The 119,428-nt window shown below is 40.7% G+C and overlaps 3 protein-coding genes across 3 annotated transcripts; all 3 read left to right on the top strand.

Moving 5' to 3' along the window:
* The first annotated feature begins 12,738 nt into the window (after nt 1-12,738).
* Nucleotides 12,739-41,057, top strand: LOC136002457 (transient receptor potential cation channel subfamily M member 6-like). Its single transcript, XM_065657519.1, has 8 exons — nt 12,739-12,792; nt 29,056-29,135; nt 29,936-29,974; nt 36,885-37,068; nt 37,421-37,634; nt 38,484-38,608; nt 39,396-39,567; nt 40,879-41,057. Exons 1-8 carry the CDS (start codon nt 12,742-12,744, stop codon nt 41,055-41,057), a joined length of 1,044 nt encoding a protein of 347 aa, XP_065513591.1. The 5' UTR covers nt 12,739-12,741.
* Nucleotides 41,058-44,242: 3,185 nt separating this feature from the next.
* LOC136002096 (transient receptor potential cation channel subfamily M member 6-like) lies at nt 44,243-75,331 on the top strand. Its single transcript, XM_065656928.1, has 18 exons — nt 44,243-44,257; nt 44,803-44,875; nt 44,995-45,095; nt 50,490-50,624; nt 51,132-51,185; nt 53,260-53,400; nt 55,131-55,265; nt 56,294-56,574; nt 57,590-57,818; nt 58,409-58,564; nt 61,368-61,502; nt 62,538-62,666; nt 64,760-65,024; nt 67,055-67,072; nt 67,741-67,882; nt 69,716-69,915; nt 72,244-72,376; nt 74,128-75,331. The coding sequence occupies exons 1-18, from the start codon at nt 44,243-44,245 to the stop codon at nt 75,329-75,331; spliced, it is 3,546 nt and encodes a 1,181-aa protein (XP_065513000.1).
* A 347-nt stretch (nt 75,332-75,678) lies between these two features.
* Nucleotides 75,679-101,182, top strand: LOC136002095 (transient receptor potential cation channel subfamily M member 6-like). Its single transcript, XM_065656927.1, has 10 exons — nt 75,679-75,693; nt 77,000-77,126; nt 86,577-86,627; nt 89,103-89,186; nt 91,441-91,727; nt 91,981-92,063; nt 92,595-92,800; nt 94,709-94,760; nt 100,042-100,148; nt 101,064-101,182. The coding sequence occupies exons 1-10, from the start codon at nt 75,679-75,681 to the stop codon at nt 101,180-101,182; spliced, it is 1,131 nt and encodes a 376-aa protein (XP_065512999.1).
* Nucleotides 101,183-119,428: the final 18,246 nt, after the last annotated feature.

The raw sequence follows: 119,428 nt of genomic DNA, 5'->3' as shown, positions 1-119,428 counted from the left end.
GGCTGTACATAAACTATAAGTAAGCTTAAGATGTTTTAATTTGCATGTGCACTCCTATTCAGTGAGAATAAAATGTTACTTTGAAATTCTGACACAAGTCAGAAGTAGCAAAGTACCAGCCAACTTATGACCTTCATTTGATAAACTTCCAGGAAAAAACCTGTCTAATTCTCTCTAGGTAACTTGGAGGGTCCTTTTCTCTCAACTGTTCCTCTCTAAAAAGAAGAACCACTGTCACAAGAGTAAGAAAATGTCTATCATAGCAACAGAGATCATCTAGATATTACCCAGGCTGATAAGGGTGTTGCATCTGGAAGCAGCACAGTAAGGGTATGGGCATACTGATGAGAAGTGAAATGCTGGAGTTAAATATGTTTCAGAGCAGATTTAAACAGCAAAGTAGTATTACTTGCATGTCTGGCTTTGTAAATTTTCTGTCTCATTCTAAACTTGAGGCCTGTTTTGTGTGGTCTGATTTGTGTTTATTGAAGGCCTGCACTATATTTGTGGTTACCAAGATAGATAAGCCTCCAGGAGAAGCTTAAAGCTTCGTGTAGAAAATAAGAGTGCAAATACATGCTTCCAGGTGCCACCAAATATAATTACTGTCTGATGACAGCTGCAGTAAGAGATGCCAGACTGCACAGACTCTTTTGGTATAGCAGAGCTTATGTTCAAAGAAGCATTTCAAAAAAGCTGGTGTGCTTGTGCTGACTTAATTATTTCCATGCCTACAGTTATAACCTTGACTCTAGGTGGCAATACACGTACATAGTAAACTACAGTGAATCTGGAAAATGTTTGGGGTATGCTTTTATTCTGAACTGCTACTGAAAATTTAAGCAGTGACATCATGAATGTTAATTATTTCCTTACTGTGATACATAAATAAAGGCAGATCAAGTCACAAGTTCCTGACTGTAGGTGACACAAAGTCTTCAGCATAATTGGAGTAAAAACATTTTGTTGAATTTTTGGCTCATCTCTTGTTTCTCTCCACGCCCACCCTCCCCCAAAAAAGAAAAAAAAGCTGTCAGTTTAACACATGGGAATTTGTTGTCACTACTTCTTAGCACCGTTTCCATTTGTTACAACTGGAAAGCAAGCTTTATCTGATCGTGCACTGGATGGAAATCTCGGTTGGTCACTGAAGGCTTCTTGAAATGTACTCATTAAATATGGGGAAGAAAAAGGTAAGGGCTAATTAATAAGACACTTAACTCATGAAATAGTGTTTAAATGTTGGTATATAGGTAACAATGTATTTGAAATGTATGAGGAAATTTCAAATGGGATATTTCAATTACTCATATTAAAGGTTGCGTATTTAAAATTCCTATTTCAAACTTTTTTGTATGAGAGAATTTGATGTTGATGCAGCAAACAGTGTATTTTAATTTCTGATACTTAATTTTCATGTGAACTCACAAGTATGTTTTAAATACTCTTGGTCAAAAACCCCACAGCATTAGTCACTTTTAAGGACTTAAAAATCATTGCTAGTTCTTCTTTTAAAGCCATACAGATCATAGCTTTTTCACTACTGAAGGCAAAAATAGTTTTCTTACTACAGATATGTTACAATTCCCAGGGGATGGAGGCAAAGTCAAGGTTTTTTTGTAATTTTATTTTGCTTTTAAGAATCATTGTGGTAGATTTCCTGGTTTTGTTTTGTCTTCTTTTATAATAGTGAATTTTTGAAAGAAGGGATATGGACTGGCTAAACATTACCTTTTTTTTCCAGTTATGTGGATACTTGGGGTTCATGTTTGGGTTGGAATACAATGAAATAAGTGGCTTACCAAGTAAGCAATTGAGAAAAGTAAACAGAGATAGTATTGTACTACCCTCAGTGAAGTGTGAGCCAGAGAAAGGCTTTTTCATGCAGAGCTATGACTGGAAATGAGCCACGTCTATTCACTATTTTCTAACACAGGTGAATTTTCTCATGTCCTTCATTTGAGCAGTGCACAGTGCTCTTCCAATTAAATTGGAGCACACAATAATTAATTCCATTGGATCTACCTTGTGTCAAATGTCCTCTCTCTGAAGCCTGATGCTATATAGTAGATATTTCCTTTTGATGCTTCAACTTGTAGACTGTGAAACTTGCCTTCAGTTTCTTTTACTTCCTGGCATTTAAACAAACTAATTTTGCTTCTGATTGCATAAAAAGCAATTATAACTTAAGAACTACTTTGGCATAAAGTACGCTACCAGAGTCCTATGGTTTCATGATTGTCAGTCGTAAACTGCATTTTTTTGTTTTATCACGTAGACACAAAATGTTGCATCTATGTACCCTGTAATTGTTTTTCTACTTCAGCCTTTTAGGAACTGGAGAAACCTGTGACTGAAAAGAGGAAAATCTACTTCAGACAAAATCCTGTATTTCCAAATGTGTAATGTGCAAATACAGAGACACTAAAAACAGCTTTTCATTGTTTAAATTGAACCCATAAAAATACTTCTCAAGTATGATTATGAAATATCAAGCTATGATATGAGAAGGTATGGCTAACAAGCGAAAAGTGTTTACACTTTGGATATCAATAGCAATATCAAACTTGGAGAGTAAATATCATAATGCCTTAATTTCTATGACATGGCAAGGCTTCGGAGAGAAATTATGATGGTTTTGTTGTCCAATATGTTGGTTTTTTTTTTTCTTAGAGACCATACATACAACGCATGTATGCCCAAAGTGCTTTAAGGATACAGCTTGGCCAGTGGAGTCCCTTAGAGTCAAACAAATAGGGACTGAGAGAGCATACTGGCATACTTATTCTCCTGCCAGCGCACAGCATAAAAGGTAGAATAAGCTCTCCAGTATCTTTCTCATTATTTTGAGCTGTGAGACAGATTCTGGTACCAGCATTTCAATGCATTCCTTTCTCCCATGTTTATGTTGTGCAGCTTATCTGTGAATATCCTGGATTTGGGGATTTCCGTTTTATCTCTGTTAGTGGTCTTGAATTATTGTGAGGCCAGAACTGCTAATTTATAAAGGCCAGTCATTTCAATGAGTTTAGCAATCAAAACACTCAAATTCCTTAGACCACATTATATGGTGATTACCAGTGTTTATCATTGACTTAAAAGAGTGATAATAGTGCATTATTAGATTTTCAGTAAGGAAAACTAGAAACACTTTGCCTTTTAAAGATGTGATTTCGAAGGTCTCTGTATTTCAGTGGTACTGCTTTTCTACAGGTTAGCGTACTGCAGTTTGGCTTCTTGAGAGGTAGCGTTCTAACTTATAGTTCTGCAAATGCAGTGTACTCGTGCTATAGAAGATTTGTGCTTTCAAGACAGCTCACAGTAGTGAGCAGTAACTGTTAGCATTTACAAGAACAGATCCTTGTTTTTTATCTTAAATAGTCAAGAAAACAATTGACAGTATTTTTAGTGTGTTTTCATTAAAAATTAGGGTCTATCTGATCACACAAAACATTTTTTAAAAAATCATCAGTCACATCACTTAGAGCCAAGGATGCAACCAGGCTCATTTCCTCTCTTAGAGTGGTCAGCTTTTCCTCAGAAAAAAAAAATACATTAGGTGTTTTCATATAAGAGGTAAGCATTTAAGAGAATTATTTCAGTTGCTGATACAGATTTCTTTAATGTAAAAAACCTACTATTTTAAAAACACAGTATAGCAATTGGCAAACGCATTGGTATAAAATTATGTAAAGGCCAAGACACTGGGTCATACCAGAAGAATGTTGTTTTAGAAAGGGATGATTTGCGCAGGGAAGAAATACAAATTAAACTTCTTAATTTGTTGAGTAGAAGGAAGCTTAAATTTACTTTGCTTTCTTCTTACAAATCTAGGTACCTAAAGGTGAAACCTAAGCAGCCAGCAACAAACAGCTAAGTTAACCAGTTTGAAGGTTCACAATATGCTGTGTGTCTATCGTGTAGTATGTGATATCTCCTGAAAACACAGCCTGAAAGCAACAGTAATCATAACAGCACCCTGCCTAGCTGATGCTTGCATCTCGATATTTTTATGTGGTACTTCTGCCTGCGTTTGCCTGCCTGCTGCTCTCAGCAGGGAGTGGTCAACGTGGTGCCCTGCAGACCAGATCCAGCTCACAGGGTGAATCCATATGGTCAGCTTGCTTCTTGCGCCATGGCCTTGTCATCAGGCTGTGCCAGATGAGAAGCCCTTGCTCAAACCCCACAATTGCTAGGACAGGCTGTGAAACCCAACAGCCAAGTGTTTTGGACTCACCTGCAGGACAGTCAGCAATTATATCTTGAAGGTACAGTGTCATGTGAACATGGATGTGTCTTCAGCTGCCCTCAGCCTTTCAAAGACTGGCCAGGGACAGTACTACTCCCTGTGAATCGCCCCATCGTCTTACACTGGATCAGCTGTTGTTGCTTTAAGTCTTCTGCAGATGTGTTCCACTCTGAGAGCGTCTGTGCTCAGTGTACCTGACTGACACCCTAATAAATGTCTTCAGGTCTTCCTCTTGCCTCCAGGCATGGGTCAGCAAAGGACAGAGTTCTTTCTTCCTATGTGAAGCATGGTGCTCCCTATACATTCATCACAGTTTGACCCTTAATTTTTAGGTAAATAACTTTAGGTTAGCTCAAAATAAAGAGGTCACATGGATAAGGTTCTTTTTTTTCAGTCTCAAGCAGGAATTTTTTTGTTTGTCTCATCTAAAGCTTGAAGCATTTGCTTCGGCATGTCTTTGAGTGTCAATAGTAATACAAACCTCCATCCTCCCAATTATACCTCTGTGAGAAAGATGTATTTTATCTGGTATGAGGAACAGAGGGAAAGAAAAGAACAGATTTTGAAAATTGTTTTAAACTGAGGATTTGAAAGCTCTGGTGTCACATCTGGAGAAAATATCCCTGAAGAATCCATATGCCTGTCATTTGACCCAGGCCAGGGAGCTGACAAGTCAGAGCTCATATCTTCTAGGAGGACTCTGAAAGATTACACATCTGAAAAATTACACATCCGAAAAATCTGTTAACCAGTCTGAGGGATATAAGAAATGGTGGGATGAATCCTGTGACTGGTGTGCCATGATGGATGGTTACAAGCCATTCAGAAGGGACAGGCAGGGTAGGAGAAGCAGGGAGTGGCACTGTATGTACTGGAGGGGCTGGAGTGCATGGAGCTGGCCATAGGTGATGGCAAAGTTGAGAGCCTCTGGGTAAGGATTAAGGGACAGACCAATAAAGTAGATGTCATACTATAGGCCAGACAGCCAGGAAGCCTCCAAGTCATCTGCCCTTGTCCTTATGGGGGACTTCAACTTGCTAGATGTCAACTGGGAATATCATACGGCTAGCACAAACAGGTCTAAGAAGATTCCTAAAGCAGCTGGATGATAACTTCTTGTTATAACTGATAACTGACGAGGAAAGGTGCTTTCCTAAATTTGATTCTCACTAACAGAGAGGGTCTTGTGGGTGAAGTGACAACTGGTGGCTCTCTTGGCCACAGCAAACGTAAAGCAGTCAGCTTCAAAATCTTTGTGAATGGGAGGAAAACTGCCGGCAAGGCCTTAACACTAGATAACGAGGAGAGCGGACTTCAGGCTGCTCGGAGAAATACTTAGTAAGGTTCCCTGGGAAGAAGCTTTTGAAGGCATTGGGGTCCATCAGTGTTGGTCACTTTTTAAGTGCCACCTACTAAAAGCACAGGATCAGGCAATTCCAAAATGCCAAAAATCTAGCGGGCAAGGCAAAAAGACAGCTTGGTTGAGCAGGGATCTTCTTGAACTATGGCGAAAAAATAAATTATATGGTCAGTGGAAGCAAGGTCAAGCAACGTGGGAGAACTACAGGAACGCTGTTCGCCACTGTAGGGAGGAAGTTTGTGCTGCCAAAGCTCAATTAGAATTGAAGCTGGCTGGTACTGTGAAAGACAATAAAAAAAGGCTTTTTAAAACATATTAATGGCAAAAGGCAAACTAGAAATAACATTGGCCCATTACACGATGAGCATGATCACCTTATTAACAGGGACATAGACAAAGCCGAGACTTTTAATGCTTTCTTCACGTCAGTCTTCAACACCGATGATGGACTTGGGGGCCCCCATAACCCTGGGCTAGAAAACCATGGCTGCAAGAACAATAAACTCCTAATCAATCTGGAACTGTACAGGTTTTGCTACTCCAGCTAGATCTCTGCAAGTCGATGCGGCCTGATGGGATTCATCCAAGGGTACTCTAAAGAACTGTCTGTGATTTTTTAACACACTTGGGAATCTAGAGAGGTCCCAGATTACTGGAAGCTGGCAAACGTTGTCCTAATCTACAAGAAGGGCAACAGGGTTGACCGTGGTAACTACAGGCCTGTCAGCCTCACTTCTGTTCCTGGCAAAATCATGGAGAAGATTGTTCTAAGAGTTATTGAAAAACACCTGAAAAACAATGCAGTCATTGGTCCCAGCCAGCACAGGTTCATGAAAGTCTTGCCTGACCAATGTAATTTCGTTCTACGACAAGGTTACCCACCTAGTTGACCAAGGCAAGCCAGACAATGTGATCTTTTTGGATTTCAGTAAAGCCTTTGATACTGTCTCCCACAGTATCCTCCTGGTCAAGATGTCCAGCACACAGCTGGATAAACACACAATGCAGTGGGTGAGCAACTGGCTGACAGGCCGGGCTCAAAGGGTTCTAATAAATGGGGTTATGTTGGGCTGGTGATCAGTCACTAGCGGGGTTCCGCAGGGATCTATCTTAGCGCCAGCACTCTTCAGTGTCTTCATAAATGAGTTAGACACAGGACTTGATGGAATACTAAGTAAGTTCACTGATGACACTAAATTGGAAGGAACTGTTGAAACTCTCGAGGGCAGAGAGGCCCTGAAAAAGGGATCTGGACAAATTGGAGAACTGGGCAATCAGCCATGAAGTTCAACAAGGGCAAGTGCTGGATTTTGCACCTGGGACACGGCAGCCCTGGCCGTACATACAGACTGGGGGATGAGATGCTGGAAAGCAGCTCTGTAGAGAGGGATCTGGGGGTTCTGGTTGATGGCAAGTTGAACATGAGCCAACAGTGTCCTGGCAGCCAGGAGGGCCACCCGTGTCCTGGGTGCATCCAGCACAGCATTGCCAGCCGGGCAGGGAGGTGACTGTCCCGCTCTGCTCTGCACTGGTGCGGCCTCACCTGGAGCACTGTGTGCAGTTCCAGGCAACACAGGATAAAAAGGAGATAAAGCTACTGGAGAGTGTCCAGAAGAGGGTTACGAAGTTGGTCAAGGGTTTGGAGGGGAAGCCGTATGAGGAGCGGCTAAAGTCACTTGGTTTGTTCAGAGGAGACTGAGGGGAGACCTCATGGGGCTCCAGCTTCCTCACAACGGGAGGAGGAGGGGCAGGCGCTGAGCTCGTCTCTCTGGTGACCAATGACAGAACCTGAGGGAATGTCAGGAAGATGTGCCAGGGGAGGTTTAGGTTGAACATTAGCAAAAGGTTCTTCCCCCAGAGGGTGCTGGAGCACTGGAACAGGCTCCCCAGGGAGGTGTCACAGCCCCAACCTGACAGTGTTCAAGAAGAGACTGGACAAGGCCTCAGACACACGGTGTGAGCTGTGGGGTTGTCCTGTGCAGGGACAGCAGTTGGACTCAATGATCCTTGTGGGTCCCTTCCAACTCAGCACATACCACGATTCTATGATTCTGTGAATGACAGAACAAACTGGAGAGAGCCAGTGTTCCGCAAGACTATTCTATAAAACCCTTAAGGCTTTTTATTCTTAGAAGCAGGGATTGTGTTAATGTTCAAGAAAGGCTCCTCAGAAACTTAGAACACACTTAAGGTGTTACTGTTTAGCTACACATATCATCTGAGGAGTCATCTAATACTGAAGTAGGAACAGCAACTGAAGTGATTGTCCTTCAATCCTGTATCTTCCTCATGCTTTTCTCCATGATTGTTACCTTACAAAAATACATTGTGTCACTGTGACAGGTTTCTTCTCAAGAGATGGAAACTACTACATCTTAAAGCTGCACAACACACTCCTACACTGAGTCCTCTTAGGCCTTCTCCCCTCATTTTCCCACCTCTATTAAGAAAATTGAGTAACGGAGACCAATGACACCATCTGAAATGTTATTTCTCAATTCTGGACTGTGATGTCCTGCCGTAGGAAGCAATATGCTGGTTTCCATGGGACTATGACTGTAAGCACAGAAACTATTTGTGATTGTAAAGAGACTAAACTCTACTGTCACATTTTGTTCTTTGGGTCTGCACTGACTTCAAAGGTATTTACAGAATGCATTTTGGAAAAATTGATGGCTGGATATTTGTGACTCTGACCATCGAGCTGACAAACCTACCCCACTACATTCCTGAGTACTTACAGACTCTAATAAAAACTTTTTTAAAGCCATTTTTTCTCATAGAATAAGTTCTGCCGACAATCTTGTTGACTTTAAATAATTCTTCATGAAAATACAATGTCTGAACTATCTTGAAGGATTTTGAGCCATGTTCAGGTATTGGTAACCACTTGTTGCAACCACTGAATGACATGACTAAAAACACACCATAAGAACAAGTGGCATCCTGGCTGTGTATAATTCAGTCTCCAAGACTGCCCTCATTCTTGCCTCCTGTGAACCATGTGAACCAGCAGCTGACGGACATTTATATGCCTGTCTGGGTTCTGTCATCCCTAACTTTAATTCAAAAAAACCCAGTTTATTTGTGATGAGGAAGTAATGTCCTCCTTCTTGGAAAAGCATTTTTTGGCAGATCAGTGTCTAATATCAATGTGTAGTTAGCAGCAGGAGGGAAGATTTACTTCATTCGGACCTGGAATAATCATTACATAGTTGCATACTGTGAAATAAGCAATAAAACATGACTTAAGCTCACTTCAGAAGGTTGCCTCTACAAACTCTAAGTTGAAGGGAAAGACCAAGGCAGAAGGTTCTGTTCTAGTCCAGAATCTGCATGCTAAAAGAAGACTGAAGTTGTGCTCTATAAAGAAAAATAATCTGCCACAGTGCCTTTCCACAGCATGCTAAAGCAGTAGCTGAAATGGTCAATACCTGATGTGTGTGTGTACATGTTCAGGGTATCTGTTGCATAGTGGCAGGCTGATTTGTTGATGATGATATAGACGGGGAGAAATCTAGAAGCAGTCTTCATCAGTTTTATTCAATGCTCCTCTCTTTACTGCTTCATCAGTTCTTGAAGATCTTCTTGGGCACTAAGGCAAAGGTAAAGTTTGATCATAGTCTTATGAAACTCAGTGTCTTCAGCATGTTTGGAGATGATGAAACAATGAAACTGGGAGTTCCTTGTAAAATGGATGAGTTCATAAGATGTAGATTAGTTTTGACTTTTTCATTCTAAAATCTCAACATTCCTTTAGTAGATACTGCCTGATTAAACCCAGTTGATGGAAAAAACATAGAATCACAGAATCATAGAATCATTTTGTTTGGAAAAGACCCTCTAGATCATCAAGTCCAACCATAACCTAACTCTAGCATTAAACCATGACCCTAAGAACTTCATCTGTACATCTTTTAAACATCTCCAGGGATGGTGACTCAACCACTTCCCTGGGAAGCTTCTTCCAGTGTTTGACCACCCTTTCCGTTAAGAAATTATTCGTAATATCTAACCTGAACCTTCCCTGGTGCAACCTGAGGCCATTTCCCCTTGTCCTATCACTTGCTACTGGGAAAAGAGACCAACACCCTCCATGCTACAACCTCCTTTCAGGTAGCTGTAGACAGCGATAAGCTTTCCCCTCAGCCTCCTTTTCTAAAGGCTAAACAGCCCCAGTTCCCTCAGCTGCTCCTCATAGGACTTGTGCTCCAGGCCCCTCACCAGCTTCTTTGCCCTTCTCTGAACTCTCTCCAGCACCTCAGTGTCTTTCTTGCAGGGAGAGGCCCAAAACCACACACAGGATTCAAGGTGGGCCCTCACCAGCGCTGAGTATAGTGGCACAATCACTTCCCTAGTCCTGCTGGCCACACTATTCCTGATACAAGCCAGGATGCTGTTGGCCTTTTTGGCCACCTGGGCACACTGCTGGCTCATGTTCAGCCGGCTCTCAACCCACACCCCCAGGTCCTTTTCCACCAGGCACTTTCCAGCCACTCTTCCCTGAGCCTGTAGTGTTGTGTGGGGTTGTTGTGACCCAAGTGCAGGACCCGGCACTTGGTCTTGTTGAACCTCAGACTATTGGCCTCAGCCCATGGATCCAGCCGGTCCAGATCCCTCTGTATGGCCTTCCTACCCTCCAGCAGATCAACACTCCCACCCAATTTGGTGTCATCTGCAAACTTACTGATGGTGCACTCAATCCCTTCATCTAGATTATTGATAAAGAGACTAAACAGAACTGGCCCCAATACTGAGCCCTGGGGAACACTACTTGTGGCCAGCCACCAAATGGATTTGAGTCCATTCACCACAACGCTTTTGGTCCAGCCATCCAGTCAGTTCTTCACCCAGCAAAGAGTACATCCATGCAAGCCATGAGCTGCCAGTTTCTCCAGGAGAATGCTGTGGGATATGGTGTCAAAGGCTTTATCCACAGCCTTTCCCTCATCCACTAACCGGGCCACCTTGTCATAGAAAGAGATTGAGTTGGTCATGCAGGACCTGCCTTTCATAAACCCATGCTGACTGGGCCTGATCACATATGGTTTTCTTGTACGTGCCATGCGATGTCACTCGAGGTCATTTGTTCCATCACCTTCCCTGACACCAAGGTCAGACTGACAGGCCCGTAATTCTCTGGATCCTCTTTCCAGTCCTTCTTGTAGATCGCCATCATATTTGTCAACTTCCTGTCAACTGGGACCTCCCTGGTCAGCCAGGACTGCTGATAAACAATGGAGAGTGTATTGGTGAGCGCTTCCATCAGCTCCCTCTGTACCCTTGGATGGATCCCATCTGGCCCCATAGACTTGTGGGTGTCCAAGTGGTGTAGCGGGTCACTTCCCCTTGGAGTACTGGGGCTTCATTCTGCTCCCCATCCCTGTCTTCTGGCTCTCGGGGCTGGCTACCTGAAGCACAACTGTTCTGAGTATTAAAGACTGAGGCAAAGAAGGTATTTAGTACCTCAGCCTTTCCCTCATCTTCTGTCACTATGTTTCCCCTCCACATCCATCAGGGGATGGAGATTCCCCTTAGCCCTCCTCTTGTTGCTCATGTATTTATGGAAACATTTCTTGTTGCCTTTTACACAGGTAGCCAGACTTAGCTCTAGCTGGGCTTTGGCCCTTCTAATTTTCTCCCTGCAAAGCTTGCAACATTCTTGTAGTCCTTCTGAGTAGCCTGCCCCTTCCTCCAAAGGTTATAAATTCTCCTTTCATTCCCAAGTTCCAGCCACAGCTCTCTATTCAGCCAGGCACATTCTATTCCCCACTGGCTCATCTTCTGGCACACAGGGACAACCTGCTCCCGCGCCTCTAAGATCACCTTCTGAAGAGAGACCAGCCTTCCTGGACTCCTTTGTCCTTCATGACTGTCTCCCAAGGGACTCTGCCAACCAGCCTCCTAAACAGATCAAAGTCTGCCCTTTGAAAGTCCAAAGCAGCAGTTCTGCTGACTGCCCTCCTCACTTCGCCAACAATAGAGAACTCGATCATTTCATGATCACTATGCCCAAGGCGACCTCCAAACAATGCATTACCCATGAGTCCTTCTGTATTCACAAACAACAAACTCCAGGAGCATGTGGAAGACAGTTTCCCGACACAGCTGTTTTGATGGGGGTGCAGATCGGCTTATCCTCTGCAGCACCTCCAACTTAGTTGAACCACCTTCCTCAATATCGTTGTTTGGTTCCACTTGCAGAGCCTCATACCTGTTTTGCAAGGGACCCTGGGAAGGTGGGGTAGTCACAGCAGAGATCCTTCTCCTTCTGTGCTGGGCAGGAATGTGCTGCCATTGTGACCTGTCCCCTGAGTCACTATGTTCCACCATGCAGAAAGAGGGTAGGCAATCCTCTGTGCATGAGCCCTGTCTACCTGCTGGGCCTGCCCCAGGGAAGCTAGGGTGCGACTCCGGTAGTCTATCTTCCTCTCGCACTCGTTGATACTCCTCAACCTCCTCACGTCCTGCCTGACCTCTGTCACTAAGTGGAGGAGTTCCTCCACTTGGGCACACCTCCCAGAGCTGTGCTTGCTGCTGCCATCCAGTATTGGTGTAAGAGCAGGGCACACCCTGCAGCCTGGCACCTGGGTGGCAGTGTCCTCCCATCGGATCTCAGTCTGGACAGCTGCATCTCTTGTGGTGGGGGCTGGCCTTACGGATGCCATGGCTTTCTGCTGGGTGGATACCATACTCCCTGGTGGAGCTGGCAGAGCTTCCCCGCCCTTTCTGCGAGCCCTTCCACGTGAACTGCGTCGTCCTGCTCTATTTGCCTACTCTGGATAGGAGGTATGATCTACCAGAACATAGTGAACAGAGTGGGCATCTGGATGCTTGTGCCTACAGGCACCCCATGGCAACAACAGAAACAAAGCCATTCCTGTTTCGGTTAAAGTTTCTGTTAAGCCTATTATCCTCCTTTAAGATTGCTTTTGGTAGGAGATTTTTGGACTTTGAAAACAATGGGAGTTTATGCATTAATTAATGCAGTCATATTTTGACTTGTCTGCTTTTCATTTACTTAGGACTTGAAAAGCAGGAGGTGTGAAGCCTTGTTCCCAATGGGCATCCAAGAACTGAGCTGGCCACACTCTTGTTGAAGTGACAGTTAGACACTGGGAATACAGGACTTATGAAAAAAGAAGAAGAAAGCATGGACAAGCAAGATAGTGCTGATTGTAAGGTAAGTCTGTAGAAACAGGACTGATATCCTGCAGTAGGACTGCAGGAGAGAACAGCTCATCAGTTTTGATTTCTAGACCCAACAGGATAAAGAGGACACGATAGTTATGTGGACTTTGAACTACTAAAATATCTGTTATAAAATACACCACACGTGTTTTCTTATCAGTGAAGTGCTGGGGAACTGGGTGTAAGAATTTGCAGCATGAGAATTCATTTGTACAGCTTTGCAGAGCAGATTTTTAGGTCTTTGTATTAGATTACAAATGCTGAGTCTTGATTCCAGGGAAGAATGAGAATTTCTCATGTCTGACAGAAGATACACAACTTAGAAATAAATGGCAGAAATTCAGAATTAAGAAAATGCTTGCAGTTGGAGGGATATATACACCTATCTAAGTTCCAGTCAAAGTCCAGAGCATCTGCATGTGCTGGGATTTCTTACAGGGTTCATGTTCATATGAAGAGTGGGCCTGGTGACAGTGACCAATATGTCTTACTAAAAGAACATTTCTTTATTTCATTTCTAAACATTGCTGAAAAAAACAAATTGTGTTGAATGTTTCTATGCTGAGTCAGGATGACTTGTGTGAGAAAAATTAATTGAAAATAATGTAATGTCTTAAAAGGTGTAGCTAGGGAAAGAATGAACAGGCTGTTCATCACCCGCTAAAATTTCTAGCAGTGCATTCTGTTATTGGAAGCCACAACGCTTTTTTAAGGCCTACCATGTAAAAAGTACAACGTAAGAAGTCTAAAGACAAAACAGAAGCAGTGTAAGAAGCAGAAAACTTATGTCTGGCAGGGAACTGAGGCAGTTTTCTTGTCCTCTTTATCTTTGAAATAATAGTTTATACAAAACCACTGCAACATTTAAGAGCGAATGTTTCAAAAGGCTCTGAGGCACACCTCAGAGCTGAGCAGGCTTTTCTGCTCTGGTTGTCAGGGTGCTGCTGAGCCTGGGTGCTTGACCTGACAGTGGGAACATCTTCTCTCTGGTGCTCTCGCAGGCTCGCAGCGCTGAGCCAGCGTGGTCCAAAGGCAGGGCTCTCCTGTTGGAGAGGAGGAGGTGGTAGAGCTGGGCACCACAGAGGAACATGAGACTTGTCTGGGCAGGAAAATCAGAAATGGAGAGATCACAAAATGGAAGAAACATCTAGAAAGAGTAAGTGGGTGGGAAATACAGATAAAATCCAGAGGCAGGTGGACACTGGAGTCACAGTCAATACAATCGCACAACTTAAATGCACAAAATGAATGAAACATTAGGCAAAAAGCGGGTAAGAAGGCAGGGGAGAGAAACCAAAGAACTGGAGCCTGGGTTTGATTAAAAGAAGAGGCTAAATTTGGGCTAAAAGAAAACAGAGATTGAAAGAAAAATGAAGTTTGGGAGACAAGTTAGAGGAAATACAGAAGACTGGAACAAAGTGAAAATCAGAATAAAGGGAGAATGGTGTATGCCTGCTGTGTTAGTCCACAGCAGGTACAACCAGCTATAATTGCTGCAGGTGCTTGTTTTGGCCTGATGGCTGCGGTCCTCAGTATGTTCGAGGGTTCCAACCCTGTAGCAGATGGTGGTAACTGCTAAGGGGTGATGAGCTTCCTCTTTCAAGTTTTCTCTGTCAGTGTGGAAAAAGTGTATGTGAAGAAAAATAGGAAGATCAAGAACCTGAGTATTCAAAAGTTTGGCTCTATATCTAAATTTCATCACTTTATGGAGATTTTAATTAATACACTGGTCACATACTGGTTTTCTTGCACACAGCTGGAGTTCTTCATTGTCATGAGCTGTAATCCAGTTACTCTTTGTTTTTCACCTTTTGCTTTTAAATAATGTGTTGATTATGTATGATTCAAGTCTTCATAATTCAAGAGAGAATTGCTGGTTTCTTGTCGGTCCTTGCCATTAGGTTTATCATGCGTGCTGTAACCTTAACTTATATACCATCAATTTATTTTCATAATACCCTAAAAAATGACCAGGGAAAAAAGAAGCTCAGGCTCTAGAGGAAGAGCTGAGATACAAACAAACTCGTGCCAAAACCCGTATGCTGAGCTTGGGATACTTGCGACCCGGCTTCTCGACGCGATGAAGGACTTGGCAGGGTGGTGAAGCAAAGCGCCGCTGGGGCCGGGGGGAAGCGTGTCCGCGGGGGGCTGCGGAGCCGGCACCCGGCCCGGCTGTCGGGCCGCCGGGGGAGCGGCAGCGCAGGCAGCGCCGGCGCTCGGCCGTCCCGCAGCGGAGAACCTCGCCTGCTGCGTCGCGGCAGCGGGCACCCTCCGGTAATGGGGGAAAAAAACCCAAACCAGGCAAAATAAGCAGCCGAGAACCCGGGGGTAAAGGACGGCTCCCCGCCACTGCCGCGCCCCGCGGAGGCACCGCCCGCCCTCCCGCCGCCGCCGCCGCCGCGGGACAAGGATCGCCGCCGCCGCCGGGCATGGCGGCGTGGCGGGACCTGCTCTTCTCGCAGCTGGACTCGGTCTGCCGCAGCGGCCGGGACTGGCGGGGTTGCGGCTGGCCGCACCCGCCCCGCGATCGCTGCGCGGCGGCGGAGGAGCGGCGGCCGCGGGCTCCCCCGCGGAGACCCCGCCGGGGCGGCCGCGAACCCGGGGTCCCGCAGGTGAGGGCGGTACAGGCGGGGACGGGGCGCGGAGGGTGGCGTGGCCGGGGTCTCGCCGCTCTCCGCCCAGGAACGGGCTACGAAACCCCCCGCGGAGGGCGGCTGCAGGAGGAGCGGGAGAGTTGTTGAGGCTGATCCCCTTGGTCCTCATCGAGGCCAAAGTCCCCTTGGCCTGAGGGAGAAGCAGCGGGTGATGGGGCCACCAGCACACCGGCGCTTGGCATGGAGAGATGCTCTTCTTTCTCCAGTGGTATACACTGCACTCACTGTGTCACGAGTGGAATTTGAGCCCATCAGTAAATGACATCAGACTGCATCTGAAAGTCCAGGCAACCTGGGGACAGACCAGATCTGTTGGACTGATGGCAAAGAGAAAAAGTTCAGGCTATAGGGGGCTGTTTTGCCAATGATTTAATGCTCTGTTTTCTATGCTGATCACTGCCCTGTGCTTCTGCAGGTGTGGACTTGAGTGATTTTGTACACACACCTGCTTGTATTCTAGTAGCCATGAAAGGCTTCCAGCAAAAAGGATTGCCCACGCTTTGAGCAGGATATCGCATGGTGATTTTGTGGTAGTGCCATTTGAATGCCGTGAGGTTTACAACGGTTAGGTGTAACATGTAAGAAAAGTGCCTCTGGCTCCAATAGATTTTCACTTCTTTTTACCATGATGCTGACTGAAGCCTTTCTTAAAAAAAAAAATTAAAAGATGAAACGTGTGATTCAGACACTGGGATTTTAAGAACATAGCTTTGCTACTATAGATAAAATTGTGAGACTGGATGGTATTTCACACAGATCATGTTGTAGTAACAAATGTATCAATTTCTGATATGTTTACTGATATAAGAAGCACATTTACAGTGTAATATTCTTTGTATTTCTGTTTATGAATATAATTTTCAAAATACGCAGTATGTGCTTGTACACGAAGAAAAAATGAGCTGGTGTTTGAAGTCTGGAACACCTGAAGTTAAACCACAAACTCCTTTCCTTGGTACCAAACCGGACTGCCCAGGTTTTAGAGATTTAATGTATTTTGGACCTCCCAGGGGAATTGCAGTGTTACCTATAAGAATAAGCTTATACTGATATGAGGTTATACTGAGTTTCAGGAAACACCTTTTTTTTTTTTAAAGAAAAATGTACTCTGAAGTTGTGAAATCAGTTTATAGACTTTTCTTTGCTATATTTAAAGTAGTAACAGCCTTATATTGTAGTATTAAAAAACATGATAAGCAGCAAATAGGTTATGTTTGAAGTTTCCTTAATCGTTTTGTGGCTTGATAAGGGACAAATGCCAAAGCTTTCTTGGTTGTCACAAGGTCAGGGGCACAGAAATTACTCAGTAGTCAATGTGCTGAAGTATTTTGTCCCTGAAGGAACGAGTATCAGGTTAGAAAACATACGAATCGTACAGAACCATACCAGAGAAAGACATTTCTCTGCGAGATCCGCCTTAACTTTTTTTTTCTGATTTTTGTTTATGTTGCAGGAACAGGGAGCAGATTATTTGTTGCCTCTTCCTCCCCCCCACCTCCTGCCATTTGTGACCACCTAAGTGGAAGGCAAAAAGTCATGTAGCAGTTTAAAAGAGCAGAGGGTAGGCAAGTTTACAATTTCTACAGCTTGTAAAGGAAAGTGAGGCCTTAGTACACGTCTGTCTGTCTATGCATGCATGCAATTGTGCATTGCTCACAGTACTCAGCTCTGGGCTGCAGGTAGTGTTTTCAAAAACATCTAAACAATTTATGGGCCTAGGTCCCAGTTTCCAAAAATGTTGTTGGAACATGAGTGTAGGTCCCTCTGGGACCAGCGAAGCTTTGCATACATTGTGGCCACTTTGTGCAGAACCTCAGGCTCCGGGCAGCTGCATCATGTCACCCCTCTGTCATTCCAAGGAGTTCTTCTTCACATAACCACAGTGGCAGGTACCCAGCGATAATAGAACACGGGTTTTAACGTTCATGGGGCCAGACTTGTCCTCAATTTATGGTATCGTCTTTAAAGTGGGATTGTGGTACAGGACAGCATGTCAGGGGAAGGCTGCAGCAGTAAGAACAGGACAATCCCTTTATGTTGCTAATCAGCGCAACTGATGACTTGTGTTACAAACAGGATGGCACAGGCCAGGCTGGACTGCTGTGTCCCATCTACCGTGCCCATCAGCGTGGATCTAATCTGGTTACATTTGCTGAAGCCGAACAAAACTTTCCCAGGGGCAAAATCTATGTGAACTATGTGCAATACTCTTCCTACTTTGTTTCCAAAATACATCACTCCTTCATCGTGCTTTTTCGTGACTCAGTTAATCTTCAATTTGTTTTTCACTCGATAGCACCATGTCAACTGAGGAGGTGGGTCCCCTCACGTGTCCCCCAACAAGCCGATCTATAGGCTTTCGGGTGCTATTTGGGGAGGTGGTAGGTCCAAGCTGAGTAATCCAGTTTTTGGAGAATTGCACTAATGAGTCTGAGACTCCTCAGGCCATTCAAAGCACAATGGGAAGCTGAAGTGCCATGATTTAGCAAGTTTTGATCTTCCCTCGGTGGTGTTTTGCTCTGTCAACTATTGTGTAAAGCTTCCCCGATTCTTGTAATACGTAAACATATTTCTGTGTAACATGCATACTAGGTGAATCATTGTGATTCACTTTGTATGCTTTGAATTACTAGTTCCTTTGCTTTATGTTCTCACCTCTAACATTTTACCTCAGTTTTTGAGAGCTGGTCACACCTTCTGCCAGTCCCGAAAGAAAAGCGGTGCCTTTGGGGAGGCATAGCTCTAGGTGAAGTGCTTAAACCTCAAGAAAGGCAGGATTTATTAGGGACTTGTCTTGATTCTTTTCTTGGGTCTGGTGTTGCTTTGTGTCTCTGACATAGTGCAGATGCTGGTACCTGCTGTTCTGAGTTGTCCAGTTTCCTCTATCCATTGTATAGGAGCAGAAGGAAGCATCTAAAAACAGTTTCTGGGGTTTCTTGCAGTTTTCACTAGGACAGAAGCTGCGTGCTGTCATGCTGCACGCTTATAAATGCAAAACAGAAAAGGGGGTTTTTAAAACCTGTTGATGATGTGACATCTTGTTGTCACTGCTTCCAAATCAAATGTCCTTGGGCTGCTAATGAAATGGGTGTTTCTGGTTTTTCCTAATTATTAAGTCTCAGGGATAAGAATTGAGTTTAGCCCTTTTCAGTGTTGCCAGTAATGATGAAACTGCATAGGAACTGTGATGGAGCAGACACTCAGCTGCCAGCCTTCAGTGGTTTCAGGTGTAATGGCCTGGAACTTGGTAAACAGCCATGGCTGTGCCTTGGTGCCAGCCCCTCAGTGTCAAAAAATAACACATTTTCATTAGAAAAGTGGTTTCCTAGCTGCCATGTAGTGCTAGGGATTACACAGAGGTGATGATGGACTCAGTCACATCCATAAAGGGTTGGTAACCTGCTGTGACTTCAGTGTTGGGTCAGGCTGCATTGCTGAGGTCTGACTGTGGATATAAATTTTTTACCAGCCTGTCTGGGGTGGGACAATCCCAGGTTTGATCACAGTCCTACTGCTATAAACTACTGCATTTGTTGACATTACATTGGTGCAATTTAAGCCCCACAGAGGGGTAGAAGAGCTTCTACTGGCACATCCCACACGCTTACGAAATACTTTTGTCCCTCCACCTGCTGGCTCACCAGCATCTTGGAAGGGCTGGGTGGCGGTGGCAGGTGACCTCAGCCCTCTCTGCGAGCTCGCCCTGTCCCTACCCCTGGCAGCAGTGCCCTCCTTGCCCCTGCTCCGGCTCTTGCCTCACCCCTCGGGCCAGCGTTGGAACACGGATGGAGCCAGGCAGCTTGGTGAGCAGGATGCGCTCCCGGGAGGCTGGGGGGCTGTGAGCCAGGCGAGAGATGTTGGCAGCAGGATGGAGCAGAGACGTTTTGGGTTGCAGGGCAGTGTGCCCCGGAGCGCAGCCTGGCGTGGTGGGCACCAGGAGTCGCAGCCCTGTCCGGTGCCAGGAGGGCAATGGTGGTGGCTGCCAGGTTGTCCTGCGCAGCCCAGCGTAAACAGCCCTTGCAGCTGCTCCTCGCTGCCTGACCCTGGGGAAACACAAGCTTTGGGTGTCCCTTTGGCATCTGTTGCAACCTCCAGTGCAACAAACCAGGTAATAAGGCTGGCATTGCAAAATGCATCTTGGCATGCGAGGCCAAAGGTGCGGAAAGACCCTGTGCAGAGCCCGAGGGTGTGTTCAGGTGGCCGTGGTGGCAAAGGGGCAGGAGGACACTTCCATCCCTGCAGTCCCTGGCAACTGTTCCCAGGCTGTGGCTGGGTCTTCCTCCAGCTGGGTCAAGGCAGCTGTTTCTGGGTCTGCAGCATTCAGTGAGTTAGCAATGTGACTTACATTTAAAAGCAAGACAGTGCTGAAAAGGAAAGCTTTTCTTTTTTTTTTTTTTGCAAGGTGGTGGGTGGGCAGGGCTGAGGAGGCTGATGAGCCATGGGTGAGTGGGAAATGCAGAGGCAGGAGCGTACCTTCAGCCTCCTCAGAAATCATCCAAACCTGCTCCATCTCTTGGGAAAATGGGATTTCAGTCTTGTGACAGTCTTGCTGTATGCAGCTGTCGAGCCCGTAAAGATTTTATTGCTGTGTGAGACAAATGATGAAGCAAGAAGGGCAATGCTGTCAGGAGTGAGAGTGGACAGTCATGTGGCTGAAAAGGTGAGCTGTGTGGCTTGCTCACATCCTTTGAACTTCACAGTATTACAGTTTAATACAGATTGCTATCAAGCTGTGACTTACTGGAGCCCTTCATGCTTAGTCCAGCTGAATTTCGCAAACTGCATTTGCTTTCCACTTTAGATACTTCAGATATATCCTCTCTTCAGAGTCACCTCTTTAGTCAATATTAATCCCTGTGTTGTGAAAGTGTTAAACAAACAAAAGAAAGCTCTGAAAATTACCAGTAATTACTTTTCTTCTCTTCCTCCTGGTTTAAACCAGGAAGAACTTTGTGCTATATAATTTTGAAACCTTTGCTGGAGGAATGTATTTGTAACAGCAGTGGGTGGTTGACCTCTGTGATTGCTCAGTGCCAGGTAGGTGAGACCCAGCTTTAAAAATAGCAAGTTTATTAGCTCTTTGCTAACATCACATGTCAAACAAAGAAGCAGCACTGGCTTCCACTGATCCCAAAGTAGAAATCTGAGCAAAGCCTGAAGCATCGTGTTGACCCTCTGAATAACACACCTGAAGCATAATTTTCTGCCTGAATTTTCACTTCTTTAAAATGATTGGCAACAAGATTGTTTCAAAGGGACACATAACTTGCTTTGATTTTATGGAATTTTCTTATTACATTGCATTAGTTAATAAAAGAAGACCAAATACTTGATATTCTTTGGCATATGAATGGTACTACTGACTTCCGAAATATTGTCAGTGAGGTAGGCAGGAGTGTTCATTCAGAAAACCCTGCAACTTTTGTCTCTGAAAGAGACACAGTAAAATAAAGCCATTCTTATATCTAAGGATTTATAATAATTTGCAAATATAGTTTGGATTAATTTGCCATTTCTCACCCTATTACTGGTGCCAGCTCTTGTTTGCCACAAGTTTTGTGTGTATTTGATAATTTATTCTGCAGTTTGGACTGTTTTCCTTGAGTTAAAATCTTTAGAAGAGTCTTTCTGTATCTGTATGTATGACTAGCTGGTTCAATAAGCCACATTTTATGCTGACCATTGAATTGGCTTTATAAGAGGAGATGATGTACAGTATTGTGTTTTATTAATAATTCTGGCAATGTAAGATGTCAGCCTTTAGCTTAAAGCACAGATTTTTTCATTGCTTGTATGGGCCACGGTTATGAAACTGCCAGATCCAAACTGTGTCAACAATTGCTGTGCTTCTAGAGCAGTGGGTTTTGGAGTGTCCTGTTGTAAGTGGAAGGCTGAATTACGTTTCATGTCACAGCAACTTTTTGTCATTTCCAGTTGGAGAATGGACCAGGAAACCTGGTTTTAAGTAACTTGAAGATGTCTAATGCCAATGTAGGATTTTTAGCAATGTTTTTGGGGCCTGTTTTCAAGGATAGGGGTGAGGAAAATTGTGATTGGAGATTTCTTGCATTTAGCTCATCTGCAAAAGCCTGGGCTGTTGGCAGAAATGTTAAGGTGAGGGCCTCTGTGGCCTCACCCCTCTAGCCCAGTGCTATGGGCTGTGCAGGGGGACAGAAGAGTCTCCTTGGACCTTCCACCTGCAAACCAGGGGTCTCTCCATGAGCACCTGCACCCTGAGCTGGGCATGCCCTTGGGGCAGTGCTGTTTGGTGTGTTTTTCCAAAGCATTACATGTTCAGGGATAGCAAAAAGGCTTAGTTCATTAGTTCATAAACTTAGAAAGTAAAAAGTAATGAATAAATTAAAAGCCTAGTATTTCAGACTGAGCTGAGCTTTCTGTCAGTTGGCTTAGGTTTGTGCTCCAGAGGTCGAGCTGGAGCTGCTTGGACAAGGGGAGAATTTTGTATTCAGTATTTCCTGCGTTTCGTTGTTGTGACCTCACTGCTATTTGCATTCAGAAATATTCTTCCAGTTGTGTTGTGTGGTCTACTCTGAGATCAGAAGCAACATGTTGGAAAGCCTATGAAAGGCAAAGGGTTTTTCTTTTATTGGCTAAGTTTGTGATCATAATATTGGAAACATTTTTATGAGCCTTCATTGTAAGGCCCTGATCCAGAAAAGCACTTAGGCATACATTCTTAGCTGTTAAGTGCACTTGTTTAAATGTGAAAGAAAATGCCATAGCACACTGTTGGTTGAAGGCTGAATTTATATATTTCTGAGAAGCTGATACACTCTATTTGTGCTAAGGAAAATAATTTTAAATCTCCTCAGTATGAAGATTTTTAACAGTTTCCATTATCCCTCTCTGACTTGGGTCTGCATTTACCCTGCAAGCATAGGTCACTTCGCTTCTGTTAGTGCAGGCAGTGTATCTGTGAAGATCTGAGAATGTGTTTACAGTGTATGTGTTTGAATTAATTACTAGGGAATAATTGCAGAAATTCTGCTGTGATCTGAAATAGTATGTTATCTTTAAAAGAGGAAAATAGCAAAACTTTTCACTGCTATCGAATGTGCAGTCTGCCTGCAAAGGCAGTTTGGGATTAACTGGTAATTGTCTTATGAGTGGGCATGGTGAACAACAGTGGGAGCATTCAAATGAAATTATTTGCACAATACTTTGTAAGTCTTTTTGAAATGTAGAGATGAAATTTTTCTTGCCAATCAAGTTACTTATAATGCAGTATTCCCACAGATGTAGAGAGTCCTGAACACTTGGGCGAAGGGGTAGGTAAGAAAGACTGGAAAAGCAAAAGATACTAGTTACTCGCAGATACACTGATGTACTGTAGTGATGGAGGCCAGGGGAACTGCAGCATGTCTGTGTTACAAAGCCAGGCTGTTGTTCTCTGGCAGGGTAGCCTGAACCCAAGGAAATTCTAGAAGACCTGAAAGTTTGTTGAAAACCTTACATTGGGTTCATATTTTATTGCACATGACCCTGCAGTTTTACAATGCAGTTCTACCCTACATGGATCTGCAGTGGTATTCTTTATTACAATCAGTTGTTATATTACTTCATACCGTAAGCATGCATGTGATGGATGCTGAGCCAGAAAGTTCCTGCCCTGAAAAGTTTATGCAAGACAGCCTGCTAAGTTGGAAATCTCTTTAATGCTGGCAGTAATTTACTAGTTGCTGTGGGATGCAGAAATAGTGCTCAAGTCTTGGTTTTACTTAAGAACTAGTATGCATAAAATAATTAGACCTGCAAGTCCACCTTGGCTTTTATAGCTCAGGAAGTGTTTCCAGGGGTAAGGGTTCAAGAGATACCCATGTGCTTATAGGCTGAGCTCTTGTGAAATAGTCTTGAGTGTTAGCTTACAAGAACTCTGGCTGCAATTCAGGTATTTAATGTTCTTGCAAGTGATTTGCTCTATGTGTAGTTAATTTTTAAAAGTGCTTAAGATATTTTAGGACACTGCTGAACACAGAGGCTGGATGCTTGCAGTGGTTGTAATAATTGTGTATTTGAATAAGGGTTGGTCACATTCTGCATTATGCTGACTTCTCACAGGTGTGCTTTCACCTGAAAATGGTGTCTACCACCTTCCTGGGCACTGAAAATCAGTTTTGGATCTTTTGGGTGTTTCTAATTCTTGCCATCAGCAAGTTCTGAGGCAATTCTACTAGCCCCAGGGTGATCTCTTGCTGTGATATAACAATTTTGAGGGTAACAAATAATTTCTTAACTGGAGAGTTATTTGATGCATTACTTTTTTTTTTTTTTTTTTTTGGTGGCTAAGAGTCTGCTAAACCTGCTCAGCAAGGCAAAAATATTGGCTATACTAGTTCATATCTTCAGGAAAGCCCATATTCTTGAGAAGTGACATAGAAAAGTGGTTGTTTAGTGGATTTACTACACACACTATGTGCAGAGCTGAGGTATGGTCCTTGGCTGCACTTTTCAGCTCTTGAAGTAGTGTTCTGGCTAAGACACAAGACAAATTATTGCTCTCTGTTAGCAGTACTAATTTGTCGCAGTTTCAGTAAGCGACTTATAACCCGATTGTTCTGGCTAGTTTGGAGCACAACTGTACTTTGCCTAAATGAACTAACCTGTTACTTGAAACTGGCTAGTCATTATATGATTTCTCATTATATGCCCCTGTCTGGATCTACAATGTGTCATTGAGGGCAACTGCTGCTGTTTTATCCAATGAATGGTTCTATTTCGATAATGGATGAGATTATTCTGACACAGAGATATGTGCCTTTTCATTTTGTTTTGCTGGCAATTGAACAGTGTCCGGAGCAGCGTGCTGTTTCATTAGAAAATGTGTGTATCTGTGCCTTTCACCCCAAAGGGGACCTAAGTACAGCTAACGGCACTAAAAATTTGTTGTTTAGTATTGGCAGTGTAACCTAGTTTTCCTGAGGTTGGTACTCAATCAATGAACAGTGCTTATTGTCTAGTCTTGAAGGGGCTGAATGTTTCCTGCAGATCTTGGTTTAGTAAAGCTAATTCCGGAGCTCGACAAATGCACATTAGCCCCTACTTATCAGTGTTTAATTGGTGCAGTGCATCTAAAGGCTTTGACTCTGGCAAGTCCTTTACAAGGGGATGGGGTGGTCTCTGCGGCAGAAGAAAGCAGCAGCAAAAATTGAAGTGTTCACCCGTTTGCGCTTGATGGGTGGTGAAATCGGGGCAGGTGATCTCAGGGCTGTGTCGCCTGGTCCTCTGAGACTGGCGCTGTATCCCTGCTCGGTGGCCCCAGCGGGACGGCCGCATGGTCCCTTGCCTTGCTGATGGAACCCCTGGGTTTCGGAGGACAGATTACTTCTGTGTGAGGCTGAGTTTTTAGGTTTTGTCTGCTCTCACTCCCCATCAGCAAAGATTGGAAAGAAATGAGTGGTGCAGGTGTTTCTCTGAATTTTATGCTCTGATCTCTTTCTTTACTCTTGGAAACCTTAATTTTTGAACATTACATATGTTTAACCAATTTGACCTGACAATATCCCTTTAATACCATATTATGCAAGAATCTCAGACTTTAAAGATATTGGAGAAGTGATTAAAAGCAATTTCTAAAAACTACTCATGTGCCTTAATTTTCAGAGCCAGACTATTGCCACTCCATTGACTAAATCAGTCTAGAAATCTCCAAAGCCTCTTCTGTGGCAGGGAAGTATAAGCAGCAATTCTAATCCTCAGACTGGCGAGAAATGAGAAGGCAGAACTCCCAAACAAAGGTCTCAGGACTTTCTGGAAAGGAAATTGGAAGGAGAATAGCAATATAAACTCGGCTTCAGTTCTTCTGTGTATCAGAACAGAAGCTTGCCAGTCAGAAGGAACATGTGGGTGTATTGCTGTCTCCTACAGGGTTTGGTGGTAGAAAGGATATTGGTTGATGCTCTCTGAGGTATACGTACCTCACTGTAGTGATGGGAGGAATTTCAATTTGTTGTTGATATTTAATTAAATGATGACAGTTTTGAAATATTAGCCAGAGTTTTATGAAAGGAGATATATGTGTTACAGAGGTCTTTTACACAGCTAGGAACCAAGAACAAAAAACCAGCAGTACAGAACTCTCCTCTTTTTGTTTTTGCTTGCCCAGCCCTGAAATCATAGACGACTGTAAAAAGCATAAAGGTTTACAATACTTTTCCTGATTATATAATTAGTTTAGAAACCTAGGTAAAGCCTTAGACTAAGAAATTAATATTATCGTTATGGTGTAAATTTTACATACCAAGTGAAGATTTCACCCTATATAAAATTAAGAATAATGGTAACTGTGTTGCATCTCACAGTGTTTCAGTTTTGAAATCTGTGGTTCACAAGATGAAATACAGTGATATAGTCTTGTATTTTATTTTTTCCTATGGTTGATTGGAATCCTAATATATATATTTTGAAGTATTACCATCAGTTCAGGAACTTAATCGAAGAAAAAAATGGTGGACTTTGCAAATGGTGTTTTTTGCTATATTCACATGTTTATCATTTGAGATGAAAATACATGTTAAAATTCCAGGCTTCATCAGGATCATATACAGATAGTATGCTATTTAAGTGCTGCTTTTTAAATGTAAAAATTACAGGAAGCAAGGAGGTAAAAGAGTACAGCATAAGCAACACTCCAGCAAACTCTTTATGTAAATAAGGAAAGAGTAATGTGGGAATATCTGTATGGGAAGATATTATGTTTCTTTACAGGGAAGAGTGAAAACTCCCAGTATTGTCTCAATTGCATTTTGAAATGTTTCCAGTCCTCTTTACCGAGAATCCCGAAGTGGAGTTAACTGAGAGGAGTCTTGTGCCGGGGGAGTCTGTGTGCCGCTGGGTGAGGTGCATCGTTGGTGCTTCAAGATTCAAAGGTCAAATAAATCTCATAATGAGCTTGTTCATCTGAAATAAATGGTAATTTTGTCAATGACCTCTACAGAGGCACAGTTAGATTCATGCCACGTGATACGAAGCTGTAGGTGTTTTTTTTCCATTGGCTTCGTTGGACCTTGAGCCAGACCCACTGTGACTCAATTGGCCTGATAGCTGTGATGTGTGTTGGTTGCTGCCCTTACCGCCTCAGTTGCAGAAAAACACAGGTGCTTTTGGACCAAATTGAAAAAGGACACACAAAACATCCAGAATTTTAAGTGTTGATATTTTTGTCTTAATGCCCAACTGCCTTCCAAAATCTAAAGAAACATAATTTTTTAAAACAAGATATGATTTTTAGGAGACAGCTTAGATGTTCAGAAAGGTAATAGTAGAGAAGAAGCCTTTTCATCTCCCATGTTAGATGATGTAGCTTCAACTCACACAGTGTATTGCCATCGCTGAGGACTGCGAGTTAAGTTTTGGGTTGAAATAACTACACCAAACAGCCGTTGTCTACCAGATGACCTCTCCCCCCTTTATAATTATTAATTTGTGTTTTATCTTGTATCATGTATACTTATGATGGGGAACACTGAGCTTTGGAGACAAAAAACTTGTTTGAAACCCCTTTTCAAGTGCATTCACATACAGATTAGCTGAGTGCCAGTGCCTTGCTCAGCTGGCAGCAAGTTTTGTTGTTGGTGCCCAGGCTGATTAAATGCTTCCCTGTTACACTGAGCTGTGTGTCTCCAATGCTGGCCTTCACCCCTGGAAAGATACCCAGATAATGCTTGCATTCCAGAATATGTTTTGCTGGAGATAAAGTAGCTTGAGGGAAACTACCGGCGACCGTGTGATGCCAACAACTTGCTCAAAATTACTTTGAACTACTAGTGCTCTTACTAAATTAAGGTGACAGCAGTTGGATGTTGTTCTTTCACAAGGCTGAGCATGTTGCTTCAGCAAATGCTATAAGGCTTGTCAAGGTCTTGGACATTCTGTCACACCCTTTCCTGTTAATGAAAAGTTTAGTAAAGTTCATTCCTATCCAAGGCAACCCATAACATAAAAAGATTTTTTGTTCGCTAGTTCTGATTGAAAACCAATTACCGGAAATAGTAATGGGTTTCAGAAAAATCAGAGTCCCAGGGCATTGTAATATTAGAAACATTTCACTGTTTTGATTGGTAGCTCAAACAACTAGAATAAAGTGGTTTAGGAAGCATGAAACAATCCTGATTCCTAACAAAAATACTACTGAAAGGTTTTTGAGAGCAGTGTGTGCCTGCCCTCAGGCACGGAAATTTGCTTCACTGTTTCCAAGGTTTTCATCTGGATTTAATTTTTGCACTTCATGTTCAGTAGGTCTAAGATAATTAATTTTCTTGCGTGCCTGTGTTCTCTCCGGCCCTGAGGATCTTCCACGCTGTTACTCCTTCATTTGAAGCTTAACCAGATACAATTCAATTAGTTGCTTCCAGAAGAATACACAGGCACACCAATACCAGCAAACTGCTTTTTAATGATCTCTTTCATCTTTGTCAGTGGGGGCCTGTTTCAGAGTACATTAAAACCAAAGGTAGGACTCCCATCAGTCTTGGTGGAAGCCGGGTCCCCACCTGCAGACCAGCTGACAGTTCACTCGGGTAGCTCCTGGCCCTCCGTAACTCGTGACTAACTGGGAGATTATGCGATGGTATTTAGGGATGTGAAACTGAAGTAAAAAAACCTCAAATGGGACTGCTTTATTAAGGATCATAATTCCCTTCAGGAGATAAAAGAGAGCTGTTTTCTTTTATAAGAATTATTGCTGAACTCTGTCCATAAAATGCTCCCAGCAGTACTCTTAATAAGTTGGATTACTGGCATTCTCATGAATTGAATTATTTTCTAAGGCACATTTTACAAACAAGTATGGAGAAACCAGAAGTATTTTTACAGGGTAGGCATTTTACAGAGGAACCATAACTTTTAAACATGAGGAGTGAATAAGGAGTCAATGTTTATTATTTGATTACTGTTTACCTCATATGCCCAGTCATAAACTGGGACCTTATGGTGCCCTGCCCTAGAGAGCTTGCTGTCTGTGTATAAGGTAGACAACAGATAGAAGGTGAGATGAACATGAGAAACGAGACAGCAATGGTCAGTATAACCGTATTTACTCTTTATGTCTTTGGTCCCTGCTTTTGCATTTCACTGTAGTTCTCATTCAGCAAACATATAACCAAAATTAATCTATTCATAACTCTGTTAAGAATGATAAAAGAAGGAATCAGCTGTCTCTTTCAGATAAAAAGAAAATCATGCCTTTTTTGACATTTACAGCTTAAGTGAGGTTGCCGTTTGCTAGACTTCTGGCAGAAGGGAAGTGCAGCCCTTCAGGCAGTTCTGATTCATCCTCACCACTTCCTCTGTTGTGCATATTGTACATTTGTGTTTGACAGATCCTCTAAATAATTTTCATGTTTATTAGCAAGAGGTGGGAATAAATTTTAATGTTGTTCTTTCCGTGGATCTGTGTAAAGCTTGAGAGTGAGGGACTAGGACTGTTCAGAGCTGTAGCTTCAGTTTATAGTGTCTGGTTTCATTTAACACAGTGATGAGAATCATTGTGAGTTATGTGTGATGCGTATACAGCTATGTAGACATTCAAGTGCAATTTTTTGCATTATGTTCAGGAATACAATTATGTTTGAAATGTTTTTCAGTCCTCCAGATCTTGGATCGAAGAGGTCTTCAGTAAACGAGAATGTGCACACATCATTCCCAGTTCAAAAGACCCTCACAGGTAAAGCAATTAATTTCAGTTTCTTTCTGTTACATTTAGAAAGAATCAGAAGAATTCTTTAGATGTGTTGTGTGTAGTTTGGATGAAGTTCTTTGCAGTTTTGCAATGCCTGAGTTGGTAATTGCCGGTGTTTATGAGTTTTCACAGGTACTGTCATCAGTACATTTTAAATTAGGCCGTTCATTTGAATTAGAAATTGGCAACAACTGACCTTCCTAGGCTTCTCAGATATGTTGCTCTCAGTCCAATAACCAGAACTGTGGTATGGCATCCAACTGAGGGATTGAATTACATGGAGTTACTGCTGCATGGGAATTCTTAATCCTGCGCCACCAGTTTCTCCATGCCTCAGAATAATGCCTGCCACTGATCACAGTCGCCTGAGTTTTCTGCTGAGGCTGGTGTAGTGTGAAAAGAGTAATGAAAATATCAAATCCTCAACCTGTGTTTTAGGACCTGAGAAAGGAGACATAATTTGGCATTCCAGACTGTGTATCTAGTGCATGGTGTTGCCTAAATAAAGTCAGTGAAGTAACATTCTGAGGATGTAGATGCATGGGTAGAGTAAATAAGACAGATAAATCATCTATGAGATGCAGATTTGACATACAGTCTGAGATGTAAAATGCCAAACAAATAACTGAAATTTCCCAGTACATCTTCCAGGATGAGTGCAGAAGAACACAGCCTTTAATGCTGTTGATGATAATTTTTTCACAGGCGAATTGATATTTTATGAATACCACTACAGATGTTTTCATTTATACAAACATGTGCTAATTATCCATCTTTTATCACAGGTGTCCTGCAGGATGCCAGGTGTGCCAGAATTTAATCAGGTAGAAGTGCATAAATATATATCTGATTTTTTTATAATGACCTGAAGTTAGTGATGGGCATTCCTGGTCAAGGAAATAATAACAACAAAAATAAACTTCCTCTTATATTGTCAAAGCAGAATTTCTGGTGGTGTACTGGAGAATGTTTAGCATAAATCTGAGTAAAATAAAGTGTATTATAACATTTAATTTATTTGTAATAGAAAATTTTCTGCAAATACTTTATGTGGATGAGTTTGTATTAATCTTCTCCTGAGGAATGAAACACAGAAATATGCCTTTAAATGAGAGACAGTTACAGGTATATCCTGGTTGATATGATGGAGACTGAGATGAAAACAATGGAGAACAGTAAGAATTATGGAAGGAGGAAGAAAAAAATAAAGGGAGAAGAAATATGGTAATATAAATATCCTTGATGATAGGTTTTCTGAAGATTTTTCATCTCTGTAGTGGGCATTCTGACCCTCCGCTTTTGGGAAGGCAAGCAACAAAAATTACCTTGCTTTGGTGCTTTTAACTTGTTAGCTGGTGTTCCTAAACAGATTTTGATACTGTATGTTTGTGGTAATAAATTATCAGTCGTTGGAACAAAAATTTTAGCTTTCCTTGACATTTCTTTTGTGTTAAAGGCCTCTGAAGGCTGAAGCAACAGCAAACAATGAGTTTCTGGTAACTAATGAGTAGCAAGCTGGTGCTAACTAGTCCTGTCACCTGCATGAGCGCAATTATTTGCTTTTTCATTCTATTTCATGTTGTATTTTGCTTCTAAGATTTACGTCAAACAACAGTCTCAATTTCTAAAAAGCAAACAAGTTATTCCTTGAAATCAGATCACTGTAAAAGGCTGAAATAAAGAATGGTGTTGGCCCTGTGAGTAAGGCAAATGATGCTTGCGGCATCTGTTCAGAAAGGGACAAGTCCCTCTGAGGGAATGGTCATGTGTTCATTTTGCTTTAGAGCAGAGATTCAAAGATTTTTGCAGGTGTTCTGAAGTAGAAATGCAGGGAGGATTTTAATGCTTCCTGTTAACCTGCAGATACACAGGTGGGTATCTAAACTGAAGTTAACTCGTGCTTCAAAATATGGTGGTTTAACCCCATCTAAATTGAGACCAGACCAGTTCTGCAGTCCTTAGCTTCCCCTGCCCCGCAGGGTGATCGTGTTGTTATTTGGTTTGAGAAGCTCATTGGTATGAAAATTAACCTGGGTAAGGCTGGAAAACCAAACCAAGATCAGCTTTCCACCAAATCAGCCTCCTAATCTAACACAGTTTAGCTGCATGAATGTGAATACTACAGTGGGAGAGCAAGGAAGAGATACTGGAAATGTTCACCCCACAGGGTGTGGTTTTTTGTTTTTTCTTTTCTTTTTTCTTTTTTTCTTTTTTCTTTTTTTCTTTTCTTTCACCTTTCTCTGTATAGACATCCTGTACCTTTGTGAGGTGTTTTTTTTGTTGTTGCTTGGGTGTGGGGTTTTTTTTGTAATCTTGTAGTTGTTTCTTTCACTCTTCGTTGAGCATTTTCATGCTGTTTAAATTCATGTGAATCCTATTTGTCAGTCTGCCTATATACGCAGAATGTGTGTGTCTGAAGTTCATTTTAGCCGTTCTCTTGCAAGTACGTTTTCCCAAATGTTAACTGTTCTTGTCTTGTATGTCTTAAGGTGTACACAGAGCTTTATTCTAGGATAATTTTTCTGTTCCTAACAAGGGTGAAATAATTTTCACATGAGTGTTATAACTAGTTATACTGTATTTATTGGATCTTTAATGAAGCAGATTTTGTGCCTCCTGAGATCTGTAATTTTCCACAACATTCGAAACATGATGTAATTGTACTTGTTGCCTACTATAATTTGACCTAATATTGTAGGCAAATGAGATCTGTTAATGATTTCTTATTTGCAGAGAACTTCCAGGGTTTGCAAACAGTTTATGAGTGGGTTATGCAGTTGTTTGCTAAGACTAAGCATAACAACTGCATTTAATAGTTGCTAATCAAATCTGAGTAACTAACGGGCACCTTTGTCCATACTTCCCTGGCGTGTTGAAATGACCTCTATCTGCTCTTCAGGGCAGTGCTCACAAACACATCCCAGGCAGCACCTTGACTGGTCTCACTGCATGAACATTCAGGAATGTGGTGCTGAACTTTTGCATCCTTACACATATAAGATGTTTTCACATATTGTCGCTATATCTGGCCTTTTAGGAATATATTTTGGACACAGTCTCTGAAGTGCTGCCTGCTAGGGCACCAGATTTCGTAATCTGGCTACTGCAGTTAGTTTTACCTCAGCGTCAGCCCTCCAGGTTTTCCCTTGTTGCTCAAAGTGTGACTTCTCTAGGAGTCTGCTTTCATGTTGCTGATGTTGCTCCCTCCTTCACTTTAAGGCAAAGAAGGTAAAGTAATTGCAAAGATGCTTTGAATCAATGCATATTATATATTTGTAGGATCATAGGGTAACTCAGGCTGGCAGGGACCTGAGGAGGTCTCCAGTCGCAGCTCAGAGCTGGGGAGTCAGACCAGGCTGACCAGGGTGGGTGTAAAACCCTCAAGGTCAGAGAGAGCCCACCTTCCCCAGGCCCTGGCTCCGCTGCTGGGCTGTCCTCCTGGCGAAAAGGCTTCTCCTTATCTCCAGCCTGACCATCCCATATTTCAGCTGTGCTGCTGCCTTTCACCCTCCTGCCATGCACATGTGAAGAGCTTGACTGCATCTCCTCCATCCCCTCCCATAGGTGCTGGGGATGCTGCTGGATGCTCCTGAAACCATTCCTCCCTCCAGCAGTCCCAGAAACCGTCCCCAGCCCCACAGCCTCTTCTTGCCAGCCCCACCATCCGTCACTCTCCCCTGAAGTCCTTCCAGTTTCCTGATTTCTCTTCTCTGTTGGGGACCCAAAACGGAGGCAGAACTCAGACAGGATCTGACAAGCACCAAGCAGAGGGGACGGTCCCTGCCCTCCCCCGGCTCTCGGGCCAGGTCCTGCTCACACCATCACATGCACCAGTCGCCCTCATTGCTGCCTAGGCACACAGGTGGCCCTGGCTCAGCTCACTGCCCAGCAGTGCCCAGGGCCGTGCCCAGAGCTGCCCTCCCCAGGGCTGCATGTGCCCTCCATCCCCTCCTGCAGGTCACTGGTGGGGATGCTGAACAGCTTGATACCGGCCTCCAGGCAGCATCTGGCTCATAATCAGCACCCTGTGAGCCCACCACCCAACCAGGCCCTCACCCACTAAAGCGTCCTCCCTCCCAGACCAAAATGTCCCAGCCTAGGTACAGGAATTTTGGGAGAGGCAGTGCCAAAAGCCTGGCTGGAGTGAACATAGATCGCATCCAATGCTCCCCTCTTGTCCCCATGATTTTGTCACAGAAGGCAGTCAGGTAGGTCAGGTATGATTTACCCTTGGTAAAGCTCCGCATTGCTGTCTTCTGCTTGCTGTTACCAGACATGGGCTCCAGGAGGTCTCACTGCTAGACTTTACCTGGGACTGACAGAGGCTGGCCAGACTGCTGTTCTTCAGAGTGGCTTTTGCCCTCTTTTGAAAGGACATTTGCCTTCCTTCAGCTGTTTGAGACCTCCCTCCTCTTCTTGACCTTTGAGAGCTGATGGAGAGTAGCTGCACAAGGACATCAGTCACCTCCTTCAGCACCTTCAGCACCTTCTGTCTTCCTTGAGCCCTGTCACTACGGCCACAGCACAAAACTTTAGAGAAAAAAATCCAAACAGCTGTATGCGATATTCTGCTTTGGTTCCCTCAGCCCTCCTGAGAGCCTCTTAGTCTTGGCTTTTGACCTCCCAGGTAGCTCAGGAGGCCTTGGCACATTGTCCCTTCCTGCTAGATGGCTAGAGAGAGCAAGCATGCCAGCTTGAACAATTTGGGAAATAACATTCCTTTTGAGTTGATACCTCTTGCTATGGTAATCTCTGAGGTAAGGGCAGCTGCATGCACCCTGCACACCTGTGTGTTAGGTCTACATAGAATGCCTCTGCTGCCTGCTCAGCTTAACCGAGCTGTTCTGAGTGCAGCTCACCTCTGGGTGCATTTACATGTAAACGTTAAGTGCGTAATGCAAATGATGTTAATTACTAAAATAGTTCAGTGTTCATTCGACCTCTCAGTTTCAAGGTTACTGCAGTGATTTGTCTTGTCAGATGGTTAGTTCCTTTCTGTAGGATCTCAGCTTTGAAAAGGCAGGTTGCTCTGGCGCTTGCTGCTCTATGAGGGGCTGTTGATGTACTGTTCCCTGTACAGAACAGTAATGTGTGAGACAGATAGTCGCTCTGTGCTCATATCTTGATGATGGGCTGAAATTAATTCAGATTTTAGAAAATGTAATCCATCGATGATGAGCCTGATTACTTCTCAGTGCTGTGCTTCCAAGCACTGGTATTTGCTGAGTCAGAAGGTGTAATGTGGTATTTAAGTGAGTAATGTAGGTTAATGTAGTATTTAGTTGGGACTCTACTGGTTCTCTGTCTGTCAGAATGACTCCTGGAAGAAAGGTCTTGTTATTGTGAGACCACTTTAGGAGCAGTACAGTGACCACAAGGTATTTTCAGGACCAAAGAACAATAGGGTATCTATGTTTTTTCTCATCTTTCATCAATTTTTGCCTGACATTTGCTGTGTCTTACCCTGGAGTTCCCCCAAAAAGCAAGCAGAAAAAACTGAAGGAAGGAGCCTAGTAGCTCAGCTGTAGAGAAATTTGTCCTCTGAAGACCAATAATAAAATCAAAACTGTCTCTTTCTTCTGATTCTTCCTTTGAGGTGTGCAGGGAGAGTCTTAAACAGGTATAGTCATTGGCCTCATGCTCTTTGTGGGCCAATTTTATCCAAATCTGCTTGCCTTCTGCTATCTGCTTTGCAGCTACATTGCTCTGAAATGTTTAGTTCAGATGTATCTCTGTAGTGACTCAGAGTGTGGATTCTGAGTCCACATGTTATTTGACAACATGATGTCAGCAGTGATCTTCATCTGTGTCGATCCCTCACAGTCTTCTGAAATAGTCATTTAACTGTATAGCTGTAAGTGACTTAGTGTGTTTGACTAAGGTTTATTCTCCAATCTGTGTATGTCTTGTCTTGTTCTCTAAGTTCCAGCTTGGAAGTTTTTTGCTTTAGTTCATGGGCTTGTCTTGGTTTGCCTAAGAGAAGGCAAAATTATAATGCATTTTTCTTTTGGGTTAATCAAAATGAGTTTCCCAAATCAGTGGTTTTGTTTCAGCAGCTCTTGTGCCCCCTCTGCTAATCCCTGTTTTTTCTTCTGCTACCACAAGTGCAAATGGTTGTGGAGTCATGCAGAGCAGCCAGATCGAGCAATACTTCTGATGAGAGTAACTTGGCAATAAAATCCCCTCTGTGAGACTTTTCCCTCCCCCAGCTAGATAATTTCCTTTTCATTTTTCCAGGGTTCGGTTGTGAGCACATGCCTGGCTTCTTTCTCGCAAATCCCTGGATTTCTGTGATATCCTACTAATTGTCTCGGCTAGGGAAAAGGTGTAGGTGGTCTAGGTTAGCTAATCCATGTTGAATTAGATTGACAAAAAAATGTGCATTTTTTGTGGTCCCTGTTGCCTTCTGACTTGTAGCTGACCATCGTCATACGTGTAACAATACAGCTCAAATAATTTCTGCAGTGGTAGGCTTTGAAAGATCTTTAATTCTTCTACTGGATAAGATTTTTTAATTGAGTTATTATTTCCCCAAGAGTGTGGAAGGTTTCCTTCTCCACTCTGCTTTTGCAGAGCATTGAATCAATCAAATGAATTTGCCAGTGCTGAAAAACTGGAGTGCAAACATAATTTCATGGTTTCTGGGTATCAAAAGTGCCTTTCTAAAGCAGTTTATTTCCTTAATTTGCTTAAGGTTGTTTCAAGGTTTGGTTTTGTTTGTTATTTTTAATCTATTTCACTTTCACCAGTTATTTCTCCCTCATCCTCACAGAAGACCCTCTGAATGTACCTCTTCAGGGTTTTGCAGGTGTTGTTTATGTCTAACCTGCCCTTAGATCTACAAGTAGAACATCTGAGTCCTGAGGCAGTCATTGAGTTCAGGTTGTTGGAGGCTGTTTGGTATCTTAAAGAGTAAAAGGGAAGAATTTATCTCCATTTCCCAGGGTGTAATAACTTCTGAAATGCCTAAAGGAAAACTGGACTGTCAGATGTCACTATAAATTACATTGAAGTTAATCCTGTAGAAGAGACTGCAGCCTGTTGAAGCCTGTATGACAGTAATACTGATTGAGTTTGGAATCTGGGTAATTCATGCACTTGCAAACCTTTAATGCTAACTGAGCTTCTGCTAAATTTCCCTTAGCATTGCACTTCAATCCATTTATTTTATATATTCACTTCACTGGTATCCAAGAGTTATTGAAAAGGTCACCTTGGAGTTCTCTCCAGACTGAGATTTGCACCTCTCCGCATGATTAATGATGGTAACTGCTAGATCTTCCTTCATACCTAGAATAAGCTGTGGTAATAACCATAGCAAACCTTGGTGTCCTGAGATGCTCCTCTGAAATCTCACATATGAGAGCAGTAAATCTGAGCTGCATTGCTTGGGTCAGAATTGCTATATGGGACACTCAGACTGTTACAGAATCACACAGAATTACACCATGGTTTGGTTTGGAAGGGACCTTTGAAGATCGTGTAGTCCAACTCCCCAGCTGTTATTAGTGTTCATCAGGTAAAGAACACGTTCTGTATCCAACAGAACATATTTATGATTTAATACAATGTCATTTTTTCGTTGTTGAGCTGAGTTAATGTTTATTGTGTTCCATGTCAGCAAGCTGCAATATCCTTCTTTGTAGAAAAACTATTTGGGCTATTCTGATGAAAATCCTAGAGTTTCATGCAAATGTGTTTGTTATAAAGTATTTTCTTTATTTTTAATGTGAGATGTTGCTGTGGACGGCTGATTGGAGATCACCCAGCAGTAGACTGTAGCTGGCCTGTTTGTCAGGCTGCCCCTCAAGGAGATGATGATGAAGAATGGTCTGTGCAAAAACACACAAAGATGAGTCCAACAGATGCATTTGGTACAATCAATTTTCAAGATGGAGATCACACGTACCATGCCAAGGTAATAAGTGCTGGTTTTATATGTCTGACTTCTCTTTATAATTTCAGCGTAAGAAAGACAAAAAGTGGTTTGGGGTGAATATCAGATTATTTGGCTTAAGAGAGCAGGGGAATCTTAAATCAGATTAGAGTGTATGTATGGTATTTTTACTTTGAATTTCACCATGGTTAAGCATAGTCTGAATTGCCAACTGTATTGCTCACTGATGTATTTTTGTGCTATCATATTAGCAGTATTTTGAAAGTTCTAATTCTGCATAAAATCTTTCAGACATTAATGCTGAGAACTTTGTAAGATGTTGCAGTTCATTCTCTTGGAGGATGTTTATTTCACCCATTATTATTTCTTCCAGTATATTAGACTCTCTTATGATAGCAATTTGGATCAACTGTTGCACTTGATGGTTAAAGAATGGCAGATGGAGTTGCCAAAGTTAGTGATCTCTGTTCATGGAGGCATTCAAAATTTCAAGCTTCCCTCAAAGGTCAAGCAGGTTTTCAGCAAAGGGTTGGTGAAGGCTGCTGAGACTACAGGAGCGTGGATAATTACAGAAGGCATCAACAGCGGTAGTATAATTATTTTTATTTGTCTCAGTCTTCCTCTGCTGTTCTTTCTCCGCACAAAAGCATATACATATATATAATGAAATCGTTTGATAACTTGTGATATTTTAGCATAAAATAAAGCCTTTTCTTTTTAAGGAACGATGTATAATTCCAGAAGTGACATCATGTTCCTCTGCTGTTGTCAGGTGTTCTGAATATTTTTAATGTGGGGGTTTTTTTTGTTTTGTTTTTTTAATTAAGGAGGAGAGTATTCTGCATGTAATAAGAAACACTGATAGTAGGTAGCCAGAACTTATTTGCAGTCAATTTTGTCTGCTTCATTAAGATATTTAGGTTCTGAGGACTGTGATTGGTGGTTTTGAAACCATTTTCAAATCTAAATTTAACTTGTGTTTTATGATTTAAAACTATTGAATCATCGTAATCAATTAATTAGCCTATTAGTATCTGAAACTTCCTGTAGACTGCTCTCAAAAACTGAGGGGGTCAGTAGGCCACGGAACTGGAAGAGTTTTACTTCTTTAGATTTTATTCAGTCTGGTGACCTTACTGAAGAACCATCCGGTGCATTTATATAAAAACAAAGTTTTTATGGAGGTAGAAAGCATCATTAGCAATATATATGAGTATTATTAATTACGAATATGTATTGAGTTTTAAGCATTGATGCATTACATCTGAGCCTTACAGTTCCTACAGTGCACGTCAAATATCCAAGTGGGATGGAATGGCTTGTTTCTGGTTAAAACATGACCATAGAATAAATGAAATTATGGGAAACCCTTTCACTGGTGTCCTGTAGCAGGTCTCTGAATGTAGAAATAAATTATGATTTAATTGTCTGTTTAGGAGTGTCCAGGCATGTGGGGGATGCGCTGAAAGGCTGTGCCTCACCACACCTGAGAAAGATCTGTGCTGTTGGGATTCCTCCATGGGGTATCATTGAGAACCAGAGGGATCTCATTGGGAAAGATGTGAGTTGGACACATTTTCATAATAAAAGCCTACACGTTCAGGGGAAGTTTGAGCTTTCTTGCATACTTTATTTTCTGCTTCCTTCATTTCACTGGCTTGATATTTCTTCTCAGTAATAGAGGCTTAGGTTTTGCTCAGCAGTAGAATTCTGTGGCATGTTGAAGCATTGTATTTTGCTTTGTGTATGTCAATGAATAGTTTAAAAATGTTCATCTTCTTACAGGAAATTGCAATTCCTTTTTGAAATGTTGTAATTAATTAGGCAATTCTCTTGTGGTTGCTAGTGATGTATTTCTATGTTCATGTGATTCAGGATGAGCAGTCAGGTCAAAGGTATACACAAATAGGCCGTTAATATGCATGATTTTTATTCATAAACCAGAACTTTATGTGAGTTCCAGTGTGAGGGCACAATCTGTGTAACTGTTTAAAAACACTTGACTAATAAGGTGAAATCATTCCCGATAAATGAATGCTGGCATGTTTTAATGGGAATACACCCAGGAAAAATATGCCAGTGTGTTTCAACTGTTGCAAAAAGAGGCAGGCAGTGACTCTGACTAAGGACTGCAGGCCTAACAAGAAATGCTTTCTGTGGTATTAATTGAGGTTTTGTTGCTGTTAAGAATAAAATGAAAACCCATGTTTGAATACAGCAGCAAAAAGTGTGATGGAGGCTTTCAGAAGATCACAATATAATGAAGAAATACATACAAGCGAGGCAACGTAAGTCATGGTATTTTGTTGGTTTGTTTGAAGATCTTTTTATTTTTGTTTTTTTTTTAGGTAGTTTGCCTGTATCAGACTCTTGGTAATCCACTCAGCAAGCTAAGTACCCTCAACAGCATGCATTCTCATTTTCTAATGGCAGATGATGGGACAGTAGGCAAGTATGGGAATGAAATAATGCTCAGGAGGAATTTGGAGAAGTACATATCACTTCAAAAAATACACACAAGTATGTACTGCTGCGGTCAGCTTTATGGCAGAAAAACCTGTCCTTTAAGTTCTGTAGGTACTTGACGTTTCCTGTTACATGTTGTACATCTTCATTTGCCATAGACTTCACTGAGGTTGAAAGTTATTAATTGCACGTGTCTTGAACTTTGAATGTCAGGAAAATGAAAAGGACAACATTTTTATAAAGTGTAATGCATTTGAGCATTTTAGTTTCTTAGTTGTAGAAACACCTAAATGCTAAATTATTTAGTAAGTACTGAGCATTTGCTTACTTTGCAGTTTTGCATGGTCTCTACATGAGCACTGAATAGTTTCCCAGCATTTTGCTAGGTGGAAAAACGGTCACATTCAGTGGAATTTGAATCCTTCCTCCCCGGTTCCTTACTTATACCCTTATCACTCTTCTATATTGCAAGCCTATGACCTCCTCAGGTACAGAAAAAAAAGACTGGTTGTGAAAGGAATACATTCAGCCAATGTTTGTTTGTCAGATTGCATAACTTCTATAGTTTGCTTATACAATAACCCAGTTATGGTATAAAAATAATAAACGAAATATTTATTACATGCACAAGTATTTATGAACTAGAATGTATACATTTTTGGTGGAAGTTCACACTTACCTAGTGATTTAAATCTTGACTTATGTTAGAGAGACATTAACAGAGTTATCATGCTGAATCCTTGTTTCCTTTATCTGCTCACATTATAGTATTTACAAACTTAGATCTAACTACCCAATTTTTAGTGTGTTACTATTTAGAACTTTTCACTTAGGCTCTTATATCTTTTCTTACTATGAGTTTTTGCAAGTCAGAGTTTTTTCGTTTGGTTGGTTTTGTTTTTAGGATTTTTTTCTATTTTATTGCATCTTATTTGAAATTTATTTCTTATTGTTAAAAAAACCACCCTGCTGCTGTAAAATTTGAGAAACTCTGTAAAGAAGTGCCTGATTACTTTTCTATATGCGTAGATAACTGGATATTGACAATATTTCAAACACCATTGATGTCCTTGTGTGTGAGAGCTATTGAAAAGGACAGAGAGATATTCTGAAGAATGTTTCTTCTTTCCAATGCTAAGGCCACGTACAATGTTATTAGGAGGTTTTCATGGTCTTTTCGATCTGGTTGCAGATGTTCTGTGAAAGTCTTAAAAAGTGTAGGTCAAATTAGAAATGGTGAAGGCCTGGTTTCGTCTCAATTGAACCATGTATGAGACTCCTTCATGAGTATTTATTTACCAAATGTTCTGATTTTTTAACATGATCGAGACCTGTTTGTAACTGGTTAGGTGTGTTTTGAAACAGGAATGGGCCAAGGTGTACCCGTGGTTGGGCTGGTGGTGGAAGGAGGCCCCAATGTGATCCTAATGGTGTGGGAGTATGTGAGGGCCAGCCCAGCTGTCCCTGTGGTGGTCTATGAGGGCACTGGCAGAGCTGCAGATATCCTTGCTTTTACCCACAAACACACGGGTGATACAGGGTGAGTAGTGGCATAATGCTCCTCCTGCTTGGTCTGTCATATTGGGAGGAACCTGGAAACACCTGTCTCAAGACCGCTTAGATAATTCCTAGTGCTTCTAGTAATGACCCCTCCATTGTCTTTTGCTGGCTTTTACTTCTGTGAAGTGAGAGCAGAGTTTCTTCCTTCTCTGCCTCAAACTAATGCTGGAAAGAATTATTCTGCCAAGTTTACTCAGACTTTTTTGAAGAGAAAAAAGAAACTGCATCTAGCTGTTTTGAGTTATTGTAATGTTTTGCACCTTTGGCAAGGGACACTGCTGGGTGACCCCAGAGTGCCTGCTTGGGTTTTGACTCAATCCTTTCTCCTGCCATCAGTATTCTGTAAGTGGGCTTGCATCTGCGTCGAACAAAGCTGTTGAGACTAGGGCTGGGGTTAGTTGCTGTAGGAGCCTCAGCCTATGGTAGGAGAAGGACTAAGATTCCTTGGCTTTGGCTTTGGTTTACCCAGTGGTAATCCAGATCTGTCATCCTTGTCTAGCTGTAACTCTTAATGTCACCTCCAGTGCAGTGTAGCTGCACTCTTAAATCTACCTTGCTGAAACTTTTATGCCCAAAATGGAAATATATATATATTTGTAGAGCAAATAATAACAATAATAATAATAATAATACTTTTGTGAAAGTTTTTCTAAGTCAAAAGGGCTTTTTAAAATAAAAAATCAAATTTTAGAAAGGTGACCTGGGTTTGTTCCAGTTAAAAAAAATGAACAATTTAATAAACTTTATATCCTAATAGTTTATTTATTATATTTTCCAAGTATTCTTTTAGGGGGGTGGTATTTTCTCTAGTGTGTTGTACTGAGACCTTCTTTCTTCACTTGCCTTTTCTTCTGTATTTTTTTATCTTTTGAAAAAAAGTCCTACCATTTCAAGAGTAAATGAAAATATGGACAGAAAGTTTAACAGAAAGATAAAAGAGGGGGAAGAAATGGGAGAGGTATGAAGCCTAATGAACGCATAATGAGTAATTTAATTTTATCCCTGCATGATTATTGAAAGAAAAAAAGATTGCTAAACTTTTAGTGGTTTTTAGCTGTATATTCACAGACAATCCTTTGAAAATTCTTAAATTTTTCCTTTGTCCTGTTTCCAATAGTGTATATTTATGGTCATAACTAATGCCTGTGTGAATAATAATTTATGTTGTGGGCTGCCTTTGCTTTGTTTTGTTGAAAGAAGACAGGAATAAGTCAACAGAGAAGTAGAAATAGAAGAGATTTCTCATACATCTCTGCTTAGCACAAGTTTCATCTTTTGCTGAGGTGTCATTTGGGCTAGTAAGTAGTAGCTAAAAATATTCTTGCTTGTATATCTGTTTTTCAGGGAGCTGCGCCCTCAGGTGAAGGAGGAGGTCTTAGTGATGATTCAAAACACATTTAGCTTGGGACAGAAACAGTCCAGTCATCTATTTCACATTTTGATGGAATGTATGGAGCACAGAGAGTCTGTGAGTGGGGTTCACGCTCTGAGTTTAGGGTGTCTTCGTTTGCTGTTATCTTTGCTGTTTCTTTGGTGGGTTGGTGTGGACACAGCAGTTGTAGAAGTAATGGTGTTAACTCTATTAAAAAGTGCTAATTTATGTATTGGGTAGCTCCACAAAGCCTGTTAACTTCTGAAGTCTCAGTGGTTGCTTATGAAATGACAGTTTTTCTCATTTTAGTAGAAGGCCAGACATCAGTTTTTGCAGGAAAGATCAAGCAATTCCTACTTTTTTTTTTCTTCTGTACTAGTGTCTTATTTGTAATTTAGAAATGTTTCTATCCATTCTTCTCCTCATGACAGGTGCTAGAACTTCTCTCTGAGTATTGAAATGTTCTTTAGAAAGGTGCTGGCATGTTTAGCGGTTCATTTGCAAGAAGAATCATAGAATGGTTTGGATTGGAAGCAACCTTGAAGATCATCTAGTTCCAACCCCCATGCCACTGGCAGGGATGCCTTCCACTAGACCAGGCTGCTCAAAGCCCCATCCAACCTGGCCTTGAACACTTCCAGGGATGGGGCACCCACAGCTTCTCTGGGCAGCCTGTTCCACTGCCTCACCACCCTCACAGTAAATAATTTATTCCTAACAATCTAATCTAAATCTACCCCTTTTCAATTTAAAACTGTTAATCCTTGTCGTATCACTGCATTCCCTGAAAAAGAGTCCCTCCCTATCTTTCCTGTAGACCTCCTTCAAGTACTTGAAGCCTGCTATAAGGTTTCCCTGGAGCCTTCTTTTCTTCAGGTTGAACAATGCCAGCTCTCTCAGCCTGTCCTCACAGGGGAGGTGTTCCAGCCCTCTAACAATTTTCATGTCCCTTCTCTGCACCTGCTCAAGCAGGCCCATGTCTTTCTTGTGCTGGGCGCCCCAAAGTTGAATACAGTATTCCTGGTAGGGTCTCAAGGAAGCAGAGTAGAGGGTGAGAATCACCTTCTTCGACCTACTGGCCACAGTTGATGCAGACACAGGGTGCAAATTGGCTTTATGGGCTGCAAGCACCTGTTGCCGGCTTATGTCCAGTTTTTCATTCACGGATACCCTCAAGTCCTTTTCCTCAGGGCTGCTCTCAATCCACTCATTGCTCAGCCTGTATCCCTATTTGGCATTGCCTGGACCCACGTGCAGGGCCTTACACTTGGCCTTGTTGAACTTCATAACATTCACATGGGCCCACCTCTGAACCCTGTCAAGATCCCTCCAGATGGCATCCCTTCTGTCTAGAGTATCAAACACAGCACTCAGCTTGGCGTAACTTGCACACTTGCTGAGAGTGCACTCCATCCCACTGTCCATATTGCTGACAAAGACGTTAAACATCACCAGTCCCAATACCAACCCCTGAGGAATGCCACTCATCACTGTTCTCCACCAGCCATTGACTGCAACTTTTTGAGTGTGACCAAGTGGTCAACCTGTCAAATCCCATGTCTCTCCATTTTAGAGACAAGGATGTTGTGGGTGATGGCATCGAATGCTTTGCACAACTGCCGGTAGGTGACATCAGTTGATCTTCCTTTATCCACTAACGCTGTAACCCCATCATAGAAGGCCACCAGATTTATCAGGTATGATTTGTCCTTAGTGAAGCCATGCTGGCTGTCACCAGTCACCTCCTTATTTTCCATGTGCCTTAGCATAGTTTCCAGGAGGATCTGCTTCATGGTCATGCCTGGCACAGAGGTGAGGCTGACCAGCCTGTAGTTCCCCGGGTCTTCCTTTTCAGCATTTTAAAAATGGGGGTTGTTTCCCCTTTTGCAGTCACTGAAAACTTCACTGGACCACAATGACTTCTCAAATATGATGGAGTACCAAGTATTTGTTATAGGAACAATGACAATTGTAGCAATGATCACTAAAATAGAAACTACCCAATGTGGTTTTATTGTTTTTTGTTTTAATTTATTTGAATGTCTGTTTTCTAGTGGAAAACTGAGTAGATATCAACCATGTTGCATTTTTACGTTTCTCAGCTTTAAAAGCCACTCAAAAGGAAATAGACTCATGTTCTTATGCAGTAAGTTGATGCCAGTTTGCCTGGGATGCCATTGTATTAAAAAGCAAAATGGTATATTTTCTGTCTGAAACAAAGGAAAAACATGGCTAGGCTTTTGCTATTGTTTGTGTTGAAATGTGTATGATTTAATCTACCACAGCCCTTACCAAGAAGAAATAACTACAGACTTCTCTGCCTCACCTCAAATAGTATACTTCTGCAATTCTAACAGATAACCATATTTGATGCGGAATCAGAAGATCAGCAGGACATTGATTTGGCAATTCTGACTGCACTCTTGAAAGGTATCTATCTAAAATTATCACCTGTTTTCATCTGGCATACAATCCCATTGGCTTACCTTTTCAAAGCAAAGAGTAACACCAATGTATGAAAACCGCTGGGTCTTTTGCTTGTTTCCTAGGTACAAATATGTCTGCTGCAGATCAGCTAGGTTTGGCATTGGCCTGGAACCGCCTAGATATTGCCAAGAAACACATATTGGTTTATGGACAGCACTGGAAGGTACTATTACCTTTTCATTTTCGCAGTGGCTCTGCACTTTATTTTGATGATTTACATTTGTCAGGCTTTAACTGAGGAATATTTTGGTGCTTGGAGTCAGTCTTCTGGAGTAATCATCTTTGGTTTTGGAGAGGCATTATTCTTAAGATTGTGAAGTATTCAGCTGCAGAGTGAATCAGATGAAAAATCAAACAGATTTTATTTCCCTAGAGAAGAGGTGATATGTAAAATTCCTGTAGTTTTTTTCTGCTAGCTTTTCCAAATAGTTTCAGTGGCCCTTCTGGACATGTGCTTCTCAAGCCTGTGTTGACAATCATTGGTGGTCAACGATATTCATCGTAGACCAGAGCACGCTTTTCTCCAAACAAGTAAAGTCCAAAGGAGTCTTGCCTCTGTTTTCCTAGCTCTAGTCAGAAATACAGAAATCATGGTCCTTTATGATGTTACCAGGTAAAAAAAAAGGTAGAATTAACTGTGGTAACATGGCATCAAGGCATTATTTCAGGTATTGTTTCTTGGTAATAGCCGCCATCAAGGCAAGCCACTATTTAGACCTACATTAACTATATGCATGTGAAAGAACAGTAGCAATTGAATCGGTCCTATAAATTGCATTTTTCAAACTTTCAGATATAATCTGGTATTTAAGTATAATCCTTCCTGAGTGAGTTTTTGTGTACATAATATGATTTTTATAGGTGATAAATATAAAACTGTATGTGCCTCAACACATGCTATTCCCATTTGTTATGAAAGCAACCATTTTCTTCAAGAAATTATATCCGATAATTCCAGAAGTAGTTTTTAAGTTTTCGCTTCCAAGAATTACAAGGTTGATGTTTCCAGTCCCGAGTGCCTTTCCTCTTTTCCTCTTTACAATGTATATTTTGGAAAATCAACAGCGAGGTGGTTTTGGTTTTGTTTTGTTTTGGTTTTGGTTTTGCTTTGTTTTGTTTTGTTTTTGAGTAACCATAGCTGGTTGTTTGATAGAACAAAAGAGCTGAACTTATCACCAGTCTGTATTTTCATGTGGCGTGTAAGTCTGGATACTTGGAGGACTATGCCTGAGATGTCTACAGCTGGCCATCCCTGAATTAAAGGATTTTTTGTGTTATTGTTACCTCTTCCGGCTCAGTTCACTATCTGTGGAGACAATCACGTCATGTTCTTGCACTAAACCTAGTAAAAATAAATGCCCACTGAAAGGCAAAGAAGGAAATTGCTGGTTTAATTTTCAGGATTTGAATAGTGTGTGAATAATAAGGGATATGCTAAGCCTGGAACAATGAAGTTAGAACAACATGTTGAATTGCTCCCTGCTGAGAGAGCATTGTTCACTCTGCGAGCTGAATAAGACTAAGCCCTCTGGTGAAACATAGTATATGATTGAGCAATGAATAATTGTACCATGGTGATGAATTATCTGATAACTTTTTGAGTGTTTTGACTGCATAATGTTAACGGTGTTTTTGTCCAATGGACTTTTGTTTTTATGGATTATGGAAAAGATTTGTGTATATACAATGATGTGTGCATATTTTTACCTTTATGATTTTTTTTACAATACCCTGTTATGTTTTGACTCTATGAAAGAAAACATGTTTTTCCACAGTGTCTTCTTTCATTGTTTTATAGCATGTACATTTTTTATTTGTGTTTATTTAGTTTTTTTGCCTTCAACAACTCTGCTGTGAACTGTTGATAAGCTTTACTGAAGCACATCTGTGTAAGATATTAAAGGAAGGGGAACACCATCTATCTTACTGCTTGAAATTCTATACTATTGGAGTAAGAGTGAAGCATTATGCTTTTGCCATTTTTATCACTGAAGATATATGTTGGCAAGGCCTGTGAGTCTGCATCATTCCTTTGTGTTTACATGAGAAGTGGGCAGGTGAAGCTTACTTTGACTGGTGAATTAGTATAAATGATATAAAAATAGAATCATAGAACCATTTAGGTTGGGAAAGACCTTTAAGGTCATCAAATCCAACCATAAACCTAGCACTGCCAGGTCTACTACTGAACCATGTCCCTAAGTGCCACCTCTGCATGTCTTTTAAACACCTCCAGGGATGGTGACTCCACCACTTCCCTGCGCAGCCTGTTCCAATGCCTGACAACTCTTCTCATGAAGAAATTCGTCATAATACCCTGAAGCACTTCAGTCTGTTCTCCCTAGTAACAAGTGACAGGACAAGAGGAAATGGCCTCAAGTTGTGCAAGGGGAGGTTTAGATTGGATATTAGGAAAATTTTCTTCACCAAAAGGCTTATCAAGCTTTTGAACAGGCTGCCCAGGGAAGTGGTTGAGTCACCATCCCTGGAGGTGTTTCAGTGTAAGTGTGGTGCTTAAGGACATAGTGTAGTGGGACTTGGCAGTGCTAGATTTATGGTTGAACTCTTGAAGGTCTTTTCCAACCTAAAAGATTCTGTGATTCTATGTATATGGGAAATGACAAATAACATTTTCCTAGTAACCACTGCTTTGTCACAGAAGGTTTTCGAGAACTATTGCATAGTCTTCCCCTTCACTCCTGGCTTTCCCAAGGTGATTATCTGTTCATTTTTTCCATATTTCTGACAATATTTTCTACTCTTCTGTGTACTTTTTTCAGGTCATAAAGTCATCTCTTGGTATAGGCAGACTAACACTGTACTCAATATTCAAGATATGGTGTTCTTCATTGAAATATTTTGTGAAATACTAATATTTAGACATTCTGTGTTCATCTAAGTATAAATCCTAATAGTCTGTATCCCTATTTCACTTGTTTCCAACTTATATCCAGCTTACATTAGTGCTTTCAGAAGATACGTCCACTAACATTTTTTCTGAGTTAATTTCAAGACTGACGTGCAGGTAGGGTTGTTTCCCAGATGCACATTTTTTCACATTTACCAATACTGAATTTCACCTCCTTTTTTGGCTGGTTAGCTCATATTATGAGATTCTCCTGTACCTCTTCCCAATCAGTTTGATGATGATGATAATTTTTTTATCATCAGCAAGTGTTGTCAAAGTGGTATTTAATATGTGGAATTTTCTTGGTCTCCCACCACTATTAATAATCCTTTTCCATACCATTTTTTCAATTGTTAAACAATTGGAGGACCTTTTTCCTTGTGACAGCTTAATTTGTTTAGAAGTCCTTCAAAAAAGCCATCATCAAAAGCCTTTGTGGGGATGCAAACATCCTGTGTCGATCAAACAACCTTATCCTGCCAAAATTCTGGTAGAGTTCTGATTTCATTCTACAAAACAACTTCCTTGCTTCCTCTTACTCTGCTGGATTTACCCATGTTGCTATTATTGCTATTCCTTATTGTAGTTTCATTATATTTGTCCTTACCAAGTTCTAGCTGTATTGATATGCCATACTTTGACAAATTGTACACTCCTTTGTCTTTTTCAACAATTCGCATATTCTCTACCATCTTCCATTCTGCTGTTAGGGAGGCTGATTCCTGCTGTACTTCAGTTCCCCGGTAACTCTTAGGTGAATACCACCCGGTCCAGATAATTTGCTACCACTTTGTGGATTACTTCTGTAATCTTTTCTACTGACACTTCAATTTGACACAGTTCCTCAGATTTGTCTGCCATAAAGAACAGCTTTGATGTAGGACATTTCCTCACATGTTCTGTAGTGAGCAGTGAGGCAATGAATTAATTTGCCATTTCTGCAGTAGCCTTATCTCCTTGCATGTTTCTTGTATAGCTGGGTCATCCTCTGGCCTTACAGATTCACTGGCAGTTCCCCTACTACTTCTGATTGTTTGAAAAAGATCTATGTACCTGTTCATACCTATTTCAGTGCAATTGTTCAGCACCATTTTGAATGAAAAGTCTATGTCAAATAATGAGTGTGTTCTCCTCTTCAAGTAAGATGTAAAGAGCTTGTAAAAAACAAGCTTTACATCTCTTGTTGCTTCTCCAACTAAAAAATAGAATGGCATATATTCCTGAAAGTTTTTCTTTTGACTAAGGAGGATAAAAATGTTAACAATATTTTCTTCTTGCATTGTAAAAGAATTTAGAATGAAGAAGAAAAAAGAAAATGCACAAGCAGAGTTTTAAAGTTTGCTTTTGACTTAGTTGCTTTCTTAATTAAAGAGGAGTACCTCTCTGACTGTTAGGGTCTGCCAGACCTGCAATTTCCAGGAGCTACGATTCGGATAAGATTATTGTGGTTGTGTGTTCAAATTTTGAATTAGATATTTCAGGAGAAATTTTTAAGTGATTTTCAGTGCAGGCTCAGTATTTTTCTATCTATTTAAGTATTTTAAGGGAACATGCACAATTACGCACAGGTTGTTGCCATTTCTTTTTAGAATTTTGATCCTAAAAGTTCAGAAGGTAAAGATTGTACCTGCTGCAACTATGTTTCTGTTTAAATGTCAGCTCAATCTCAAAAGTACTTTGCAACAAAGAATGTCATTCCAGTAGTTAGCAGAGGGCTGTCTAAACCTCTTTAGACATGCTGCCAGCACAAGGAATGACTGCTGGAGGAAATTTAATACAAGAATGGTCACTTTGAGGTATTTCTGGAAGAAACACCAATAATTCAGGGACAGGGCACAAGTTTTCTTTTCACATGTGACAATTCTGTAACATTTATTGCTCATCTTGTAATATCACTTCTGCCATACTTAAGTACATGGAAAGGACTAACTTCACATGCCAAGTTAGCACTAGCACCTGCCCCATTTGTGAGCCAGAGCCCTCATTCTGCTCACCACACTGCATTTTCTGTGCATACATGTTCTGTAAAAATTCTTTATATGGATTTATATGAACCTCATATGTCCAACTCCCTTGCTGTTTTGCATGTAGAAATCCTGCTGAGCTCTGTGCATGTGCCGTGAGTAGCGTGCTTTCACTGTTTGGACACTGTTGTAGATAGACCTCTGCTTCATGGTGTCTTTGAGAGAGTTTATCCTAATGCAGATTCTCTCTCATATTTGAAAAGAAGTCTGCTTTAAAGAACTTCGAGTTCTATAGAGATATCTTGAAATACAGTACCTTGAAATGGCTTTTGTCATATGTCAAAAAAGAAGGGCTTCCCTCCGCCCCCTGCGTTATCATACATTAGCTTCTGAAGTGAATTAAAGAGTAGGGAATGTATTATCAGAGTCTGGTTGTAAGGTTAGACTTGTAAAAGTCTCTACAGACATTTGGGTTATGGAGACTCCGTTTTACTTCCCCTCTGGGTTGGAGTTTTTACACAGATGCTTCCTCCAGCATATTTTTCTTTTGTACTCTGCACTTTAAATATACATGAAGACAAATCATTGTGATAAAGGAATCTCTAGCTGTTCAGGCATGTTTTATTTATTTCCAAAAGCAGATAATAATTTTCTAAGCTTTTCCTTCATCTCTGTCCTTCTGGAGGTTGGTGCCTTGGAACAGGCAATGCTGGATGCTTTAGTGATGGACCGTGTGGATTTTGTGAAGCTCTTAATAGAGCATGGAGTGAACATGCACTGTTTTCTTACCATATCTCGCTTGGAAGAACTCTACAATACAGTGAGTATTTGAAATCCCAGTGTACAGCTCTAGATAAGGATGCCTAGAAAGAATACTGTTTTGCTTCATTAAGCCACATTTTTATGAAAGATTTTTGAAAAAAAAAATTAAAAATTAATGAGTTTTGATCACTTTTTATTGTAATGTTGGATTTTTGGATTGGTATCCAAGCTTTTTATTTTCAATTAATTGACATGAATCAGACTGAGTACTCACCCAAAGCTCATGAGAAATACATTCTGATTTTAATCTGGTATGTGATACATGCTTATCTTCCTGAAAATGATATGTTGTTTAACTAAGTGATACCAACTTCTTTCTAGAATATGTCAAGATTTAAGATAGTAGAGGTGTTGCAGACTGGTGTTGAAATGTTTTTGAACAGGTTTGTGGGGAGAGTTTGAGTGTAGCTTATGCTGAAGATCCTTTAGCTCTTTTCTTTTGCAGTATTTATTTTCTAATACAGAGTGATGTGTTTATTTACTGTCTTTTCTTTTCACACCACAGAAGCAAGGACCATCAAATCTACTTTTGCATCACCTAGTTCAAGATGTGAAACAGGTAATAGATACAGGAAAGGCTGGAGAGCAAAGATGGTAGCTTACAACTTCAGTGTCCACTGGCATACTACTATTAGGTAATACAGAGGAATTTTATGAATAGAAGTGACAGGTTCATTACTATGCTCCTGTATCTACTAAATGGTTTTATCTTCATCCCACTGATCCCCTTAGGCAATTAACTAGCACACTACTACTGAATGCTCCCAAAGGTCCTGTACCTTAATTTCAAAGCCAAGCAGTTCATCTAGATCAGACTCTCTCAAGTTACTGAAGTGACATTATGAAATGATGGTAAAGAAGAATTCGTGAATTAGTGCCGTAATTATTCTCATTGCTTTAAGGTTTTCTTTTTTTTCCCCCAAAGCTAAAAAAGTCTCCCCTTGTTGAGCAGCAACAAAAAGATACTGCGACAAGATATATTATTATAATGTGCTGGAGAGAACAGAAGGTGGCAGTGGATGACTACTGCATGGAGCACTGGCTCTGTTAGTAGTTTAGTCTGTCAGCCTCATGACTTAGCTACACAGTCAATTTATTTTGTGTTTCTGTTATGTATTATACCTCACAGCACTGCTTAGCCAGGAAGGGATGAGCTGTTCCTTCTGCAGCTATTCTCCATTGCAGGAGATGCCTAGATCCAAAACTAGATCAATTGGCTAATTCTTTCCAGGGTATGAATGCTAAGGTAAAATGTAACGGTAAGTCTGACTGTTTGCAGAGTTCTGTGGTCTCAAGTATTGTGATTTTATCTTCCTATTGTGAGTGAGTTCCATGTCAGTCCCATTTATGGTTCTGTAGATAGGTGTAGGGTAATCTGATCTCCACAGCAAGCTACTTTCTGTGTTTTCCCGTACTGATGGACGTATTTGAGATCTAATTTATGTGACAGATCTGGAAAATCTCAGTGTTGAAAATACATTGAACTTTTCCAGGCTGAAAAGTCTGTCTTTTTCACTGATACTGAAGAGATTTTCTCCTTGATATGACTCGTCTCCTAAAACCCATAGCCTGGTAATATCTAAGGACACTCTGGAAAAACTCTGGGTGTGATCTAAAGGGAAGCATTTGGCACTTATATGGAATAGGGGAATTTAGGTAGAAAATGGGTGCGCAGTCTCAAAACTTTCTACACTGTTGGGTAAGCTAAACTCACTTTAGACATGCAAACAGATCTAAACACTGAAAAGCCTTTTTCACCTGAACTTCTGTAAGTATGCATAAGTGCTCTGTGAATGGGTTGAGCAGTTGCACTCTTATTGAATACAGTACCGCAGTAGGTAGGACAGCCACCAGGGTGATGTGACTGTGAATTTCCCAGTATTTTCTCCATTAGTGTGACCAGCTTTACTGGTGCTACATTTGAATGGAGATACATGGCAGTCTTCCCTGAAAGTGTAAAATGTGCTTCTTAGTGCAGAATATTATCTACAAGTACAGGTAGTCAGAAATACTTGCCTAACGCTCAATGACAGAGGTGGCAAGCTCTTTCCAGTGAGATATACTTTTGCCCCAGAGTGCTCGGCATATTGGTGGCTTCTGTTCCCCAGAACAGGCAGTGGTCCTTTAAAGAGATGTGATGAGAGAGTCTTGAGCCTCTACGAGAGATTACCAGTCTCCAAGAATTACTCTACAACATTAAGTACATGCTTCATCCACTTCATTTTTAATTAATGAATTGGCTTAATGAGCAAATCATACCCTACTAGTTTTCTCTTGTTATGAGAAGAAGACGACTTTTATTAATCTCTCTGGCTGTTGGTGATTGACCTGAAGAACCATTACCGTCGCTGTCGAATGCAGATGGTCTTGTGAACATTGCAATATATGTCCCCATGTGTTGTGGGTGCAGTGGACTGTAGACATCACACTTTTCAGGCTGAAAATGTGGATGTGCCTGTGTTCTCCCTCCTAGAGGAATTTCATTTGCCTAATGAATGTGTGCACTTTCCTGAGAGATGTAGGAACTTTTAGCTCCACTTTCTTCCAGACTCCCCTCATAGTGGTAGGGCTCTGACATGTTGAATGTTGCATATAATAGCATCATGAAATGCTTGTGACATTTGGTGTTTCAGAATACCCTTTCCTTGGATTACAAGATATCACTGATTGATATTGGGCTGGTGATAGAGTACCTCCTTGGTGGAGCTTATCGGAGCAGCTACACAAGGAAGCATTTCCGAATTCTGTACAATGATCTCTACAGAAAACACAAGGTAACTTCTGTGAAATGACTACCATTGGTCACCAAGAAAAGCCAAACATGACACCTGAAAGTAGCTCAGGTTGTCATTGTGGTTTGTCTGAAGAGTATCACTTAAATATAGGCCATGCTTGCCTGCTTTATGAACCTGTTTGCCAACTGTGGAGAGATTGCAAATGAACCAGACATCCCTCGCCAAACTACTTCCTGCCCCCCGAGAACACCGGTGATTGTTAAATTAACTATTTGTTCAGTGAATTTACCTTTGTGCTCGGTAGTAGTGTTGTGTTCTTTGTCTGTCATGCATCAGTAAAGATCAACAAGGCTGTACCAACCACCGTTTTCCCTTTTGCAAAGCATTTGCATGTTTCTACTCTTGCAACTTGAACCGCCTTACAGAAATACTGAATTAAACAGGCATTGAACAAGACTTAGAGCACGTCAGCATGACATAGTGAAGAGCAACATGGAGACCCCTGACCCAGATTTTGAGCAAATGTCTTAACCTTTTAGAAGTGCTAATGGGGCATCCTCCAGCCCAGGCCAGTGAGATACGTTTGCCTGGCAGAGCTTTTTCCTTGATGTGCTGGTCATCACAGGGGAAGTCTCATGCTGCATGTGCTAGGCTGCACCTGTGGTGCAGTGGCTTTGTTCAGGCAGAGGGTTGTGCTTGGACATGCTTGCCATTCTGCACCTTCTAGATGCCTAAGGTGTTTCACTGTATGGCATAGCATTGTGCCATGTCTGCATATCAGTAGCATATCACCTCTACAAACAAACAAACTGCCTCAGAACAACAGTGTGCAAACATACTGGCATTTCCATTTTCCTCATTGACTTTCCAAAACGAGTAGCCCGAAAATAGCCTAAACTTCTCAATAAATTAGCTGAATATCATTCTCATCATCACAGAAACAGCTGATTTACCACATCAGAATTCTCCCTGGTTTTTGGAATAGAACTAGATTTTAATTAAATTACTTCCATATGTTAAAAAACAAACAACAAAAACCTCTCATCCCAACATACTACTTTCATGACTAGTAGAAGTACCTCAGAGTGATCAGGGAAAATGGGAAGAAATAATTTCTTAGAGTGAATAGAAACACACAGGCAGAGCTTTCTGGGTATCTCTGACTTAATACAATGCTTAAAAAGAGATATTTGAGCAGTTGTAATACTTTTCTCTGTATCCTCATGAAATAAGACCTTAACAGAGATGAATGAAACCACATAATCGTGTAACTAGGAACTTCAGGGAAGATAGTTAGTGATTCAGCTGGTAGCATTATTCCCTCTCCGTCAACACTGAACAAAATGCCCAGGGATTCTAGACATGCCATCCTTCAGAGGAAATGGTCAGCAAAAAGTTCAGAGAACTTCTGTCTTCTAAAGGATTTATGTCACTTTTTATAAGGGTAGGAATTTGCAAGAGCTTCCAAGTTGGGTGATTCCAATCTGGTACAAGTCCTGTTGTTGTAATTGTTGGATGCTATTGGGGAAATGAGTATTTTGAATTGAGAGATTCAGAAAAATATATATATATATAAAGTTAGATGTGAAACAGGCTATTTTTTCCTTGATGGTATAAGCTCCAGTGGTAGTTCTAGTGATTGCTGACGCACTAGTCTTGAATAACATCAGTTTCTCCACACACCATTGCAATCAGAGATAAATACAGGCAAACTTCATCTCTAATTTGCATTTTTCTCCTTGTGTTTTATGGTATGCCTTTGGATCTAGAGAGTGCTCTCCAGCTTTTCGCAGAGTCTGTCTCACTCCCTTCATCAGAGTAATCAGACGGGTAGCAGAATGGGATCTGCTGAAAGTACTTTGCATTCTCAGTTCTTCAGAACAGCACAGCCTTACAAATACAAGGTAATATAATTGCTTATTCTAGGCTTTGCTTAGGACATATTTGGCTGCTAATAATTTTATTGAGAGATTTTAGACATATGTTGGTCAGGCTTTAGTTAACATAATTCTATTTGAATTCCAGCGGAAGCAACATTTTACTGCTTATTGTTCATGAAGTACAGGTGTTGCAATTTTAGTGTTGAAATCAAGCTCAGACTCCTCCTGTGATACCTTTTAACTTCCACCCATGTGTTGCTAAGGCCTTTTGTTCACTGAAACATAATATCACGAAATTTCTGAACATCAAGCCTGGATGAAAGCTCTTCTTATTTGGAAGCAACAGTAGGAATTCTCTGACTTTCCCGATGCTTTCTCATGATTGCTTATTAAAGTAACTACAGTAAGCCTGCAAAGAAAAGATACAGTTCTGATATCTGGAAAATGATGACAGAGTATTTTCTTTCAAAGAAAGAATGATAACAGAGCAAAGATTGTCACATATATATATATCTGGCAGACAAAACATAAAGTAGAATGAGTTTAAATGGCTTTATTGGAATTAGCCTGAGCCAAGATAAACCCATTATAGCACTGGGACAACCTCACTTATACCAGTGAGACTTTGCCTTTAATGGAAAAATATCCAGATACGAATGTATAGCAAGTTTACGTTACCTTTGTGGCAGGCAGTAAAATTATATTTTAAGTATCACAAGTCCATGGTGTATGTTTCAGTCTACTGATTGCTTTTTCTCCTGTCATGACATAACTACAAGAAGGGAATGAAAGTATGATCTTGGTATCACCGTGGAAGGGGAAGCTATAAATGGCATAGATACAGAGCAAGGAGTGTTTTGTTCTGCACTAATGTTACCAGCTTCTTAGCACTGATAATCTGAATGTAATCCTAGCTGTGGTTTATGACTTAAATGTGTATTATGATAGAATCATTTACTAGTTGCAATTCAAGTTGCATGCAGTTTTATTTATATGAATCTGAAACTCAACCATTCATTGAGATTTTCTTTATTTGAAAAACAAATTTGTAGGAAAGATCCACTGCTTTCCATAAGTGTAAGAAGAAACCGAAAGAGGATATAAACTTTGTGGAGAACTATGAGTCATCTGGCTTTATCTACCCCTATAACGACCTTCTGGTTTGGGCAGTATTAATGAAAAGGCAGAAGATGGCAATGTTCTTCTGGCAGCATGGAGAGGAAGCCATGGTAAAAGCCGTTGTGGCTTGTAAACTCTACAGGGCAATGGCACGTGAAGCTAAACAGAGCAACATGGTGGACGACACTTCGGAAGAACTCAAGAAGTACTCAAAGTATGGGTTCTCCTTTCACTTCAGTTAATAAAGTTCTGCACTGCTTAGAGTGGTTAGATATTTTCCTAATCCAGTAAGAGTTTGTGCGGCTAGTGGTACTGTAGAGTGTAAAATAAATACTTTCTGCTTCCCACTTTTCCTATTATATAATGGAGCTATGTATGGGTATGCAGTCTGGTCAAGAGTTAAAGGAAAGCTATTAGCATGTTATCTAGTTGCATATTTGAAACTTAAAATATAGGTGAGTAATGTCTGGCTCGCTGTGAATCGGTCAAGTGGAAGACTGAAATTTCCCTTACAGCTTCTCTTCCAGTTCAACCTGTTAAAAAGCCATATGGCACATATGTATTGGGCTTTTCATATCTGTAACATATGGTAATGTGCAAAGGAAAATCAGTGCTTAAATCCTGCTCTGCGTAACACCTAAAGAAAAAATGCATGCTGAAATAACCAAGTGAATAAAAAAAATGAAGTAGACCAAGAATTTTCTTCATGCTTGTAGTTTCATGTTTGTATTTTCTGGTAGTTTTTCTTTGTAGACATCATGCTTCAGGTTTAGAGTACAATAGGATGTGCAGTCTTGTTTTGCATGCAGTTCCTAATCTTAATTTAGAGGAGGGTGTATCTTCTTTGAGGGGTCTTCCCTATGGAGATGTTTAAGAGCCAGTGTAAAAGAAGAGGCTTTTGCAGCTGCCTGCAGTACTTTCCCACAGTGGCAATGAGTCTATTGTTGAAAGATATGCATACAACTTCATAGGGTCCATTTTGATCGCTGAGAGAGATTAAGAACCAAACAAATAAAAAAATAAAAATCTAGATGACTCTAAATCTTGTGATTAGGACTAAATAGTTAGATTTGCTCCCCAAATTATTTTTCACTAGATATGTTGATAAAGCAATGGGAAAAATGAGAGAAGGCATACCTACTGAGATTGTTAGCTGAACTTTTGATAATGGAGTTTTCAAACTGACCTCTGCAGCAGTTATGTTAACTGTTAATTCCTTTCTGCTCTAGGGAATTTGGACAGCTTGCCTTGGATGTCTTGGAGAAGGCATTCAAACAAAATGAGCAGATGGCCATGAAGTTGCTGACCTATGAACTGAAGAACTGGAGCAACTCAACTTGCTTAAAACTAGCAGTGTCTGTGGGGCTGCGGCCTTTCATTTCCCATACTTGCACACAGATGCTGCTGACCGATATGTGGATGGGACGCCTGAAGATGCGGAAGAACTCCTGGTTTAAGGCAACATCACTCTATCTTTTTCTGAGCATTTAGATGCTTTTTAGATGCTTTGTACATGTCTTTATGGTCATGAACGTGTCTAATGCTGCCTCAGACAGAAGTACTTAGGATTGTGCACATCTGGGACTGAAAAGAAAGGCAGGGAGGGAAGACAACACTTGCTTCTGTTTTACTTCTTTGAAAAAGCAGTTGTAGGGTGACCTGAGGAGAATGCACTTTGTGAGGGTTTGTTGGGTTTTTTTTTTGCTATACCCATTCTCTCAGCACCCTTCAGTCCCTCCCCACCTGCTCTCTCTGCCCTGCATTGCTGGTTCTCCAGCAGAGCTGCTGATGGGAAGGGTGCCCTCCGGACATAGGGTGCAGTATCTAAAGTATCCCCAGATACCATGACACTCTCCAAAGCCACAAAATAGTCAAGAGCAACACATTTATTGGGAGGCTATAGGAGTGTGATACAGAGATCCCCTGCACCAGTGGCTCCCTCCAAGACCAGTGGAATTGCGTTGGGTTTGTGCTGGCACCATGCATAGCTGACTATGGCCTCGGGTCTGCGTTATCACTGCTGAATTAATTTCATGTCTCTCTTTTAGGTCATTATGAGTATTCTCCTGCCTCCCACCATCTTGATGCTGGAGTTTAAAAGCAAGGCAGAAATGTCTCATGTGCCTCAGTCTCAAGACTTCCACCAGTTCACATGGTATCATGGGGATCAGAGCCCAACCAGCTCTAAAGATGCCTTGTCTCTGGTTAGTCTGTGATGATCAGTCATTTGTGTGTTGGAGTCTGTCTGTTTACCGCAGTATAATCCTGAGGAGTGAGGAAAAGGTGATCAGTTGGAAGTGTTGGGGCTAAACTCTCAAGAAGTAGGGGTTTGATCCCTGGTTTGGATAGAAACTGAAGTGACCTTTGAAAAGTCACTTCATCTGTACTGGGTGTCACTTCTGTTCTGGTCATAATGAGAAAATCCTTCCCAGCCTCACAAAATTATGATGGCAGTATAATTACCTGTCAGTTACACAGGTATTTTAGGGCACAAAGTCTACTCAAGCTGCAGATAAATACCTATGTAATCTTGTATACCAAATAATCCGAGAATGGTTTCATATCATATACAAAATCACAACTGTAAAACTCCATTCAGGTTGCCTGGTCGAGCTGACCAAAGCAGGGAAACAGCAGAACTGAGGCAGTCCAGGTCTTGTCCTCTCCAACTCACTCCTTGCTCCAGCAGCCTCTGCCCTGCATCTCAGCCACAGCCTCTCCCCGTCTCCATGGCCACCCTTCGCTCTTAGTCTCTCCTTGACATTTTGTTTTTTGAATTACATCATAGCCCTTCCAGAGGTCTAGCCTCTGCCCTTCTTGAAAAACAAGTTGTGTCTACTTCTGCATCACTTGAGCCTAGCAGAGATGCCATGTAAAGCAAAACAGAAGCACTGCGTTTCTTGGTTTTCAGGACTGAACTGAGTCCTGAAACACTCCGCAGGGACCTGTGGTTGTACAAGGTCCTTCTTAGGCTTGTTTGTGCAGAGTCTCCACCATAGGTGAAGTTTTGCCTTTTAAAATTTGAATTCCCTCAGGCTTCTTCTAAGCAGAATTGCCTGTCCTTTCTTTTTCTCATTCTCCGTGAAGCATTCTTTGAACTGAAAATTTCCAAATGTTTTCAGACTGAGGTAGGCAACAGACACAGAGAATTTCTATCTGAAAGGGTAAATGTTTGTGAGGTGCTCACCTCTGACAATAGTATTGTCAAGTCAGAGCTGTCAGCCAATCTTTTTTGCTTTGCACTGCTCTGCTTATCTTACAGCAGACAAGCATTGTAGATTGCTTGGGACTTTCTTGGTTAATTTCAGTTTGTGTAAAATAAAAGAGAGTGGAGTGTTGTTGAGGGCTTTTGCAGCTGTATGGTAGGCCTGTCAATGCCACGCTTGAGTTTTCTCTCTCTGATGAAGAAAAATGCTCAAAGCCATTATCTCCTGCAGTGCCTGTCTAATATAGCCAGTTAAAAATGCTTTTTGTGGGGTTAGGTAGCAGCTATGATATGGAGGACAGGCCAATTGTGATTATTTGCAGTAGGACCACCCCTGCAGTCTGGTAGAAAGCAACACAGCAATGTGTGTTCTGACCTGCTTCAGACATGGCTGCTTCCCTCCTGCACTAGCAATAATCTTAAATTCTGATTTTATCTAATATAGGGTGTTGTTTAAAATGAAAGTTTGAGCTACCGCCTTTTAAAAATATTCTGTTATGAAATATTATAGAAAACCCACAGAAAATTTCAGCAGTATACTTGTGCCATGTAGAGCAATATTCACACACAGTCATAAGTTCCAATGACCTGCTGCTGCTGGAAATTGCACTTTTTCATGGGACAAATTCTCTCCTTCACCTTGGGGGATCCAATGTTAACACACTGGGATGATTCTGTGTATCAAATTTTCTGGTTTAGCACTTTTCTGAGTCTAATGTGACCAAAAAAAAAAAATCAGTTTTCCCTTGGTAATTCAAGGAAATGGTGTATAGTAGGGATAAATATGTCACATAAAACGTACTATACTGTAGATGTCTAGTAGAAGTAAGTTTTAGCATTGATATTAGCCAAGGCAATTGGCTAGCATTGAAACAAAACTGAACAAGGTAGTTTGGTTCCCTCAGCCTTGCCCAGCTATTAGCTGTTTGTACAATACTTTGCCCAGACCTCTCTCCTTCATTTCTGAAAACCCCTTTCAGCACCTTCTGATTTTCTCTGTTGCCCACTGCTGTGGGTCTGCAGCCTTTCTTAGGTTTTGGCAGCAATCAGGTATTTGTACTTTCAGAGGGGTGCTTGGACAAGTGTCAAACTCTGGACACAGAATCAAGTGTGTTTGTATTTTGTTTGTTTGTTTGTGAATTTTTGTTTGTTTTTTTTTGTTTATTTGTGGGGTTTTGTTTGTTTTGTTTTTATTTTATTGAAGATAATAAAGAAATCACCTGTATTTTTTGTAGGCAGATCTTTGTAAGAGAGTAGTTATTTCCTCCTCGTCTTCTAATCAGGCATATAATACATCAAAAATAGCAATTCGATTCTGTATTTAGAATTTCACTGTCTTGACATATTCTGTGCAACTGTATACAGGAGTTGAAGTGTGATGCTTATTTCCTTATTTCAGAATGTGCCACAGTTGTCAGTGGACTTCTAGCTAACACAGTTACCTGGTATTGGGCATTGTCATTTATCTGTATTTCACAGATGGGGAAAGTGAGACAGAGAGTGATTGACTTTGCTTAAAGAAACATGTGTCAGAAACAGGAGTGAATTCAGGTCTGCTGGTGCCCAGTCCACCGACTGTAGTCATAAGAGCAAACCCTAAATGTGTATTTGTAGTGGTAAACTGTGCATGTTAATTATTGCAGTTGAGATGGTTGTAACCAATCAAAATCAAGCTACATTAATGGTTTGTATAGCCAGAACAAAGCTCAAACATCTCTGCCTATCTTCCCTCTAATGTAACATAACCTTTGCAATCATAGCCCATGGTTTCTTCCTTTTAAAAGTGCTCTTTTCTTTTAAAGAAGGATTATGATGTGGAGAAGGTTGCTCAAAAGTCTGATGAAAGCCAAGTAGACAAGGGACAAGGAAACCTTCCTGGAACTAGAAAAATCTACGAGTTCTACAACGCACCAATTGTCAAGTTCTGGTTTCACACGGTTGGTCATCATGCTAGAACTTGGATTGCCAAAACCGTCCTTTGATTTTCCAAATACCACTTGATGCTGCTTTTACTTTGCAGCCAGCATCGATTTGCAGCCAGTTAGTGGTGGGAGTGGATGGGAAGACATTTGAATATTTGTCTCACAATTAAGTAGAAAGTTTTTCAGCTAAAATAATGCAGCTGTATTAAAAAAAATGAATAAACAAACAAAAAACCACAATAAGGAACTAAATAAAACCTCAAGCACAGCTTTTTAAAATGTTCAATTGCAAGTGTAGAGATAAAGTTGAAGCTGGCCTTAAATACCTTAGAGATATTCATGTCACTTTCTTTAGGAACTGTTTCTGAATTAGTAAATATTATTCTATGGGAGATCATTTGTTTTACAGAAATATGCATTTATTAAGTCAATTTTAGTAACTGACCCCGTGGCAGTATAGTTTAAGGTGTTTGACATCAGGCTGCCTGTTGGTTCAGCCCACCCTGTACATAAACTGTTACTCCTTTAGTAGGATGTGATTAACTGCTTTATAGGTCATTAATCTATTATCTCAAATACGTTTCTAACATGTTCTGGTACCTTAAAAATATATGCTTTCCACCTGATATTGTTCTTCCTGTGTTTTGGGAGGCACTGATTAACAAACCGGGATTCATATAGCTTTGAGAGCGCTTACTTGCTCCAGCAGAAGGTTAGGATAAAAGCATAGCACTGCCTTTACATTCAAGTAATGATGGCAGATATAATAGCCTGTCTTATACATGAACTTGGAGTCTAGGTGAGCTTGCACTGCAATAGTTCATCTTCTGCTCCCATTTTTTCAGTACTAAAGCACCAATTTCCAAATTATATTTAAGGATATTCCTACAAAAAATATTTGGAGAACTGGAGGAAAGTTTTTGGGCTCAAAATTCTGACAGTGCCCTTGTACTTTCAATACATATAGTCAGGCTAATCACCTGTTAATATGTTTGCAGAAATTCGTTGGAGGTTTTTGTGCCTATGGGTTATATACTGTGTGTTTTGTAGATGGCGTACATGGTGTTTCTCATGCTCTTCACTTACACTGTGTTGGTGAAGATGGAACCAAGACCAAGTGTGCAAGAGTGGCTTGTTATCATTTATATTTTCAGCACTGCTATTGAAAAAGTCAGGGAGGTAAGCTTTTCCATTCACACTTCTTATCTATAGAGGTTATATTATAAACCAGAGAATACCATAAACTGAAGAATGCAAATCCTGCAATTTTTGTAGAGAGTTTAGCACAGGAAAGAAGTATACAAGGCATTTATTTCTGAGAAGTCTTTTATTTGAAGACCAGTACTTGGGCTTTGAAAACGCATCTGAAAGTTTGTTCTTAAATCTATTTTTTTGTGTAATGCCAGTGGTAATGTGCATGTCACTTGAAAGTCATTGTGCTGTATTGAGATTTGGAGCCTCAATGTAGGCACTTGTCCTTTTTTTTTTTTTTGAGTGGATCACTTCTTATCATGAATGTGGAATTTGTCTTTAGATATTTACTTTGAGTGTGGACATTGTTATCAGTTAATAGGTGTTATGTATACAATAATTTATGGCTCTCCATCAAGTCTAACTGAACATCTATAAACAAAACTGAAAAAAGGCCACCATCAACTTTTAATGCTGGATTCATTAAACACAGAAAAATGATATACCAATCAAAATTAATCACAATTATTTGCAGTTAATTAGATCCGAGCTTCTGAACACACCTTACAGTCCAAACCTAAGGGTGGGAACAAATCCAGCTATGTATTGCCCAAATTATTGTGTCTGATCAGGCATATCTTCACTGTAGGATCAGCACATAATAAACAATATTGGTGTGAATTGTCTATTATACAACAGTAAAAATGCTGTAGTTCTTGGGGAATAAAACTACAAAAAACCAATTGCAGTTCTGAGTGAAGGATTCTGTTACAACAGATCACTCAGGAGACTGCAACATCAGTATGAGGGAGGTGAAGGATTTCAAGGGGTAGCAGAGATGCTGGGAATATATTGAAGCTTGGATAAATATACAAGTTCTGTGGCTGCATGAGATAAAGTTGAAAAAATCTACACAAGGATTGTCTAATTGAGAAACAAACTGAATGTGAAATAGCAAGAACTTTTAAAATCATTGTTGTGCTGTTGCATTATGTTGATGGTGGGACAGTGGAAACATCCGTTCTTTCTAGCATTAGCATTCATTGGAGACTTGGAAATTCGTGTCTTCTGCTTGATTTTCTTTGTCCATGTACTAGTTCTGATCTGCTGGCAAAGACTTTGTAGGACACTGTGTCTTACACGTGCAGCTACTTAACTGCTGAGGGCCTTGTTATATATAACGGCAAACCGTTATTTCTCTAGATGGTATCAACTAATTGTTAAAGCCTTAGGCCCTGATCCTGCAACTAGTTCCTCATGTGAGTTAGTCCAGCTGAATTGAGTAGGATCAGGTGTTTACGTTAATGTGTTTGTGTGCGTAAATTCTTCCAGGATCAAGGGTAACATTTGAAAATCTTTCCTTTGCTTGGTACTTATCAGTGCGATCTTACATAGCACTGCGTAATTGGCGTCACTTGTGCAATGTGCAAAGGTTTTATTTACAGCCTCCCAAAGATTCCACTTCACACATTTGCTCAGTGAAGCTTAAAATCCCTTTGGGGCACCTCACAGTTCAAGGAGTGAACATTTCATTCTTTACCTTGCCAGTTGCCAGTGCTTCTTTTTTTAGTGTGTCCTTGGTGGATGGAATACAAGGATCTTTCTTTGTATTTTCAGTCTGAAATAAAAAGCATTAGTTATTTTCCTATCAGCAAGGTTAAGTTGGTACTTTCCATGGCCAAGGGGCTTTTTAAAGGGCTCTGGCAGGTCCTGGCCATTCCTCTAGAAAATGCTCATTTATTTATAATGATACATATTCATAAGTGTTCTAATCTGGCTGCTCTTTTCTGCTTAGGAATATGCTCTTCAGTGAATCGGTTTTGGCTCAGAATCTGTTTTTCCATAGGCAAAGCTATCCTATTTTGTATGGTGTGCTTTAGCAATATAACACTGTAGATTAAGTACTAACCTAAATAAACAGTGAATGGAAATATGCAGTACATGGGCCTGCAAAAAAAAAAAAAAAGGAAAAAATTGATTCATGCCCAAATATCATGACATAGTTCAGACAGAAAAGGTTAAATAATGTATCTTTGATTTTAACAGAGTTTTGTTGGGATTTTTTTCCACATTCTACTCAGGTATTTATCTCAGAACCTGGAAAATTCCGCCAAAAAGTGAAGGTGTGGATTTATGAATACTGGAATTTTACTGATTCTATAGCTATCATCCTGTTTATGATTGGTTTTGGTTTGCGCTGGTCCAACCCTCCTGTTCAAACTGCAGGGAGGCTGCTTTACTGCTTGGATATAATATTTTGGTATGCTCGGCTCCTTGATCTTTTTGCTGTGAATCAGCATGCTGGCCCATACCTGACAATGATTGGGAAAATGGTAAGTATTGTGCTTTGGAGCAATATTTTTGTAGTTAAGGCATCTGTTGAGGAACATGTGGAGGTCAGAAGTGACAGAAAAGAATTATGATCAAAAGAGAGGTCACCTAGTAATTTGTAGTGAATGTATTACTTGAAAATATAATGTCTTTTTCTGTTTGTGAGTTGACCATAATCAGGTTTCAGTTCTCTCTAATTTATTCGTTATTTGAATTTATTCACAAAAGACATTTTTGCTTCATTCCTTAGAGAAGGGTTGCATTTGAGCTGAGTTTCTGATACGGCTTTATAATAGGAGAAAGAAAAATCACTGTCTCTTGCAGATGGGCTCACTACTGTGGATCATTCCCCTAGCTCTTGGAAACTGTCTCATTATTATTTTATGTTTTGATTCAAATAATTATATCCCATTTTTAGCAGGCAAAATTTCTCTGAGATCAAAGTTATTTTTTTTTCTCTTTTGCTATAAGAACTGCTGCTGAACTGCTGCCTAGTCTTGAGGGACATCTGCAGATTCCTGCTGTAATTTCCCTTGGTTATTGGGAACTATCTTATTAATACTTTTATATTCTGTCTCGCATAGTAATTCTGATGCAGTGTTAGAAGGCAAAGTAATTTTCACTGTTATTCCTTGCTCTCAGTTTGGAAGAAAAACCACTGAAGAAAAGCACCATCATAAAGTCTCTGCATTTTTCAAAGCTTGCTTAAGATCTTAAGAGGGACTTGAGAGGCAAGTAGAACTTGCAGCCTTTTTGGTTCAGGATGACTTTAACCTCTATAAAATACCTGGGTAGTCCAGGTCATAGAAATAAAATATTTTCATTTTCTCTACCATATTGGATTATTAGCTATGTTTTTGTATTCTGCTTTGTAAAAGCAGTTATTGACACTCTTCCCTAAAATGTATGTCTCCTTTACATATAATTAACACAGATAATTAACTCATGCAAACATGTCTTCCAGACAGCAAACATGTTCTATATTGTTGTCATGATGGCCATAGTCCTGTTGAGCTTTGGAGTGTCACGGAAGGCAATCCTTTCCCCAGAGGAACCTCCTTCTTGGACTCTGGCACGAGATATTGTATTTCAGCCCTACTGGATGATGTTTGGTGAGGTCTATGCTGGAGAAATAGACGGTAGGTAATTTTCACAGTACAGCCCAGCAGTTTAAATTTAATACGTGCAGAAACATGTCCACTCTGGGCTACTAGATTTTTGACCATATATTGAGTCTATTCTTTCTTAATAGTTTTGGTTCCAGTATATATATATCTGTCCTTAATGAGTAGTGCTGCATGAATAAAGGTGAGTTTCTTTGTTTAAAATAAAGATTAAGCTTTAAAACTTTCAGTGTTAGCTTTTCAACTGAAGTGTAATGCAAAGCTCAGACCAAAACACATAGGAGCTAACACTGAGCTAGTTTGTGGTCAGGGTATCTGGCAGTGAAACGAATTTCCAATTAGGTGAATCCAAAGCTGCTGATCTCTTGGAGAAAGGACTACAAAGTTGCCTTAAAGGAAGAAAGAATAAAAACAAAAATGAAAAATAATAATAAAAAAGTTTTTCACCATAGTAAGAGTTAACCACCTGGCATCATTCTTAAACAGATAAACCAGTTGAACACAGGAAAAATAGAACTAAACAATGTAAGTAGGAAAAATGTTATAACCTTATCATGGCTTTGGCCTTGGCTCAGTAAGAGAGAAGAACCAGGCACTCCAGAAGGCATTTCAGCATTACAGATGGAAGGCACTCTCATGCTGGCTAGTGATGGGCACAAGTAAAACAGTCCCTAAAACAGAAAAGAAGGTTTGCAAATAGATACAGATATTTAAGATACATAGTTCAGCATACATCTGATTCATTAAAATAATTTAAGGTGTTGCATCCCTTATTATTGCTGAAACAGTCACATGATGGCTATGTGTTTAGTTACATAAGTCAAAATTCTTTTCAAGAAAAGCACGCTGTTAAGTTTCACAGTTTAATCCGTTTAATCACTTATTAATCCTAAACCTTTAGAAATTTGACACTTCCCAAATAAAGCTATGATTTCTCTAATGACTCTTTATGCTGCGGAATATGTCCTGAATTTAGGGCTGCTGCCTTATAAACGTGTTTAAAAATTTCCTCAAAGGTGTAAAATTTGATTAAAAATTATAAAGATTGAAAAGTATTTATTTTGACACTGACAATTTAAAAAGATTAAGAGGGATTCCTTAATTTCAATGATTTGTTTCTTCATCTCACAGATATTTGTAGCCATATATCCTTTTGCATCTGAGTCAAACTGATCTTACTGAAGCTCTAAAGGAATAACACTCCAGTACTGACAAAGCAGCCTTTGGGCTGTATCATTTCCACAGTGGAGCCAGTGAAAGCTTTGCCACTTGCTTTAAGGATCAAAGATTTCAATTTCAGTTTGCTTGAGTGTGCGCCATCTCCCAAGTACATTTCTGCTGCATCATTTTTCCCCTTAACAAAAGGTGGGGTGACTGGCATAAGAACAGATGTATGAAAAGGTGTCTCCAGCTTCCGAATTGCAATGGAAACTTTGGGGCAGTAGTATCCTTAAGAGGTCTCACATCCCCTTTACGTCGAGGTAGACTTTTTAGTTGGAAATATACGAATGTACCTCTGTGAAAGTAATGAGGACTGTTCTGTTTCTTGCTGGGGCAAATGAGGAGCACATGCCACTGCTGTGCTCTCATCTGATTTCCATGCTAACCATGCTCTGTATGTCCTTCACTTTCAGTCTGTGAAACCAATGAAGACTGTCCTCCTGGCTCCTTCCTTACACCGTTCCTCCAAGCTGTCTACCTCTTTGTGCAGTACATCATCATGGTCAACTTGCTTATTGCTTTCTTTAAGTAGGTACCATGGTATCACAGAATCACAGAATGTCAGGGATTGGAAGGGACCTCGAAAGATCATCTAGTCCAATCACCCCGCCAGAGCAGGAACACCTAGATGAGGTTACACAGGAAGGCGTCCAGGCGGGTTTTGAATGTCTCCACAGAAGAATGTTGCTGCAAAGGCAAAAGCAACTAATAGATGTTCTGCCAACACTTCTGCAAAAGTCTTTTACCAAAAATGCCCCAGCAGGGACATGTTGATAGTGGTTGTTACCCCATTTTCCATGGGGGTTCAGTGAATAAAAAAAGTATGGTGGAAGCAAGAGTGTGGGAGGAAATGGCTGATGAGCAGATGCCTGAAGTGTTTTGCCATTTAAACAGAATCTGACTTTGTGAAAGTGGGCAACTCTAGTCGTCAAACAAGCAACATTAATTCAGCTCTGAAGTACTTTGTCCTTTGTTCCTAAAAGTTGTATTTGTTTTGCTGAGTGCCTACATAGTGTTCATCATAGAGCAGCTGAAGATTTAATTTGGCATATAAGTAAAGAAGCTATTCAAGGGAACAGGGTAATGACTTTGTATGACCATGCTCTTCCTTTAGGAAAACATTTGAAAATTCCTGTTGTTTGGCGCAATTTGGTGTATTCTAGACTGAAATATACTGTAGTGTTTTTAATTATCTGCTTTTTAATGTCTGCTACCAGAGTAGGAAGGGTCTTTATAGTAATTCTATACTAATTGATCAGTGTCTTTATAGTAATTCTAACCTTTCAAGTTTTAACAGGGAAACCTTTGTAGTGATCAAGTTCTGGAAAATATTAGTAAAGACCAGTCTAACCCAAGTAGTTAATTATTTTTTCCTAGAGTTCTGGTATTTCTGGGTAAGAAAAAATCAGCTGTAGATTAAAAAAATTACAAATGAAGAAATGTAGTGATTAATATTCAAGAAAACAGAATGATCAAAACTCTATTCCCATTTCCAATTAGAAATCCCTTTCCTGAAGTTGTGGCAAGGCATCAATTTTTTTTAAAATTTTTTTTTTAATACACAGCTGTGAAATTGTAATTTGAATTATTTCTAGATTTAAACCTTCAGCAATGATGATATGTTAATGCTTCTGTCTAGTGATTTGATTGTTCCAGAAGTGGGACTGAAAATGAGTATGAGCAATATATTTAATTATGCTCCCAGAAGCAAAGCTGATGTTTTTGTGATTATATTCTGGGTGTGTAGTATGATGGTGCAACTGAAATTACAGTGCCAGAAGCCATGAAGTTATTTGCACATACTTGAGCCTATGATAGTAGATAAGGGAAATTATTCAGTGCAACAACAGTCACATTTAGTAATATCATGGCTCCAAAGAGTACCCTGCAGAAGAATTGCTTGTGTAGCTGTGTCTTGCAGCATGTATTTTGTTTAGAGGCAGTGCACTGAAGAGCAATGGAACCATTTTGTTAACACTCTTCCCTTAGCCTGACTCCTACACTTAATTCAGTCCAAAGAGGCAGACAATGTTGAACTCCCAGTTAGACTATGTATTAAAGTTTAAATAATCTGGCTGAGATTTCAAAGCTACTTCAGGGATATTTTTTGCCCAGTTCCTATTAATGTGGATGGGAATTGGATCTCCAAATCCGTTAGGCAGCTTTGAAGATCTCATTCTCAGTGCACTAGCTGCAGGCAGATGATGCTTTGTTAAATGAAAGTTGCTAAGCTGATTTACCTCACTGGTGGGATGGGACTTCAGTGTCAGATTAGATCTGTAGACAAGCATCTTGTGCTGTATTGGGAGTATTCCTCACAGGAGTGTTTTACTCTCCTTCCCCTTCTATCTCTTTTCTCAGTAATGTTTATTATGATTTGAAATCCATATCGAACAAGCTCTGGAAGTACAACCGGTACCGTTACATTATGACCTACCATGAGAAGCCATGGCTGCCCCCACCTTTCATCCTTCTGAGCCACATTGGACTTCTGATAAACTGCATCTTCCACCATCGACCCCCAAATGAACTGGATCAAGAGGAAGGTGACGTTGGACTAAGTAAGCAGAGCTAAGCTGGGGACCTAAAGAAATAGCTGATGAGGAATGTTTTGACAGCCTCCCATCACTTTGTAGCTCAGTTCTTAAAAAAAAAAAAGTTCTCTGGGTAGGAGGCTGTTTTTATTTGCAAAGCTGAATTTAAACTGCCTGTCTGAGAACTCTTGTAGGAAAACATGTCTAGAGGAATGCTTTTTCTTGTATGTGGCTTTTGCTCTGATGCACACTGTGCATCAGTCAAGATACGTCATAACCCTGAGCTGAAATAAAGTGACAGCAGCTTTTTCTGTATGATGGAATAACCTTATTTTGAAAGAAATTAAACAACACTAGAGGTATACATTTCTGTACATTTGACTTGAAAAGACCAGTAACTCCTTCTTAATTGCCCAGAGAAAGTAGTTGCAGAGCCCAAGGACAGAGGAGATGCTGTGGTGACACAGGGAGAGAGCACATGGGCCTCTCACCTGCTCACCACATCTTCGCTTTCTGCACTGCCTCATCACTGCACCTTAACCCCACCTCCTTCACCCTTCCCAACCTGGATTTCTCCATCCCAGAGTCCTTCCTAATGCCTCTTTAAAGTGATGCCAGTTCCCTGTCCCACTGTCACCAACTCCTGCAGCTCTGGCAGGAGCAGCCCTAGCCATTTCAGGGAGGGGACCACAAGATGTTGGGATGGGCATGAATGTTCAATAGTGGGGCTAGGTGGTTCGTGGGGTGAGGCAGGGGAATGAGGAGGAGCTGGTGGCTGTAGCCTTATCTTAAGAAACACTGGGAGACATGGCACATAGTATTATGCAGCCTCATCCTTTTTGATGCAACGTACATCCTTGATACCTAATAACAGAGGTGAGCAGACCCTGCTTGGGTTATGCTTTGCCTAGGATTTTCTCTGCTGAACATGAATCCCTGAAGATATCTGGCGTGCTCACAAGTGGTTACAGAGTTCAAAAATGGGTTTAACTAATCAATGCTGAGCTGCTTTACTGCTGCTCCCAGGCTCAGCTCTTCCATCACGACTGGATACATCAGCCTGCCTTTGAAGTGCTTTGAAGTACCACTGCTTATTTCATATGCATGCGTAGTATAAGTCACTGACGTAGCACAGTGGGTGTCTTACTTGTAAGGTGCATTAGGCACAAGGAAAACTGAAACACTGCTTAGCACATCTAAAAGCGCCTGGATAGAAGAGGGCTCGTGTTGCCTACACTCCTTTTAGAAAGAGACTTTTTTCCTGTTTATGTACCTTTGTGTCCCTTTTCTATATACCTATGTATTGCTTGGTAAGTTTCTTCAACTTACATTTTCGTGTGGTTATAATTAACTGGTTTTAGCAATAAGGATCCAGTGCCACCCTGTGGAAAATCAATGAAAGTGCAAAGGTACAGAGTGAAATCTCGGAGGCAAGAACATAGAGGAGTTAAGGGGGAAAAGAGCCTAAGAGGTGATTCAGTCTCATTCGGAGTGAGAGGGGGGCCCCAGAACACTGTGGGGGACTTGCCTGCTGATCTGTCTGTTGCAGCCGAGTACCACACAGTTGCAGCAAACACTGTGGTGACACTTGGCACAGATACCCCCACTAATGAGTACAGTGAGGACTCCAGGATGTAAAAAAAAGAAAGAAAAAGGAGCTTGGAAGATGCAAATTTGGATCAGAGAAGCACCTTTCCAATGTGTGCATTTCTTCATACTGACTTATCATCAATCTGTTCTCTGAGAAGTCTTGGTGTGCTAAAGAATAGCATCATGAGCAGCCCAGGCTGTGAAGTTCTAAACTTCTGAATGCGTTCTTTTTCACCCAGTAATTTTGCTTGATGCTTTATACATATAAACATGTGAAGCAATTAGGTGAAAAAAAATCTTAGTAGCCTTGAGTGCCTGAAAGGATTGTAATTGCTATAGGTGAATAGCCCTCAATGAATGCTTGGACCAAATTATAGTGAAATCTTTGTAAGTCTTGCATATGTATATACAAGTTTTGTGATCCACACATGTATAAGAAAATACAGGAAAAAGTTTAGGAGAAAATACATTGTTGTGAGCTGCCATTTGCCTATGTACTTTTGAGGCTTTAAAAGGGAATGCACTGGAATTTTTGTCAGTGTGGTTTTGCTCCCTGCCTAAGGAAAGAAAAAAAACATGTGTACATGTATTTGTCATATTGAGTGTTTATACATAAGCCCAAACTCATGGAGTTAAGTCTGTTTCATTCTTGTAAAGAGACTGGGAGGAAATCTGTTCTGACAGTTTTCTTTCTTTCTCATGGATGCTTATAAACAATTGCATTTGTCAGCATGCTTCATACCACCTCCTGCCTCCTTTGTCCAGAGCTGTACCTGAGTGATGAGGAGTTAAAGAAACTCCATGACTTCGAGGAACAGTGTGTGGAAGAATATTTTCATGAGAAGAACGAAAGCCTGAGTTCCAGTGACAGTGAAAGGATCCGTCTGACAACAGAAAGGTGTGTTTTGCTGCAGAGTTGTGCTCTTTGTGTAGATTTGTCATATAAAAGGACTTTGAGAAGCTAATGCTTTTGGAACAGGCTACAGCTACTGTGAACATGAAGAGCAATAGACTACATAGGCCTTGCAAATATGATGGAAAGGTAATGTATATGTTCAAACTGCATCGCAGGCCTAGCTGGGAAGCCTTGCTGGCAGAATTACATCCCCAGATGTGTACAGTGTGCAGGTGGTTAAAGGGGTACAGTAAGGTATTGCTCAGTTTCACTTTTGCAGATGAGTAAAGATTTGTGATTTATAGCACCACAAAGACGTGCCACAGTATGGCATAAAATACAGATTTTTATTTAAAGGCTCAGCAGGTTAGGAACGCTGTGAGAGTATTGCTTGTGATTAAGTGTAACTGCTGTTTACAGAAATAACCATATAACCATCTGCAAATAGTGTCTTGGTTTGCAAAATGTCAATACACAACTGTCGATGGGGTTTCAAAACTCTCAGTATTAGCCTAATTTAGCTTTCTATTGAAATCAATAGCAAAGCTGCCATTACGTTTAATGGAAAGAGTTAAAGAAAGTGAGCAATATAAAAAATCTTACTGAATGCCAATACTGATCTCATCTAATAAATTTGCTTTGCCTAGAGAAAGATAGCCTCTTAATCTTTGCCTGTTCATAGTCTTATTTTCTGCATACTAAACCAAAACACACAAGCAAAATGAATGTCCCCTGTAAAAGAAATAAAGTAAGTACCTTTGTTCAAAAGCTGCACAATCGATTACAGAAAGAATAAATATAGATCTGGAAAGGAATTTTTTTTCTGGGTGCAACGGTAAAACATACTTCACAATGTTGCATAACATTAATACAATGAATTAATTTAGAGGAATAAAATATTTTGGAACACTGGTATTTGATTTTATTTAGCTGTTGGTTAAATACTACATCTTTTAGTTATGCAGTGACGAAGGAAAGGAGCAACTTTTGCATATTGCCTCCAGCTAGTTTATCATTGTGTTGGTAATAAAGCACCAGGGAGACTATCTTCAGGAACTGTGAAGATAATGATTTGGTTAAAATTATGTCATTCCAGGCCAAGAAACTCTTGCACTGTTCACTGGGGATTTGAAGACCGCAAAAAAGGCTTTGCTTTTTGGGCAGTTGAGTTTTACCTGAAGAGAACTGATGGCAACAGACCTATAGAATCAGTTCCCAGAGGCCAAATAGGTTACTGGGAGGACCCTTTTCCCAGCAGTCTGCAGTATTTGAGAAATGGAAGAGTATCCGTAGGTTTGTGTGAGCCTTGTCCTTCTCATGCTCGCACAAGAAATGTAGAGAAGCAGAGAACTGGCTGACAAGAAGTATACTTAACAGCATTTTACATTTACAGCAATAGCCAATGCAGCATTTCCAAAGCTGTGTGCTGTTGTCCATAGTTTAGTAGTTCTATGGCAAGGAATGGACATTAGTAGAAAAACAGTAATTTTAAAAATAGATACTCCTTGAGCAAAAAGCCTGTTTCTTTAAAAGTCACTGGCTGTTGGCCCAGTAATCTGAATAACATGTTGTAAGTCTGGATGGATTTTGTCAAATATAGCTATTAATCGGAATGGAAGTCACCATTAGAAAAGAATAAAGGGCTCTTTGAAACACTGACTTTTTGAAATGTGATAATGGCTTCCTTCACAATCTGGCAAACAGAAGTAAAGATCTGTGTTTTGGTACTTTAATTATTTTTTTTTTCTACCTAGAGTGGAGGAGATGTTTCTGCAGCTCAAAGAAGTACATGAAAAAGTATTTTATATCAAGGAATCTTTACTGTCCCTGGACAGCCAGCTAGGACATTTGCAAGACCTATCTGCCCTGACAGTGGACATCCTGAAAGTACTTTCAGCTGCAGACACTTTGCAGGTGGAAGAAGCTTTCCTGGCTGATGCAAAACGTCAAACTCGTAGGAAGCTGCCCCATAGCTGGAGCAATGCACTCTTCTCCAAGACCCTGAGCAGCCTGGAGTGTTTGTATGACAAGAAGAACCACTACTACAGCATGCCACCCTCCCTCCTACGGAGCTTGGTAAGGAGTCAGTGGCCATCAGAGTGCAAAGACCACGTGCTGAGGACAGAGAGTAACAAGGTGGTAGAATACAGCTCTCGAAAGACAGAAACAGAAAGTGACACACTCACTTCAGGAGTATCATCTGAGACTAAGTCAACCCCTAGATACGGACAATTTTTGCTGGTGCCACCTGACCATCAGGGAATGGCTTTCTCTGAGGATGTAACCTTAAATTTGTCCTTCTTGAGCACTCCTTCCAAGTACAGGGAAGATGCATTCAGAGCTGAACTGCGAAGGAGAAATGTAGTCCAGCAAAACTTGCGAAGTGTCAGCCACATTGGAAAAGAGCCAGAAGATTATCAATGGAGCCAGAGAGACACTGTTGTTCGTTTGCCGTCAGAAAAGACTAATGTTGTAGAGGCTGATCATCCTCTTGGTCTCCAGCCATCTCTGAATATTGAAGAGAGTGCAGCACCTTCTTCTGATGACAGGGAAGAAACTGAAGGTGGTTATGTGAACTGGGGATTCTCTGAAGGTGATGAAAAAGGGGTTTTCAGCTCAGGGAAGAAACAAAAGAAGTCCTTGTGCATACATTCCACTTATAACAATGACTGCAATTGCACGGGTAGTCCGCCCAAGCATGTCCAGATAAGAGAATCAAAGTCCTTCTCCTACAACTCTGACAGGTCACGTCACAGCAGCATCATCTCTCAGAACAAGCTGAAACGCAGCATGTCCTTCTGCATCAGCCCACCCTGGAGAGACTGGAGTTTCTGCAGGAGCAGCAGCTTACAGTCCTTTAAGAAAGAGAAAAGAGGGAAAACCTGCAAGGCCATGGGTGGTAATTATAAAACACTGAACCTGTACAGTATCTTTTACTGGGGAACTCAAGACATTTAAAAAATATTTCCTTTGCACCCAGGAGGTATTAGCTGCAGTTGACGATAGTAACTAGAGTGTGCAGAGCTACTCTTTCACTTTCTTTATGCTGGGTCTGACAGCTGTAGGGAATTTCTGAAGTGTGCCTGGTATCCAAGCTGTACCACATCTGTGTGTCAGCCACCCTGATTCTCCATGTCTCATGGGAACCCTATGGCTGTCGCTATACAGCCAAGGTGACAGAGGGACTGTGCTCACTCCGAGGAAGTCTCTTGCCCTGGGGATGCAATGCAAGAGTTGCAGGAGCCAAAATAAATTACATAATCCCTAAAAAACAAGTTAGCAGTATCATTGGGTCAGATGGATGCATGGAGAGTGAAGAGGTATACATTTTTATAGCCAGTTTAAAACTCTCCACCACTGAGTTTGCTTACTAACAGCTAAAATGTAGCAGATTCCAGTTCTAAGTATGAATAATGTGAGATGATGGATAACATTTGTTGTTTTATGTCTTGTGATTGTGCACATCTTTGCACTTAACTGTATGAGTATAAGCTTTGGGTGTCACAAGTCTTTCTCAGCTTGCTTTGGAGATTTGCCAACTCTCAGTCTTATCAGATCTTCTCTTAGCAAACAAAAGTTCTGTAGCTTAATGGTGTTTTTTGAGTCTTTCCCACAGAGTCTTTACCATCCAGTGAGCTACACCACAGCAAGGCAAGGAAAACAAAGCAACAAAACAGAGATAGAAAGTCTGTGAGAGGAAAGAAGAATAAAAAACCCCTTCAGGTGCCGGTATGTGCAGATGCAAAAGAATCACATATCACATAGCTGTATTTTTCATTGAGAGCAGTTCTGCAGTGTGGCTTAGTTGAAAATGCTGCACAGAAATTGGTGTGTCTTTTTTGTGTGTCTGGCTTTGGTTTAACTTCCCTTTTGTTTGAATGTGTGGGATTTCAGCTGAAGTCTATGGACTTTGCTAGATAATGTACCAAGGTGTTATTGATTTAGACAGAAAGGAATCAGTCCTTGCACTGTAGCTGACAGGAGGACTTGGGGAGGCTTCATATGATCTAGGGTAGACTGAAGGAGCGATGACCTGTACCCAGGTGGTGTGCAACTGTAAACAAGAAAACCAGGACTCCTAATGTTATCTCCTGCCTACAAGAGTCCAACAGTCTTGTCTCTGAATCCATTGAACATTTAGCATATTACAGAAAACATATTGATTGTGTCATATGTATAGAGCAGTTTTCATAACGTGTGTAGATATATAAAAATCTATTTATAAAGTTACAAAGAGATTCCTAAGATGTTTGTCAGCTGGAAAGAGTTATCTCTGTTTAATGCGATGAAAGCTGAAGACTTACATGTTTACATAATATGTTCAGGTCAGCAACAGATCTTAGACTTTAACTTTGAGACCTAATACCTCTGAAGGTATTCTGAGGGACTTCAGACTTTGTTTTAAAAAGCTGTAGTGCTAGATGTTTCATCAGTAGTATTTACTAGGCAACATGTGTCTTCTGCAGCTTGTAACAAAAATGAGAAAATCTGTCTCTCAGTTGGGAGCAAGTTCAGTCACTGGCGTTTCAGTGATGCTCTGAAAGGCCACATCACAGGCTGTCAGAGGAACTGCAGAGGTGCTAGTCATCCTATAAATTGAGTGTCGTTTTGTGTGTGTTTTGCCAGGTGATTAGAGTGGATGATTGTCCCCAGAACACCCAAGTGAGCTCAGAGCCTGCAGAGATCAATGTCTGGGATGAGCAAGAGAAACACAGCAAGAACTGGCTCACTGTGTCTAATTTCAGTCAGCTAAGTATGTGATATTTTGCAGATGGTGAAATTCAGAACAACTTTTAAAAAGCAGCAGTAAATAAGAATTCACAAATTCAAAGTGTCATCCACCACTTTCACTTTGTGGCTTAATTTTTACAGAATGAGAATTAGATTGCAGGCACACATGACTTGATTATTTACTGTGTCATTGCAGAGGTAAAAGAGACATAGGTTGGGTGAAAGGTCAGTTAAATCTTTCTGGGAGTGCTGCCTGAATAGTGTATAATCCTGAGGAATAAGTGGGAAGCAAGGAGGATGATATCCTTGTCTCCTCTCCTGAGGTGTCTTCTAAAGTGGCATCCTGGCTAATTGCAAAATTAAACTATCTCCTGAATTTCTCAAGGCATTTACACTCCCAGGCAGTGCTGCAATACTGTATGTGCTGGCAGATCCTCTTCATGCATTATTCATTACTCATTGCTCAGAAACACATCCTCCAAAGAGTGGAAATGAATTCTATGCCATCTCTGTTGGAATGAGAAGGGAACGGTATTCTTACTCTTCTTTTAGTAATTCTCCAGCTCTTTCATTCTAAGAAATCCATTGCACAGTTCATCTTATCTTCCAGCTTTTCTGTGATGTGGCTCCCTGGCTTCATCCTGAGAGCTGCTGGGAGAAGCATCAGGGAATGCTGTGACTCAGAACAGCGTGATCTGAGAAGGCTGCGTTCCTCTGAAATCTGCTGACAGAATGGAAACAGTCCATTTTAATCCTATGGAATTCTGTTTCTGCTTTTACAGCCCATTACACGTTTGTTGGGGCAATACGGTATATAGGTGTTTATTTTATAGCACTGCATAGGTGTTTAATTTGTAGCAGTAGAGCTGTTCATTTACACTCTGGAAATAGCTGACACCTGCCCTTTTGGCTAGGTTTGGAACGTCTCAGTTACATGCACCAGAAAATGAAAAATCAAGACATCGGTAGACATCCTATACCATTCAGTGATTACCTGAGGCATTCTCGAGAGGTAAGACCAAAGATTACACCTCCTAGTACATAGTTTTGGCTAGGATAAGCCCAGGGTAGCTCTAATGAGATCCCTGGACTTGCTACTATAGGTTCTTTGTCATGAAATGCCTCTTGAGAGATGAGGAACTTTGTTGTCTGCTGGCACAGCACATGTGTGCAAGTAAATGAATAATTTAACAGCTGTTAACACTCTATTAATATTATTGAAGCAGGATATTAAATTATTGAATCATGGAGTGGTCCTGAGTATGAAACAGTTGGTCAGAAATGACACATGAGTTGATGTTTCATTAGGCAGTGAGCGAGCACACAGCTTGATCTTGAACTCGTGGGCAGAATTGGTGAGCAGAGTGAAGTAAATTTTTGGAAAGTTAGCTATAGAGCTCCTAGTCTATCACTCAGAGATAGTTTGTTTTTTTTTTTTTCAAAGTGAGAGTTAAATATTAATAATAATTGCAATGTTTGGATTTCTAAACCACTGGTTTATAAACGTGGTATCTTATTGTTTATCAGAATTAATTCACAGCTCTGTAATGTAATGGTCCTCTGCCTATGTAAGTCAACATTGGCTCATTGACTTCGATGCAGCTAGACTAATATGTCCTGAAGACTGGGGACAGGAATCTGGATTATGGAAACTTCCATCTGTTTTTAAATGGTGTAGCTAATGGAAGAAAATGTATCTTTCACGATATTACACAGGGATATCTCAGAGGTATGAAAGGAAATTAACAAAGAGTATATTAAGAAAGAGAACTGTGAGATAATCTTTTCGTCTTCCTTTTTAAACCGCATCCTTCCTTGCCTGTTTTACTTATAGCAGTCTTGATTATTAAAATGGTGATCTTTAAAAACCTAGCTTATTTTTCACTGCAAATGCTTTGAGTTGCCCTTTTTTTTCTTTTCTTTTTTTTTAAGGAATAAAAATAAACCAGATAGTTTCAGATCTGCTGTTCTGAGTACTGTAGAACTTCAATCCCAAATAGCAGAGAAGAGAGCTTGAACTTAAATTTTTTAATTGGCAGGTTTTTGTATGAAAGAGTGGAAAGAGAGAGAAAGAGAGAAATAGAAATAATTTCCCTGATTTTATATTCTGTAAAACCTTAGCCTAGAGTCTAAAACAATGAATCTTTGAAATGTGAAACACAGGGTCAGACAAGCAAAATAAAGGCACAGTCAGGAAAACTGTGTGAAGGGACCAGGTAATCTGGTGCTTCAAAATTCGTATTGAGATATCTAAGGTAAAACTCAAGGGTGGGATATTTAAAGTTCTCAGAAGAATTCCACTGATTACAGCAGGATTAGAGTTAGGCTGAAACTAGTCACTTCCAGAACACCAGCTTCAAATTATTTATTCTTTCAAGATACAGCCTTCAATACCCACAGAGTTGCTCTGCCTCTCTTAAAGTCCTGTGTGGGTCATGAGATTTTATATATATCACTGATAACAGTGTTGCTGCATCCAACTGTTTCACTTGGAGCATGATATATTTTAAAGAAATGTGTCTTTCCTAAAGTTGTGCTTTTCAGATTTACCCATTGAACACCAGTGGTTCAGAAATCCCTCCTGATGGGTAGCAGGGAGCAAAGCAAAGGTGTGTGTAGGAAAGTTTTTTTGTCAAAGATTTTTCATCTGAAAAGTGAGCTACAAGGTGAAAATATGAGTGAAATAAAAAGAATGTGAGTTAAGTTTCAGGTAATATTCAAAACTGAATTTTAGCTAAATTATCTTTAAACTGCATCGTCTTTGAACTTTTCTGGGGAGCTCTGTTTCTTTTGAGGGTTGAAATCTGCCTGACTTCAGAAGAATAAACTCATTTCTGACTAGCACCTTAGGAGGACCAGGCTAGCTCCAGTTATCCTTAATATGGCTGGAAGTCTAAAAGACTATTTGAGTACTTCTTTAACTATAAGACCTGGAAAATATATAATCCAAATACCGCTGGAGAGCTGTTCGATGTATTACCTTCTTCTGTTAGAGAGGTTTAGGGTGCATATTTTCAACAACAGTAAAGCCTATCCCTAAACTGGAATTCTGCAACATGGAGAGAGTTCTCTGATACTGTCCACATTAGTAGACCCTTAACAGGCTTTTGTGAGTATATTGAGATATAGGTGGGTACCTGCGTATTTTGTTCAAATGTGTGGAGACAGCATGGCAAACTGTAATGTGAGCAAATCGGTTCCATATTAGTGTAGGTATGGCAATGTTGTGATTCACCTGCCTGTCACTGTCATTATTCATGCTAACAATAAGAACATCTATAAATGCTTTCAAGATTGTACCTTTTTGAGTTGCGCAGTGTGTATATGACAGTGGTGTGCAGATTTTACCAGTAAAAACATCTCTCTTCGTTACAGGATTTGAATAATAGCATATTTGGAACCACCAAGAAAAGTAATCTGAACAGGAACTGCTTGTATGTATTAAGATATTCACATGCTTTTAGAAAGAGACTTCTATATATTCTGCAGGTTTCAACTCCCGTTCTGCAATATCCTTAGGATGAGAAATTTATGTGAAATGAAGAGTTTAGGCAATTCAGTCTGTTTAAATTTCTCTAAAGGAAGCCTTATTAATTGAGACAAAGGAGATCCATTTAAACAAAGTGTATAATTTTAGGTGGACACCTCTTTTTATTCTAACAATTATCCAATTTTCTAATTCAATCACTAAGATCACCATAGCATCTTTAACTAGCCACTATTCCAATCTAGTGGGCATGAAAAGTTACATTTGCTTTTGCTGTGCAAATTGGATGTTTCCTTTTTTAATAATTGAAATACTAGCAGCTCGTGAAAGCTTCTCTCATTCTCTGATTAATCTGTTTTTTACTGACTCTGTACATTTACAAAGTATTTATCCTGGTTTTCTTAATGGGTTTTCAATAGTTATTAAGCTTTGATTATATTTAGTGAAAGTATACTGCTTTCAAACGTGTTTTTAATTTTATTGTTGCTTTTTTGATTCTTTCCACCTTGATTGATCATTATCTTAATATTGGGGATATTTTTCCCACATGCAGTGCTATCTCGATTTTCCTTTTCTTTTTCTTTCTTATTTTGATCAACTTCTTTTATATCTCTCTTATTTAGTAACAGTGGATATAATAAACAAAAGACACTAGAAAGCTGTCATATCCCGTGTGGTTTCACCATGGAAATAGGAAAAAAAAGAAAGAGACTGTGGTTTTTACCCATCCTGTGTCATTTATAGGCAGTACGCAAACTGCATACTCACCAGCAGGACTTACAGGCCATTGAGTGGCCTGATTCTGTCACTTAGTCTGTTGTCTTCAGTGGGATCTCTCTGGTCTGTGAGGTGAATCATATCTGCTGTCTTCTGTAACAAAGACTGCTTTAATGTTGATGCTGATGCTGTAGTCTTTCTGCAGCCTTGCTAATCCAAAGGACCATCAGTTTAAAAAGTCTGGTTTTGTGCAAGCAATATTAATGGTGTAGGCAGCTTTGAATACTTTTCAGCATTGATTGAAAAATGAACAGTTGTGTATGTGATTGAAGTGGTCTTTAACTGACACTGTTATTGCAGTGTAAACAGCATGAACAGTGGTGCAAAATCATAAAAGCAGCAGAACATAAGCAGAGAAAGAAACATACAGAAATTTGTGGCTCTTCTTCAGTAACTGAATATTATTTGCTGACTGTTGCAATGAACAAAGTTGCACCGAGGGCTGTTAAGTTTCATGATTGCTGACCAAACCTTTGTGAGTTTTGCTGTCACATGGATCACATATGTACTAGTATTAGCTTAAAGACAGAAATTTTGGATTAAAATATCGAACTTTTGCTTTTAAACAGGTTAAGAACTTCAGAGGAAACTGACAGTAAGTTTTTGGTTGCTTATCACTCATTTTAATTCCTCTCTGCAAATCTCACTCTGACAATTTTAGAGTACAAACTCCAAAAGGAAGTTAATTTACTGTAGTTGAAGGGTTATAGGAAAACATTCAGCTATTGTTTCATATGTTACCAATTTGTACTTTAAAGGGGTTTTGTTTGTTTGTTTGTTTTTTAATGAGAGCATGTTTTTTTCATGATAGCTGCAAAATCTTAAAATAGTCTATTTTTACTCTAGTCTGCCCAGTAATGTTATCCTGTTCAACAGGAAGAAACTCTTTAAGATGATGGTACTGCTTTCATCCCTGGCAGTCTAAGAGACCTCCAGAATTAAAACAGGCTATATACCTGAGAATAGATTTTTAATGTATGCTTAATTTTTAAAGTCACAGTTTGGTGTGATTCCTCCGTTTGTGTGATTTCCCTGAAATTATGAAATCAGTGAAGGATTATTGGCCATTATGAAATGGCCAATGAAGAAATGCAAGGTTCACAGAATCACAGAATGTTAGGGATTGGAAGGGACCTCGAAAGATCATCTAGTCCAATCCCCCTGCCGGAGCAGGAACACCCAGATGAGGTTACACAGGAAGGTGTCCAGGTGGGTTTTGAATGTCTGCAGAGAAGGAGACTCCACAACCTCCCTGGGCAGCCTGTTCCAGTGTTCTGTCACCCTCACTGTGAAGAAGTTTCTTCTCATATTTAAGTGGAACCTCCTGTGTTCCAGCTTGTACGCATTGCCCTTTGTCCTATCATTGGTTGCCACTGAGAAGGGCCTGGCTCCATCCTCGTGACACCCACCCTTTATATATTTATAAACATTAATGAGGTCACCCCTCAGTCTCTTCTTCTCCAAGCTAAAGAGACCCAGCTCCCTCAGCCTTTCCTCATAAGGGAGAAGCTCTACTCCCTTAATCATCTTTATTGCCCTGTGCTGGACTCTCTCCAGCAGTTCCCTGTCCTTCTTGAACTGAGGGGCCCAGAACTGGACACAATATTCCAGATGAGGTCTCACCAGGGCAGAGTAGAGGGGAAGGAGAACCTCTCTCGGCCTACTAACCACCCCACTTCTAATACACCCCAGGATGCCATTGGCCTTCTTGGCCACAAGGGCACAGTGCTGGCTCATGGTCATCCTGCTGTCCACCAGGACCCCCAGGTCCCTTTCCCCTACACTGCTCTCTAACAGGTCATTCCCCAACTTATACTGGAACCTAGGGTTGTTCTTGCACAGATGCAAGACTCTACACTTGCCTTTGTTATATTTCATTAAATTTTTCCCTGCCCAACTCTCCAGCCTGTCCAGGTCTCACTGGATGGCAGCACAGCCTTCTGGCGTGTCAGCCACTCCTCCCAGCTTGGTGTCATCAGCAAACTTGCTGACAGTGCACTCTATTCCCTCATCCAAGTCACTGATGAATGTATTGAATAGTACTGGTCCCAGTACTGACTCTTGAGGGACTCCACTAGATATAGGCCTCCAGCTAGACTCTGTCCCATTGACCACAACTCTCTGGCTTCTTTCCTTCAGCCACTTCACAGTCCACCTCACTACCCGATCGTCCAGACCACACTTCCTCAGTTTAGCAGCGAGGATGCTGTGGGAGATGGTGTCAAATGCTTTACTGAAGTCAAGGTAGACCACATCCACTGCTTTGCCATCATCTATCCACCTGGTTATGTCTTCATAAAAGGCTATGAGGTTGGTTAAGCATCACTTCCCCTTGGTGAAGCCATGTTGACTGCCCCTGATGACCCTCTTATCCTTGATATGCCTTGAGATGGCACCAAAGATAAGTTGTTCCATCACCTTCCCAGGGATGGAGGTGAGGCTGACCTGTCTATAGTTGCCTGGGTCCTCTTTCTTGCCCTTTTTGAAGACCGGAGTGACATTTGTTTTCCTCCAGTCCTCAGGCACCTCTCCCATTTCCTAAGACTTGGCAAAGATGATGGAGAGTGGTCCAGCAATGACTTTAGCCAGCTCCCTCAGCACCCACGGGTGCATCTCATGTGAACGCATGGATTTATGGATGTCCAGATTGCTCAATTGGTCCCTAACCCAGTCCTCATCAACCAAGGCAAACTCCTCCATTGCCCTGCCTTCCTCTGGGGCCTCAGGGGTACGGGGCTCCTCAGGACAGCCTCCGGCAGAGTAGACAGAGACAAAGAAGGCATTCAGTAGCTCTGCCTTCTCTGTATCTTCTGTCACCAGGGCACCCACCCCATTCATCAGTGGGCCTACATTGCCTCTAGTGTTAGTTTTATCTGCCATGTATTTGAAGAAGCTCTTTCTGTTGTACTTGAACCCTCTTCCCAGGTTTAACTCTAGGAGGCCTTAGCTTTCCTAGTTGCCTCCCTGCATCCTCTGACAACAGCCTTATATTCTTCCCAAGTGGCCAGCCCCTCCTTCCATGATCTGTAAACTCTCCTCTTCCACTTGAGTTTGCCCAGCAGTTCCCTGTTTAACCACGCAGGTCTCCTGGCTCCCTTCCTTGACTTCCTATGTGTCGGGATGCACTGATCTTGAGCTTGGTAGAAGCAGTCCCTGAATGTTAACCAACTATCTTGGGCCCCTTTACCTTCAAGCAGCCTTGCCCATGGGATTTCCCCTAGCAGGTGTTTGAAAAGGCCAAAGTCGGCCCTGCTGAAGTCCAGGGTTGCAATTCTGCTCGGTATTCTGCTCCCACCACACGAGATCCTGAACTCCACCATCTCATGGTCGCTGCAACCAAGGCAGCCCTCCACCTTTACTGCTTCAACCAGACCCTCCTTGTTAGTGAAGATGGGATCCAACAGCGCTCCTCTTTTAGTTGGCTCATCCACCATTTGCATCAGGAAGTTATCATCAGTGAAGTCCTTCCAGCAAACATCAGGGAAGTTAAAATCCCCCACAACAACCAGAGCCTGTGACTGTGAGGCCACGCTCAGCTGCCTGTAGGCCTCATCACCTTCCTCACCCTGATCTGGTGGCCTGTAATAGACACCCACAACAGATCACCGCTGCCAGCTGCCCCTTAATTCTCACCCACAGACTCTCAACTTGCTCCTCAACCGCACCTGGACAGTACTCTATACATTGTAGTTGCTCTCTCACATAAAGAGCAACTCCACCACCACGCCTGGCTGGCCTGTCTTTCCTGAGAAGGACATAACCATCCGTGACCACATTCCAGTCATGTGAGCTGTCCCACCATGTCTGTAATTGCCACCAGATCATAATCTCCTGACCAAACGCAGGTTTCTAACTCCTCCTGCTTATTCCCCATGCTGCGCGCATTGGTGTGCAGGCATTATAGTACTGGTTATAGTGAGGAATTACTTTGTTCCACAAAAGAAGAGTGCTGGTTAACTTCACCTGCATTTGTTGCCTTTTAGTCTGTCTTCCAGTTTTCCTGACATGCTACTTAGCTGTGAGAGGCTCAGCAGCTGGGCATCTACCTCTTTTTGAGGCTGGTTGTGTCACAGAAGCGAGTTGCTCTTAGGCTTTATCTCCCCTTCAAGCACTGCGCTTCCCGTGTCTGGCTGTGCACAAAACGCTGCAGTGCCGCAGCGCACTGCTGCAAGCGTAGTGAGTTGTGGGGCAATTCTGTGGAGCGCACCATTGCTTTGATTAAAATCCAGTTTTCCCATCCTCAAAAGGAAGGACTTCTTAGCCCTTATTTGTCTTTTAATGTTTGTTGTTTTACGACATACGAAATGCAACAAAACTAGTTGGGTCCAGCAAGGAAGAGACCAAAAGGGACCTTGAATCACTGAAGCCACTCAGTGGAAATGCTGGCCCTTCCCCCAACATCTATTTATGTTTCTTATTTAAGATTTTTTTTTTTGCTAGAAAATGGAAAATAAGCAAATAAAATAGAACAAGAAGAAAAGTGTAATGTTCAAGTATTTTGGTGAAGATTTGGTTTTGATTATCTCATTTTTCAGAATTAAAACTATACCTATTTTCTGAAATCTGACATTTTGAAGTGTTGTTTTCCGATAGAACAAAGTGATTTCATCTAATTAATGGAAATGTGCTCATTAATCTTGGCTTTATTAAAGAGACTTTTTTTAAAACAAAGATTTTTGGACCAGATTTTATCTGGCTGTGCCTGTTAAATATATAACCACAGGAATTGTTTCTCTGTTTATATTTTTAACAGCATTTTAGACACTGTGAGTTAATGGGACTGTATTATAATAGCTTTGGTGAGATAGTATAGTTAATGGAATGCTTAATGACTGAGGATGGAGTTGGAAAAATCATGCCTTTGGGAGGCTGTGAAGCATGATGGACAGCAATGTGCTTTATTATCCCAGAGGTGTAATTGGCTTAGAGAAGCTACATGTCCTTGAGGTTAATATCACAAGTTTCCCACCATTTCCTTGAATAAATAAGTCATCTGGCTATATTACATTGATGACTGAAATCTGCCAATATACTGTACATTATAATGTACTTAAAATCTATTAGTAATTCTCCTCTTTAGAATGCTGAGACAGTACTTCTGATTAATCTGTTTCACGACAAACTCCGGGATGGAAGGAATTCAAAAATCATACATTTGTCTCTGCTGCTATAATAATTAACGTAATGATCCTTTAAACATTATTTTAGATATCTTTGCCTGCTTGAAAACATCTCAAGATCTGCATCATCACTACTCAGGTAAGCAGGAGGCACCAGAATGATAGCTGAGTAATTTAACAAATTTAAAAGAACATTAGTTCTTCCCTTGTCATCCTCTGTGATTTTCATTTTGAAGAGTTGCACAACTACCCATTGCTAAGAAGGTTCTGTGTTCATTCATGTCTAACACTCCAGTGAGGAAATTATGAATTGTTTTCTTTCTGCTAATTGCTGCATTCTTACTATTTCTGGCAAATCCAGAGCAGAATGTAGACAATCACTTTCAAAATATCAGTGGAAATGAATAGCGCTCCGATTCCTGGGGAGGCAGAAGGGGCACTTATTTATTTATTGCTGTCACTTCCCCTCACACCTCCCACATCCTCCTTTGTACTTCTGGAATAGGTTTCTTCAGTTAATTGGTCCTGTATTACTTAACCTGTGTTTATATACCTATGAACTCCTGGAAATCTGGCAGGGAATAAATCATTTGGATGCTAATTGCCTGCAGTCCTGTCTTTTCCTGGACTGAGTATGCACAGATTTTCCCACAAGGCGTGAATTTCAGTTTTTCCCGGGGGAGAACTGAGCAGATCGTGTCAGTAGATGTCCCTGTTGCCTACAGGACTCAGCTGCCTCTAAAGGGATGCGGAGGGTAAACCAGAAGCATTAGCAGCTTCCTGAAGTTAAAAAAGCTGTGTGATTTTCACTGGGAACAACACCTCCTGGTTTGTAATCAGTGTACAGGAATAATTTCTCTGACATCCTGGCATTGTTGCAGTGATTAATTTGGCTCTTTTCAGGCATGCTATTTGAGATTAGGTGGGACTTTTTAGCACTGATGAGGGTGGTTTCCACTATGAGTTAACAAATGTCTCAAGAAGTTTCCAGTGTAGATTTTCTTTCCTTGGGAAGTTCAGGGTAGAATTTAGCCATCTAAGCCCAAAAGTTTGGTACTACAATTCTGCACCATATACTGCTTATGCATTATTTTTGCTATCACATTGTGCAGGCAAATACAGTTCTGCCTCTCTACACACCCAAAAGAACTTGAGTTTTGACCCAAGCTCAGCAGCTGGTGCAAGTCCACTTCACATTGCTTCTGGAGGCTCTAGACCAGGGGTGTCAAACTCATTTTCACTGGGGGCCTCGTCAGCCTTGCAGATGCCTTCAAAAGGCCATATGTAATTTTAGGACCGTATAAATCTAACTACTCCAACTTTTATACGGTCCTAAAATTACATTTGGCCCTTTGAAGGCAACCGCGAGGCGGATGTTTCGCCCCCACCATGAAAATGAGTTTGACGCCCCTGCTCTAGAGCGCTGGCATGGTCTGACAGGACAGGTCTGGCAGCTCCTCTGTTCACATCCTTGTTCCTGCTATGCACTATTTTTGTGACTAGAGCATGTTCCTAGTGAGGCAGCAAGGTAGGACCTTGGTCTACGGTCCATGTTCCAGAACTATTCAGGCATGTTAACTGATACCTGTTGAATTCAGAAAAGGTAAATGAGACTAGAAATGCAGTCTGAAATGCAGATCTAAAATGATGGCCTTAATTCATGAGTTGCCATGTCATGGATCCCCTTTGCTCTCTCTTTCTGGGCTAAATAATCTCTAATTAATTTCTGCTCGGAAGAGTAATCTTAAAAGGATAGACAGATGGTGTCCAAGCTCTGGAAGGTCTGCCATCAGGGCTTTTAGGTTGCTCTGCAGAGAAACACAGCTCTGCTATGGTTCACTCTCTGCTTTGGATACTAGTTTTGTCTTCAGCCATTGAAGAGGGAAATTAGACAGTGAGCACTGTAGCATCCCAATTGCCTCCTTGTTCCCTTGTGACCCTCTTTGTGGCTTACTTCATACCTCACTCCCCCTTCCTGATAACTGAGTCATTGTGAAGACAAATCCATAAATATTTAGTTGTCGCTCTGAAGTTTTGAAAGTGTTTGCCTGAGAAGTAAGCTGCCAATTAGGGAGATATGATAATGTTAGTGATGTTGTTTGGCGAGGAGCCCAGATGAAGAAGCAGTGCTCTGTGCACCCCAAGCATGGATTTTCCTGTGATGCCTTGCTAAATCCCCAGGTGCTTCTGAGCCTGACAGAGACAGGCAGGGAGGGCAGCTGGGGCCAAATGTGTCTCTTTGGCACAGTGTGAGTGTCACTGCCCTGGAGCTGGCAGGAGAAGGAATCAGCAGCAGCCCTTGATGGAAGGAGGAGGATGAAGAGTTAGCAGAATCAGTCCTAGCCAGAGTGCAAGGGGCTTGTCCCAAAAAGCCTGTTTCCTTAGAAGAAGGGAATCAATGAATGGGAGAGAGAGTGGCAGCTGATGCTTATGAGATGCCATAGGTGTGCAAAGGGGAGTTGCTAGCTGGATAGAATGGTGCTCAGGTCTAACAGAAGATCGCACTGCAGCCTCCTTGGCTTTGCACACTACAGTAAAGCGTGGCCAGATATTTTTGAAAAGCAGCCAGCTTGTTCTTTATTCAGTATAGTAGTGAAATCTATGTTGTTTGCAGCTGTTGAAAGAAACAACTTAATGAGACTTGCTCAGACCATACCATTTACGCCAGTCCAGCTCTTTGGTGAGTACGAACTTCCTGGTTATGTTTTTTGCTTTATAAATTGTCAGTGCATTATGTCTTTAAAGACTATGTTTGGGAAATTTCCTTAGATTAATTTCAGCAATTCTTTTCTAAAAGAGGTGAACCAGGAGATAATTGTAGTCATGCAATAATTTGGGAACTTTTGGAGGTTATCTGGTTCAACTCCCTCTACAGCAAATTCTGATCAGGTTGCTGAGGGCCTGTCCAATTGCCTTTTGAATATGTCTATAAATGGAGAGTCCTCAGCTTCTCTGGACAACCTCTTCCAGTGTTACTGGCTTAATTGTTAACCTAGTATTTTTCCCAGTATTTGTTGGGGTTTCCCTTGCTGTGTCTTGTATGTGTGTGCACTCAAGTGATGACTGTCAACCTCAGAGATGAGGCTAACTTCATCTTCTCTATACCTATCATTAGAATAGCTGAAGACAGCAAAAAGGCTCCCCTTAACCTTAATACCTGCATTCTCACTCTCTCTCTCGCTCTCTCTTTCTCTCTCACAGACGCAACCATGTAAATATATGTGTAGGGTATCCCATCAAGTAGAAAACCAGGTTTTGGTTGAAAGGGCACTACTGTACCTAGTAGAGAGAACTGTAGTGTACCAAAGAAAAAAGAACTATGCTATATTGGAAGAGCGGTAGAGAATAAATAATTTGGAAGAGTTCTGAAATTAGTGTGCAGTATTGGTTTACAGAAGCAGAAGCTCTGCCTCTAGACACTTGAGATCTAGGTGCCTTCTTTTCAGTGGGTAGAATATTTTGTCTCACAGCAAATGATTGCTGATACTTGCAGCAGCATAGGATTTCTTGGGACCAGATTGCTGCAGATAATTAATATAGCTATGAGCATATTGAACATTCTAAACTTCGAAGCTCCTAAGAGACACCTTTCTAGGTATTAAATTGTCAAAAGATAATAAAATGAAGAATTAACATAAGATTAAAAAATGTGTCTAGTTAGAGTATCTTTATTCAAGTGTCTGTCTTTTATGTAAGACACTGGCTTTTGCGTTGCTTTATTTTCAATTAAAATGTGCACAAATTGTAGCATTTGACAGTATCTACCTTCTTGCTAACTGGTGAAGGCAGGCCTGGGAGCAGGGAGGAAATCTGCTGCTTTGAATCCAGTTCATCCTTATGCCATTCTTTGCCATTTTGCAGATGTAGTTACCTCATCACACTGGCGAGTGAAAACCTGTTTTTTACGAATTAACATTGCAAATAATGTGAGTTGCAAGAAGGAAACCTAGATTTTAAAAATTGGTCCGCTTTTCTGTTCCGTTCACTTATGCTGGAAGAGAGAAATGCTATATAGGGCAGCAGTGTGACTGAGTTAAAGCTCACCAGGGTTGTTCTGCTTTCAGAAATATGTTATTAGCAGGAGCAGAACACCTGAAATTTTGTGCAGTACAAATAACATTATAATTTATAGGAAAAAACAGAGATCTTAGCTTGAAACTCCAAAACTGTAAACCTCCTGTTAATTTGCTTTAGCGTGTTCTTCCAGGGCGCATGTCCTTTTCAATCTAATTTCCCTGGCTCATTGTGGCCAAGTCACCAGTTTTGAAACAATTCAGCTGTCTGTTTGCATGAAAAGGTGGTATTCTCCAGCCCTTAAATTTTATAGTCAATAACTATCACAAGCTGTGAGTGTTTGTTTGCCCTGTGTGTGTGTGTGGGTGTTTGTTTGTTTGTTTTCTTAAGCACAATTACAAGGGAAGTACTGTAAGTGTTCCATGATCTTGATTAACTTGAAAGAAGTCTTAGTACAAATTCCCCTTCCATGTAAGGGCATAAACAGAGGGAGCCACACTCACAATATTTAAAGTTCATACACTGGAGATAAAATGGTAACCCTTTAAAAAGAAGTACTTTTAAAGCTCAGGCTTCTTTAGGTACTTAAAATCTGTGGCAAATGAGATTGATTCATGTAGACCAGAGTATCAATGAGCTTTGTTTGTGTAGAAGTGTGCAGGAGGTCTTAAATTCATCTTTGTTTAGAGGCTTAATACAAGCTCTTTGGACCACTTATCACAGTAGATCTTAAGCAGAATGTGTGTAGTAAGCAGTATAAATTTAGGCTGGGTAAGTTTTCACACAGATGATAGTGATGATAAAAAAGCTCTCTTTTAAAGTGTGGCTTACGAAGGTATGTAAAGTGGTATGTTATTTTAAGATACCAGATGAAAATGCACTTCTCTTCTGTTTCTGCAACGTGTGACTTCTGCTAACAAAACTTCCTTTTATTTAAGCTGGAGAGGAAGTGACGATCTATCGGCTAGAAGAAAGTTCACCTATGAACCTTGGTAAAAGCATGTCTTCCTGGTCTCAGCATGGTATGGCTGCGATGATCCAAGTCTTGTCACAGGAGGAGATGGATGGAGGTCTGCGCAGGGCCATGAAGGTCATTTGTACTTGGTCAGAGAATGACGTATTAAAGTTGGGACAAGTATTTATCGTGAAGTCTTTTCTGCCAGAGGTGGTTCAGACTTGGCAAAAGATCTTTCGTGATGGCACAGTGTTACATCTCTGCCTGAGGGTGAGTTCAGACTTGAAGGCACACGGACTGGTCTAGCCTGATGTGCCTTAAATGTTATACTGCTTACATGTGAATGTCTTCAGCATGGTTGACATGTGGTTTGATGTTACCTTTTGGAAAGGAAAAAGGTTTTGAGGAAGATATATCTCCCATTTGTAAACAGTATACAATCAGATGTTTGTTTGTTTTGATGAATTCATGGCACGTTTCTTCATGAAAATGAAAGTAGTGCTGATAACATTATTTTCTTCAGGAGATCCAACAGCAAAGGGCTGCCCAGAAGTTAATCTATACCTTCAATCAGATGAAGCCTCATACTATTCCCTATACTCCAAGGTAAAACCACTGTCTTTATGTACGAGGTGCCAAAGGTCTCTCTTCTCAGCTGTGTCCCAGGCAGTTTTTTCTATAGTGACTTGAAATAGCTGCTGCTTAGACAGTCTGATGATAGTTAATCAACTTTTTAACAGGAAAGGCAGGCAGCTTTGAACTTAGTCTTTATATCTACATGTGATGGCAAAGTAAGCTGCTTCATAATGCCGTTCCTTAGACTTAAGCAAGAATTGCCTTTTATACAGTTAATGTAACACAATTTGATATAGCTCATTTACAGAGGGCTGAAGTAAAACAGATTATGTTATTTGTCCATAAACTATGTTTTCTAATCAAGTGCCTTGTTTTGAGAGTTATTAAAATGAGAAAGCCTTTGTGCTGTCTACCATTTGGTACCTCCTACTGTTCAAAATATTCCAGCTAGGGAAGATGTGTCCTCCTTTTTGGTATGTTTGGTTTGTGTCACGCTGTGTGCTGACTGTGAGGATGTTCATTACCCTGCCAGCTCCTGATAGACAGCATTTATATCTACAGGTTCCTGGAAGTTTTCCTCATCTACTGCCATTCAGCGAACCAGTGGCTAACCATTGAGAAGTACATGACGGGCGAGTTTCGGAAATACAACAACAACAACGGAGATGAGATCACACCCAGCAGCTTGCTGGAAGAGCTGATGCTCGCTTTCTCTCACTGGACCTACGTGTACACCCGTGGGGAGCTCCTTGTTCTGGATTTGCAAGGTGACTGCTAGTGTGGGGTCACCATTTGAAACCCAATGAAAAGCAATTCTGTCGAAAGAGAATTTTGTATTGAGGAATGGGCCAAATTCTGGTCTCATTGACATACTGTCACAGCTCAAAACCCCCTGGATATCTGTGCAGTGGTGTATGAGTATCCGCAGAAACACTCTGGTTTAATGTAGGTGTAAGGGGAAAATAATTTGGCTTCAAATGCATCTAGGCTGAATCGGCAAAAGACCAGGTAGATGAAGTGTTCAGGGGCATTTCACCCAGCTCCGAAAAAACACTCTGCAGTTAAGGTATTTTTATTAAGGTATATAAATAATAGAAACTCAAGCATACCTATCTATATATGCACACTTAGTATATATGTATACCTATCAGAAGAGTGCGAAGCGCTATCTGGATTTTTTTTTCATATTAATAAATCTGTAAGCAGTTTACATAAGCTGGAAGCCTGAATACTATTCACAAAGTCTGGTGACTCCTTCAAAGAACATGTGATCACTTTACATATGTAAGTGGGAACATGGCATATTTTAAAGAGATAAAAGTTGACAATGTCTAGAAGATGAACAGCACCCATCAAACAGTATAAACACTATTGTTTGTCATTTCTGTCAAGGGACATGTGTATGGGTAGACAGAGACTTAACATATTTACATTTTACAGCATTCAGAAGCTGTGAATTACAAAAAGACATGCTTATTATGCAAAATAAACCTATAATTCCATCCGTGCCTTCATTTGGTTTTAGCTGCACATGAAAAAAAAAAACAACATAAAGAGTGTGTCTTCACCCTAGCCTGCTAGAATTTGTCTGAAATTTGCTTGGATTTTTTATACAACTCTCGACAGTTCCAGACCAACTGTGTTGGCTCAGACATGGAGAATTAAAACATCTATGTAAATCTCATCAAGACTGAAGCTTCAGTTTCCATCCCAAGCAAACTGAAATCTGCTGTAGTTATGGCCTCATGTTTATCTTGTAGTTCTCTAATCTGGAGTTTAGGAAAAGTGCAAGGGCTGCTCCCCTTGAATTTCTAATAGCATTAATCTCTATCACTATTTACTATATAATACCAGGGCCATCTCCACATACATATACACCACATTTTGTCTAATCTACATCAACTGAAATGATTTTCATTGAAGAGTATCACAATTTCAGAGTTTTTCAGTCACAATATGCTATTTCCATAAACTTTATTGTTGTTTGTTGCGGAATATAAACTTACCATTAGTCACCTATTGAAATAAAAATAATTGCATATCATATGATCGTGGACTGTTTTGTTAGTGTAAAAGCACAGTGGTTTCCTGAGATATATGAAAAAAGCTTTCTGTTAAAACGGTAGCGTGTCATCAGTTTGGGGAAAATGGCAATGGAGGTATCAGCATTCAAAATCATAATCAAATTATTTGTTCAATATGCTCCCATGGCCACCAGAAGAAAAAAGGGATAACAGACCTAAGCATTTGCACATCACAAAGCTGTGGCTTGTTGTTTCTGTTACTTTGAAGAGAATGTGTATCTGAGAATAGATCTATTTATATAAGGAATGCCCACATATGATACCTATAGTCCAACTTAAATAGCAGTGTTACGGTTGGTTACATTTCACTTAGTTGAGCTTCATTGTAATATTTAGTGCATTTGCATAAGCCCTCCATCTACATATAAATAAACCTCAAAGCAGCTGAAGTCAGGACTGTAATAACTGTATATGTTTGTCAACACTCAACAGATTTTTATACACATAGCGATTTCTTTTTAAGTCATGATCACTTTAACTATGACACTTTATGACCTACAAAGAACATGGATAATTACAGTTTTGTTAAGTGACAGATTATGAAATCATGTCTGCCTTCCTTTGTAACATATTCTATTGACTTTGTTGTAGGTGTTGGGGAAAACCTTACAGATCCATCTGTGATTAAACCTGAAGACAAAAAGTAGGTTTATTTCTGATGACATCATCATTCACTTCAGAAATTCTGCTAACAGTCTGTATGCTTTGGGTATCTTATTTCTTACGTTTTGTGTGAGAGATTTAATTATTTTTTGCATGGTGTTTGGGTTAAATGAAGGTATGATGGCAATGGAGAGACTATGTACTCTGCTGTGCTCTGGAGGGCTGTGGACCGGGGGGCCTGTGAGTGTCCCAGCTCCCAACATGTGGTGAGTGATGTATGAACCATGGGGAAAGTCTGTGTTGCTGCACTGACAGCACAGGAGTTTTCCAGGGCTACGCAGGGAGAGCAGGAAAGGGAGACAGAAGACCCTGTAAGTCTTTTCACAAATTTGCACCAAAGGGGGTCATCGGTAACTTGAATGTAGCAGTCCTGTTTCCCCTGCCTGGTGGGGCACTGTTCTGTTGATTATATGGGGCCACAATGGCCTGAGAAGATGAGAAGAGGGCCTCTGGATCTCTGGCCTTTCCAATAGATTCTAGTGGTGCATTTGAGCACACTGAACATTACAGTCCCACAGCTGCGATACGGACGTGGTAAATCATATGTGGAAAGTTACAAAAACTAGAGAGACTACAATGAAGCAGCAGTCAGCCTTCATGCATCAAATTTCAGAATCAGAATTATGGCTGTTCTCCCATCCTGGGACCATGCTCAGCTTGGCTCCCTCTTGCTCAGCTCATGTCATCTGATTGAAGGTGTGTCTCATGTTTGTAAGGAAGGAAGATATAAATACGAATAGTCTGATTTAATACAAAGGGCAATTAACTATAGAAATATCAGATGACATGCCCAGAATTCAGAACAAATTAATATTGGCAGGAGGTTCTTAGTTCTGGGACCATTATTGGTATTTAATTAATAAGATCAGTAATAGATAATCATATTAGTGTTGTCTGAATGTTTAATTATAAATGTAGGCATATTGGCCATATAATATTTATTTCAGAAGCAACATCAGAAATATGCTGAGCACCTCACCGTGACAAAGTCTTTGCCCTAAGTAGGTCATAGGACTGTGACAAAAGCACAAGGATAGGTAGCTTAGGGTAGAAAGGCAGAGAGATCAGTCATGTAGTTGTTCGCTAGATTTTAGCAAACATTTTTAAGGTATTGCTACAGATATATAAAAGTCTGGTTTGCTACTGTTCAAGTGGATTTTTTGTATTAGTGGTAGCATAAACTGTAACAGGTATTACTGAAGACTGCGGCTAGTCATTGACCACAGTACTTCACATGGCAACTGAGCTTATCCTGTTTAAAATAGGAATAATATTTATCTACATTAGCTTGTTCATTAGTGTCCTTCTGGGTTATTTTTGTTATTAAATAATTTTGTCATGCTTAGTAAAATTTGATCACACAGATGTTATTTTCAGAACTTTTTGCTGTTTTGTTTTTTACCATCTGTAAAGCAGTCAAGTTCTAGTTAAAGAGTGAGTGTTGATTAATTAATCAAAACCAGCTTGATTTTCTTATGTTCAGAGAAATCTTCAGAACAGCAAATTGTGAAACTATACAGTTTTGATTTGAGGATCTAAAGGAATAAGGCAGTGAAACCATGGATGGATTCTGTAAGCAGCTAGCAGATACCAAATTCTAAGAAACATTTTCTAAGTAAGACAATAACAATGTAACAGTACTGTCTTTGCTCTAACCTTCATTTGCTCATAAGAGAGACACTTCAGGCAGTAGCAAGATCTATTTTAAGTTTTTGTTGGTAGGTAAGATGTTTAATCAAAACCTGTGCACTGCCTCAAAAGTTGCTTTGAGCTCACATTCTCTCAGAAGCCTAGGAGAAAATAGATGGCATCTGACTGACAGGGCTGATTCAAATTTTAGCACTAATTACAGTTAAATTATTTATGTTTTGCTTCTTTAATTCCGTTGACTTAGTGGCTCATGTCATTATCTTGTAATGAGTCTTTTCTTTCATGCATCCTGCATGCTGTGTTGAAATGGACTTGTAGTGGCAAAATGTGACCTCTAGCTCTGTGACAGTACATTCCGTCTGGGTTTTATATACAGTAACAGGACAAAAATTACAGACCTGTTTGGAAAGTATGCCTGATACTGTGACATCTGAGACAGTTCCTGAGCTGATGTAAATTGGTGTTAGTTGATAGGTATTTAACATCAGTTGAAGATCTGACCATGTGCACTGCATAGGATGTATGAAGTGATAAAATGATGCAGGTATAATGTTCACAAAAAAGTTTCCTTTAACAGCAGAAGTATTAATAATTGAGGCACATCAGTAAGGTCATGACACAGTGCAGTCCCTGCAGACAGCTGTACTGCTCAAACATCAAGAAGAATTACCTCATAGGCCAAACTCTGGATGATCTTCTTAGCATGTACTACTTGCCAAATCCACAGTAAAGTCCACACAGGTAAAGCTTTCACAAATGCTAGGTGCAGGGTGTCTGTAGAGCAGATTCAGAGATGAGAAAAATAGTGGACTGAGTTTCGATTTGGAAAGAACATATGCATTAGGCCTGCTGAGGGAGGTAAGAAGAAGCACGCTGGCCATCAAAAATCTTACTACAAACGTGAAAAGGTGGAGTCAGTGGTTATAGGTCTCTTACTCTCCCCTGTGAAAGCTCTCAAGCAGATAGTGATGGGCTGGAGGATTTAGTAACAAGTGGAGACTGTGTTCTCTGAAGCTACTTGTTAGCATGTATTTGAAGAACAAATCTATTGAATATTTATCAAGCTGTGCACTCCAGCCAAACAATTTACAGCTGAATTGCTGCCAGTAGACAAAACATCTGCATGAACTGAACCTCTGCTGTAGAAACCTCCACAACTGAAACTGGTGGACTGGAAGCTAAATCCACAAAAACATACTGAATAAATAACTTGGGCACCTCCCTGGAAGGGTGCTGCTTGCTATGAAGCCCCCCACAGTCATTTACCTTTCATTAGTAAAGCCCTGTAAATGTCTTATTGTCTGCTTTGAGCATTTGTAGCTCTGGACTACAAGGAGCACTCTTTGCATCAGCACAGTCTGGCCAGGACGAATCTGTTGCAACCTGGTAGGCATTTATGGAGCATAACTGTTAGGTAAGATTCTGCACAAAAGGAAGAACATGTTTTGGGGTTTTTTTTAAGTCCATTAGCTCACATTAACACACTTGCTAGGGGTACAGGAAAGCTGGGCTCTGTATTTTTCCCTCCTTGGAGACAAAATCAGAGCTTTAATAACCTGGAGAGAAACCTTGTTTATAAACCGTTTGTAAGGTTAGAAGGTTAGAAGCCGCCCAAAGAGTTTGGCTGGTTTCTCTTCTATACCAGGTTGTTCCTGGCTTTACAGGTCCTGTACAGACAATTCTTAAGGTCTTCCAGGGATGACCTTAAAAAATTCCAAGAGCATCTGTTTTCACTAGTTTGCTGTCATTGGTGTCTGAATGATTTTTTTCCTCTTTTCCTTCTTGAAACATTTCTTTCTGGTCCTGTGTACTGTAGACATAGAGAAAAAAAATCCAACAAGCTCAAAGATAGTCACTGTTATCTTCAATTTATTAATTATTATTATTATTACTTCTTTTTTTTTTTTTTTTGGCTACCCCCTAATCTTGTAGTATATGCCGTGATTTCTAAACTGTTGGTCATTCTTGTAATTTTTCTAATTTATCCCTATATTTCTTGAAATAGTTTTCCAAATTTAAGTACAATATTCTTCTTGAACGATTGCCCGGTGATGACTAGAGAGAACAGATAGTTCACATATATTGCAGACAGTATCCCTGTTTATCTCACAACAGCATGAGAAAATTGTCAGTCTGTCTTGTGCTACTTGCTGCCCCTCGCATGGAATAACAGATCAAAGGAAGTATCAGAGCAGTTCTGTAGCCTTGGAGTTAGTGAAGTCTTCTCAATTTCCTATAAATGCCCAAGAAAATACTTAACTGTGTTCTGTTCTTACTGGCATTTTACCAGATTATACCAAGGGATAGAAGTGGCTACATAGTACCATGTCATTTAAAGTATGTATATGGAACTTAAATAATATTTCCCTTCTTGCCTCGTTTGATGTACTAATTTGCAGTAAAGGCTGATTAGACAAGTCCTTCAGATGATCCAAGAGATAGATCGTCTTTAGCGTCTGCCAGAAATAAGAGAGATACTAAGTTTTCTATAGTAGTTTTGGCTGATCATGGCTTTTCTCCTGTGTAAAAGGGAAGAGTGTTGTACTTGAAAACTTCCTTCTTTGGAGAGAATATATTTTGTTAGTGTGGATTACAGATAGATTTGAGAGACTTAAAATATTTTTCTATAGCTTCTCAGAGCTATAATTTATTTCAGATTTTAAAATGTGTTGTTTCCACTCTGCATGTCATTAAAATAAAATAATAGCATTCATAAAGTTTCTTTGGAAGTATTTCTTGTGTGCAGTGCTCTGTGATGTCTAGGATGTCCATTAAATTACTGAGAATAATGCTGGAGCAATATGAAAATTAATGAACACTGATCTTTCAGACTACATTAAGAATCTGTTATAATTATGTGATACTTCTAATACGTGTGTATTTAACTTGCTTCTGTTTGTGTCAGCTTCATTCAGAATATGAAATACACTTCCACAAATGGATCTCCTAGTAATGTTGCTGAATTGGCCTGAGTGCAGACACATGGAAATGAGCATAGGAAGAAGCCAATAAATTTTAAAGTGTTGCTTGTCAGCAGCGTATTGCGGGGTTCTGGTTTTTTGGTTTTTGTTTTTTGTTTTTTGGTTTGTTGTTGTTGGTGGGTTTTTTGTGCTGCATATCGATGTGATTAGGGCTCTGCTTGCTTTTGGCTTTCTGTTCTTAAATAAGGTAAAAGTAAGTCCTTGCTAGCTCTGGTTTGTTCCCAGGTGCCTACCATCGAAACCAGAACCAAACCATTAGTTTGATGAGAATGAGTGGTGGCTGCAACAGTCACTCAGATTCTGGTGTATGTTTTCTAAATGTCACTGTGCCCAAAATTCCTTTGAACGTTTTAGTAGGAACTGCTGGGTCTGTCCTGTCTTGTGTTAGACCATCTCTGAGATGCAGCAGGAAGGAAAAGTCGTATGAGGTATATATAGGATAATACTTTGCCAGAACTGGCAGTTTTCTTGTCACAAAGCTCAGAAACTTGTGGTGCATGCTAAGCTTTGATTGTCTTTATACAAAGGGCTAACATCTCTGATTTAAGACATGGAAAATATTGTAATTTCCCTCCCCTACAATTGCTTTTTTTTCCAAGTTCCTTGATTATTTAATAATATTTCTTTTAGGTCTGGAAAGATGGCGTTTGGACCAGCAAACCTAGGAGAAGGTGCAATAAGAAATTTTATCACAAAGCATCGTTGTAACTCTTGCTGCAGGAGGCTGAAACTTCCGGGTATGCAAAGTAAAGATTAATTTTTTATCTATGTATTACTTTTTGAAGTGCAACAAATTAAAGGCCTAGGGATGCTATAAAGACAAGAACCGAAATCCAGTTGACCTGAAAGATTACAGCAGGCACACTCTCCATGCAAAAGCAGGTATGAGAATATTGCTCTTTGGCCTTGCTCTTTGGCCTTGCTCTTGCCTAGAACCTGTGTAAAGGTTGGAGCCTTTCAACCTGATGTTTGCATTCAGCACAAAAACTTCTGCCCATTGAATTGTTTCCTCTGCTTTGCAAAATGGCAGCTCATTTTCCCAGGGTCATCACTACAGAAAACATCAGCAAAAATTTTGAGAATAAGAAGGAGTATTTATCTAAAAATTTGCAATGCATTAGCCGGGAGAAAGCTCACTGGAGGTTTCCTGGCCATGGGGTAGGGTGCTGTACACTGCAGGCTTAACTTCTGCTTAGTTGGATTGCCTGTTATTTATGTTCGGTTTGACAGAATGTGTTTCTGTTTGATGTGGGGCAGATTTAAAAGACTCAAAGCCAAAACATTGCTATTCTGGATGAATTTCGACACACCTTTTTTTTTTCTAGGGAAAAGCTCCTTACTTTCAATGCCTACATGGAGTAATAATTGCTGTTTGATTCTGAAACAGAAACTGCAGAGTTATTGTTTTTCATCATTTGTATCTGTGGCAGCTAGAGATAATTGAGGGAAAAATAAGCTGAATGAGTATAGTCAGGGAAGGTTCGTTTGTAAGCTCAGAGCATTTTGGGTCCCGGCTCTGATTTGCCCCACTGCAGATTTTCTTCCTCCTGGAAAGAAGCTGCAACCAGTCACTGGGTTGGACACTGCCTGGGGTGCACTTGCTTTTCAAACATTTACTTGGCTGCATCATTGAATTTATTTGCTTGCCATAGATTTGAGAAGTGACTACATACTGGAAAGGATTGGTCCAGCCTTTGAAACAGAAACGGAGACAAGCACCAGAGGAGCTGACGATGCAGACGAGCCTTTAGAGTATGACACGCGACTGTGAAGTGGTGGCTGTGAGCTGACCCTGTGTGTTTGTGCGCTCAAAACCCTGCCCCTTATCACTGCCATAGGCCAGTCCAAAAGAACAAAATGCAGATGTCTGAGTGCAGCATCTATCTGCCCTCAACAGATCCTATAGGCAAGGAATCATACTTTAAAAAAATCTTTATTTACTCCCCTTTCATGCTTTTGTGCTGATCTTTCTTGTACAGCTCAGTGAATTGCCAGGAGCAGGTCACCCCTTAGCTGGATGAACTTTCTCATCAGTGCCTTATTTTTTTTTTTTTTAAATACGTGGATTACAGTTCCAAACTGTACTTTCTTAAGAAAATAACTGTGACAAGCATGTTTCCAAGGGGCAGTGATTTGATGTTTTTCTCTCTGCTTTTTAGTAAATAACTGAATGGATACAAATGTGCCAATCATTCATTTTCAGAGGAAGAGACCACTCTGCCTCATGCTCACTTTTCCATGGGCATAGGAGGCTCTCCAGGAAACTGCAGAAATATTACTTTATTGTTGATTTTGATGCAGAGACAAACCAAGCATGTATGAGTAATGAATTAATGGTTTAAACAATAGTCACTAGTATAGCAGGTAGACTGAAAAATTTTGTGGGAACTTCACCTTGAATTCTTTTCACATACCAACAACAAGTCAAACAATGAAGGATTAGATAGTGGACCCACATTTTCAGTTGATGAAATCAATAAATCTATGATCTTTAATACAAACATAAAGGGTAACCTTGAATCTGATTCAGCTTTTAACCAAGACCTGCCTTTGTTTATAATATTGTATCTTCAGAATGTTTTAAAGTTGTAATTGTCAAAAAAGATTTTGTAAGTCACAAATAATATTTTCCAGTTAGCATTTAACTTCTTGTTTTCAATGTCAGGCTGTATGTCGGACTTTTGTCTAACAGTGGTTGGATTCAATGTTTGCGTTTGCAGCATCGGTTTTTATTGAAGTAATCTGATTTCAGTAGAAGTTTGCAAACCACAAAAAACAATTATGTGCAATATGATTTTTCTAGAATAAAGATTGAAATGAAGTGCTCAGCAGAAGTATCTCTCATACAGTTAGTATTGCATTACAGATCACATCTATCATTAAAGCAACTTTGTACTTTCTTACTGAGTAGAAATACCTGATGTTGAAATGTTAAGAGAAACCTATACTTGAACAAGAAACAAAATAATATTTCTACCACAGCTGATAATTTTTAATGCATAAGGGGATATTTGTTATGATTTATCATTCATTTGGTATATTTAGAAAATGTCTGTGTACACATAGAGTTAGAAGTTATATGTTCCCAGTTTTTACATTTTTTATGATATGATGATGGCATTGAAGTAATCACCTACGCTATGTTCAGCTGAGATGCCTTCAGTTCCTGAGAGCATCCTGAAGACATTTTTCTTGCTTTTTATGTTTTAAAATATAGTTTTATAAGATTTTTGATGGAGAACCCCCACCTTCCTCCCTATTAGATTATACTATTCATTTTGCAAAAAATGTACTTCCCTTTAGCTTCTTTGGAAGCAATTCAATGTATCAGAAGGCTTAGCTTGTCTGTGAAAAAGGTTATTTAGTTGCATCTCGACAGAATGATGGTGGATTTTGAGCCCTTTGCTGGTAAGGTAGTAGTTCTTCTTCCTGTGATTATCGTCTTAATGTTTGGCTTTAGGGAGAAATATGCTTACATACATACATATATACTTATATACTTTAAAGACATAATTTTCTGTAAAGGATCTCTAACTGATAGTATGCCTTTAAATTCAGTTAAGTTAAATAACACATAAATATGTCTTTAAAGCCAAGGACAATTTAAGTCCTGGCCTGATGTTACTTTCCTCAATCATTCCATAAATTCTAAGCACATATGAATTAGACGCAAAAAATAAACCCCACATCAGGCTGGGCCTGAGTGTCTTTTGTTCCTTTTTAACTTTTGAAGATGTGCACAAGTCGTACTTCAGAGGATCTTTTCTTGACAACCCTTCTGGTCTCTTCAAGCATGAGTGGCTTCTGCATTCACAGCAATACTTGTGAGACTTCTTAAACTATATAGCTCAGTGTAGATTCATCTTACTCCTTCTTTTTATGTACCTGTCAAGGTACGTACTACCATCCCCTCAATTTGGGGATCTTGCAACATAATAATCTGTGTTAAAATATGGTTGATATAAACATGTTTGGTATTTAATTTTGCTCAGTGCGAAGTACTAATGTGATGAAACGTGGAGGCATTTGAAACTGTCCCATCATATACTTGTATCGTAGCACTGATTTTTCCATGCATAGAGATGCTGAGCTAAAAATTCTAGTTAATTCTGGTTAATTAATTTTGCCTCATCTTTCTTTTTGCACTTTTTTGGGAGGGCTGATTCGCATTTCACTAAACTCTAAAATTGGGTATTTGGGTTAAGACCTTTCCCCCCAGTTTTGTCATAGGTCAGTAATAAATTATAATGAAAACAATCTGAAAAGGTTATTTTTATGTCTTTTGAGTCCTTGTTGTCTTTCTTATTACACACTCTGTATGTTCTTTAAATTGTCTTTTTATGTCTAAATAAATACTGACCTCAGATTGAAGCCTATGTCCACTGAAAACATGAAAAAAACAGCAGCCTTTAACAGAAACAGCAATAAGCCCCATACTAAAACTATGCTGCATGTGGAAAGAAAGATATTCAGGACAGAGTTCTTCTCTAGCTGCTTGACAACTAGTGTGGAAGAGGAAATCTTGCATGGCAAACCATAGAGTTTTCTGATTATTAGTTCAAATGTCTGTTTTTACTTAAAAGCACATTCAGGAATTTATTTTATTCTTCTGGTGGGTTCAAGAAAAAAAATGTCCTGCTTACTTTGGTTAAATAAGTAGGCAGTAAAGTTCTGAAAAAAAATTGAAACCAAGGTATTTATAAACTCACATTTTAATATGAGTTAAAAGAAGCTTACTTAGGAATTCTGTCGAGATTACTCAGAGCAAAATGTGTTTCTGGCAGCTACTGCATTGGGGATGTAGCTTAAACATTTGAAAAATATTCAGAAACTGCAAACCTCATTCTTAGGAAGGCTTTTTTTTCTTTTCGGTCGCAGTTATTCATTTATTGTTAATGCAATAGAGACAGAAGGGATATCACATTTGTATTTTCTAGAAATGGATTTGTATGTTTTGTGGTTTTGTCAATCTATTTCATACTATTTCAAAAGAATAAAAATACATTTTCAAAATGTTTCTTTTCTTTATGGGTGTGGAATGAAATATTGTGCTCCCAAGTACTAAGGGAAACAGGTAGAAGTAACATACAGAAAATAATGCAGCTATTTTTGGTTTTAGTCCCAAGGTAATAAACAGGTGTTAATTCTATATTTATAGTGTGGTTTCCAGCTATCCTTTTGTTTTAATGGTCTAGTAGCATTAGTTTCTATTCTTGTAGTCAGTATTCTTGCATCAAGAATATTTCTACACCTGTCCTGTAAGTAAAAATTTATTTTTACAGAAGCAGAAAGTAGATACTTTATGAGATATTTTATGTGTTTACTAGGTCATATTTTATTAGATGTTCAATAAACTTTGGAATTTTTTTTTGAGTTGAGATGCATGCTCCATTCTTTGGCAACTTGGTAGTTAGTAAACAAAATCACTGTTGCAGATGTAAGAAAAAGAAATAGAGTCACTTTGACAGTCTTATTTTTTACTACAGTTCTAGATCTGTGATGTAAAAAGCCTGTGTAGCCACTAGTGTAAACCAGGACGTGATATAAACAAATGGCATTCCATTGACTTCATTGTCAAATGTGCTGTTTTATATCAGCTATCTTTTATATCTGATGTCCATTCTTAGGATGTTGATGCCAGTTGCTTTTTGCTTGAAAAGCGATCCCAGAAATAAGGAATGAACCAGGCTTTCTGTGGTGGGTTGACTCTGGCTGGATGCCAAGTGTCCAACAAAGCTGCTCTATCAGTCCCCTCCTCGGCTGGACAAGGGAGAGAAAGGCTCATGGGCTGAGATAAGCACAGGGAGAGATCACTCAGCACTTACCATCTGTCCTGACTTCGGCTTAGATGGAGATAATTTTCTTCGTATTAGCTTGTACAGTCTGTGTTTTGGATTTAAAATGAGAATAATGTTGATAATGTTGATAATATGATGTTGTTGCTAAGTAGTCCAAGGCTGTTCAGTTTCTCATGCCGTGCCAGGCATACAAGAAGCTGGAAGGGAGCACAGCCAGGACAGCTGACCCAAACTGGCCAAAAGGATATTCCATACCATATGATGTCATGCTCAGTATATATTTTGGAGGAAGCTGTCTAGAAGAATCATTGCTTGGGGATGCGCTAGGCATCAATTAGCATGTCATGAGCGATTGTGTTGCTCATCATTCATTTTGTATTTTCTATTATTAATGTTGTTATTTTCTGTTCCTTTACTGTCCTATTGAAATATCTTTATCTCAACCCATGGGTTTTGCTTTTTTTTTTTTTTTAAATACGCTTCCTCATCCCACTGCAATGGGGAGGAGTGAATGAGCAGCTGCGTGGTATTTAGTTACCAGCTGGGGTTAATGCATGACACCATGACAGGCAAAACAGACTCAACTTAGCAAAATTAGTTTAATTTATTACAAATCAAAGCAGAGTAGGATAGTGCGAAATAAAACATTAAATCTTGAAACACCCTCTCCTCATCCCTCCCTTCTTGTCAGGCTCAGCCTCACTCCTGATTTTCCCTACCTCATCTCCAGCAGCACGGTGGGGGACAGGGAATGGGGTTTGTGGTCATTTCATCACGTGTTGTCTCTGCTACTCCTTCTTCCTCACACTCTTCCCTGCTCCAGCCTGAGATCCCTCCCACAGGAGACAGTCTTCCATGAACTTCTCCAAGCTGGGTGCATCCCACAGGCTGCAGTTCTTCATGAACTGCTCCAGCGAGGTTCCCTTCCACAGGGTTCAGTCCTTCAGGAGCAGACTGCTCCAGTGTGAGTCCTCCATAGGTTCACAAGTCTTGACAGCAAACCTGCTCCAGCCTGGGATCCTCTCTCCAAGGGTCACAGCCTCCTTCAGGCACATCCACCTGCTCTGGCACTGGGTCCTCCCCGGGCTGCAGGTGGATCTCTGCTTTACCATGGACCTCCATGGGCTGAAGGAGGACAACTGGACTCACCATGGTCTGCACCACGGGCTGCAGAGGACTCTGCTCTGGTGCCTGGAGCAGCTCCTGCCCCTTCTTCCCCACTGACCTCGGTGTCTGCAGAGTTGTTTCTCTCACATGTTCTCAGTCCTCTCTCTGGCTGCAACTGCTGTTGTGCAGCAACTTTTAGCCCTTCTTAAATACATTATCCCAGAGGTGCTACCACCATCACTAATTGGCTCAGCCTTGGCCAGCAGTGGGTCCATCTTGGAGCCAGCTGGCATTGGCTCTGTCAGACATAGAGAGAGCTTCTAGCATCTCCTCACAGAAGCCACCTCTGTAGCCCCACCCAGGCTACCAAAACCTTGCCATGCAAACCCAATACACCTTCACAGCAGCTGTCATCACACAGAGCTGTCAAGCCTTTTCTTGTTGCAAGATCTGCTATAGCTTTTCAGATTTTCTTTACTGTATTTGTTATTCTGGAAGACAGTTTGATCCCATAATTTATGTTAACTATTGCTGGGGAGAAAAAAATTCAAACTGAAACCAAACAAAAGCTATTTTCCTCTTTGATATTGAAGAGTATGTAAAGAGCTGCAATGCTCTGTTCATTTGCCTACCTGGCATTCGTTTTGTCTGCAGGCACACAGCAAGTAAACAAGTGTTTTAAAATAACCTGGGTTCATTTAGATGTTGGTGTTCAGTTGTGTTAAAGTGCTGAAGATCAAAGAAGAAAAATCAGAGGAAAGTCCTGCAGAAAAGCAGTGACTTTGTTGCCTAAAGAAAGTCTGGCTGTGTTCTTTGTTTCGGGGATTTAGACAGATGGCTAAAACCTTTCATTCCTCAGGTTGTCATTGAACAAATCTGATTTGGGTTTTGACACTGTGCAGGCAGTCCATAGCTGGCAGAACTGAGGAGGAGATGAAAAAGGAGGGGAAGTTGAGGTGCAGAGAACAGTGACTTCTGAGCCTTTCTCCTGCAGTTTTTCCTGACTGAACACTCATCTCATATTGCCAATGTCACCTTGTTTCTGTAGCCTGTTGCTCTACTAAGCACAGAACATTTGTGTGTACCATCCATCCCAGGTGGCCTGGCCTCAACAGGAAAGTGTTTCACCCGATGAAGAAAAAAGAGATGCTTCTCTTCAGTTGATCCCTGCTATGAAATTTGAAGTATTACCCGACCTCTGAAAATATCTGTGCAGCAAACTGCTGTGTCACGTGAACTAGGACAAACTACTCCATTAAATCAACACTGAGCTTTAACCTCACAAGACACTGGAGAGTGAAATTCAGTCAGAGTGTGAGATCCTACCCCAGAAATGAGAAGAATATTCAATTTCAGATAATCTCTGCAGAGCAGCTCAGGTTAACAGCTGGCCTTGTATAACCATCTTCCACAATACAGAGAATGAATTTCAGCTGAGATGACCAGTAAAAAGAATATAAATGCTGAGATTAAACTCAAGCTATACAGGTTGCCCCAAATTAAATCAGGATCTGACCTCATCTGAATCTGCAGGAGAGTGAAAGTGTTGGATCCAACTGAGCTCAACTGACTGTTGGAGAAAATGAAAGTAGGTGACCACAGATCATCCCAGCCTGCACCCACCTAGAGAAGGAGATTTAAACTTTTGTGGCAACCCGCTCAGATTAGGCCTGTAGCTGAGATTAAATAGCCATAACGCATAGAAGGAGAGCTGACTGTGACCACTCTCAATCTTTGAGAAGCACAAATGCACTGGAGTTGACCTGTGAGGAACCCTAGTAGAGTATACAGGCAGAATATGTCCACAAAATAGTAAAGAGAGAAGAAGCCTAAAATGGATCTCAGGTATCTTCTATGCATCAAATTAAGAGAGTGAGAAGGGGGAGCATATACTACTTAAAGGTCCCCGTTGCACAGAAACTGACCAAGAAGAGCAAAGGAGGTCAAGGGTGGTCTTCAGAGAACCCATAACAGCAAATCAAAGCCAGAGATAGCCACTAATTACTCCTGTGTTATTAACTGAATTTAAGGTTGGCCTCAAGTCACCCTAAGAAAATGTAGTCTGGATTAACTTCAGACGACCTCCAGGAACCAAAGGAGGCCAGGCTGACCTCAAATGACCATTTGGGGTAACTAACTGGAATTAAGGTTGATCTCAGATGACTCCTGTACAGGTTAATTGGGTCTGAATTTGACTTCAGGTAACTTCTGGAATGAACACAAGGTCCAGGGTGATCTTGAGCAACTTATTGGGTGTAAAGCTGAGCTTCAATGACCCCAGACATCAAATGAGAGCAGCATTATCCTCAGATGACCCCCAAGCAGATCATTGGATATCATGTTTTCTTCAGGTGACCTGTTATCTAATTTGTTAGCGTGGTGACCTCAGATGAGTCTTGGGGCTCAAACAAGGGCCAATGGGGCCTCAGGTGACTCTCATAACTAATTAGAACTCATGTTTACCTGAACTGACACAACCATGAGGGTTGACGTCAAATGACCCTGCAGTGAGAGTTGCATCGCTGATTGAACTCAGATGACCTCAGACAGGAAACAAGGACAGTGATGGACCTCTAATGACCCCTTGGCAACAAATGAGGGCCAGGTTGACCTCAAATGACAAAACAAGCAATTAATTAGATCTCGGGTTTACCTTAAATTACCTCTGGGCACTGAACAAAGGCTGGGCTGACCTCACATGAACCCTAACAGACTCTCTGGTCGACCTCAAATGAACCCTGGCTGCTTAATTGTATCTCAAGCTGACCTTAAGCGATTGCCTCTCCTCCAAATGAGAATAGTATTGACCTTAAAGGACCCCTGTGGAGGTAACTGGATGTCAAGTTGACCTCAGATGATCCTGGGTTCCAGACAAGAGCCCAGTTTACCTCAAACAACACCTTGCATATACCTGGGTCTCAAGATGATGTCAAATGACCTCCTCCCAAAAAAAAGTTAATTGTCCCCATCTTGACTTTAGGTGGCCTTTAGCAGTGATTTAGCCCTCAAGTTGACCTCATATGACATTTTTGAGTAGCTATGGTGAACTCCAGTGATCACAGGCAGGTTAATTGGCTCATGTTAAGCACAAATGACCCCATGCAGGTATTTGGATCTCATGTTCACTTTAGGTCACACTTAGAGCCTTTTAACTGTATCTCAAGTTGATTTCAAATGACCCCTAAGAAAGAAATTGGGGCTGATGAGTAGCCTTAAGTGACCCCCTAATGGGTCAGTGGTTCTCATGTTGATGTCAAATGACCCTAGGTTGCAAAAGCAGATCTATTTGGCTTGAAATGAGCTAAATGTACCTCAGGTTTACACCAGTTGACTCCTAGGCAGCACACAAGGACTTTGCTGATCTCAAATGATCCCCTTGTCAACTGGTTGCATCTCAAGTTAACCTCAGATGACCCCACGCAAAATACGAGAGCTTTTTTTGCCTTGAACTGATACTAAGGTAGACATCAGATTATCCCTGTGAAATTCACTGGATTTAAATTGGCTTTAAATGACCTGCAGGCAGGAAATAAGGGATGTGATTGACCTTACATGACTCCTTGCATTGGTAATTGGCACTGAGGTTGAACTGAGATGACTCCTGGTCAGGCAATGAAAGCTGGCTGACCTTGAATGACCTCTGTGCAGGTACTTGCATCTCACATTGATCTTAGATAATCTCTGTAGAGCAAACAACAGCCAGGACTGTCCCCAACTTATGTAAACATAGATTAGCTCAGTTTGTAAGTGTCCTCTGAAGTTCATCTAGTCTACCTCTCTGCACAAAGCAGTTACAATTTGATCAAGCTTGAGGGCCTCAGCTCCCAAGAGAAGAGTTAGAATCCCCCAAAGCCACTTTGTCACATGGTTCTTTTCACAGAGACCTCATCCCAGGTCGCAGCAGCACTTTGTCAGAGCAGATGCAGCTGAACTGCTACAAGTAAGGGGAGGAGGACACAGAGCCTGCCAGGGCACCCAGGGCCCTGACACCCTTTTTGCCACAAAGGCACCCTGTAAACTTCTGTTAGATTTTTTTTGATCACTGAAAATGTGGAATCATAGATCCTTTTTTATCACTAAAAACATTGTGTCCTTTTCGACAAAGCTGCTTCTCATCCAGCTGACCTCCAGCCTATACATTTGCATTGTTACTCCACCCCATTTTCAGGACATTGCATTTGCTTTTGTCACACTTCACAATGTTCCTGTCAGTCCACTTGTTATCCGCCCTGTGTCTGTCAAATAGCTCATGCATCATCTACTTATCTCAATTTGTCATCCTACATTAACTTGCTAAGAACACAGTCTATCCAATCAGTCTTCTCATCTATCTGTAATTTTACTTAATTTTTGTCAGAGTTCCTAACAGCTCTTCACCCCAGCTTACCTGTTTCCCCAGCAGTGTGAGCAGAGGCCATGTGGCTGGGCCTGGACCTGTGGATCTAAGGCAAACTGGAACTACGTCTGACTTCAAACAACTCTTGAGTGGCAAAAAAGGAGAGTTGATTTCTGCGAAGGACTGCATTGAGTCCAACTGAGGACAGTATTTACTTCAGGTGACCTCTGATCCGCAAAACATGGGAAGCACTTAAACTGGAAGAACCTCTGACTGATAAATTGGTGTAATGTTTGAGCTCCTCTGTGTATCGTATTTAAGAGGAGAGCAGAAAGTGAGAGCTCACGCTGGGCGTGAATCCCAAACTGCACTCAAACTTGGGAAACCACTTCAAACAAAAAGACAAAGTCTTTCAATTTCTGTGGTTCTAGTTCAAGATAGTGCAGTTGTGCTTGACTGCAGCTAACTGCTCTGTGTACAGATGTGGCAGGAACTGATCTCTATTAATCCCAAATAGTAAACTATATCTCTCAGTATCTACTCTTCACTGGCAGCTGTGTGGAGAACTGTATCAGTATGTTACTTCAGAGAACCTCAAGTCACAGCATTCATTGGTGTTTGATCTCAGCCGAAGACGGGGTAGTGTTGGGCGTGAATATATCTTTAAACATGAAAATGTTCATTTGCTTAACTTCATTTACTTCCACAACCAAACTGTGGCTCAATGGTTGACCTCAAATAATACCTGAAAAGCATATGTAGTAGATAGATTGATATTTGTTACGTCTGACCAGCAGTCTGGAACAATAATTAAATTATGCTGACCTAATTATAAAGATTTGGGCAGTGGGTTTAACAGTATGTCTACATAGGAAAATAGGGCAGCAATTGTCCCTGTTTGGGCCGTGCACATATTTCTTGGGTATCATTAACATTTGGATGTCCTGCATCAGTGAATTGGGGCAGCAATTGATATTCATTGACCTTTGAGTCCTAAACTAGGGCAGACATTGACCTCCAGCTACTCAGTGCTGGGCACAGATGACCTCAGAGGGTTCAGTGAGAAAAGTCTGTGGGACTTTATGTGATCTGTGTAAAGATGATTAGTTATAGTTCTTCTGAGCTGAACTGAATGGAACTACAATTTTTTACCAGTGCTTCCTGAGTAGCAAGTTGGGGCAGTAATGGAGCTTTGGACTTATGAACCCTGAGCTCAAATGTGGGATGCAGAATAGTATTTAACTTCACATTGTCCCTGAATAATTAACTGAGAGAGTAGTTGAACTCATATGCTTACTTTGAATTGAAGAACATCCCTGTTACATCCTAAGCAGCAAAAAAGTGCCGTGACCCAACTTTAGTCTGCATCCATAGTTAATCACTTGACTGCATTTCATGAGGTGGTGGCAGGATATGATCTCAGTTAATGCTCCCTCTATCACATTGGAATTTTGAGATGTAAATTAGGCCAATGTGCTGAAAGTTAATGACATCTGAACAGCAAACAGAGGCTGGCAGCTACTTTAGGAGAGTTTGAGCACCAAAGCATGTTGGAGCTTAACCTCAGATTTCAACTGACTGGGGCATATAGTCTGCAAGTGACTTCTTATGAACATGAATAGGAAGATGGACCAGGCATCTGCAGTTCCTGAGGTCACCTGCTACCAACTCTGTGTCTGACTGTCTGATGACTGGCATGTGGTTTCCCTGTTCTATTCTGGTGTCTCACTGCAGCTGCCAGTTCAACATTTCAGTCTTCTGAACTGAGGACTCTCAAAATGTCATTCAGAGTTCTACATCACCCAACAAATCATCACTTTTACACAATTCTGGGTAAAAATCAGGCCTAAAGGAAAGGCACAACATTTGCTTCAGTGGAGCAAGGATTTAAACCCAGACTTCAAGTCTGCCTCACCATCTAAACCTCTCTCTGAACCTTTCCTGCTGTTTTCCTCTCTCCTGACACACTTGGATCCGTATTTTTTTAGTACTATTAGAACTTCTGAAATGCAAAATGCCTTTCATTCTGAAGGAAGAATTCCAAGTGAAGATGCAATAACAGCCAAAACAGAACATCTTATTCTGCCCATCCTAAGTAAGAGTATCAGAATTACTTAGGTGTTTAAAATACCTCTAATAGTTTGTGTCTAATACACCCTTCAGAATCCAGACTAAATCTTAATAATTAATATCATATTAGGTTTCCAAAAAAGCCAGACAAGAAATTAACTTAATATTTGAACAATGGAAAAATTTGCTGTGAGGTTCTGAACCTTCTGCTTAGAGCACTGAATTACTTTCCATCAGGCAGATTCCTCAGAGGTAAATACAACATGAGTATTTCTAGTAGTTTCACTGAGGTTGTCTGCTTCTCGGTCCCTTAATTACACAGCAGGTCTAGTCTCTGTAATCCAGGCTGCAAAGGTGCCAGTGGTCATCTTTTGTCAGCTGGAACTGACTCTCTTGGCTTGTGTGGACATATATGATTCTCTGGAATGTTTTGATTTCAGCCTAACACAACTTTTCTGACCACTGCATAGTCTGCATGAGTAAAAGTGGTTTTAGAGTAACAGACCCTGAGCCACAGAAAATCTCAGGTAGCATCAAGCAAAGATATTGTCCTTTGCTGCTCCTTCATCATTAGTCTAGGGAACCTGTACACATTCCAGCCACAAGTATGGCAGGTGGAACCAGCCAGAAACGACATTAACAGTACAATCACAATATACAAAATTATAAAGTCTTCCATATTTCAAAGAAATATGGGAGATTGGACTAGATGATCTTTTGAGGTCCCTTCCAATCCCTAAATTTCTGTGATTCTGTTATTCTGTAATTACAGCTCCAGTTTCATGCTAACTTGTATTTGCTACCTTGCTTTTTATCAGAAATAGAAGTGCTTTTCTTTCTTGCATTCCACAATATACCAAATACTTTGACAGATGTCTTGCATTGTGTGATGTGTTTTCATCCACAGAAAGAAAAATTGCTACTTCAAGCCCCATTAGAAATTCAGACTCTCATATATATTATGTACTTGGCTAATCTCTCCTTGGATGTTTAATGTTTCCTTTACTTAATAAACTTTGAACTTACAGAACACCAACGATGTTTCCTAGGTGATTCAAGTGTATTCTGAAAAAAATACAAATATGTAGCCACTGGAAGAGACTTAAGGTCAAAATTGGAAAAATATATCTCTTCCCAAGTTAGACAATTACCCCTCCTCACACACGTCATAGACTCTTGTAGTTACTTTACTCCTACAAGAATGTTACAGCCATAGGGCATAGATCAGACAACTCTCACTGCAAGAGAAAAGCAGAAAAGCCTGTGCACTGGTGTGTGCGGAGCGGAGACTTTGGTAAGGGTTGGGATAGAAGACTGGTATTCCCTTGATGGCTGGATCTAAGGTGATGGAGTTTGACTGGAAATACGCCAGACTTGCTTTCTTCATTTAGTGAAATTCTAGCATGGAATAGATATTGATCTAAAATTAATAGACTTTCTGGAGAGCTACATAGAGCTCTGATGTTCAGATTAAATTTCTGTAGACACATCTATATTACTATCCTTTAAGTACATAATAGATCATTATGCAACAAATTGGATAGGCTAAGTACCAGCACAGAATGGATTTGCTGTCTTTTTCCTCTGCATGAATGTGTACACTAATTGGAAACCTTAGGGATCCCAAGAGAGAAGCCAGACAGCTGGCTGTTTACCCTCTGTGTGCCAGCAGATTTCAGAGAATTACTTTCACCTACGTGCATTCTTGATTCCATTTAATTAATATAACACGTTTATGTGAATAAGGATGAAATTGTGCTTTTTGTGGCCCTTAAATGTAACAGTGTTGGTTCAGATCCATGAAAGCACCAAAGACACAAGAGAATAGTGTTGAGTTTTGCACTTTTCTCCATCAACTGTGTTTGATTGCTAGGAGGAAGAACTGGAAACCAGCACATCAGGGATGCACAATTTTAATTACTGGACAGCAACTAAAGATTCTCATTAACCATCGTTGATCGCCATTAGGTGGCCATCAGGCCTTAATTTTCTTAGGGCGTGGCATCTTCATCATAAAACGCTTACTTTTGTGCCACTTCATAGTTAATGGTATACGTTTTTCAAGCCTCTTGTAGTCTCTTATCCTATAGCTTCCCTTTGCAAGCATAGAAATTCAACATCAGTCTCAGACTATTACTCTTACCCATCATTTTCATTTTACATGGTTCATACTACCATCCTTCACCTTCTTCTCTCTGTCAGGTGAAAAGTTTTGTAGCCAGAAATGGGTGTTGAATGGAACTGAAAAAAAGGAATGGAAATCTTAGCAGGCAGCATGATTTCCTTTGTCTATTCTGGGCCCTCCCCGAGATTTCTTTTCACAGCTGTTGCACTAGGTTTGCTATCTTCCAGTCAATACCTGCTATAAGTGCTATAACTCTCATTACAACAAGCTCGTGACTTTCAATATTTTCTTGAGCAAACTGAACCTTAACTCTCTCTCAGGGGCAGTGGCAGAATGAACCACTGGCTCCTGTGAAACAGAGGGTCATTTACTATATGGAAAACCAAACAACCCTCTATTCGATGTTCCAAGTGTGACCAAAATATTAAACAACATATATGTGCATTAATTTGCCAGATACCAAGTACAATTTCTGTTTCCTTCATGGCATGCTGTATCTCGAACAGAGTCCTTACCACAGGTAGGTCTGCTTACGTGACCTTCTCTTTGTTGAACCTCCTAAACCTGAAATGAACAGCACACACAGTTCCTTCCAGGACATGAGGGTAACCTCCACTCCCCAGGAAGCCTGCTTTAATTAGTTAACCAACACCCTAATAAGACAGTGGAGCACCCATACATCAGTCTTTTCATAAACCTCCCACATGCTTGTTTGCCATATCTCAGTGTTTCTTTCTCTTTTTTTGGTCATCTTTCTTACTCTAAAATTGTTGTAAGTAAGACTTAAGGACCAAGCTGGGCTCTTCATGCCTGTAAAACAGGAGTAATACATAGTGTTATTTGTTTCTTGCTGAAAACTAATAAAAGCCAATGTGCTCTTCACCACAGATTGCATTTCAATGCTGGGGAAGGCAATTACTATGCTCAGACATTAATAATGGTATAAAGTGAAGAAATTATCTTCTGTTGGTGTCTCTGTTCTTTAAGGGTAGGCAAAGTAAGCAGCCACCTGCTTTTTGAAATAAAATAGAGAGCAAAAACCCACATTTTCAAACAGAAATGTGCTAATATCTGGCAATGGTTAACCTTCTGATTTGCTCTGTGTTTATTTGGGTACTAAACCCTTTTGTTCTGTTTTTTATGGTCAGGCGCATAATTTGCACAGCAGTTGCATTTCGCTTCCCAATGCTGCTGCTTATGTGAGGTTGGGCTTGAGTCAGGAGAAACTGCATTACTTTTTTGCAAAGCTCATATCCCGTAGCTTTTTGGCACTGTTTACATAACCACTTAATGCAATAGCATGAGTGTGGATTTTTGTTGCTTTTCTTTTCTTATAAATAAGCGGACTCAATGGCACACACACATTCCCCAAATTAAAAATAAAAATAAGTAAACAAATGAACAAAAAAAGAAAAAACAAACTACGACAAGTCCCGTCACAAGGGTTTTTTGAGACTGTCATGCCTGTTGTTAGGAAATCAGATTATAAACTGCAAAATCTGCACCCGTGTTTGTGGAATTCAATTTGGGTACAAATCCCTTCCTCACAGATCAGTTCAACCACCTGCCTGAGCACAGCTAGGGAGTCTGTGGCCCAAGGACTTGTAGCACAACTGTGGAAAGGGAAGTATGGGGTTAGAAAGAGACTCCTCCACTCTGCTCCTCAGAAAACAAAGATCAAGGGTAGAGCAATGACATCTAATTGCAGCGTGCAGGGTGCACAACATGCAAGATATTATAGACAGTGCTGGTGCTACGTTTCCAAGTAAAATTTGACAGATCTTGTCAAACTACTATTTCCTTTAGCAAGCACCTGTGTTACTAAAAAAACCCCAAAGCACAACAACAGCAACCAAAAAAAAACGAAAAAGAAAGAAAGAAAAAAACCCAACAAACCAAAACAAACCCAAACAAAATGCCCAACAACACTACCCCTCCCCAAGCCTCCAAACCACTACAAAAGTAAAAGTCTTTATGAATCTTTACTATTCAATTCAGGAACAGACAAGAATATATGGAAATAAAATAATAAATAATAAGGAAGCAAAGTGAGTGGGAAGGCGAAAGGAAAAGATCTTTTATTTCCAGACTCACAACATTAGAAAGCACAGCCTTGCAGTTGGCTACCTTCGTCTGACCCCAAACATTTCTTATTCTGTGAGCCTGCTGTTTCATTCAGGGCTGTGCTAAGATAAGTCTTCTGAAGCAGTGATATAATTACTGTAATGGTGCAAGGAGTGAGGTACTTGTATTTTCAGATTAATTCACTGCAGAACCTTTCAGGGTGTTATGGAGCAGGTGAAGCTTATTGGTTGGCTAACAAGCTCTGAAATGTGATCCATAATATACAAAACAAAATTGCTTATGGAGAACATCTGGTAGCCTTTTATCTTTTTTCTTTTTTTTTTTCTGGACCTATATCTCATACTAGAGCTCTCTTGAAGTTGAGGATTCAGCCACAGTAGTTAAGGCAAGTTTAGATGCCCTGTGAGGACAGATCTGTAGCTTGAATCCAGTCTGAGGTCCCAGGCGGACTGAGCTTTTGACATGCTTCTTGATTTTGGTAGCATCTCCAGGGCCCTCCGATTGTCATAGCTTAGCAGCTGCCTCCCAGTAATTCTTGGTATTTGGAATAATTACATCCTCTCCTCTCCTTGGAAGCAGAACTGATGTCCCCTTCACCCACAGGTTGCAAAGGGGCTAATAGAACTGCAGGAAGCTTGTTATAAATATCGTCAGTCACTTCAATTTTCCAGGCTCAAACTTATGCAAAAATGTTTTCTGTGGATGATGCTCTCCATATCCATCTAATGAGTACAGAGAGAGCTCTGTATGCTCACTTCTTGCTATAAATATCAGCTGTTTATTAGATGCTGTGTTCTATTTAGTTTTCTCTCCTGAATCTGCAATTGCACGCATTTTACTTCATTACCTAGTGGAAAGTCCAAAAATGCTGATACTAACTGGCTATTTCAGGCAGTGTGCCCTCCTCTCAAGTGATAAGGCACAAGGAGTAATATCCTTTCATCTTCTCTTGCTGTTCTAGGCCATGCTGAATTGGAACATCCCAGTAAAGAGAAAGATCCCTTCTCTTCCCTCTCAACCCTGAATTTCAGTCCCCACCTAGATGTTGAACTCAGGTTAGTAAGAAGGATGGATTAAGGCATTGAGCTCCCATGCTGACTCCAGGAAAGCTTTTCTTTTAACTTCTCCATTATCTGAACAGCTCTGTTAACCAAACCTATTATCCTTCCCCCTTGGTTTTCAAGTTGAAAAAGGAAAAGCAACTTCTTTAATGGCCCACAGATTGATGATTAACATTTTACATGTCCCTGCTGGTAAGTAAAAGAACTGCTTTGTGGACAGTGAAAATGCCGGAGAGAAGGAAGCGGGAGTCAACTTACGTTATTAAGTTGTACTGCTTCATTAATCACAATCTTTTTTTATTGCATCGCTCAAAGCCACATCCATTCTACTTCTCGGGAATGGGTTAGATCAAAACCAAGTGCTCTTAATGCACCTTTGACATCTGGCCTAGCAGCTGGCTATCTGCTAATATTGCTCTTAAGAAATGTCAGGAGCCACATTTACTGTGACCATTCTAGCCCTTCTGATTTACACTACTGTAGAGGGCAATGAATTACCTTAAAGGAGCTCCTCTGGAAAGCCCTAAGTTTTATTCTGGACCCCTGCCAGCCTCACTACTTCATGACTATGAACAATCAGACAATTGAACTGATTTGACTTTGCCACTCCTGGAGTTTCATTGCCTTTAACCTTGGGATGTAATGATAGTAATGCCATGCTAAGTGCCTCTCCTACCAGGGGGAACAGGGTTTGTCGGCTCAAGTAGGGCACCCATTCTTGTTAGCTGAAAACTGCATTGATTTGCAGTGAAAGGGGAAATAGATTGAGCATGATTAATACCACTTTGAATGCAGCTTCATTTCTTTCAAGGCTTTTGAAGGTGGGAAGCACCCAGATGTATTTATTTATTTTTTAATTGTAAGTTCATTATAAAACAAGGCTGAGCTTAGCTTTCTTTTTTCCCCTGAGAAATTCTTTGATATCTACTAAAGACTCAATAACATCATCCTAAACCCCTTGTACCCTCCTGTCTCCAGGCAGAGCAATGATGGCTTGGTTTGATTATGGGCTGCATTAAATATCAAGGCAATTGTTCCTCTCTGATGAAGGTGCTGTGAGAGTTTTATTTTCCTAGCAGTGGAAGGTAAAGAAACTTTCCATTCCACACCAGGGAGGACATACTACAGAGTCCTCAGCTTTCCAGTAGCTATGTTGCCTACTTTCTTTCCTAGTTACTTTCCAGTGCCATTTCATGGTGTTATCTTCTTCTGACTCTCTGACACAGAAAGAAGCTGGGAGATGGGATGAAGACAAAATTGAACTGCGGTTTAACAGTCTTTGTGATAACTTGGCCCTTCTCAGACTGAAGGATTTTGACAGAGGCACCAACTTCCTCCACAGATGCTGTGGTCAGAAGAGGCAGCTCTACTCTTCTGTTCTGTCCAACAGAGGCTCCTGTCCGACATTCCCCAGATAACTGGGCAGGAACTACTG

Source organism: Caloenas nicobarica, chromosome Z (genome assembly GCF_036013445.1).
Source record: "Caloenas nicobarica isolate bCalNic1 chromosome Z, bCalNic1.hap1, whole genome shotgun sequence".
Taxonomy (NCBI): Eukaryota; Metazoa; Chordata; class Aves; order Columbiformes; family Columbidae; genus Caloenas; species Caloenas nicobarica.
The sequence above is the reverse complement of the archived record's forward strand: the minus strand, read 5'-3'. Positions and strand labels throughout refer to the sequence as shown.

Bases quoted from the DNA above. Each gene is read 5' to 3' on its own strand.
- LOC136002096 (XM_065656928.1), top strand. The intron at 53,401-55,130 runs GTAACTTCTGTG...CTTTGGATCTAG, and splicing joins ATCTCTACAGAAAACACAAG to AGAGTGCTCTCCAGCTTTTC. The intron at 57,819-58,408 runs GCAACATCACTC...TCTCTCTTTTAG, and splicing joins GGAAGAACTCCTGGTTTAAG to GTCATTATGAGTATTCTCCT.
- LOC136002457 (XM_065657519.1), top strand. From the start codon at position 12,742: ATGAAAAAAGAAGAAGAAAGCATGGACAAGCAAGATAGTGCTGATTGT. The intron at 37,635-38,483 runs GTAGTATAATTA...TTGTCTGTTTAG, and splicing joins TACAGAAGGCATCAACAGCG to GAGTGTCCAGGCATGTGGGG. The intron at 39,568-40,878 runs GTATGTACTGCT...GTTTTGAAACAG, and splicing joins ACTTCAAAAAATACACACAA to GAATGGGCCAAGGTGTACCC.
- LOC136002095 (XM_065656927.1), top strand. The intron at 92,801-94,708 runs GTGACTGCTAGT...ACTTTGTTGTAG, and splicing joins CCTTGTTCTGGATTTGCAAG to GTGTTGGGGAAAACCTTACA. The intron at 94,761-100,041 runs GTAGGTTTATTT...TATTTCTTTTAG, and splicing joins ATTAAACCTGAAGACAAAAA to GTCTGGAAAGATGGCGTTTG.